General features: G+C 33.4%; 2 protein-coding genes across 3 annotated transcripts; both read left to right on the forward strand.

The window, feature by feature from the left end:
- The first annotated feature begins 4,776 nt into the window (after positions 1-4,776).
- LOC145277905 (activator of 90 kDa heat shock protein ATPase homolog 1-like) lies at positions 4,777-70,834 on the forward strand. The gene is made up of 9 exons (XM_080129973.1): positions 4,777-4,951; positions 20,073-20,152; positions 32,247-32,357; positions 35,499-35,584; positions 47,576-47,696; positions 55,359-55,435; positions 62,028-62,180; positions 64,103-64,204; positions 69,374-70,834. Exons 1-9 carry the CDS (start codon positions 4,872-4,874, stop codon positions 69,596-69,598), a joined length of 1,035 nt encoding a protein of 344 aa, XP_079986099.1. The 5' UTR covers positions 4,777-4,871; the 3' UTR covers positions 69,599-70,834.
- A 14,700-nt stretch (positions 70,835-85,534) lies between these two features.
- On the forward strand, positions 85,535-94,690 carry LOC145277952 (UPF0739 protein C1orf74 homolog). 2 transcript variants are annotated; one of them, XM_080130188.1, is made up of 3 exons: positions 85,628-85,679; positions 87,500-87,722; positions 93,663-94,690. In XM_080130188.1, exon 3 carries the CDS (start codon positions 93,774-93,776, stop codon positions 94,575-94,577), a length of 804 nt encoding a protein of 267 aa, XP_079986314.1. In that variant the 5' UTR covers positions 85,628-85,679; positions 87,500-87,722; positions 93,663-93,773; the 3' UTR covers positions 94,578-94,690. The 2 variants fall into 2 exon arrangements, with proteins under 2 accessions (XP_079986231.1, XP_079986314.1); XM_080130105.1 differs by lacking the exon at positions 87,500-87,722 and having other exon boundaries at positions 85,535-85,679.
- The last annotated feature ends 6,978 nt before the right edge of the window (positions 94,691-101,668 follow it).

Below are 101,668 nucleotides of genomic sequence, written 5' to 3' on the forward strand. Positions count from 1 at the left end.
TTTCAATTTTTTTTTAATCTATAGGCACCTTTTCTTTTTCTTTTTTTTTAGCCGAATTAAAAGTTCCAAACATTTAAAAACATTAGACACACTTCAAACGTTGGGGGAGGCACTTAAACAATAAAAAAAATCACGGTAACATAAGTGCATAAGCACCAAAATTGTTTTTGTTTTCATTATTTTGTTTGTTAAATCCAGCTAAAAAAAAAAAAAAAAAAAGAAAATCCGAAAATTGCAAAGTTCAAGCTAAATTGAAATTTTTATTTTTTACATTTGAATAAAAAAAATAATTATTACAACAAAAACAGTTGTGTTCTAATTGAGTAGGGTTTTTTTTTATTCAAGATTTTTATTTATCGCTTCAAGTGCTAATCTGGACTTGCACCAATTTTCCTGTCACTATAATCCCCCCCCCCTAAAAAAAAAACCCAGGTCAAACAAAAAATATCCGTTCCAAAAAAAAATATATATATTCCCCCACCAAAAAAAAACAAAAAAAAACACGGGAAAAATAAATATTCATCCAAAGAAAACATAAGAGTAGTGGTTGATGGGCAGAAATCAGAGGCCCACAGTATTAATATGGAGTCCCTCAGGGGGTCCATCCTGGGCCCAACTCTCTTCCTGATCTACATCAATGATCTCCCAAAACACATACTTAAATCATTCGTTGACATCTATGCTGATGACATGACTATCTATGGCAAAGACCGTAAATGACAAAGTTCTCTCTGATTCTCTCTCCTCTGATCTCGAGCGCATGGTACAGTGGGGGAAAAGGTGACTGGTAACTTTTAATGCATCTAAAACCAAGCTCCTATCTTTACATCAACAATGCTCTGATACCCATCTGGCATTAACTGAAGTGGATGGCTCTCGTCTTGGGGAGGCTCCATGTTTTGACAAGCTTCTGGGTTTGACCTTTACTCCTAATCTGAAATGGAACACGTACATGGTAGATGGACAAAAATCGGAGGCCTGCAATATAAATGCTGGAGTCCCTCAGGGGTCAATCCTGGGCCCAACTCTCTTCCTGATCTACATCAATGACCTCCCTAAACACATACTTAAATCATTCGTTGACATCTATGCTGATGACACGACCATCTACGGCAACACATCAAAGGCTGTAAATGAAAAAGTTCTCTGATTCTCTCTCCTCTTATCTCGAGCGCGTGGTTCAGTGGGGGAAAATGTGGCTGGTTACCTTTAATGCATCCAAAACCAAACTCCTATCCTTACATCATCAACGCTCTGATCCCCATCTGGCATCAATTGTGATGGATGGCTCTCGTCTGGGTGAGACCCCGTGTTTTGACAAGCTTCTGATCTGAAATGGAACACGTACATCAAGTCTGTTGCCAAGGTCGCTGGAAAGATGGTGGGATCCTTCTACCGCTCCAGAAGATATCTCACTACTGATGCAATTCTCTATCTATATAAAAGCCAAGTACGTCCAAGGATGGAATACTGTTGCCATATCTGGGCAGGAGCTGCTAAAAACAGCCTATCTTGCCTTGACAGAGTACAAAATAAACTTCGTGGCTTAATGGGGGATGCCCTTTTCTCTACCCTGCTACCCTGCAACCTCTCTTCCACAGAAGAGACGTTGTGAGCCTATCCTTGTTTTATCGTTATTTCCATGGCAGGTGCTCGTCTAAACTCCAATCTCTGGTCCCCCCCTCGCCAATCTTTCGCAAAAAACACCCGTCTAGCTGAATCCACTGTAAAAAATTTCCCCCACTCTATATCTGTGCCTAAATCAAAACGCGGATTCCATGAACAAAGCTTCTTTCTTAGAACTGCACACCTGTGGAACTCTGTTCTGTCTGCCTGCTTCCCACCTGACTACAACCTGGATGTCTTCAAGTCCAATGTTAACAAATTCCTAATGAACCGCCCCCTTAAGTAAACACTTCATCAAATCTCCACACTAACGTAATATACTTGCAATAACCCTTATCCCTGAGTGGCTTCCGGGCCTTGATAAATGGTGATCACTGTGTAAAAAAGAAAAAAAAAAAAAGAAAAACGTACATCAGGTCTGTTGCCAAGAACTCTGGGAAAATGGTGGGATCCTTCTACTGCTCCAGAAGATATCCCACTACTGATGCAATTCTCTATCTGTATAAAAGCCAAGTACACCCAAGGATGGCGTACTGCTACCACATCTGAGCAGGATCTGCTAAAAACACCATATCCTGCCTTGTTTTATCACTATTTCCATGGCAAGTGCTCGTCTGAGCGCCAATCTCTGGTCCCCCCTCGCCAATCTTTCACGAAAAACACCCGTCTAGCTGAAACCACTGTCAATAATTTTCCCCACTCTTTATCTGTGCCTAAATCAAAATGTAAATTCCATGAACAAAGCTTCTTTCTTAGAACTGTACGCCTGTGGAACTCTGTTCCATTTGCCTGTTTCCCACCTGACTACAACTTTTTTTTTTTTTTTTTTTTTTTTTTTTTTTACAAAGGCATCACCACATTATCAAGGCCCAGAGGCCACTCAAGGATAAGGGTTTAAGAGTGTACAGTAGAAGTTGGTCAATATAGTAATCATTAGTAATGAAAATTTGGTAAATTTAATAACTTATATGGAACGGCTCATCAAGAACTTATTTACCTTAGACTTGAACACAACCATATTGTAGTCAGCCGGAAAGCAGGAAAACGGAAGACAATTCCACAGGCGTGCAGTTCTAAGAAAGAAGCTTTGTTCATGGAATCTATGTTTAGGTTTAGGCACAGATAAAGAGTGGGGGAAATTATTGATAGTGTTTACAGCTAGACGAGTGTTTCTTGTGAAAGTTTGGCGAGGGGGGACTATAGATTGAAGCTCAGTTGAACACTTTCCATGAAAATAACGATACATCAGAGACAAACTCGCAACATCTCTTCTGTGAGATAAAGGTTGTAAGGAGGAGAAAAGGACATCTCCTACGAGGCTACGAAGTCTATTTTGAACTCTATCAAGGCAGGACAAGTCCTTTCTAGCAGCTCCTGCCCAGATGTGGCAACAGTATTCCATCCTTGGACGTACCTGGCTCTTATATAGATAGAGAATAGCATCAGCAGTGAGATATCTACTGGATCGATAGAAAGATCCCACCATTTTTCCAGCGGCCTTGGCAACAGATTTGATATACGTGTTCCATTTAAGATCAGGAGTAATGGTCAAGCCCAGAAGCTTGTCAAAACTTGAGGCCTCCTGAAGACGAGAGCCATTCATTTCAATTGATGACAAATGTGGATTAAAATGTTGATGATGTAAAGAGAGAAGCTTGGTTTTAGATGCATTAAAAGTAACCAGCCACTCCTTTCCCCATTGTACTACATGCTCAAGATCAGAGGAGAGAGAATTGGAGAGTACTTGCTCGTTTACTGTCTTAGATGTGGTACCATAAATGGTAGTGTCGTCAGCATAAATGTCTACAAATGATGTAAGGATATGATTTGGAAGATCATTAATGTAGATCAGGAAAAGAGTTGGGCCCAGGATGGATCCCTGAGGGATGTCTTCAAGTCTAACATAAACAAATTCCTGATAAACCGCCCCCTTAAGTAAGACTCTTTATCAAATCTCCATTACTAACGATTACTACGATATTATCCTATTGATTGCTGTACACGCAATAACCTTATCCCCGAGTGGCTTCCGGGCCTTGATAAGTGGTGATGGTGACTAACACATAAAAAACAAATAAACGGCAAAAAAAAAGAAGAAAATATCCATCCACCCGCCCCTCCCCAAAACATAACAAAATGATCAAGTCAAAATAATAATAATAATAATAATAATAAAACAACACACGCCAAACTTTTTTCTTTTTCGGAATAATGAACGCTTCCTCGAACGAACTGTGTACAACATCAGAGCAGATGCGTATTTCGCTAGAAGGGCCTAACTCGTGTCGTGTACGTACGTCAGCCAATAAATGATTAAATCTGCTTGCTTCATGACAAATGCCATGGAAAAGTCCTTTCTGATTAATGTTTACCAGTTTTAACACGCTCTGTTATTCTGAAGAAGAGGCAAGTTCGTTTGATTATTTTAAAAGTGATAATCATTAATCAGAAGGGGCATTTCCAGTGCATTCACCATGAAGCGGAACGGGCAGCAGAAACCGAAAGTAAAAATAAACAAAAAACAAAAACACACGCAACTTGGGAATAACAATTTTTTTTTATTGCATTTTGTTTAAGTAATCATAACACTTTTACGCTGAATAAAGCTAGAACTAATTTATTTATTTATTTATTTTTACGATCTACCCCAGAGTAATATAAACACCCTCAAACTCCCCATGTAAAGAACGGCTTTCGAGGTTTTGGGTATTTATTCCGAAAGCCGTTCTTAACATGGGGAGGTTGGGGGTGTATATACTATGCTGAGGCAGCAGGTCCTAAAAAATACCCTGAATTAATCAAAATAATGCTGATTCAGTCTTATTAAAGCTGACAAGTTCAGTTCAAAAGTTTTGGAGTTAGAAATTTCACTTTAATAATTTACCTTTTGTTTTTGAAGAAGAAAAAAAACTTTTTTGTTTTCTCACCTTAATTTTGTTTATTCGGTTTAATTTGTAAACGATTTATTTTCTGGTGTTTATCATACAGACTTCTGATTGCCATTTAAATGAATCATCATTTAAAACTTTTTAATGAGCTCTTATTTTTCTGGAAAATTCCAAATGTCAGGAGTTTTCTCGAAGGATCAGGACTCTCCTGGCATTGCTGTTGTTATTGTTGTTATGACAACCGTGACGTCACTGTGGAAGAAGCTAATTTCCGGCGCGTTAAAACGTCACTTCCGGTTCCGGTGTATTTTCTAGAACCGACGATTTTCTTTTCTTGTCGTATATCGCACGGAGAAAATGGCTAAATGGGACCAACGTGATCCGCGATGGATTGTCGAGGTTCGACCTGATGGTACTAACGTCAATAATTGGCATTGGTATGTATTCCATCCATCTTCCATGCTACGACCCTCCTTTCTGAAAGGAGATATTTAATTTAAGAGAAAGCAGCTTCCCCCTCTCTCCAAACTCCCTATTTTTTTTTTTTTTTTTTAGGATCAATTAAAATAGTCCAAAATACCCGTGTTAAATCGTGACCGTCGGTAGCCACGGTTAAATCCTTATAAAAATTCAAAACAAATAAAATGCAATGCCTTTTATAAATAAATTGGTGGAAAGAAAAAAAATGTGCACTTTTCATTTAGAAAAGAAAATTTAAAAAATATAGCATGTTCGCTTTTTGCGGTACTTATGCAACATGCATATTTTGTACCGTGCTGATCACGTTATTTCGAAAGCCATTCTTAACGTGGGGAGGGCGTTTTGTAACTATTCTGTGCTTTCACCTAACAATTTAATAAAAACATATCGTGAAACTTGAATTTAACCTGAAAAAAAAAAACTTTTAAAATAGCGCTGTTCCGAAAAAATATAAGCACCCCTTTTTTTTTTTTTAATTCAATTATTAAAATTCAAACGAAAATTCTTCCGAATTTCCATTCTTAACATTACTTAATTTATAAAATTATTCAAAAATAAATATCTGCAAATTTGATGCACACTTTTAAGCGTCTGTCTTTTTTTTTTTTTTTTTTTTTTTAAGGAAAAAAAAAAGCCGGCATTTTTATTCGATTTGTAGTTTTAAAAAAAATCAGGTATTTTATAATTTAAGATTTAATAATAAATTTGAAATTGTTCAAAAACAGTTGAATTATATATCGAAAAAAAAATGTTTTTTTGACCTTCGAGCTTCAAATGTGGGCTCGTTTATATCTTCAAATTTGCCGGAAAGTCCTTTTAAAAATGAATGAACATTTTGATAATTTGGTATTATATAACTTCCGTGAGAACTTGATATCATTTACATGGGCGGCATTTCTTTAGATCTATATTTGGTTTTATTGCAGATATTTAAAGAAAAGAATCGTGAAACTTAAAAAGAACAACACAAGTGCCCTCGCACTTGAAAACCTTCTGGTACTTCTGCAGGTTTTGAACCAAACTGTATTTGTTTATTTTTTTTTACCATAAAGTTTATGGCATAAACTAATCCAAATTTAAGTTTTAGGTTTAGTTCGGTAAAATATTGGGTAAAACTTTTCGAAAGCGCTCTGTTTTGAGGTTGTTTTCAAAATGGAATGGAAATTTAAATTTAGTTCTGTTTGAATCTTAATCTTTTTTTTTTTTTTTTTAGTCGTTGGTCTGTAAAAGAACGCGATGTTTGGCACTTCGGACATATGACTGTTTTGGCAATACGCCATGTTCTAGTAGAAACCTCCTACTTAAATCTTTTTGCTCCCAAAATTTTACTAGATTAAGGTACACAGATGGGGGTCCGAAAATCTAGCCTCGTTCTGAGTTCGGGAAAAGGTGGGTTACGTGGTACTATGTCAATGTCACCGATGTCGAAGCAGAACCTAGCCCCTTATGCGCGCTTGCGCGTACAACAATGGCCACTACTTATAATATAAGCAATTACATTGCTTAATATCCGGGAAACTACTACTTGCGGAAAATTTAAATGCTATATTCGTTTTCAGCACACCCGAAACCCCCGAGAAAACAAGTTTTGGTCAATGTGCTCCGTTTTGCGTTCCGCCAACTGAAAACGCCTCAACATTTTTCGATAAATCGACGACTTTCATAGATTTTCGGGTAAATATTCAGATACGTTACAACAGAACACCGACCACTCGAATTTGTATTTTAGGGGTAATCGAGGCCCTGAACCTACGAACTACTTTCCGCCATTTTACAGCTTCCGTTGACGCTACGCGGCGACGCGCGTACGCGGCAGCATAAACGATGGCTTGCTTTCACCTAGCAAACTGCCTTCTCACATGGCGTACCAATCTTCCGCGGAAATTTTAAAATTAGATGAAAAAGAAATAAAGCGAGAAAAGCACAAGTTGTGGAGGGGGGGTATAATTTAATTTTATTTATTTATTTATTTTTTTTTTTTCCAGAACATAGAATTTTCTAATTTTCAAAAGTACATTATAGCACTTTTTGGGTGGAAAATTTTAAATTAGCTGAAAAAGAAATAAAACAAGAAAAGGAAAGCACTCCAAGTTTGGGAGAGGGGGGGGGTAATTTAATTGTTTTGTTTTTTTTTGCCTGGAACATAGAATTTTCAAAAAGTAACGCACCGACATTAACATTTTTCGAAGCTCCAATGTAAAGAGTAAAATCTTCGAAAAATGTTAAATGGTGTTCTAATTGGTAAATGTCGGTGCGTTACTTACGGAAAAACGGTTAACTACACTGCAGAAGCACCTATCAAGCCACATGTTCTATAATTGAATCCCCCTCTTGCAAAAAAAAAAAACGAAAAACATAAAAATGTTTGGTGTTTTTGTAAACTGCATTAAAAACTATGAAAAAAAAAAAGGGCCCTCAATTTGTTGTACTTTTCTTTAATTGTAAGTCATTAAAAAATGTCAGTCTGTAATTTTTTGATTGATACGCCATGTGAAAAGGCAGTTTGCTGGGTGAAGCAAGCCGTCGTTTATGCTGCCATGCGCGCAGCATAAACGGAAGCTGTAAAATGGGGGAAAGTAGTTTGTGGGTTCAGGGGTTAATACCATGCAAACGGTAAATTTGCCCCCACTTGAGTATCAGATTCGTTGTCAGCGACCTCGATTACCCCTAAAAAACCAAGTTAGAGTGGTCGGTGTTCTGTTGTAACGTATCTGAATATTTACCGATTTTCGGATATCCTGAAAAGGAATATCGCAGGGAAGATAAGTGCAGACAAATAGTTTTCGAGATATAAATACCTGCATTTCGAAATGTAAAACACTGGCGACCATATTTGAACAGACAGCAAACACTGCTTTTTTTTTTTTTTTTTTTTAGCGCAATTCCGAAAGCCGTTCTTAACATGGGGAGGTTCGGGGTGTGTGTGTTTAATTCGAAAGGTATTTTATTTTCAACCTCCCCATGTTAAGAATGGCTTCTGGAATAAACAGGTTGGACAACCAGTGCATATTAACCAAATTTTCTTGACTTTGAATTGTTGAAAGTAATTTTTTGGTGGAATTAGCTAGAAATGACGTTGAATAAACGTTTGCATTTCGTAGAATTAACATCACAGTTCGTCTGCGCATGCTCACTGAACCATTTTATTAAAACAAAGATGGCGGCCAATTCAAACTACTAGAAATTGTATTACATAATGCAGGTATTTATGTTCCTAGATATTACCTTAAACTATATCCAGTGGTGAGGCCCCAGCTTGCGGGCTTTGGGGAGTGTGGAGCCACCCTTTAATTACCATTGCTCCCAGGTCCACTCTGACCCGGAGTGGTAGTACCTGTTAGGGTCCCAAGTATGGGTTAAATAGAAACCGACTTGAAAACAACAAATATATTCTATTAAAAAATTTTTCTTCAAAATCTTTAGATTCGGCATTAAATAACCCGAAAGGGGTTGATATGCCGTAAAACAAAAACAACCAACCAACAGGTATTTATATCTCAAACTATTTGTCTGCGCTAATTTTGTGATATTCGTTTTTAGCATACCCGTAAACCTCTAAAACATCATTTTTTTTTTTTTTAGAAAATGTGGAGGCGTTTTCAGTTGGCATGATGGAGCATATAGGCTTACGATAAACAGAAGTGAAAAATCTTGGAGTCTTAAAAACAAGCACATCCAAAAATGAAAGACTAGATTTAACTTATTTGTCAACTGTAAACATGAGAGCCAGATGAATATTATTGAGGGCTGCAAACAAAGCGTCTGCTTTTGTTTCATTGTTGAAGAAACAAAAAGTATCATCAACGTAATCAAAGTAAAGATCTGTTTTTGAGAACCGCATAATAACTTGACGGTTCATGGAAACCTACAAAAATGTTTGCCAAAGCCGGTCCAATGGTTGACCCTATGGCCACATGTTTACACATGTCATTGAAACTGAATTTGACTGATGTGGTAGCGAATTTCATTAATTTGACGAAATTGGTCTGTACATAGCTATCATGTGTGTGTGTGCATATATATATATATATACATACACACACACACACACACATATATATATATATATAATTATCCACTGACACGTTTTGTCTACGACTCGTCAGAATGGCTGAGTCTAGCGAAATTCGAAAGGGAAAATTATTCCCAACTCACATTTAGGTAAAAATGCACTTTCGTATAAATAATTGAATTCATTAAAAAAGTATTGCAAAAGAAATAACGTCTACGTAAATCGCAATATATTCAACAGTCACGTAAGATAGCCTAATGGTAGAGGTTTACACTTCTTACCATGGGGTCCTGATTTCGAATCTCGATAGATGCAGCCACTCTAATGAATTGTAGGCAGTGAAACGCGTGTCAGTGGATAATTATATTTTAAAAACAATATATATGCCGCTCCCCATTTGCGGGTACCAAATTGGTCAAAGGGAAAATTATTCCCAACTCGCATTTAGGTAAAAATGCACTTTCATATAAATAATTGAATTCGTTCAAAACAAATAAATAACATCTATGTATATCTATGAGGCTCCTTCAGTCTTTGACAGACTATGCATACCCACGAAGGGGGGATGCTTGCGCATGAAATTTTTGTAGCAGTAAATGCGCAATCTCCAACCACGCCTCTCCTGAGTCAACATTGTTAAATACCAGTGGCAAGTGAAGTGTATGTACAGGATAACTGGAAACAAACACAGATAAGCGGAGAGCACATACAGCGCCTAGAATTCCCAAATGGTCACCCATCTGGTGCTAACCAGGCTCAACGTTGCTTAACTTCGGTGATCTGACGAAAACCGGTGTGTCAACGGGATTATGTCATATATATATATATATATATATACACACACACTTTTTTACTTACAAAAACCCCCTTTTTCATTTTTGGTCACTATTACCATTAAAATAAGAAGCTCAACCTGGATATATACTTCCTGTATGGGAGGGGTGAAGTAGAATGTAAAATAAAACAAATAGAAAACAATAGACCTTGAAATTCTGAGAATGAAAACCTGAATTTCAGATGTTTACTGTTTTACCTTTTGTGTTTTTAATTGTGAAATTCGGTTGATCATGAGTAAGTTGTTGGAATCCATATTAAATAAAGAAGTAGTCAACCACCTCAGCAGAAACAACCTTCTTAGTGACATGCAATATGGTTTTTGCTCTGCAAGATCTACAGCAGATGTGCTAACGGTTATATCTCATAGGATTAGTGAATCTCTTGACAAAGGCTTCCTTTCCAGGGCAATTGTTCTTGACATATCGAAGGCCTTCGATAGAGTATGGCATAAGGGCCTACTTTACAAGATTTGCAGTTACGGTATAACTGGAAATGTTTTCTCAATCATTAAATCATTTCTCTCCGATAGGTTCATAAGAGTAGTGGTTGATGGGCAGAAATCAGAGGCCCACAGTATTAATGCTGGAGTCCCTCAAGGGTCCAATCTGGGCCCAACTCTCTTCCTGATCTACATCAATGATCTCCCAAAACACATACTTAAATCATTCGTTGACATCTGTGCTGATGACACAACCATCTATGGCAACACATCAAAGGCCGTAAATGACAAAGCTCTGTCTGATTCTCTCTCCTCTGATCTTGAGCGCATGGAGGAAGAGGTGGCTGGTTACTTTTAATGCATCCAAAACCAAGCTTCTATCTTTATATCATCAACGCTCTGATCCCCATCTGGCATCAATTGAAATGGATGGCTCTCGTCTAGGAGTAGCCCCATGTTTTGACAATCTTCTGGGTTTGACCTTCACTCCTGATCTGAGATAGAACACGTACATCAAATCTGTTGCCAAGAACTCTGGGAAAATGGTGGAATCCTTCTACCGCTCCAGAAGATATCTCACTACTGATGCAATTCTTTATTTGTATAAAAGCCAAGTACGCCCAAGGATGGCGTACTGCTGCTACATCTGGGCAGGAGCTGCTAAAAACAGCCTATCCTGCCTTGACAGAGTACAAAATAAACTTTGAAGCTTAGTGGGGATGCCCTTTTCTCTTCCCTGCAACATCTCTCCCACAGAAGAGATGTTGCGAGCCTGTCTTTGTTTTATCGTTATTTCCATGGCAAGTGCTCGTCTGAGCTCCAATCTCTAGTCCCCCCTCGCCAATCTTTCACGAAAAACACCGGTCTGACTGAAACTACTGTCGATAATTTTCCCCACTCTTTATCTGTGCCTAAATCCAAACATAGATTCCATGAGCAGAGCTTCTTTCTCAGAAGTGCACGACTGTGGAACTCTGTTTCGTATGCCTGTTTCCCACCTGACTACAACTTGGATGTCTTCAAGTCCAACATAAACAAATTCCTGACAAACCACCCTGTTAAGTAAGACACTCTATCAAATTTCCAACACTAATGATTATTACAATACGATCTCATTGATTACTGTACACGCAATAACTAGCAATACCCATGAAAAAATTGAAATTGGTAAAATATTTCAATATTGGTATACATAGAAAGAGCTTGATGAGCTAAGAAAGAATCTTTTTAAAATTTAAAAATCTGATTAAAATTAAGGAAGTTATGACTATTTTTGTGCCTCACACGTTTGGATATTTTCTCCTCTTTAAGATCATATGCGTTTCGTCACATTTTTTACACTACTTTTTCAGTAAAAATGTCATATCTTTGTTAAAACACAAGACTAAGCAATGAAATTTACCATATAAGTGTATTTTTGTACAGGGAATCAGAATATGCAACTGAAAATATCCAAAATTCCATGGTTTCCAAATAATCTGCAGTAAATGTGCATAAATATGCTGCAATTCCTTAAAAATCCCACGTATCCATAAACAGAAAAGAAGTTGGAGAACTCAAAGTTGAATTGTAACATGCTTTATGTACAAAAAACTTGAATCTAAACATAGGACCATTTAAAAATGAATATATTGCAATATTTCTTTGGTATTGTAGATTAACACCTTCTGTTTAACCCCACCCAACCCCTCCTGACCACCCCTCCAAAATGTGATTCTACCTTTTTAGGCAATTATGTATGAAATGCCATGAAAAACTTTAATGAAAGATAACCAAATTATTTTAGAATTTAATGTAAAATAATTCCCCATTACAAGTCATTCTAGCATTTTAGGGCAGTTAACTGTTTTTTTTTTATGGGAGATAAATCCTGTATGCTTTTGTTTTATTTTTTTAAAGACGATTATGTGTGGTTTTAAGAGGGTTTCTATGCAATGATAATATGGGGAGGGTTGCCATTTGGACTTTGAATTAATTGTAGGGCTAAGGAAAATTATGTGTGAACATACTGAAGACTTGACAGAAACAAAAACAACATTAGAGGGGGAGGGGCGGTTAGTTTCACAAAAATTTAATTTCAAATAAATATCTTACAGAAAGGTGTGTGTTCGTGTTCGACAGGTAAATAAGTCAGCAAATGTTATATTTAGTTTTAATTTAATAAGAAACTGCGTTACGAAATTTCGAAGAAAATTCCATAAATTTGTTGATTTCTCTTTTCGAGGTTGAAGGTGTTTATTCCATAGGCCATTTATACTACACTGGAGCAGGTGGTAAAAATACCTTTCGCTTAATAAGTAGAAAAAAAATAACGGGGTTTGTATTACTGTACACACAGATTTGAAAAAGTTATCAAAAAGCAAATACATTATAAATAAATGTTATCAAAGGCAAGATACTTTTCTACCTAACTGGATATGTTTTTAGTGTTTTTATTTAATGTAACATTTTTATTCAGCTCGAAAAACATACAGTGCTTACCGATGTATTGGAAAGTTAAAAATGGCGTCCGACTATCTCTTTCACATGGTAAGTTTGGGAAAATGAGTTAAAAATAAAAAACTAGTCAAAATACTGTTAAAACCCTGCCGAATATATATCCGCCTATGTCACGGTAACATATATTGAGCGAGTTTCTAACAGTATTTTGTCTAGTTTTTTATTTATAACTCATTTTCCCAAACTTATCACCTCAAAGAGAGAGTCGGACGCCATTTTAAATTTTCGATTACATCGGTAAACACTGTTTTTCGAGCTGAATAAACATGTTACATTAAATATAAACACTAAAAACATATCCAGTTAGTTAGAAAAGTAACTTATTTTGTCTTTGATAACATTTATTATATATATATTTGTTTTTTGACAACTTTTTCAAATCTATGTGTATAGTAATACAAACGAGATTTTCATACATCTTTTGATTTTGAAAAAACATTTGTGGCTGTTCGCAGTAAAACATTGTTTTAATTCGCTGTTCAAAACTAATGCAATGAATAAAATTGCATGCAAGCTATATATCTACAAAAGTTTATTTTCTTTTTTTAATCATGTTTTTAAATTTGACCAGAAATGTGGGAAATTATAATATAGTTTAAATTATAATATAGAGAAATTATATATAGTTTAATGCCGAATTGGTTGGGATTGTTATTATACATTCTGAAAACCGAATAGTTCTAAACTAATGTTATTCTAATAACAAAATAGCTCTAATTAAACATATCAGAACATTTATATTTATATTTTCATGTTTTTCTTAATTTGTTTGTGAATAAAAATTAAAGAACGCATGTTGTTTATACTGTGCTATGACTAATACTACAGCTGCTGCTCCTGCTAATACTAACTTCATTTGACCAAACTCGAGAAATAGAAACATTTTTTTTCGGATAGGTTCTTTTAAATTATTATCAATTACCGTGGTCCTACTCAACATAGAATAATACTTTTAATGGATAAAGATAGTAAAAAGAATGATTTATTTACTAGTGGGAGTCCGATGAAATTTTTTTTCAAAATGTTCGATACTCGTCATATTAAAGTCTTATTTTTAACATGACAAAAAAAGAAATGGTCACAAATATTTCGGACACTTGACAGTATTAAGATTAACACTTCTTCTGATTGTTTTCGAAATTTCATGAGGAAATTCTTCATACAATCATGGTACGGACCTTTAGAAATCAGGGAGGGTCATTACAAAACCTTACCGAAAACGCTATTTTATGACGTTCACATTTTTTATCACTTTATTTGCTTAAAACTCTTAAAATATATAATGTACATTCATATTTACTAATTCATTTGAAAGTATATTCATTTCCAAACAAAACAGTAGCAATTTGAAGACTCGAAGTGCTTTGGTTTGAAAAATATGGTTATTTTAGTAGAACTACCTTGAAATCTGTGATTATCCAAAGCAATTTTTACGTCTGTGTGTATTACTACAATAACCCTTATCCCTGACTGGCCTCCGGGCCTTGATAAGTGGTGACCTCCATGTCAAAAATAAAAAGAAATATTCAGTAATTTAGAGAAAATTTATAAAATTTACTAGCGGGACCTGTGGAAATTCCACAGCGGACTCTTTCATATATAATATATTGATGTTGGCATTCTGTAAATGTTCAGTGTAAATGGAGACGCCCTGATATTATTGTAGCTCTTTTGTTAAGACTGCAAAAGTATTTATCTAAGCTAGCAGGGACGCCCGGTCGTAAATATGATGTTTTAATTTATGCAGATTTCATATATATTATTATCGTCAATTTTCTATATATATTATAAAGTTGTGATTTAAAAAATATATCCATGTGACTTGGGTGCATCAGCTTGAATTGAAACTAAAACCAAATCTTTTGAAGAATTTTTGGTAAAATTATTTATTACAAGAAATGGAAGGTCATAACCATTAAACGACAGTCACTTGGGAGAAAAAAACGTGTGACACAAAATAACACATGCTATCGTATTGATATATAGATGAATTTAATGTTTATTAACATGATTTAGTTATAAAATAATATATTTATCATTAAGCGAAAAAGAAAATAAAACTAATGAATCAATTGTTATTTAGGTGACGTCAAAACGGTGTAATTTTACAAGCTCTCCTAAGGCAAGGGTTAGAGGCTATCTTTACAACCTAAACTACCTATCTTCCTATTTTATATTAATACTTATGAAAAGCAAGTTTTTCTTTGTGTTTTTTTAAAATAAAATGTACAACACATGTATGAGTTTATTTTTGAGTTTTCTGAATTTTTATCACATTGTGCAAAAAAATGTTTCTAGACAATGATATGAAAATTGCTAAAATTATGCACAATGTTCGAATATGATCTTGTGCCTTCTTTGAGTAAATTAAATTCACAACACTTGAAAAATATGGCCTTGTGCCTTCCTTGGATATATCAAATTCATGATGCTTGAATAAGTTGAATCCACTGTCCTCAATGGATAATCTTATGTTGAATTTTGCCTTCATGAGGAGACGTGCATACTGCGACAAATGTGTACTTACATTCCGTTCATATCTTTCAGGTATGACAATTTCCAATTTCAAGTCAGCGTTTTAATCTCTTATGACAAGATGATTCGTTTTATGTTTTATTGAAACAAGAAAAGCTGGTTGGTTTTCTTTCTTTCAAGAATACTTTTATAGGAAATAGTTCTCTGTATTATTTTCGTTTGCCCTATTTTCGGCAGTCTCGAAGATTGATCGAGACTGATTTTTAATTTCATCAATCTTTTGCATATGGGCCCCAACCTATGTGTACACGCATCCAAAATGAAAAGATTAATTTGATTAGATGATGTTTTGCTGCCATGCTGAAATTCTAAAAAAAAATAACTCAGACCAATGTGCATCTAGATATGGTGATCATCAGGTCATTTGGTGGCACCCGGGACAGGAACATCACAGTAATGAGGCATAATGGATCATCATTGTTTCTCTTCAATAAAAAACATTTTGTCTGAATAAAAGATGAAAATCACTTCCAACATGCAGCATAGCAACAATAGGTACTAAGAGAGCTTTATATTTCTAGCTATCGCTACTATAACAAGGCTTTAACATGGAAAATACAGAACATCCCATAAAATAGCTAGGCGGCATATAAAATAGCACACAAATGTCATAAATAGACACTCTCTCAAGTAGAGGGTGCTCTCTTCTCTTCCTTGCAACCTCTTTTCCCACAGAAGAAACGTGAGCCTGTCTCTATTCTATCGCTATTTTCATGTCTGAGCTCTAATCTATGGTTCCCTTCCTTGCCAAACTTTCAGGAAAAACACTTGTCTAGCTTAAACCATTATCAATAATTTCCCTCACTCTTTATCTGTGCCTAAACCTAGACGTGGATTCCATGAATAAAGCTTCTTTCTTAAAACTGCATGCCTGCTTTCCAGCTGACTATAATCGGGTCATCTTTAAGTCCAACGTAAACAAGTTCTTGAGGAGTCGTTCCCCTAAAGTAATCCAATTTACCAAATTTCCACTATTAACGATCAGTACAATATTGTCCCATTGACTACCGTACACTCATTAACTAGTAATACACATGGACAGAAAAAAACGCTTTGGATAATCAGATTTCAAGGTAGTTCTACTAAATAGCCATAATTTTTAAAACAAAAGCACTTCAAGTCTTCAAATTACAACTGTTTTGTTCGGAAATGAATATACTTTCAAATGAATTAATAATATGAATGTACATTATATATTTTAAGAGTTTTAAGCAAATAAAGTGATAAAAATGTGAACGCCATAAAATGGCGTTTTCGGTAAGGTTTTGTAATGACCCTCCCTGTTTTCTAAAGGCCCGTACCATGATTGTATGAAGAATTTTGTCATAAAATTTGGGAAAAAATCAGAAGAGGTATTAATCTTAATACTGTCAAGTGTCCGAAATGTTTTTGACCATTTATTTTTTTTTTTTTTATTAAAAATAAAACTTTAATATGACAAGTATTGAACATTTTGAAAAAAAATTTCTTCGGACATCCACTAGTAAGTAAATCAATCTTTTTACTATCTTTATCAATTAAAAGTATTATTGTATGCTGAGTAGGACTGCAATAATTGATAAGAATTTAAAAGCACCTACTCCCCCCCCCAAAAACGTTTCTAATTCTCAAATTTGGATAAATGAAGTTAATATTAGTAGCAACAGCAGCTGTAGTATTAGCACAGTATAAACAACACACGTTCTTTCATTTTTATTCAAGAACGAATTAAGAAAAACATGAAAATATGAACATAAATGTAGTAACTTAACTTGCTTTTGATAACATTTATTTGTTATTTGTTTTTTTGACAACTTTTTCGAATCTATGTGTATAGTAATACAAACACTAAAAAGCTATATCAATATTCTTGAAAATGGCCTGGAAATGATGAATTAAATTTTTGTGAAACTAACCCCCCCCCCCAATATTGTTTTAGTTATTTTTGTCTCTGTCAAGTTTTCAGTATGTTCACACATAATTTTCCTTAGCCCTACAATTAATTCAAAGTCCGAATGGCAACCTTCCCCATATTCTCATTGCATAGAAACCCTCTTAAAACCACACATAATTGTCTTAAAAAAAACAAAAAGCATACAGGATTTATCTCCCATAGAAAAAAAACAACAGTTAACTGCCCTAAAACGCTAGAGTGACCTGTAATGGGGAATTATTTTACATTAACAGAATTCTGTCAGCCATAATCATGCTAAAAACAGCCTATCCTCCCTTGACAGAGTACAAAATAGACTTTGTGGCTTAGTGGGGGATGCCCTTTTCTCTTCCTTGCAGCATCTCTCCCACAGAAGAGATGTTGCGAGCCTGTCTTTGTTTTATCGTTATTTCCATGGCAAGTGCTCGTCTGAGCTCCAATCTCTAGTCCCCCTTCGCCAATCTTTCACGAAAAACACCGGTCTGACTGAAACTACTGTCGATAATTTTCCCCACTCTTTATCTGTGCCTAAATCCAAACGTTGATTCCATGAACAAAGCTTCTTTCTCAGAACTGCACGCCTGTGGAACTCTGTTCTGTTTTCCTGTTTCCCACCTGACTACAACCTGGATGTCTTCAAGTCCAACATAAACAAATTCCTGATGAACCGCCCCCTTAAGTAAGACCCTTTATCAAATCTCAACACTAACGTACTGTACACAAAATAACCCTTATCCCCGAGTGGCTTCTGGGCCTTCCACCTTGTAAGAAAAAAACGACCACCACCTTGTAAGAAAAAAAAAAAAAAAAGGTGTTAAAGTAATTATTGTATCCTTATAGCAAGTATAGAACCTTTAACTTCAAGAAAACTTTTTTTTTTTTTTTTCTTAATTGCATTTTCATCCCAAACAAGGCACAGTGCCACTTAGATGTAGAGGGGCTACTATCTGAGACATAATTTGCAGAGATACTATGTAGGGAGTTGAGCAGCAAGGTGTCTGTTTACATTATACTTGAACTTCTGCATGTCAGTATAGTCAGAGAAGCAGAAACCCGGAAGGAAATTCCAAAGTGTAGCAGTCTAGCAGTTCTGGGAAAAAACTATTAGAGTAGAAGGCTTTCTGGCATTTAGGGATCTCTACTGTGTAGGGGTGGGATTTACCTGCTTGTCGGAGATATTTACGTCAAGGGGGTACAAGGGCTTGTAGTTTGTAGGAGCACCTATCAATAAAATACTTGTAAAACAGGCAGAGGGATGCAATATTTCATTGATGAGACAGAGGCTGAAGCCTAGCTGATAGTGCGGGACCTATTACGTTGGCGACTCTTTTGAACCCTATCTAAGAGTGAGAGACTAGTAGCAGATGCACCAGCCCAAATATGACAGCAATACTCCATACATGGCCGAATGGTGGCCTTATAGAGGTACAAGATACTTTCAGGTGTTAGTAGTTTTCTAGCATGGTAGAGAGAGCCCACCTTCCTTGCAGCAGCTCTGGCGATGCCTTCAATGTAATTGTTCCAACTCATATTTCCTGTGAACGTTAGGCCAAGGAGTTTGAAAGATGTACTCTCAGATAAAGAGTCGTTGGCCATTGCTATAGGTGGTAGAGAAGGTTTCTTGTAATTATTGAATGAAACTAGTTTATTAGTCTTGGTGGCATTGAACGTGACCATCCATTTTTGTCCTCTAGTGCTTCTGCCATTTCTTTAGATATGTGTTCATTTGTTTTCCTGTCGTACCTGTTATAGAGTGTGGTGTCATCAGCATATATACCCATCTCAGAGGCAATTTTGTCAGGGAGGTCATTTATGAATATCAGGAACAGTAGAGGTCCAAAGATAGACCCCTGGGGAACTCTCGCATTTATATCATATTGTTTCGATGTACAACCATTGAGGACAACCTGGATTTTTCTCTTATCTAAGAAGGATTTAATTATGTTAAGTATTCTACCAGTGATACCGTATGATCTAATTTTCCTGAGGAGACTCTCATGCCATACCCTGTCAAAAGCCTTAGATATATCTAGAGCTACCGCTCTGTCCTCCCCCGCTTTGTCCAGTGAATGGTATATATGTTCAGAGATTAACATGCATAGCTACTGTCATGCAACACAAGTAGACCATCAGCCGACTCCTCATCCACAGGTATGTGGCCTCGGGAATGCCCACCACAGATGCTTCCAATTAGTTATATACTGAATTGTCTCCCTTGTTCTTATCGAAACTTGCGACATGGATGGCATCTATTGTGCTACTTTTTCTTAACAAATCACGTTGTCATGGAAACTAAGATGCTTAGCAGGATCTCTTAGAGTTACACTAATTTACCATATCTGTAACATTCAAAAGCGTTATAATGGCATTGTACCAATTGTGGGCAAGATGAGGGAATGATGGCTCAAATGATTTAAATATGTGCCACACCATCACAAACACTTTTTTAAATATGAAGTAATGAGAAAGCGACTGAGAAAAATTGGTGTACATGAATAAAACTAGCCTTTACCCCGACCAAGCCTGTGATTGGGCCAAGTGGAGATAAAAATCCATTATTGTGTCCTCCATAGTTAAGGACTAATACAAAGAAAAAGAAGAGCTTATTAAGACAGATGCAATATCATCATGATTGATAATCGAGTTAATTCGAATCATTTCAAAATGGTGTTAAAATGATAAAATTCTCAATTTGTTGTCTTTTCGTAGCACCAGCTGAGATTCGTTATTCTCATGATAAATGCAAGATGAAATAAACTATAAAAACTTTTGGAAATTCTCTTTTTCTTCGTTTATAATTTTGCCTCCTCATATTATCTACTATTTGCCTATTTTTGTTTACAGGGTAGAGAAAAATGCTACGACTTGGTCGAAAAATAAAATTACAGAACTTTTGTGCGGTTTAGTCATTCAAGATGACGAATGTAAGTAAACGTTTGCTTTATTCTCATGAGTTTATCCTTGTGATCGACAGAAAAATAAAAAAAACAAAAATGGATTTATGTAATTTCACAGTTGTAATGCATTTATAACTAGCAGGAATCAACAGTCTCTGGGCTTTTGAAGATGATGTCAAAGAAAAGTTGGTCAGATCCAGGTGTTTCAGGAATGAGGCTGAAGAAGTCAAAATGGGGAATGTAAAATTGGGTATTCTACGTTTCCCATTTTGACTTCTTTTGACATCATTTCCAGGGCACCTGGATCCAGGATTTGACCAACTTTCCTTTGACATCATTTCCAGGGCACCTGGATCCAGGATTTGACCAACTTTCCTTTGACATCCTCTTTGAAAACTCGGAGGCAGTTGACTGTCCACCCTGATTTTTGATTTTTTTGTCAACTTGTTGTTGATATAACTTCCAATTATGAAGTAAATAAAGAAAAGTATGTTTTCTTTATTTACTTCATAATTAACTAACAAAGGTCATGCACCCAGAAACGACATATTGATGATATAAAGAAAGAAAAGAATTTAAACAGTTTGAACATTGTTTTTGACCATCTAGAATTTTTGGTTGTGATAAAAAAAGAAAAAAAGTTGTTTATAGCAAATAATAATTATTGATGCAAAACTTAGTGGTTTTGTGCTTCTACTTGGTGAAATGAACTCTTCCACATGGGAAATTCAAATGAAAATGGCTTTAATTAAAGATGGTGTATGAGTAATTGTTGATGGAAAGGAATCTGCTCTCCAAAAGGGCCTCGATATTCCAGCACACAGTGTATATGTTAAAGAGAGACTGTGCGTTAGCCACAATTGTTCTTGGTGAAAACGTCACTGTTATATTTTATTGGAGATCCAACTGATTCCATGATCGTTTGGAAGAAATTGGCTGATCAATTTTAAAAGAAAACATGGGCTAACAAATTATATTTTCTTAAATTAAAAGAGGGTATATGTTTTCTTTATTTACTTCATAATTAATTAACAAAGTTTGTCAGTTAACCTACACTTGAAGCATAAAAACTTAACAAAATGACTGAATTCATCATGAAATAACCTAAAAATGGTTGATATGCCATAAAACAACCAAATTCATCGGATTTCTGTATAAATTTTTGTTTTAGATTTTATTTTTTAATTGTTAATCATCAGCGAAAAATTAATCGATTTCAATGAACTAAACAATTTATATATATATATATATATATATACATATATATATATAAATTATGTTGATGCAGAAATGTTTTTTAACATTCAACTTCATGTCAAAAAACGACATATGATAAACGTATAAATTAAATGTACATTACATATGAGAGGATGATATAAACGTGTAGCCATGAGGATATATTGCACTTCATATTTACATAAAGGTATATTTTATAAGAAGAATATATGATTCATACCTTTTTCTTTATTCAGAATTCTTCTGTCTTCACTGGTGGGCTCTGTGATAAACATGCAACACTTTATATTTTTAAAATATAAATTTATTTCAGCTGTCTAAGTGGTCTTCACAAGAGTCTGCTTATATATGTCTACATTGCTTGTTCATTCTAGCCCCATCTCCTGAACTTGAATATGTCTGTTCACTTTTGTGACCAAACTCCTCAATCTAATCTTCTCACCTCTTGACCTGTCAGTTCCGTTACGTTATCATCAAAAGCACACGTCTCCTAACGTGTGACCTCTGTCACATACGCAACTGCTTAAGGTTATTTTGTTTATTTAACTTAGCTAATTTATGTAAACATCTTCAGCTAAACAATAAATAATTTGCAAACTAAACTGTTTTAACAATATCACTGGATAGATATATAGACATATAGACATATCAATAATCATGAATTTAACTTGAACCATAGTGTTATCTAACACACATCGGTGAATTTTAAAAAGTTAATTTACATATTTAAAATGCATTTAAACAAATATAATACTTTTGCATTTTGAAATATATTATCAATAGTTTTGTCAATAAAATTTAAAGAAAAGCAATGATGCAAAACTTATAAATTGACTAATAACAAATTATGAAGTAGAATTCAGTAAATATTAACAATGGAAGTGTGGCAAGTTCCCTGTTTAAATGTGGCTGTCTAGTGAAATCTGGAGAAAACTAATTTTCTTCACCAGGTTTTATAGGAGTTTCTAATTTGCCCTGCCTTGTTATTTTCACACAGATGTGTTAGCTTTTGTGGCTTGAAACATTGGTTGAAAAAAACTTTGAGTTCACATGTTCATATGAAAACTTACTTTAAAGCGTGAGAAAGGGAACAAAACGAATCAGAAAGAAAGAAAAAAAAAACATTTGCTTTTTTTAATTCATTGTAGAATTAAAGAAATTTTACCTTGGTGATATCAGATTAGTCATTGAATTACCATATTCCAAACATACAATCACATTTTTTAAATAACATATATGTATCAGCTTTAAATTTCTTAGCATATTATTAAGCCATTAAAATAAACCTTTCAACTAAACTTTAATTTCTCATCCATTGTTTGCATTCAATAAAACTATTTGTAAAGTTCCCAAGTCATGGCAGTCGAGAATGGTGAAATGGAGCTGAGACTCTGAATACCACTTTGCCTCCTAATACAATAAAAAATAACTGATAATCTACCAGCTGTTGGTCTGCCTTATTTTACTTTGTATTCATCACTTCTGGAGTGTTTAGATTGTCTTAAGTCTTCTATCCTTAATCCAAAAGTTAAACATGAAGTATTTAGTGCTTACATGTGAAATATGGCAGTGCAAAATAACAGGTAAATTTATGCATACTTATCAGTTAAAAATATCTATGTATACCAAAAAAAATAAATAGAAATATTGAGTAGAATTTTAATAAATTTTGAAAAAGTAAGAATTATTGTTTTTCCTTTTTTTTTTATTTTACTTCAAAGTTCTCAGAAATCAAGGGGCCCACTACCTGGGGCTAACACTTGAACTCTATATGAAATACATTAGATGTATCAGAATTTTTGTAGGAATTTTTGACACCCCCTAACACGAAACTGCAAATAAAATATAAAAAACGTAATTTCTCTTTTAAAAGTGGGTTTATTTTCTTTATGGATTATACTTTCAAAATAAATTATTAAAATTGTTTTAAAAGTGATAGAGATATATTTTTTAAATTTTTTAATAAACAGTAATGAATTTAATTGAATTTTACGAGCTCAGTATTTTTCAATTTCTAAACTTTAAAAATCTATCAAAATTTTTCTATTGATTCTATTTTTACGATATTTTCAGGGTCAATGTGAAATTTTATGCTCTTTCCAATAAACCGAATATAATATTTTAGACAAACGTTTTTTTTTAATTCACGCCTCCCCCCCCCCATTTTCAAGTGTCTATTAAAAAGTAAATAATTAATTTACTCACCAAAGTTTTATATATCACAAATTGAAGATAAAAGATCAATAAATAATATATTCAAATTTAAAACAAAAAAAAGTAGTGTTTTTAGAAATTTACCTGTAAAGTCTTAAGTTTAAAACCTCTTTTTTAAAAACCACGTTTTTTTTTTTAAATGAAACCTTGGTCCTTGCTCCTTTTAATTGAAAAAAAAATTAGTGCTTGAATTACATTTTTCGAGTAGTTATAAGCTTGGAAAGACAGGGGGTCGAATTAATTCACGCCTCCCATTTTCAAATGTCTATTAAAAAGTAAATAATTAATTTACTCCCCAAAGTGTTATATATCACAAATTGAAGATAAAAGAGCAATAAATAATATATTCAAATTTAAAACAAAAAAAAAGTAGTGTTTTTTTAGAAATTTACCTGCAAAGTCTGAAGTTTAAAACCTTTTTTAAAAAAAAAACACGTTTGTTTTTTTTTTTTTGTTTTTTTTTAATGAAACTTGGTCCTTGCTCCTTTAATTGAAAAAAAATTATGGCTTGAATTACATTTTTCGAGGAGTTATAAGCTTGGAAAGACGGGGTGGAATTATTCAATATTTTTTATGAAATTTCTGACACACCCAGAGATACATAGATATCCAAATGTTCCATTAAAGTTCTTTATCTCTAAAACACTGAGTTAATACAGAAATTGAGAACAAAATTTTTCTCTCCCCAATTAACCATTTTTATATGTTGTAGTATATCTTTCGTTTGGGTCTCTTGGTCTTACTTGATTCCAGGACAAGAATTGATCTAGGCTGGTGGAGTATCCAGCTTTGTGTAATTACTTGAGGTAACATCACTTAGAGAAGGTGCACCATTCCTCGTAATAGCTAATGTAAGTTTGCTGTAGTGAGATCTTATTTAGACAGCAAATACTATGTAGTTTTGAATATTTAGTCAAGGTTTACTTCAAGGGAAAAGTATCCTCATGCCAGGTTGTTCCAGCAAACTCTTGTACAGAGAGACCTTAAACACTCGAGGGTAGTGTCTAGTAGGCATTCCATGCAATTCTATGTTGGACCAACCCCATCTTTCTACCATTTTGAGTCTAAGAGTGGCATGGAAGGGGAGATAAATCATTTTTTTTCTAGCAAAGAAAAACAAAAAAAAATTTAAAATAAATGAAATATCAAATAAATATTTAATTGAAATCTAGTAAACCTGTAATATGCCCTGTATTTAAGAACTCAGGTGATAAGTCCTCTCCCTCTCAGTACTGACCAATAAGTCTCCTGTGTGTCATGAGTAAGCTGCTGGAATCCATATTAAATAGAGTAGTAGTCAACCACCTCAGCAGTAATAACCTTAGTGACATGCAATATGGTTTCCGTTCTGCCAGATCTACAGCAGATGTGATATCTCATAGGATTAGTGAATCTCTTGACAAAGGCTTCCTCTCTAGGGCAATTGCTCTTAACATATCAAAGGCCTTCAATAAGGTATGGCATAAGGGCCTACTTCACAAGATTTCCAGCTACAGTATAACTGGAAATGTTTTCTCAATCATGAAATCATTTCTCTCTGATAGGCTCATAAGAGTAGTGGTTGATGGGCAGAAATCAGAGGCCCTCAATATTAATGCTGAAGTCACTCAGGGGTCCATCCTAGGCCCAACTCTCTTCCTGATATACATCAATGATCTCCCAAAATATATACTTAAATCATTCGTTGACATCTATGCTGATGACACGACCATCTATGGCAACACATCAAAAGCCATAAATGACAAAGTTCTCTCAGATTCTCTCTGCTCTGATCTTGAGCGCATGGTACAGTGGGCGGAGGAGGTGGCTGGTTACTTTTAATGCATCCAAAACCAAGCTCCTATCTTTACATCATCAACGCTCTGATCCCCATCTGGCATCAATTGAAATGGGTGGTTTTCGTCTAGGGGAAGCTCCATGTTCTAATAAGCTTCTGGGCTTGACCTTTACTCCTGACCTGAAATGGAATACGTACATCAAGTCAGTTGCCAAGGTCACTGGAAAAATAGTAGGATCCTTCTACCGCTCCAGAAGATATCTCACCCCTGATGCAATTCTCTATCTGTATAAAAGCCAAGTACATCCAAAGATGGAGTACTGCTGCCACATCTGGGCAGGAGCTGCTAAAAACAGCCTATCCTGCCTGGACAGAGTACAAAATAGGCTTCATGGCCTAGTGGGTGATGCCCTTTTCTCTTCCCTGCAACCTCTCTCCCACAAGAGAGATGTAGCGAGCCTATCTTTGTTTTATCGTTACTACCATGGCAGGTGCTTGTCTGAACTCCAATCTCTGGCCCCCCCCCTCGCCAATCCTTCACGATAAACACCCGCCTTGCTGAAACTACTGTCAAAAATTTTCCCCACTCCTTATCTGTGCCAAAATCAAAACGTAGATTCCATGAACAAAGCTTCTTTCTTAGAAGTGCACACCTGTGGAACTCTGTTCTGGTTGCCTGCTTCCCACCTGACTACAATCTGGATGTTTTCGAGTCCAATGTAAACAAATTCCTGATGAACCGCCTCCTTAAGTGAGACACTTTATCAAATCTCCAACACTAACATACTGTACACACAATAACCCTTATCCCCGAGTGGCTTCCGGGCCTTGATAAATGGTGACTACCTTGTAAAAAAATAAATAAATAAACTTTAACTTGACATAAAAAAAACATGGTGAATGTTTTAAGCAGGGTATAATTTGGTAATTTGAAAATACTTTGAAAGAGATTGTTTGCGAATTCGGTCAAGTAGAAATCTATCATTTACATGTGTGTTCTACATTCTGCTTTATTTTGTTTCTTGGCCTTGTGTCACATCCTTTTCACATTTATCATGGCACATGTTTTTATTATGATCAACGTGGTGGCATCTCTTGGGGCACTGTCACAAAAAAAAAACAGATTTGGTGGCGTTCTCATAGCCAATAGCCACAGTTGTCACATGATATCTACAGTATAGTTTTCTTTATAAAAATAGTCGTTCACATCAACCCAACAACTTTCCCGTCACAGTGTTGGCGAATAATGCTTCATGTACAAGTACTTAATGAAAATTTCTGCAATCATTTTATTGCGTTTCTTGTTCTTTTTCTCACATGGCCAAAAGTAAATTAATCTGTTTTTTACTTTTGTTCTGGCGTTTAAAAAAAACAAACTTCTGCATCTAATGGGCACTGACGTTCTACAAAGAAACTTTAGATATTAACAAACAAATCCATCATTTTTAGCTTTATTAATCAATTTCATGTTAGTACCACAAACACAAGTCTCTGAACCTGAAAGAAGCCATTGCTTTTAGTTTTCCTTGATCCCTCATTAAAAAAGATCAATATTTTATTTGTTGGTGTTCATTTTATGCAAATTTCAATTTGACAATTCATAAGAAATGACAGACTGACTTCCTTTTTTCCTTTTTATGTAACGCTTTTTAAATTAATGATGCAGAATGTTGTCACTCTAACATAGATTCAGGCATATAAGAAAAAACTGGTTTTTATTCTTTGCCAAAATTCTACTTAATAATTTTCCATAATTTTAAGCCTACATTATTGTCTTATATATAAGTCTATCAAATAATTTTCCTGCTATTTTCTTTTGAACAGCCATATTTCACATATTAATACTAGCAGTTCGCCCAGCATTGCTTGGTCATAAAATATGCTTAAATATGATATTTTGATTAATGAAGATTTCGAATTTATTATTATATTACACCTAATATATATTAAGCATTTTAAAAGTTTAAAAAAACAATGACTTGTGCACCACCACCGAGAATTGAAACCAAAACGTTTAGCTTGCAATTTACTTTTTCCTTTGACATTAATGCTTGAGCTATGAAGACATGTTTGCTGCAAGGCTAAAAATTAAAACCTGAACCAATAGCTATTACATGCATATTCGTAATACCATCATTCAACCTTCACCTGGCAAATTCCATTTCTTTAATTTTCACACTTTTGCACCAATTTTCCGTGACTAAAAAACAAATATAAAGTTTTGCATGGGTCCAAATGCCCTATATATTAGATCCAAAATTAACAAGAGTTTGGTAGGCAAAATCTTTTGTACAAATATCTATGCACATACATAAATATATATAAAGAGGTTTGTATTTAGTATAACTTTTTAATGCAAATATTACACAAGTATAAATCATGTAGAATATCTGCATGAATATAATTACATGTAATAGTTGACTAAAGATGATTAATCCATAAGAAAACCAAAAAACTAATAGGGAATTAAAATGAATGTTAAAAAGAATATGCAAATTAGCTAGATTTCTTGCTAGTTAAGGCAATTCAACAACTCATATATAACAAAGTTGTATTTTCTATTTAAATAAATAGAAAACAGGGTTTTTAATATGAATGTTAAGGAGTGGTTCGGGTGAACAATAAGTCGATCCCAGGAAAGGTGACCTATAACAGTGTTATGAAGCTGTATCCAGGCAAACAAAAAACAGTGGAAATCCCGGATGATCAAAAGAACAATAAGTCAATCCCAGTGTTATGCAGGCAAACAAAAAGAACACAATGGGAAATCCCAGGATTTAGAACAACCTATATCCATGACGTCAATCAGTCATGGGTCAGACCAAAACCAGCAAAAGTGCAATAAACAAGCTGGCGAGAAAAAGGTCAACAGGTCGAAGTTATACAAATAAAAAGAGCAGAGAGAAAGAAAGCCGAGGAGAGACACGAGCGAATACAGGTTGACACAAAGTTCTGTGACTCACCCTCACCTAACCTTCCACTGCCGATGATGATAATTAGCTCTGTTACTTTAAAAGTGTAAATCAACAATTCTGTGTTATAAACAGTGTTCGTATTCTTTTTAAACAAAATAGCTGTCCATTTTATACAGTCTAGACAATCACAAGCCAGACATATATGTAATGTGAATACAAAAAAAAAAAGAAATTTATAGTAGTATAGATTAATAAGCACTGAGTATTCTTTCCAACCATAAAATTGCAAATACCTTTTCTGAATTTTCTGTTTATGAATGGATGAAATTTACTTATGAAAATTTATTCAAATAATTTTTAACTTTATATATGACACTTTTATTGTTGGAGCCCCTTCTCTAACATGAGCATTACCATATTGAATATGTGGTTTTAATTGTAAATGACATGAGATTGAAATATAAAGAGGGGAAAAACAATGATACAGAAATGATAACAATAAAAGGAGGTTTAACCTGCAGATATTTATGTACATATTTATTTTTCATAAAGTTACAAAATTAACATAACACATAATGCATAAAAAGCACTGAAAATTACAGGCATAATTATTAACGAAAGGGTTCAGATTAAAATTCCCTCAACACAATTAAAATAGACATGAATTGTCAGGGTAAACAAGTAAAGAGAGTGCATGGACAGTGTAAAGTATCTGGAAACTTATAACACTATCAACCGGTCACTGAGGTGTGACTGGCTTCACATGTTACACTAAATGTCTTAAAGCGGTCTCGGGAAGATATGAAGATGGCCGTCGTTAGGGTCTATAAGAAGAAAAGCATACCTGAGATGTTGGATGTGCTGTGTGGCTCCTTCTTCTCTTAAGATGATTTCTTCACCCTGGTTGCGTTCTGATTGGAATTTTCTTTCTTCATCCTCTGGACCGCTTCGTTGTTTCAATGAGGGCCTTTATGAAAGGCGAGACGTGACACAATTGTAATATATATATGGAACATAACTATTTTATTTTACATCAGAGATACAATATATTACAAAAAACTTTTACAATTTAAAACTGGACAATAGGCTTTTCAAAGCTAACTAGTCTTGAGGGAGGGGGTGCTCCTCCCCCTCGTTTACGGAGAGACAAAAATTATGGTGCTCACCTCATGACGGCCTGAACAGAAAGAGGGAGAGCTCTAGGAAAGGGAATTATGGGAAGGCGTTTCTTTGTATTTCTATGCACATGGCCAAATCACCACCCGGCCATGCTGCAGAGTGTGTTAGAAACAGTGGCACTAAGAAATAGTGCCACAACTATTAACAAATGAATCTTGCGACCAGTAAAAAGGGGCCATGCTAAAACTAATTTACATATTGCTGTGCAAAAGGGTACTTTATTAACTAGAGTAGAATGTTTCATCCAATGCCAGTAGGCACAGGTGAAACGTGAACAAATTCTGCGGAATCTTTCACGTTTTTTTCTAATAGCTGGAAATACTTGATGCTTAGTCAAGGCTATCAAGGGTATTTTTAATTACCTACACTTTGTTATTGTTTTTTTTTATTCAACGAATTTTGATTTCTACCAGAAGCCATATCTGACAAACCATGTAAAAAATGTGAAGCTGGGCAGAAAATAAGCATATAATATATCAGAGTTGTCTGTGTTGCAACTAGGAGTAGATTTGGAATCTGCACTTTTTTGAGAACTTAAGCAGTCATAATACATGCTATAAAAAAAATGATGAAAATTGAAGAGGGCATATTTTCTCTAGACTGACCGTAAGCTACATAGGTAAAAACATTGGTGACTTGGGGGACATACTTTTAGGTGAGCAAAATTTTATTTTCTACCAGGTGTAGGGTTAAAATAATTAAATATTCGGATTCTACCGTCCCTAAATGCCTTTCCTACCAAATTTAAGAAATATTGAATATGTGGAAGTATTTTTTTTTAATTTTATAAAACATTGAAATTCTGTGACATTTCGCGGCATAAATTTAAAAGCAAAATATGCAAATTTTACACCCCCCCTAAAATCCGAACGGTAAGGTTTAGGACCAAATAATTTGGCAAATTTTCCTAACTTATGAAGGGGAATATTTGTGCCAAATTTCAAGTAATTCGGTGTCGGTGAGGAGTGTAATGGCCTGATGAATTAACATGGAATGACCCTCCAGCGTTAAAATTCCACACTAGATATTATTTTTTTATTTTGCTATTGCATTCCAGTTAATTCCTAACTAATATTATTTTGTGATAAAAAAAGGTTCATTTAAACTGACGTGCAGAGGAGAAAAGTTTGAGGAACCTGGCATTGATGTATGTATTGGCTTGTGTACGTTTATCTTTTATGGAAAGAGGTAGGGAGTTGCCTGAAAATAAATGACTTATTTTGGTGTCGGTTTATTAAGAATTATTTTTGTAAATACTGTTCACTCCATCTTCACCTTTTATTAAAGGATGTCATTACAATCTGTTATTTTCACTACATGTTGGTTTTGCCAGTGTGTTATCGCAATGTTCTCTAAAATATTTGAAACAAAACTTGAAAATAATAAACATTTCATTAATGTTTTTGTTTTCTCTGGAAAAGAAAATGTCAAGAGAATAATTAAATTCATAAATGATCCCTAGTCACATGTTCAGGGAGACGACAGCGTTTGTTTTTTTGCAGTTCTTGTGGGGGTGAGGTGTTGACATTCTCCTACATCCAACATCTGGTATTTCCAAATGGTTACTCTTGTGATACTTTGGCAATCTAATGACAACGGGTGTGTTAACGTGATTTTGTCATTAAACCAGAAATATGGCTCTCGTCTTCAGGAGGCCTCAAGTTTTGACAAGCTTCTGGGCTTGACCATTACTCCTGATCTTAAATGGAACACGTACATCAAATCTGTTGCCGAGTCCGCTGGTAAAATGGTGAGATCTTTCTATCGATCCGGTAGATATTTCACTGCTGATGCAATTCTCTATCTATATAAGAGCTAAGTATGTCCAAGGATGGAATACTGTTGCCACATCTGGGCAGGAGCTGCTAGAAAGGACTTGTCCTGCCTTGATAGAGTTCAAAATAGACTTCGTAGCCTAGTAGGGGATTTCCTTTTCTCTTCACTACAACCTCTTTCTCACAGAAAAGATGTTGCGAGTCTATCTCTGCTTTATCGTTATTTTCTTGGCAAATCTATGAACAAAGCTTCTTTCTTAGAACTGCACGCTTGTGGAATTGTCTTCCGTTTTCCTGCTTTCCGACTGACTACAATATGGTTGTGTTCAAGTCTAACGTAAATAAGTTCTTGATGAGCTGTTCCATATAAGTTATCATATTTACCGAATTTTCATTACTATCGATTACTATATTGTCCAATTTCTACTGGATACTCTTGAACCCTTATCCTTGAGTGGCCTCTTGGCCTTGATAATGTGGTGATGCTTGTGTAAAAAAAATAAATAAATAAACAAACACTTGCATTTATTCATATAAACATTAACATTTTGGGTGTTTAAAGTCATCTTTTAAATATGTAGAGGAAAAAATCAATTTGCCTAGCCAATGGTGTGTGAGGTGGTACATAAACAATTGTCCTGCTATAATAACTACAGCTCAGTATCATTGATCTTTTCTGAATTCTATTGTGAAAAATTTGTCCACAAAATAAAATATTCCTAAACAGAACTATTTATATTAAAATCTAAAAATTTGTTGAATAAAAAACAAAATAATAACAAAGTGTAGTTAATAAAGTATCCGTTTGTACATCAATATGCAAATTAACTTGACTATTGAGATGAAATCTATATAAGCATTATATAAAATGAGTGATATAAACTTGAATGCACTTGAAATATTTTGATGTCACTAATAGTGTGAGAAATAAGCCAAACTTTTATGAAATAATTTTCATGACATCTTAATTTTCTATTAAAAATTGTTCAAATACTTTTCAGATTGCTTTTTGTTTTTTTTTCCAGATTTCTGTGAAATTACAGAAGTGACGAAACTTGAAGGTGAAGCGACTGCAAACAATCGAAAAGCTAAACTGATTTTCTTTTATGAATGGGACATTAAAGCTGATTGGTCAGGTGAGTTGTTGTCAGTTTTCATAAAATGGAATGCTCTAACAGGAATTAAAATCTTTTTTGCAAGTTGCATATCATGTTAAAGAGTTTACTGATGTGATGCATTGGTATGTTCCCAAAAGATATCCAAAGTTTTGTGTGTGTTTTGCCAAACGTATTTGGTAAGTGGTGTTTCCGTACTAGACCTACATCATTTAAGGTTGACTGCTTTAACAATAACCCAATTCTCCAAAACAAATTTCAGATATAGAGATTAAGATTAGCAAGAAAACCTTTCTAAGTTTATGGCTGTGTCAATAAAAGCAAAAGAACTTTTGACTAACTGGAATGTTTGCCGATATGAATTCAATGACGACTCTAGCAATAACATTCAGTATTTCCAGCTATTAGAAAAAATTTAAAAAATTCTGTGGAATTTGTTCACGTTTCACCTGTGCCTACTGGCATTGGCTGAAACATTCTATTCTAGTTAATAAAGTACCCTTTTGCACATCAATATGTAAATTAGTTTTAGCATGGACCTTTTTTACTGGTCGCAATATTCATTTGTTAATAGTTTCCAGATACTTTACATTGTCCATGCATTCTCTTTAACTTGTTTACCCTGACAATTCATGTCTATTTTGATTGTGTTGAGGGAATTTTAATCTGAATCCTTTTGTTAATAATTATGCCTGTAATTTCCAGTGCTTAACAGATGTTGACACAATCCAAGAGTAACCTACAAAGTTACTTTCAAATGACTTGGATGTCTTTATATAGCTCTTAGGCAAGTGCATTCTCGTATTTCAAGGGATGTCTGGTGAAAGCTTGTACACACTGTTCTTGAGCGCTGCTGAACGTGCCCATCAGAATAACTATTGAGCTAAGAGCAGTGCGTCAAATACGCCTCTTCTCTCACACATTTATGCATTGGCAAATTGTTGTTCTCATTGTCACTGGTAACTCCCCGATAACTGTACATGATATTTGTACTCACATAAGTCATGATAATGATACACTTGCATATTCACGCAAACATTTCTTACCGCTTATATGTATGCACATACAAAGTATACTCACACTCAAAGAAAATGGAGCTGTTAAGCCTGGTATAGTTATATAGAGCAAGTGAGAGAAAGTAACGACCCTAGTTAAAGTAAGTGCCCCTAATGATGCTGGCTTTAACAGAGCTGAGAGCGAAGACAACAAAATATCAAGGCCTTATGTACGATATGAAAATAAACTGGAATCATAAAATCTGCGTCATTCCAATAATTAGAAACAACCGGACTCATGAAAAGGATTTAAAAAATTACTTGGCAAATATACCCGGTGAACCAAGTGCAATAGAAATACAAACAATTGCATACAAAGGAATGATTAGAATCTTAAAAAGATCTCTCAGCTGAAATGACTAAAATAGTGGGTGAACATCTAACATCTGGGAGTAGTAATACAATGAACAATTAAACGCTTTGGATAATCAGATTTCAAGAGGGTTCTGCTAAAATTGTTATATTTTAAAAACCAAAATACTCTAATTCCTCAAAACACCACCGTTTTGTTCGGAAATGAATATACTTTAAAATGAATTAAATAATAGCATACATTATTTTAAGTTTTAAGCAAATAAAGTGATAAAAATGTGAACATCATAAAACAGCATTTTTGGTAAGGTTCTGTAACCCTCTCCCCCGGTTTGCCCAGTCGTAAAATATGCTTAAATATAATATTTTTATTAATGCAGATTTTGTATTATATTATATTGAACCCAATTTATAGTAATGATTTAAAGTTTAAAAAAAAAAAAAAATGACTCGTGCGCCACCACTGAGAATCGAAACCAAAACGTTTAGCTTACAATTTACTTTTTCCTTTGCTGTTAATGCCTGAGCTATGGAGACATGTTTGCTGCAACGCTAAAAATTAAAACCTGAATCAATAGCTATTATGTAACGCATGCATATTTGTAATGCCGTCATTCAACTTTCACCTGGCAAATTCAATTTCTTTAATTTTAACACTTTTGCACCAATTTTCCCCAGCCAAAACCAAAATATAAAGTTTCGTATGGATCCAGATATATATTTTTTATTATTACATTTTCACCCCAAACAAGGAATATTGCCACTTTGATGTAGGGGGCTACTATCAGAGACCTAAACTACAGGGGTACTATGTAGGAAGTTGGCAGCAAGATGTCTGTTCACATTACACTTGAAATTCTGCATGTCAGTACAGTTGGGGAAGCAGGGACCCGGAAGGGAATTTCAAAGCCTAGTAGTTCTGGGGAAGAAACTACTTGAGTAGAAAGCTCTCTTACATCTAGGGATCTCTACTGTGTAGGGGTGGGATTTAGCTGCTTGTCGGGGGAATATAATTACATGTAATGGTTAACTAAAGATGATCATCCTATAAAACAAAAAAAAAAACTAATAGGGAATTAATTAAAATGAATGTTTAAAAAAATATGCAAATTAGCTAGATCTTTTGCTAGTTAATGCAATTCCATGACTCATATATAACAAAGTATTTTATTTTTAAATAAATAAAAAAAAAACATTGAAAAATACTGGAAAATATTGAAAATGTCTTAAAGGCCTTGAAAATTGTATTATGTCCAGTAAAAATTTGTCAAAATATTAAAAGTAAAATCGAAATAAATAAAATTATTTTTTAGCATCAATAAAAATACCCTTAAAATATTGAAATATTGAAAATAAAATCGAAATACATTGTTTGGAAATTACATAGTATTATTGTGAATACAAGAGTTATGCTCCTTTATCACAAAACTACCTTGTGTAGTTTGAACATAACCTTCCCCACATGCACATTGTAGCCGAACAAATAAGTTCATGAATACCTCCCCGAATTCCCCCAAACAAATAGTTTTTCAATTTTCATGGGAAACACTTGCAAATATATGTATATCGACTTACCCTCTCCCTCTTTTTTTTTCCTCTAGATTTTTTTTTAATCTGTTAATTGTAATCTTTGACTAAACGTGTTTGTTTCCTTTATGTATGTATGTATGTATGTATATATATATATATATATTTATATATATATATATAGGGATTCCAGCTATTCTCTTCACTTTTCAAAAACCTTCTTCATAAAAAAAATCAACCATGATTTTACTTTATTTTTTAATTTTAGGTAAATTAAAATCTGACTCTACAAAATATAAAGGTAAACTGGATGTACCAAATCTGAGCGAGGAAAATGATGAAGAAGATCTCGATGTAAGTAATTTTTCATTAATTTTATCAACATGATACTGATATGAGGAGAGGAGGAAATGTTCTGGTTGATTTCTTTCCTACAACTGAAACAGGATTTTAATTTCTGTAGGATATTTTAAATGCAAAATGCGATAAATATAATTTTCAAAATGTCAAAGCTATCATTACTAAAAGTGTTGTATTAAAACATTCGGCCACACCAACAAATTATATTTTACGTAACATATCAGCATTATTTCTTTTTTTGTTTTAAATTACAATGTTTCAAGTTGTAGTCATAATTGAATATATTTTTTAATGTCTAAATTAGAGTTCACAATTTACATGTGAACTTTTCATGTATTACTTGAACAGTAGACACGGCCAAAACACAGAAAAATCAATTTTTTTTTTAAACAAATTAAAAGCTATTAAAATCTAATATTTCTGATTTTTTTTCAGAAAGATAAAACTCTGAATTTTATATTAAAAGCAGAATATATTTTTTCAATAATTTTTAATTGTTGTTTAAATTTAACATTTTTTTCAAACAGTCAAGTATTTTTTCACTCTAAAATGTAAACATTAACCAAAATTTTAAATATTTAAAAAATGTTTTTGAATCGATTTTAAAGTCTAAATAAGATTTAGGATGATTTGCTATAAAAATATGCAAAAATATTAGAATATTAATACTTGAATTTCAAATAATTCCATTTTTTATGAGGCTGATAATGTTATTGAGAGATGCTATCTTGAATTGTAAGCTTTTTAAAACTATGGAAACCTATACCGGTTACAAAAAACTAAACTAAAACTGTTTTGTTTTCTGATATTTTTTTTTGCATTAACTATAAATTTGTGGTATTGTATATTGCAGTTTTAATATCATTGTTAGTCTACTTTTATAATTTCCAAATTTTTCCTTATATTTTCCTCGGAATAAACTTTTTTATTTCTTTTTTATTTAGAATAAATTTTATTTTCATATTTTAAATTTCATAAAATCATTTTCTATTTCTTATTTTCTAATTAATAACAAGTGAACCACTTTTTTCCATAAATCAGATTATACAGTATTTTTCTCCAATTTTGTAAAATAAATTGTAAAATATGTTTTTTAACAGATTTAATATTTCATTGAATTTCATTTCAAAATAATGGATAGATGATCGCTTTTGGTTCAATTTGAATCCTTGTTTTTTTATTTGAGTCACATGATATCAACAAACACGAAGATGACAATCTTATAATTTTGAGCAGTTTTTCTTTAAACAAGATAATGACTGTTTTTAGTGCCTATCTGCTACCATACTTCAAGGGATCTCACATAAATAAGAAATTGCAGAAACAATTATTGTAATCTTTAAATTTCCACTGTTGTATCTGTTTTTATTTTTAGTATCAATTCGTTGAAACATTCCCTATTTAATGGTATATTAGCAACATTGGGCTTTTTAAAAGAAAATTATAAAATTTATTTAAAAAAATTTTTTAAGTTGTGTTTTTTGTAAAACTAATGCAATTTTTTTATGCTAATCTGAAAAATAATAATTATTTATAAAATATTGAATTTCACAATTCAAAACACAAAAGGTGAAAAATTAAACATTCAAAATTCAGTTCATTCTCAGAATTTGAAGGCCTGCTGTTTTTTGTTTTTTTCTAAACACCCCCCCCCCACTTCCCATACAGGAAGTATATGTCCAGGTCATGCTTTTTATTTTAAGGGTGTTACATCCTTTGTCCGGGTTTAAATGCGCAGCAGTAATTTTAATGTCAGAACACGGACTTAGGGTTACTACCTACACCCAGCTTAAAGAAGGGTACAGAGGTCTACCACTAGAGATGGCTACGCGATTGGTCCCTAATCCAGTCGAGTGTGAGCAAATGTCATCGCCTATCGAATTGAGTTTAATCAAGAGACAGTGAAAAACGAGCATGCAAAAAGGCGGTAAAAAAATAAAATAAGTTCAAGAGGTCGGAAGCAAAAATATAGTTTATATGTATTTTTCTTTTTCTTTTTTTTGTATGGGCTTTATTTATCTTTTTTTTTTTTTTTTTGTGTGTGTGTGTATAAAACAAATAAACAAAAAAAAAAAAAAATAATAATAATCCAGAATTGCAATCACACAAAAGTCTCTTTGATGAGGAAATAGAGGAGGAGAAATTCATGAACCTTCATGGTTAACTCAGTCACCTGCATAATGTTTTTTTTTTTTTATTCTTTCTTTTTAAGGTATCATTCTACGAGCCAAGCAAAACAAAAACATTGCCTTTCTTTGCCGAAAGCGCCAACCCAGACTCCTTCCTTTTCTTTTCCTTCTCCTTTTTCCTCTCTCTTTCTTTTCTTGCTGCTGCTAGTGTCCACCATGATCTCGGCATCATCGCCGTCTTTTCCGCTCTGCCATAGACTTATGTCTGCTGTGACTTGCATCTCCTTTGGGGTCTCTGTTTTCTTCCCACCGCCTTTAGACCGTGACAAGGGCAAGAGTAACCAAAAGTGAAGAGGGAGGGGTTATGTATGCATAAAAGTATATATAAATATATATACCAAATATGAGAAAACACCTTTATAAAGTTCATTGTTTGTTTAATAATCAATCAAAATTTCATATTGATTTTTGGTAAAATTTTAATGAAACTCTGTCAAAACAAATTTTACAACTCCCCTTCATTTTGTCTGTCGCTATTATACAGGGTTCGCACAGGCTTGAAAAATTCTTGAATTTTTACATTTGTCTTGAAAAGGCCTTATTCATATCATTACCTTCTAAAATCATTGAAAATATGGAAAATATCTTGAAAAAACGGCCTTGAAATTATATTTATGCTCAGTATAAAATTTGTGTTGCAATATTAAAAACTAGCAGGACCCATTAATCGGCATTGCCCAGTGGAAGCATGACAGATCCAGAACAAAATCGTTAAAGAACTCCCCTTGAAAACAAAATAAACTACGGTTGTTATTGGTGGCCACTGCCATCCCTAGAAATTAGTGGACACTGGTGGCTGTAGCTCAAATGAAATGATCTGGCTTCCACTGTTGGGCATTGTTTTCCAGTGGCAGCTAGTAAAAACCACTGTCTCTGATCGTCAATACTGTTGTTTACTGGCGATTAGTGTTGCTTTGGAGGGATAATCTGCAGGTATTGAGTGATTATAAAGAAAGCATTTATTAACTCTTTAGATTGAGCTAAAAAAATAGAATATATAAAAAAAATGTTCTTACATATTTAGTTGGAGCTCATATTATTAGGACATAATTAGCTTAACTAAAGCTATTCAGTTATCAGAATATATAATTTTAAAGCAATCCAGCGTTATTTTTGGTCAAATTTTAAAAATATGGTTGAGAAACAAATATCCATTACATTAGTTTTTAACGGTGAATTAAACAATGTTTTGTTTAAAAAAAAAAAAAGAAAGAAAGAAAGAAAATGTGAAATAAGATTTATTTTGCTTCATGTGTGCGAGCAGTAAATATATTTTTTCATCTTTTTTTTTCAGCGGATTATAATCGAATGGACACTAATCTACCCAATTATATATATTAAAATACAAAATCAATATTTAAATATTTGTAGGAGGTGCTCAGTTTCTAGTTAAGTTCCAATTTACTTGCCTCCCCACGAGGACAGCTAGACACAAGGTCAGTTAATGTGAGGAAAATCCAGCTTGCCAAAAGGGGTCAATCTGGATAGAAACAAATATAAAAATTGTCTCAGTCATGAAGGATTTCTCCTTCACTGACAGAGGACAGAAAAGGCGAAGTGTAGCATCAGAATACTACACTGTTAGTGTGGCACACTGATCTTGGCCTGAAGTCCAGGTAGAGAAAAAAAAAAAAAAAAACGTCTTAGATTGGAAAGTTTAACAAAATGTGTTACTCAGACAAGAAATGTAATTGAAAATAAAAACCAAATTTATAAAAAATTTGTAAACAATTTGTTAGCTTTAGCAAAAAATATTTTTTGATATTTAAATAAGTAGGCAAAAATACTTAATAAGTTTTCCAAACGTCACATTTTCTGTTAGTGACGTCACTTATTTTAAATGAAATTTATTTTTTGTCTATTTGTCGTAATTCTTGTTTCACACCTCTTAAGAATTACAACAAACAAAAATAAATTTCATATTTAAAAGTAATTTGATGCCCAAAATCTAAGGCATAACATTTTCAAAAGTCAAATATGACCCACTAACCGTAAATACGGGGGTCAAATGACTTCTTAAATAAAAAAAAAAACCTTAATCCTACCTCTAACTCTAGGTACGAGTGGCAAGCCTCCTCCTCTTAAAACTTTCTTTAGCCCTAACAATAACGCTAAGTCTAAGTGGCAAGCTCCTCACCAAAGTTCTCTGGTAAGCTACATATAAGTCTAAAAAAAAAAAAATCCTTCCTTAAAGAAAAGTGCACCATTTATCACTCATAAAAAAAATAAATTAATCAACTGTTCTAAAATGCTAGAATGGTCTCGAAATGGTGAATTAAATTTATGTGAAATTAATCCCCACTCTAAATTCTAAAATTGTTTTTGTTTTGTTTCTATCAAGTCTTCGGGGTGTTCACACATAATTTTCCTTAACTCTATCATTAACCCAAAGTCAGAGTTGCAACCTCCCCACCCTCTCATAATTGCACAAAGACCCTCTTAAAACCATACATAATCGTCTTTGGGGGAAAAAAGGCGAACAGGATTTATCTCCGATAGAAAAAAAAAAATGGTTAACTGCCCTAAAGCGCTAGAATGGCTCAAAATGGGGAATCGTTTTACATTAAATTTTAAAATAATACCTGTTTATCTTTCAAGTTTTTTAAGGTATTCACACGTAATTGCCTACAAAGGTAAAATCGCATATTTTGGAAAGGTAGTCGGGGGGGGGGGGTAACAGAAGGTATTAATCTACAATAATACCAAATAAATATTGCAATATATTCATTTTTAAACAGTCCTAGATTTCGATTTTAGTTATTTGTACATATAATGCATTGCAATTCGACTTTGAGTTCTTAACTTCTTTTCTTTTAATGGATACATGGCATTTTTAAGGAATTTTTCTTTTTTTTTTTTTTACATGGGGGTCACCGCTTATCAAGGCCCAGAGGCCACTCAGGGATAAGGGTTATTGCGTGTACAGTAATCAATGAGATAATATTGTAGTAATCATTAGTATTGGGGGTTTTGATAGTGTCTTACTTAAGGGGACAGTTTGTCAGGAATTCGTTTATGTTGGATTTGAAGACATCCAAGTTGTAGTCAGGTGGGAAACAGGCGAACGAGAGAGAGTTCCACAATCGTGAACTTCTGAGAAAGAAGCTCTGCTCATGGAATCTACGTTTGGATTTAGGCGGAGATAAAGAGTGGGGAAAATTATTGACAGTAGTTTCAGCCAGACGGGTGTTTCTCATGAAAGATTGGCGAGGGGGGACGAGATTGGAGCTCAGACGAACACTTGCCATGGAAATAACAATAAAACAAAGACAGGCTCGCAACGTCTCTTCTGTGGGAGAGATGCTGCAGGGAAGAGAAAAGGGCATCCCCCACCAAACCACAAAGTCTATTTTGTATTCTGTCAAGGCAGGATAGACTATTTTAGCAGCTCCTGCCCAGATGTGGCAGCAGTACTCCATCCTTGGACGTACTTGGCTTTTATACAGATAGAGAATTGCATCAGTAGTGAGATATCTTCTGGAGCGGTAGAAGGATCCCACCATTTTCCCAGCGTCCCTGGCAACAGATTTGATGTACGTGTACCATTTCAGATCAGGAGTAAAGGTCAAGCCCAGAAGCTTGTCAAAACATGGAGCCTCCTCAAGACGAGCGCCATCCATTTCAATTGATACCAGATGGGGATTAGAGCGTTGATGATGTAAAGATAGAAGCTTGGTTTTGGATGCATTAAAAGTGACCAGCCACCTCTTCCCCCATTGTACCACGTGCTCAAGATCAGAGGAGAGAGAATCAGAGAGAACTTTGTCATTTACGGCCTTTGATGTGTTGCCATAGATGGTCGTGTCATCAGCATAGATGTCAACGAATGATTTAAGTATGTGTTTTGGGAGATCATTGATGTAAAATCTGTGGTATGTGTATGCTTCGTCCAGTGTCGACTGGTGATAGGACTAAATATCGAGAGAAAAATAGGTACCTATAGTATTCGATGGTACCAATTGTCAAAAACGATTTGTAGGGATCATTACGTCGGCTCCAACACCAGAATAATAAAACTAAAATACTGAGTTACATGAGTTACACAACACAAAAGGAACAATAAGAGCATGTGTGCGGATGCGCACGAGCGAGCATGCATGAAGTTGAAATGCTCGTGTGTGTATATGTTGTGTATGTGTGTGCAGGTGTACATGAGAATTCATTAGTGTATATTGTATCGTTTTATAAATGAAAGTGCATACGTTTTTTCTTAAAATGTAAGTATTGCTTGTCGAGGCAAACGGAAAATGCGTCTGTTTACATCGACAGATGAAAAAGAGGGAGAAATAGCTAGAGAAACAGGAAGTAGAGAACACCACCTGTCGGATAAATCTAAAATCGAGACAAGGGCAAATAACTGGTGTACATTTGAGATACATTTGTGCGTGTGTGTGTGCACAGCATGCAACATATCTATTAGCATATCAATCTGAAAAACATTTGCCCATAATACTCCCCACCAGATAGCTGGAGGTTGCGACAGGAAAAGATATTAACAAAGAGAGTTTAAAGTATGGAAAGGTCACATGATAACTGTTGTGAATTGAAAGTGCAAGAGATTTTTGGTCGTAGACAGCTTTATGTTGCCAAGTCTAGGAAGCGTGTGCAAGTAGTCAGCATAGTTAGTCGAAATTAGTCGCGTATGATTGCAATTATTCTGTTTTGAGGAAACGCGTTATCGAGATTAGCACACCCAGTCGCAAGTGTGTACGGGAAAAATGATTCTGTTCTGTTAATAGCACCAAAGTTCAAATGATTGGTGTAACCAGTGGGTCGGTTGAATCATTGAATGCTCAAGAATGAGCTTTGTAGTGTGCATTATGCAGCTTAACTCATGTTGGCTGGGGTAACTTCTGTTGTTGAGGTCGTTGTGAATTCCAGGAGTTTACAGTGTTTGGCGAATGTCTTTGTGAATTTGCTTGTCACATTTGTTGCTGTAAAGGGTTGATATGCCATGTTGCTGAGCTTGACTTACTTTTCAACATTGATATGAAGTCAAAAACTTTGTGTTGTTGATGACATGTTGTGCACGAGACATTGGCAGTTTATTTTTATTTTATGTTATTTTTATTTTTTTACATCAAGGTCACCACTTATCAAGGCCCAGAAGCCACTTGGGAATAAGGGTTATTTTGTGTGCAGTAATCAATGGGATAGTGTTGCAGTATTCATTAGTATTATAGATTTGATAAAGTGTCATTAATTAGGGAAGGGGGCAGTTCATCAGGAATTTGTTTATGTTGGACTTGAAGACATCCATGTTGAAGTCAGGAGGGTAACAGGCAAGCGGTAGAGAGTTCCACAGGCGTGCGGTTCTAAGAAAGAAGCTTTGTTCATGGAATCTACGTTTTGATTTAGGCACAGATAAAGAGTGGGGAAAATTTTTGACAGTGGTTTCAGCTAGACGGGTGTTTATCATGAAAGATTGGCAAAGGGGGACCAGAGATTGGAGCTGAGATGAGCACCTGCCATGGTAATAACAATAATACAAAGATAGATAGGCTCGCAACGTCTCTTCTGTGGGAGAAAGGTTGCAGGGAAGAGAAAAGGGCATCCCCCACTAAGCCACGAAGTCTATTTTGTACTCTGTCAAGGCAGTAAAAAAATAATGTGCCGTTTTACTCTGTGCTTTTGAAATCATATGAGTATCTTTATTATCAGTGTAAGCTGGTTGGTTTGCAGTTGCTTCTCTTCTATGTTGACGTTAAAAACTGGAAGTTGAAATAGCGTAAAAATTGCTATTTGAAGTTTTCAGTAGGCTTATTACAGCTCATTCTCCATGATGATATAATTTAAAATTAAAGTTAGAATTAAAAATTAAAAATCTGTTTCATAAGAAGGAACAACAACAAAGACAATAATTTGTACGATCGTTTCGGAAACAATGTTTTTATTGTGATATTAAGCCATGGACAATAATTTTGACATTTTGCTGATGAGGAGACTTTGTTTAAAAAAAACTATATGTCAAAATTATTGTCCGTGGCTTAATGTCTATCGCAATAAAAACATTGTTTCCGAAACGATCGTACAAATTATTGACTTTGTTGTTGTTCCTTCTTATGAAACAGATTTTTAATTCTAATTTGAATTTTAAATTATCAATCACATTACTAAATATTAAAGTAGCTCTAGGATATTTGCCTATCGAGCTTATTATATATCTGAATTACAATGAGCACTGTCCTTTTCTTGTATTTTAATTAAATTAGTAATTTTACTATCACATTAAAATACACTCTGCTCTTTAGACTACTGTTCTAACCCCCTTTAAATATATATATATATATGTGTGCACATGGCGAAGAAAAAAATATTTAGACAGCAAAGAAAAAGGTTTGAAGAAAATTATTGTTTTATTTATTTTTCTGTGCGTACATGTGTGAAAAGATGGGCCTGAGGGTGGAGTGTGTCCCTCCTCACAGAAAGATAAGACAAATGTGTACTTATATTTTTTTTACTAGAATCACGTTCAGTAACAAAACCAAAGGAACAATCGATGTTTTAGTCAGAGGTAAAGTTGAAAATCAGAGATTATAGTTTGTTTGACCTCTACATGGAAAGGTCACCAATTGTTTCTGTAAGGTAACCAATTTGTAGTAGGTAATAATGTCACCATTTTTTTGTAGATGTGCTCAACAATTTGTAGAGGCTGTTACATCACTTTCTCTCCACTTGGAAAGATGTTGCGATTGTGATGGTGTTGCTCCTAGGATGTAATGTATTTTATTATCACGATTGAATGTGTCTACAAAGTTGTTCAAAAGTTACATGAGATAGAGGCTATTAGTCTGGCTGTATTGAATCTGTATGTGGCGTCTGTTGTTGTAAACCTATAATATTGTCGTCCAGAGGGTAATTTCTGCAGTAATTTTATTATTTATGGAGATAAAATTAAAAATCAATATAGATACTATTAAATAATTTTCTGAAGTATTAATAAAAATACTATTAAAATGTTTTTAAAATATTGAAAATAAAATTGAAATACATTGTTCTGAAATTGCATCGTATTATTGTGGATACAAGAGTTACATCCTTTTATCACAAAACTACTTGATGTTGTCCATATAACATTGGATAGTTTTGTGATAAAGGGACATAACTCTTGTACCTACAATACTGGAAATTCAAAATTTAAAAAACAGTGTGGACTAATATAAAATGAGGAGAAATAACATTTAATTGTGCTTGGTTGACCAAATATAAGTGGGTCAGGGAATGTAAATATGATTGTTGACAAGTATATTGTGTGTATATAAAGACATTTCTTTTGAGCAAAATGTTTATATATCAAATTTACAGTCCACAGCGGTTTGAAAATGTGGCAAAACATCAAGTATACAACAAATTCTCACTTTTTGTGGAGGTTTCAAGTCGCCCACATTTTTTTTGCTCTCATTTTTAATTTAAATTTTTGAGGGAGGGGCACAAGGTGGGAAGAGTAGTGGCGCCTGTCATAAATAAAAATGCCCCCCCCCTCCCAAATGAAACTTGCATGGAATGGACTCTCTAATATCCCCCCCCCCCACACACACACACACTCCCACCTAAAAAAAATTGAAAACGAAGCCAGCCGAGGTGAAAAAAATGAAATAGATGGTAGCATTTAAAACTATTAAAAAAAAAAAAACAATGAAAAAAAAATGATGCAGATTGCAAAGTAACTTTTATTGGCTCTGGTAACATTTGTTGTATATTTGATTTTTTTCGATATGGATTGTAAAACAAACTCCAAAATTTGTTTTGAAAATTTAAATTTTGTCTTGAGAAGGCCTTGAAAAGGAACATTGAAAATTGTCTTATGGTTTATAATTGATAATATAACTGAAAAAACATGGGCATTGAATCAGAACGAGCACCCTTGTTTCACCTGAAACACGTGTAATGTGTGTATATCTTATGTAATGTTCATTTCATTTCTTGTAGACATAAATGTTGTAAGCTTGAAATAGTTTCATTTACGTCTTTGAAAATATATTTGCATAATTGGCAGTTTTTTTTTTCAGTGAGGTGGCGGAGATTATATAGCCCTAATAAACATTTTGTGGGGAATGTGCAGTTGCCCCTTAGTTATCATTGCTCCCAGGTTTACTTTAACCCCGGAGTGGTAATATCTGTGAAGACATTTGGTGCTACTAAATCAGGCTGTCTGAAGTTACTGGCTTCCAAAAAATGCACGAAACATATTATTGTTTTTATTTTATTTTCCCTTTGCAAAACTGAAGCATATTCTGCTAAGTCAAAAACAAAAACAATTTTCTTTTACAAAACAATTAAACTAAACACCATGAATAAATATTTTAAGATATAAAGAACTTGAGGAATAAAAACTTTTACCAAACTCAATGGATTCGGCATTAAATAATCAGAAAAGTATTGCTATAACATAAAACAAAAAGCAATCAAACTGAGTGCTATAAATAAATATTTTAAAATATAAAGAACTTGAAGCATAAAAACTTTTTCAAAATTACTAAATTCAACATTATATAACCCAAAAGTGGTTGATATGCCGTAAAACAACCCACCAACGAGCTGCATATTCAAACCATTGAAGGCATTGTTGTAACAGGAGAGATGGTGGAAATTTTAGATTGAAGTGTTAGAGAAAAGTAGTTAGGACTCTGTTGACTCGGCAACAATTCAAGATGTGTCAGAGACAGTCATTGTCAAGAACTTGCAACTTCTGTCCATCAACCCTAACCCTCATTCATCATAGGCTGTTAAAGGAAATGCATATACCTGGTGTGATGTCGATTCATATTTACCATCTAAAGCATGAAATTATTCTATGCTGAAATCTAAACAGATTTTAGGAATTTATTAACACTTGTTCTAATAATAAAAAAGAATATTTGTCATTAAAATGCTTATTTAATACTTTTCTTTAATCTTTCCTCTTACTAATAGTAATGTGTTTTTCCACTTCTTTGAATGTGGCTACTCTCTGGAACTGTTGGCAGTTAGGCCAAGTGTGAGTGTGTTGAACCTGGCATATGCTGACAATATTGTCTTATTAGGATCAACCAGGAAAGATGTGCAGGTTGCAGGAGATTGCACTTTACCTGGGCATGTGCATCAACACAAGACTAAGATTTCCTCCTCTTTGGACGTCTGGGAATCAATCTCTTAATGGCACTTATTTTGGAAGATGTAGTTGTTAGTATATCCCAGATCCGCTTTTATTCCATCCTGATAGAGCCTGGCGGAGGCTAATCATCAGGTTGGAGGTCATTAGATTTGCCTTTGTGTAGAGACATCGGGAGAATCTTCAACATCTGACTACCAGACATAACTAATGAGAAGCCTTTGTCACTGTTTTGATCATGTCCTGACTGCTGTTTTCCATTCATGCTTCCATCTGAACTATCTGCCACCTATTCGAATATATTGCAGATCGTCTAGAGAGGGAATTAATTTGTGATGTAATCCTCCTTATTTGGGTGGTGCAAACATATCGGTGAGGATATACGAGTAACAACCATTAGGAATGACTCATGACTGCTGTGGAGAGTTTTTGACGTGGTGCAGGCAAGTTTAGAGGACGACTCAATCCGACCCAGCTTGAATGCGGCTATAATAATAATAGCACTATACCGAGCTGTTTATTTTTTCTTTTTTTAAAAGTCAGTCTGGTTACTGGTTGCCTAGTGAAAGCAAAAACACATTTTTTAACTGCTCATCTTGAATAAATGCTGACGTGATGGTTTTCTAATTAAAGTTTGACTAAAATGGTAAAGCAAAAATATTTGTAATAGTTTTAATCGAAAACATAACTTTTTTTTTATTTCAGGTGAACGTGAGTGTAGAAGACTCCAGTAACACAGCTTACAAAGTCAAAGAGTTTATGCGCTGTGAGGGAACTAAAATAATTCAAAAGCAACTTGGGGAATATATCAAATGTTTAAAAGAAGGTATTTTTTTTTTTTTTTTTTACTTACATATTTTGCATCTAAACAGTAAAATTTAATTATGGTATCATTTAGTCATTCACATATATCTTTTATAAAACTATAACTCTTGTTATAAAACTGCTTTTAATCTTGGTTTATAAAATTATTAGATGTGAATATCTCAAACCTTTATTTTTTGATACATGATTTAAGAAGCCAAAATGATTTTCAGAATTCAACATAATTAAAAAAAAAAAAAATGCAGAACAATCTTTGATGTATGTGTGTTACATGATAAGGGCTGTCCCCTTTTCATGTAAGTATAAAAATAGAGAGATTTAGTTAAAATGAAAATGAAATAGAATAGACGAAATTCGAACCTCGTAATTTAGGTTTAGAAATAGATTGCGAGAGAGAATTAGCAAATGGAATGTAAAAAAACAAACCATTGTTAAGCTTAGAGATAAAATAGTTTTAAGAAAAGAATGTGCATTATCAATTCTGTTATGAAAATTCAATTGAAGAATGCAACTATAAGATAATTTAATAAACATGTTTTTAACATATTGGAAATATAGGTTACTGGGAATATAGGTTAAAATTCCTTTTGTAAACAAAGGAAAAAGTTTTGGACACGCATTTCCAGAACACGTGAAAGAAGACACATGTTTTAACATGTGTATGACGTCATGGAAAATGGGAAGTTCTCGATATAGTTAGAAACTTTAGAGTTAAGCAGAGAGAAACTGAGGGAGAGTCTGAGAGACAGTCTGAGGACGACAGTCTGGACATGGGAGTCGAACGTCTAGAAGCAAGACGGTCACCTTTGAAACATAGAATGTGAAACTTTGAATTCCTGAAAGCAAAGCCGCCCGCCGGTCCATGGAAATAAACCCATCATGTGTTTTTATAAACGTCGTCTTTGTGTTGTAATTCTACCAAAAAGGTAAAGTGGAAATTGTCATTATATGTCTTCTATATCATGTGGTTTAAAATGTCTTTACATACACAATGTCTCAACACTCAAAGAGCTTCTACACTTCTAAGTATGAATATTTTATATATATGAATCTCTTCATAACACGAACACAGAATGCAACAACATCCCTCTTAATAAGTCATAAACAACAAGAATAATCATAATAATAATAATGAACTATACAACATGTGCCCGTCTTAAAACGAATGCCATATTTTAAAAATCACATAGATTGATCAAGTAGATTTTATTTCTTCATTCAGAAAATGAAATTTTATGAGAAAGTAAGGATGGTTTGTTTTGCGGCGCCATACTTTATAAATTGAGAGACTACTCGTTTCAAATTTCTAGGACAGAAATCAGCCTTATAACGTCTACAATCATAAAATAAAATCATACATAATCAATGTACGCTAGTTTTGGAATATGACATTTTTGTTCCTTGAGGGAAATCATAAAAAATTTTCTGTATTTTTATTTTAATTATGTTGAATTGTAAACAACCGCAATTTTTATTTTTACAAACTAATTTTTTTTTAAAACTGTTAACAAAAGATTAAAATGGCTGACTTGTTTATGATATGACACTTCGAAATTTGATAGTAATTTTGAAGTGTTTAAATTGATGAAAGTAAATCATTTCTGTGTGATATTAATGTTCAAAAATAAAAATCAAACATTTCTTTTGAGTTTCTAAACCTAGGAAACTTATTAGTATACTAGTTGTACCTATCTTCCTGCTAGTATGTTTACTTGTAAGTTTTGTTTTTTCAGTTCTAATCAAAGGGAAATAACTATTCCATACAGAATTATGTCTCTTTTTTAAGATGGCAGTCATTTGAAAATAATTCCATCCTAGACAAAGTATTTTCTGAAAGGAATTAAATTGACATATTTTATTTTTTTTACCAACATGTTGCTGCTACTACAGCGATCCACAAGAAATAACCGACTAGAATAATAATTTTCAGGAAGAAAGCTATTGAGGACAGAAGCAAAGTGATCAACTTTTACTAGATTTATTATATGAATAAGAATAGCCAGTTTTTTTTTCCCCTCTAAAATTAGTTTTCTACTCTTAAATTTATCATGATTTTTTTTTTTTAACTATTTTAAATATATTATTACTTTTTTTTTTTACATAATGTAATTTTAGAAATAGATAAAATATTTATCTGTCATGAGTTGGCAAATGTGTTGCCTGCTTCATTACAATCTACAGATTTTTGTTGGCTTGATAAACAAAAGCTTTTGAAAAATCTGCTGTCAACCATTTTGTCTGTTGCATGTGTCCATTTGTACTAATTGTGAAGCCATTCAGTTGAACGTGTTGACATCAGTTCCTGTTTAAAGCTGACAAAAGATTAGTTCAGACTTTTGGGAAATGACATGTTGTTTAATAGCCTTTCTCTCTTAACTAATTACAATTAGTTGTTGTCTCTTCAGTTTATTTTGTTGGTTTTTTTTCTGTAAGCAGACAAAGGTCAATATTTGTTGGCATGTCAATCACAGATGCAAAGATCATCTGTTTTCTGGATTTGTTTTTAGCCAATTTCACTTATATTTAAAGAGTATATAAATCGACTAATTTGTTTTTTGAATTTACAATTTTTTATATCTAGTAGAATTTCATGTAAATCTGTTTTAATATCACATTTGCATGGCTGCTAAGTGTTAATTGGAGGTCTGTATACTTGTTAAAAAAAGGATTTAATTTCTTCTTCCCTTCTACCTCTCTTTCTCTGCCAACTGGTTCAATATAGAAAGTAACAAGAAAGCTGTTTGAGATCATTTCAGTATTTTCAATAAGATTAAGAAAAAACGTCTTTGCTTACTAAATTAATTTCAGATGATTAATATTACCTTTTTTTTTCTATAACAAGGTCAGGGTCACACTAACACTGATGATGAAAGGTTTGTGAGTGTATTTTGTCGTTTTCATCACTTTTAGTTGGACACACACACAGAATGACTCCGTACAGTAATCATAGAAGCTACTGGGTTCATGAAAAATAATTTTAAAAACTTTATCTGGCAAATACACTCAGTGAACCAAGTGTACAAAAAAGCCAAACAGTTGTGCTTAAAGGGACAGTTAGAATCCTAAAAATATTTCGTATGGAGTCTCTGAAATAACAAGTGAATGTAGGATACACCATCCCTAACAAAAAGATAAAAGTGCAGGGGAATTATGGCTTTTCTTTCTATAATAATAATTACTGTTTTAGTTTAATGTTTAATTTATCGCTGTGAAAAAAGTATTTTTCTTTAATTTTGATTACCTACAAACTATTGCAATTTGCTAACTCTGCCCCTTACTAAAAAATGTGACATTTCTGTTGTTTAGAATATAAAAAAAGGATAAGGTATTATTTATTGTGATGATGAACAAAAAAAAAAAATGAAAGATTACCAGTTTTGGAGTGTGTGGTCTGTTTTGCACTCTGAACACTCGATTTTCAATGGAAAAAAAGAACTTGTGTTTATAGTTTGATCTTTTTTTTTTATATAAGTAGCATTCATTTGTATGAGGAGAACACCTACTTTGAGAAGCATGAATTGAGGAAGGCAGGAAGTTTAATATTTGTATAGTTGAGAGAGAACATGGAAACTGAAATTTGTCAAGGTTGATTGTAGTGGTGATATTGAAGTTCCATTAATTTCCTTACAGCATTACACGCACTAACCATTTCTGATGATCAGTACAAATGTGGCGCAGAGAATACATTTAACAGTCAACAACAGTTAGATCATACTGAACAAACATGCCAAGACTGTTTTACGTTGTATTCTCAGACTTGTACTCGTCCTCATTTTCTAAGGCCACTAGAACTGAATTTTACATACAGCACCCAACATTTCCAAGTGGTCACCCATAAGTCATTATATAAGTACATGCTAACAAGATAACAAGTTCATGATGAATGAAAAAAAACATTGGACAATGTAGTTTCTCCTATCAAGAACAGATCGTCTTTTACGTAGACCTTTGGACATGCTTGACTGTTTTTCTTGATTGCTACAATAAATGTATACAGTTTTTCTTGATTGCTACAATAAATGTATACAGTTTTTCTTGATTGCTACAATAAATGTATACAGTTTTGAAATGATTGCTACAATAAATCAAATTCATGTCATATCCTTTATTAGATCAAGACTTTTTTCCACAAAAAATTTATAAGTATAAAACATCAAATACAAAGATTAAAGCACAAAGTGGTTTAATCTTATTTTAGGAGTATACAGCTTTAAAACTACAAAGTTCTCACTATTTTGAGCTTTGTGTTTATAAAATGACTGAAAATAAAGTCCACAAAAACCAAAATTTCAAAATAGTATATATTGCTGTAGTCTAATTCAGAGACAAGTTAGATAAGTGACAGCAACTATGGCATGATTTATTTCAGTAGAAATTTCAATAAGATATGAAAATGCAGAAAGATTTTAAGAGTTTATCATTGTTGGCATGTCCATCTTTTAAAAATTGAACTATTATATAAATTACCCCCACCTCCTTTTTTTTTCTTTTTCTTTTTTTTTTTTTTTTTTTTTTCTCTTTTGTTGTCTCTGAGATAAGATTTTACTGTTCGTATGTTTCCAGGGTTTTTTTTTTTTTATCCAATCATAATATTTCAGCTGGGCTTCATATGTTATTTGGCATAGTCTGTTAAAAACTGTTTCCGAATTTTGAACTGAACACTTTATTTTATTGGAGTTGATTGATCTTCTTTCGCATTCCATCTCTTTGCTATCTAAAATTGAAATGACATGAGAACAATTAATTTGTGATTCAATTCTTTCTCCTGTTTTGCCTGGATGATGCAAGTTTATTGATGGGCAACTGGGAGGACTTGGCTGGACTTACAGGTTCATGTGGTTGCTTTTCAAATGTGAAATCACAATGATTACCATAATGTATGATCTGACCCAGGATTGCTGTGCATGGGTGGCTCTGGTTTGGGATTTGCTGGAGGAAAGAAACTAGCTCAACTCTACAAAGGTGAATACAATTAACAGCAATAACAATTCCAGTGGTGAGTCCCCAGCTTGCGGGCTTTGGGGAGTGTGGAGCCAGCCTTTAATTGCCATTGCTCCCAGGTCCACTCTGACCTGGAGTGGTAGTACCTGTTAGGGTCCCAACTATGGGTTAAATAGAAACCGACTTGAAAACAACAAATATATTCTATTAAAAAATTTTCTTCAAAATCTTTGGATTCGGCATTAAATAACCCGAAAAGGGTTGATATTCTGTAAAACAAAAATAACCAACAACAATTCCAGTTGATAAAAAAATATATTAATTCTAAATTCTAAGAAGATTACAAACTAGAATAAAATCTACCTGAAAAGGCTTGTGTGTATAAATGTGACAGTAATCGAGGCATGTTCATATTCAAACTAAACTAAGAATGATTTTCCAAAAAATAAAATCCAAAACAGATGCTTCCATTTTGGAAATATTAATGTTTATCTCTACATTAGTAAATTTTTGACCACTTACAGTGCCAACAAAAAGAAAGTCCGCACTTGTAATTTTTTCAAAAACTGCAAATTTAAGCTAAATTTAATGTAACTGTTTAAACAACCTATACCTCATTTGATTCACCTTTTATTCCTCTATAATTTTACCTGTTCATATTTGACTTTTAATTGAAATATTCTAGTATTCACGTTGATTTAAAAATATAACTTCAAATTGAGGAGGCAAAAAAAAAGTCTACAGCAAAAAATTTGCTTAAAACCAGCTTAAATTATCGCCCCTAAATAAGTTTAAAATATCCACCAACAGGCAATAAGCATCTCTAATCGTAATTGTTGTTGTTCCAGGTTATACAACGTAACATTTAGTCCATATGCCATGACTTTCTTTTAGTGATCGTCAGGAGGTCATTAATCTCCACTTATCTGGTTTATTCAATGAAGAAATCGGCCGCAGATTGAAATGTGATGAGAAAACGGTACGAAAAACTGTGCAAAAGCACCAAAACACCGGCAGTGTTCGTGGTGCCCCTAAATCTGGTCGTACTAGAGTTTTAACGGAAGACAATGCTATCAAGATCCGCAACCTAAGAAACAGATTTGAAATAGCTGCCCAAATCCAACAACAGTGCAATCTTGTTAAAAAGTGCTCTCTTTCTACTGTCAAGAACAGATTAAAGGAATTTAATTTGCGAGGATATGTTGCAAGACGCAAACCAATGATTTCTGTAAAGAACAGAAAGCGTAGTCTGGACTTCGTCAGATGCAATGAAGATCATAACTCTTCATATTGGTCAAAAGTGCTTTTTACTGACCAAAGCAAGTTCAATAGGCCAGGAAGTGATGATAGGCAGTACGTCTGTCGGGGGAAAGATGAAGAATTTAATCCTAGGTGCTCAGTTTCAACACTGCAAGGTGGTGGAGGTTCAGTTTTGGTGTGGGGCATTATTAGTACCAATGGTCAAGGGCCTATAGTTCGCTTACAAGGTCGAATTAATTTGCCCAAGTACATTTGTTGACTGAGCATTTTCTACCCTACTTTAGTCGGAATTTGGATGATAATCCCATCTTCATGCAGGATAATGCTTCCATTCACACAGCTGGCAATGTCAAAAGGTTCCTGGAAGAGCATGATATTCCATTCGTCTGCACAATCTCCAGACTTCAATCCTTCGAAAGCGTATGACATTACATCAAGCAACAGCTACTCAATGATAAAATTTCAAATTTGGAAGAACTTGAGACAAAAATTAAAGAAAAGTGGGATGTCCTTTCCCCGGAGTATTGCTGCAGTCTAATTCAAGGAATTCCCAAAAGATTGCAGGCTGTCAAATTGCAGAAGTGCTATGCTACTAAACATTAACTAGTTAATTATGTTCCTGTTGTATTTGTGTTGCATTAATGTCTTGAAGTTACATTTAAATATTCTATTGTGCAGACTTTCTTTTTGTCTCCTCAATTTGAGTTTTTTTTAAATTGACATGAACACTAGAATATTTCAATTAAGTCAAATATGAACAGGTAAAATTATAGAAGAATAAAAGGTGAATCGAATGAGGTATAGTTTGCTTAAACAGTTACATTAAATTTAGCTTAAATTTGCAGTTTTTGAAAAAATTACAAGTGCAGACTTTCTTTTTGCCACCTGTGTATGTGTTTATTGCATCTGACTTGCACATTTTTTTTAATGTACTATTAATCAGTGTAATTCATCAGAATACATTTCACTTTAATTCAGCCATTTTAATCTTAATAGTTAAAACAAAAATGTGTGATCCTAAGGAATTTAGAAGCATTTATTCTGTTGAATAGAAAGTTATTTAAATTGGCTTAAGAAATAACTTCTTAGCAAATTCTCATAGATTGAAAGATGGAAAGTTTTAGAAGGTATTTACATCCAATCATTTTATATTGAGATTAAAACAACAAAATTCATTACAATTTTATCACAATTTCAATCAATTGTAATTTAATTACCAAACAATACTGTAATAATTTAACTTAAACATTATTAAAAAAAAAAAAAAGTTAGTGATACAAGTTTTTAAATCCATAAAAGTAATAAACACCGAAAATAAAAACCCCATAATACTGTGCTATTAATGCAGAAAAAAATGGAAAGTATTGAATTTTAATTTTTGGCCAATGGTTTTAATTTTGTTTGACTTGCTATATAAATGTTTTGTGTTTACTATAAAAATAAAGTGTTTATTTAATTTCAGAATATAGCCAAGGAATAATTTTGCCAACTAAAGATAACCAACTAGGAGTTGGTGAACAGAAAACTTCATCTGGACAGGTAAGAGAAGAAAAACAAATGGATTTAAAACTTGATCATCTAGATATTTTTTGTTTCTTAGGAAATTCCCTATACATCATTCTTGTGAATTTCTTTTGTATTCACTTTGGTTAAACATCTTAACAATTTGCTTCTGGTGAAATTTCCAGTATTATATGTATTGTCTCATTTAATATTATTCGTGTCTTCTTGGAATAAACAATTTTATAAATATTTATAGATTTTAATTAAAAAAATAAAAAAAAAGATGGATGGCATAAACCAAGATTTAAAATTAGATTATAAGATGTTTAATCGGCTGCCATATGAGCAATCTGAATCGGGTTGGTTATTTTATGAAGCCTTCATGAATTTAATATATTGCTGCTTCTATTGGTTTGTTGATCACTATTGAAATAATTAATAGCATTCACCCGAGAGGGGGCTCTCCAAGTAAGTTCACCACATTGTGCAGAAAGTAGTCCAGCTATGACAATCAGCAGTTGAGTCATTGGTGCACTTCAGCCATTCTCGCTTCCAGTGATGTTTGTCGTTTTAATCCATACCTTCAGTTGATTGGTAATTATTGAAATATTTTTCACCATTGTAAAATAATTCTGCTATAATAATCTTCACTAAAATCTTTGAGTCTTTAATCCATTAAGCAGTAGTTCGCCATGTTGTAAATACTAAGTTTTTTTTCTGACCAACAATACGGATTTAGGCAAGCTTGTTCTACTGCAGATATTTTAACCATTATCTCTGAACGCATGTACTATGCACTAGATAAAACAGGAGAAGCTAGAGCTGTACCTCTTGATATATCCATAGCCTTTGACAAGCTCTGACATAAAGGTCTTCTCATGAAAATAAATTACTTTGGTATTTCTAGATGAATATTCAACATAATCAGACTCTTTATGGATAAGAGAAAATCCAAGTTGTTCTTGATGGCTATATATCCACACAATGTCATATGGTTAATCTTGGAACTTTTATTATTCCTGATATTCATAAATGACTTTCCTGGTAAAATTGTATCTGAGATGGGTATATTTGCTGATGACACTATGCTCTATAATAAACATTACGATAAAACAAATGCACACATACTCAAGGCCATGGCAGAAACCCTAGAAACTGACCTTCAGTTTGTAGTAGAATGGCATAAGTGGATGGTAACATTTAATGCTACTAAGGCTAAACGCCTTTCTTTTAACAACTACAAAAAACCTTTCCAACCAATGAATATCATGACAAGTAGCACCCTACCTGAGAGCACATCTTTCAAACTCCTTAGCCTAACATTCACAGGCAACATGTATTGGAATAAATACATTGATAATGTTGCCAAGGCTGCTGCAAAGAATGTGGCCTTCCTCTACTGTACGAGAAAATCGCTCCCTCCAGAGAGCATTGAATGTCTTTACAAAGCCACAAGACACCGGGAGTATTATTCCAACATCATGGCTGGAGCATCTGCCACTAGTCTTTCATGCCTAGACAAGATCGAAAAAAGAGTCTCAAATCTAATAGATCCTGCACTGTCGGACAAGCTTCAGCCTCTGTCCTATTGCCGCAATGTTGCATCCCTGTGTCTGTTTTACGCATCCTCGTATTATTGAGATCCTTAGGTGCTGGAAAACCTTCTACTCTAACAGATTGCTGGACTTTGGAATTCCCTCCTTGTTTCCCGCTTCTTTCATTGTACAAACAGTTTAAATGTAATGTGAACAGACATCTTGCTGCTCAACTCCCCTTAGTCCTCTACTAAACACAATCCCAAATAATAATCAATTACGTCCAAGTGGCAATAAGCCTTGTTTGAGGTGAAAATGAGTTTTTAAAAAAAAATTGATAGAAATTGAGAGTAATAATTTTTTGCAGGTTTTAGGCAAATTTTCCATGAAGGAAACTGAGGAATCAAAATAAAATATTGAATTTTTAGCCTCTAAGCTTATTGATGACAATATATGTGAAATGAACAGCCTCTTTTTTGTATGATAGATTGATGAGATCAAATTTGGCAATGTATATAAAAAATGAAATCGCGTCATTTTGTTCCTCTTATTGAAAGAAACTTTTTCAGTATGAAACAATAGAGATGGTATATTTGATAGCTTTCATACGAGAGATGAATTTTAACGAAATTTTGCTTATTCTGTATCCACTGACACTATAAATTCTCTAATTCAACAAACTATTATATCCATGCATTCTACAAATGGAAAAAATACAAACACAAAAAGGGTCCGATGAAGCATCCTTTAACTTTGATAAGACAACATCTCTAGGTGATTGCCTGATAAAAACATTAGTCGCTATCACTGCAGTGAGTAGTTGCCAGAAAAAAGCATTTGACCTATAAAATCTTCTCAAAGAAGGAAATGACTGTCATAGAAAATAATGACACAAGTTCTCTGAATTTACTTTGTCACTCTTAACTCTTGCAATCGTACTAGTGCCAGCTCCAATGATATAACCAAACTAACAAAACTGAACAACCTCGATAGCCTTGCCATCAAAATATGCTTCATATTTGTCTCCATTATCTTATACTTCTTATCTTAAAAATAACCACAAAACAGAGTTACTCCAGATTCCGTTTTCATTAACTTAGCAGAGAAACTTTCATCTTTCTGATGACTTTTCAACCCTACAACCATTGATCATCACTTTGGTCGTGCTAACATTCACTCTCAGACATTTAACTTTATTGCATTCCTTCAAGTCTTTTAACAAATAAATCTTTTTGGCCTTAATTTATGTAACATCTTCCAGACAACATCTCTTAGTGCTCTGTCCAAAGCTTTCTCCAAATCCACATAAGCAAAATGCAGATTATTCTTACAAAGTTACATTTGTCTGCAGATAAATATAACACCAATGGTATTTTTCTCAAGCATAAAAACAGGGTGGAATGATAAATTTGTTGCCCTAAAAAAAAAAACAATACTACAGCTTTATTTTAAAACTTTTATTGAAAAAATCAATTCAGGTAACTTGAAGCCAAGGCTTTGAACTATCACAGCCAGGACTTACCAGTGGCCACCTGATTTCAAAAAAAAAAAAACAATACTACAGGTTTATTTTAAAACTTTTATTGAAAAAATCAATTCAGGTAACTTGAAGCCAAGGCTTTGAACTATCACAGCCAGGACTTACCAGTGGCCACCTGATTTCAAAAAAAAAAAAACAATACTACAGGTTTATTTTAAAACTTTTATTGAAAAAATCAATTCAGGTAACTTGAAGCCAAGGCTTTGAACTATCACAGCCAGGACTTACCAGTGGCCACCTGATTTCAAAAAAAAAAAAAACAATACTACAGGTTTATTTTAAAACTTTTATTGAAAAAATCAATTCAGGTAACTTGAAGCCAAGGCTTTGAACTATCACAGCCAGGACTTACCAGTGGCCACCTGATTTAAAAAAAAAAAAAACAATACTATAGGTTTATTTTAAAACTTTTATTGAAAAAATCAATTCAGGTAACTTGAAGCCAAGGCTTTGAACTATCACAGCCAGGACTTACCAGTGGCCACCTGATTTCAAAAAAAAAAAAACAATACTACAGGTTTATTTTAAAACTTTTATTGAAAAAATCAATTCAGGTAACTTGAAGCCAAGGCTTTGAACTATCACAGCCAGGACTTACCAGTGGCCACCTGATTTCAAAAAAAAAAAAAACAATACTACAGGTTTATTTTAAAACTTTTATTGAGAAAATCAATTCAGGTAACTGGAAGCCAAGGCTTTGAACTATCACAGCCAGGACTTACCAGTGGCCACCTGATTTCCAAAAAAAAAAACAATACTACAGGTTTATTTTAAAACTTTTATTGAAAAAATCAATTCAGGTAACTTGAAGCCAAGGCTTTGAACTATCACAGCCAGGACTTACCAGTGGCCACCTGATTTCAAAAAAAAAAAAACAATACTACAGGTTTATTTTAAAACTTTTATTGAAAAAATCAATTCAGGTAACTTGAAGCCAAGGCTTTGAACTATCACAGCCAGGACTTACCAGTGGCCACCTGATTTCAAAAAAAAAAAAAACAATACTACAGGTTTATTTTAAAACTTTTATTGAAAAAATCAATTCAGGTAACTTGAAGCCAAGGCTTTGAACTATCACAGCCAGGACTTACCAGTGGCCACCTGATTTCAAAAAAAAAAAAACCTGATTTCGCTAGGAGATCACCACACTCTTCAGTACATCCGGGTACATTTTGGTGTTGACTTTCAAGTCGACTTCGAAGATGTGAGATGGCATGATGTGGTCCTCACTTGAAACCACACCAAAGACCATAACCGTGGTCGGAAACTTCATTGAGCTGTGTCCTCAAGCGTTGAACCGTCTGGATTTGTATTTTGAGGGTGCTGGCAATGGTCCTGTTTTCAAAACTTGGATTGGTAAAGAGCAGGAGTTGTACAGCAATGCATCTCTAATCTCGCTTGTTGAACATTGTCACTGTCAGACATGATAGAAGGCTCCTTGGGATTTGTACGCAACTAGCCAACTAGTAGATGGTCTGCAATAAAAAGAAAACCAGGTTTTCATCAAACGGAAATCGAATCATGTTGTTTTTTCTATGGCGACAATTTTATTGTTCCACTCTGTATTTGATACTCAATTATTCTCTCAATCACTTTCTACGATCTGATCCACCAACAATAATTTTCTCTGTATAGAGCTGCTCCTTTTGTACTCTTGTAGCAGTTCACAATTGTACGAAGAACACAATTTTTTCGAACATTTTTTTTAACAAGTAATAAATATTAACATTTTGCCTATCTCTACTTATTTATAAAAAATATATAAACTTATATATAAAAAATATATTATATATATATTATAAACTTATATAAAAAACGCTTGTGGGTGCAAGTTCTATGAAACACTCATGATGACACCACACTATAACAGACACGAAAGGAAAACAAATGAACACATATCTAAAGAAATGGCAGAAACACTAGAGAATGACCTCCAATTTGTAGTGGAATGGGGACAAAAATGGTCACATTCAATGCTGCCAAGACTAAACTTGTTTCCTTCAATAACTACAAGAAACCTTCTCTACCACCAATAGCAATGGCCAAAGACTCTTTATCTGAAAACACATCTTTTAAACTCCTCGGCCTAACATTCACAGGAAACCTGAGTTGGAACAATTACATTGAGAGCGTTGTCAGGACCGCTGTGAAAAAGGTAAGTTCTCTCTACCGTGCTAGAAAGCTACTGACCCCTAAAAGTATCCTGTACCTCTATAAGGCCACCATTCGCCCAAGTATGGAGTATTGTTGTCATATTTGGGCCGGTGCATCTGCTACTAGTCTCACTCCTAGACAAGGTTCAAAAGAAAGTCGCCAACCTAAATAGGTCCTGAACTATCATCCAAGCTTCAGCCTCTGTCCCATCGACACAATGTAGCATCCCTCTGCCTTTTCTACAAGTACTTTTACGGTGTATGTTCTGACGAGCTGCAAGCACTTGTATCCCCTCTACATAAATACTCCCGACAAACCCGACAATTAGTACAATCTCACCCCTTCACAGTAGAGATCGCTAGATGTAAGAGAACCTTCTACTCCAGTAGTTTCTTCCCCAGAACCGCTAGACTTTGGAACTCCCTGCCAGGTTCCTGCTTCCCCAACTGTACTGACATGCAGAAGTTAAAGTGTAACATGAACCGACATCTTGCTGCCAAACTCCCCACCTAGTACCCCTGAAGCCTGTCTCCCTAATAGTAGCCCCCCTACATCAAAGTGGCAATGTGCCTTGTTTGGGGTGAAAATGTAATAAAAAAAAAAAAATTAAAAAAAAAAAAAAAACAAAAACGGTTGCGCCGATTTTTATGAAATTTCACACAAATATACTTTGTGTCTGGGAGTGTTCTTAGGTTTTGTATCAGAATACCTCTGATAAGTATTGAAAATTATTAATCAATAATCAAAAATGTCCAATTACAGAAGGAATAAATCGATTTTGAACAAAGTTAACAACCTTATACAGCCTAACATCACAAATGCATTTGAGAATCTTTATCACCGCATAAGCAGAAAAGCCCAGAGTATAAAATCAACACTGTGTTCCTAGATAAGACGGGGGCGTATTCAAAATGTATGTTTCTGATTAGGACACAAATGAGCCATGATACTTGACTTTTGAATTTTAAACTTTAATTCAATCCATTATATGAAAATACTTTTATATAATCAACAGTAGGTTCTCTACAGTGCAATGTAGATTACAATGTATTGTGGACAAAATCACTGCGAGAAGCATGTGAAGCTTCTTCCCGTTGTTTTCTAGTGAATCCCAAACTAGAGCAGGTAATCAATCGATTATAAAATGGGAAATTTCACTGATTTCAATGACAATAAAAGTATGGTGTGGAACATTCGATCCAGGGCAACATCAGGTCTACCTGCTAATACACACTAAAGTTAATTCTATTTGCAATTTTTAAAATCTTCCTTAATTACCAACAAACTTTTGTAAATTTGCTTTAAACTTGAGAAAATAAACGCAACAAGTATTTCAGTTGATTCTGTTTTTTATCATCCACTGATTTATCGAAAATGATTTGAATTTTACATTTTTCAGAATCTGGCTAAACAAGAAATGAATCGAGCAATTAATGGAATCCAAGGAGACATACCCCATGATATAAATGATATTCCGTGTAAAACTCTAAAAGTTAAAGAGGACTTTATTTGCTCGGTAGAAGATCTTTACCGAGCACTTACTACAAGAGAGGTAACTTGTGTCTATTATTATTATTATCATTATTATTATTCTATTACTGCTACTACATTTGAGTTAATCAGCATTTGTTTTCCCAAGGCTTTTTCTGTATATTACATTATTAGATATAATCCACAAAATACATGCTAAAATATTCCTTGGTTTTGATATTGAGTTAAAGTTTGAATAAACGGTGCATCTTTACTATTAGCCACAATTGAAATTTTCATTTCAAGTAAAAACCTTTCATGTATGACGTGTTATGCTAAAATAAATAAAATGATCAAGAAAAATTAGAAAAACAATGATAGAGTAGAAGATTGATTACAATAAAAAAAATGATAGAGTAGAAGATTAATTACAATTAAAAAATGATAGAGTAGAAGATTAATTACAATTAAAAATCAATTTTATTGTAAATTTCAGTTTTTTTGTATTACATTATTCATCTTTACTTGTTTGAATGAAAGAATCACTTATCTCTTTGGGAACGTTAAGTATTTCTGCTGTTATCAAAAGAATATGACTTTTTTTTATAAAAAGTTCTAGGCAAATTTTTGTTGGTGATATTTATTTCTGTATGATATGTATGTACATCAAAGTTTTTGTTAAACTTGAAATGCAATTATCAATTGTGACTAATAGTAAAAAAACATGAAATAAAAACTTGTATTTAAATTGTCCTACTTAACCAGAACTTACAATAAACTTCTCTCTTACTGTATATCACTTTAATTGAACTAAATTATTATAAACTACTAGCGGGACCTATTCATATGTAATATATTGATGTTGGCATTCTGTAGATGTTCAGCGTAAATGGAGACGCTCTTATACTATTGTAGCTCTTTTTTTAAAACTGCAAAAGTATTTATCTAAGCTAGCAGGGATGCTTAGCATAGCGCAGTGGTAAAGTTCGCTTACATATTTTAATTCTCGCAGATTTCATATATATTATAGAGTTAGTGTTCTATCGATTTTTTTTGTTTTTTTATATATATTATAAAGTTGCTCTTTCAAAAATAAAAAAAAATCTATGTGGCTAGGGTGCATCAGCTTGAATTGAAATCAAAACCAAAACTTATGAAAAAAATATATAACTGGAGTTCCTTCAGTTATAACCAAAACTTATGAAGAATTCTTGGTAAAATTATTTATTACAAGAAATAAAAGTCCATAACAATTAAACGACTCGGATGTAAGTATGACACAGAAAATAAATAACGCACACACGATCATATTAATATATAGCTAACTTTTTATGTTTTGATGTCAGTTTTAAAAAATTTCTGATATAAAGTTTCCTCATGATAATAAATGAGAATTTACTCAAGAAAAAATTTTAAACTAGAAATAATTCTCTGTGACAGTTTTAATGCTTTTAAATTCCTTTTAAAAAATTAGTCACAAAGTAGTTAATTTTCTATATTTTATTCTAAATAACAATTACTAACATTAAAATGTTTGCCTTCAATATGGAGAAATTGGAATGCATTCTGTAAATCAGTTATTGGGATTATTCAGAGTGTTTTGGCAGATGATAGCCTCAATCTTTCAGATTATTTTTTCAAAATATGGAAACTATATAAAATTTCAAACTGTACCTTTTAATTCACCTGTTATTCACTATGGTTTTATTGTCTATAATGAGGATTGAGCAATCAATTCCCAAATACTGACACTTAGAATGTTTGTTAAGCAATGCTTTTTATCCATTGTACAAGTTCCAAGTTCAAATGTACAGATGCACCTGAAGGTTACATCAGCGGAAACATTGTGAAAATAACCATCGACATGAGGAGAATAGTCTAAAAAAATAACCAATTCTCAGCTTAAAAAAAACTTCTGAAATGTGTATTGCTCATTTTCAAAATCTTACGTGTTCATATAATTTGTGATCCTCCTCATAATCTCACCTTTTTTTTTTTTTACAGTTAATGTCCGCTTTTACTAATAGTGAAGTTGTTTGCGAGACAGATCCTCCTGGCAACTTCAGCTTGTATTCTGGTTTTGTGACTGGCCAGTTTTTAGAACTTGTAAGTAATTCCTTTTATTAACTCGTTAAAATTTTATGACCTTTTGACTAAGATTAAATGAATGAGACAGGCACGGTGGGGAGGCTCATAACTACCATGGACGAGAATACTCCACTTTTTGATTGAAATTCGTTTTCCCTTTTTTTCTCACTATTCTTCTCTTTATTTTCCCTCCTATCTCACTCCTATCTGATAATCGAAAATGTTAATTTTACTGCAAAGAATAAGACTTCAGACAATTCATGATGTGGTTAAGGGAACTACATGACTTTTGTTTTATCAAAGAATGACTTCCTGTCCTCTTATAAACTTATCTGAGCTGCGGCCTCAGATAACATTCAGACAGTCCCTAGTCATAAGGGTTTTATGTAGAGCCTATTTAGGGAAATTACTTTTCCCATGAAGGCCAATTCGACATGACTTCTGCATTAACTGAAGAACTTTTTCAAACAAAGAGAATATCTTTTGGGTGGTCTGACTCTGGCCAGAGATATTTTCAATTTTCTATGCTTCTCACCTTCCTTGTAAAAATGTACTGTGTATTAAGGCAGGTTGATTTGCAACTTTTTTTCAGAAAATTAACATGGCATTCATGATGATAGTTGGGATTTAATGTGATAAGAACAGATACCAAAAATTAGATTCCTATCTTGAACAGAAAATTGAGCATTTAATTTTAAAAATCGTGTAGAAAAATGCTGAAAAATCCTTCATTTTCATAGCATTTTACACAACACTGACTTTGAAATTTCATTATTTTTCAATTAAAATTGATATATTTATATGAAATACATTGAAAGAAAAATAAATACATGAATTATAATTTTAATTATGAATCACAATTAGCAAAATATCTCAATTTTTACTGCATTAATTAAACAAAAATTGTAAAAAAGCTAATTATCAATTAAGTCTTTTAAATTTCACAATTCAAAAAGATATGTAGAGATGTATTACACAATATAACAACTTGATAAAAGTTACAGAATCATGTATTTTAATTTTTTATTAAACGCAATAATAAAAACTATGTTACTAGAACTAAATTTTGTGTAATTTCCTTTTGAGGAAAATGAAGGTCTAATTTGGTGGCACAATGACTTTGTAATAAAATATCTATATCTTGCTTCCTGCTCATAACAAAACTTGTGAAGCTTCTGTTAAGTTCACAGCCTTTTCCGCGCCTTGTAAGTGGGCAAGTAATTTAGGAAGTTCTAGTTTTTTTTTTTTTTTTTTTTTCAAGTTTTTCATTTGTAAAACACTCTAAATGTTTTAGAAAAATCAATCACATTTGACCAATGTGTGGCTGTAAAATTGATAGAAGTAATCTTTTTCTGTTGTTCATTTTTTCTGGAAAAACAATTATTTGAAAACACTTTTTTTCTTTTTTTTTTTAAATATTTTTATGATGAAATATGAATAAAACTGACTATTGTTTGGGTGAATTGAGAAAATAATAAAATTTAATGGATAAATATTTATTTACCTAATGGACAAAATTTCATCTGAGTTTATCATCGATATATTTTCCAGAAGTAGTGTAAATGCACTATCTTTTAAACTGTTTAAAACAGTAATTTGGATTTCAGTTAACTGTTGTTTTGTTCTCTGAATCATATTAAATTATATATTGTTGGTTAAAAAAATTGTCGGTTTTGATCTCAAACCAACTAACTGTATACACTTAGATGATAAATTTTATCAGAATTTATCATAGTGTTTGAGGATAGACACTTATGGTCCATAAACACATTAACCTTGTGGCTAATGTTAGCCATCTTGCTTGATTCAAGGGCCCAGTTTTCTAAGCTGCATATCTTAAGTTAACTTCTTGAGAAATGCCAACAGCATACTTAAAAAGTAGCCTCTGGTCTTCACTTTCTAGCTTATTATTTAGATTGTTGTTAGGCTTCTTGTTGTTCCATCAATTAATTAAAAAATTGCTCTAAATTGCAGTTCTTCTAGTGGAACCTGAAAATTGCAAAATTTGTATGTTTAATAATAGTCAGAATACATAATAAATAACAATATATTTCATTTTCCACAAAAAAAGGAACATAATTGCAGGTGAATCTATATAATTAATTTTACCTCCTTGTTAGGAGGACAAGTGCAGATTATGTGCCTTGTTTGACAATTTTCTGTCTTGCACTTTACTGCAAAGTCATCACATCTCAAGACAGGAAGTTTACAGCTACAAGAAGATATATCAAACAGTCTGTCTAGCGGTACCTTCATTCTTTTCACTTTGATTGCTGCAAGAGATTTCCTGTTAATCTGTTTGGCTCTCTTATAGCAAAATATATTGACCTTCTCTCCTATATAACAAGGGTAATTGTGGATTGACTGCTTGCCAAATACTAATGATTTCCTTGGCAATTAACTTAGAAATCTCACTATTTTTTAAGTGGGGATAACTTGTCATTAAGTTGGGGGTGCTGTTTCATCCAAACAATGAGGTGGACCAGCAAATATTTTTGAACCATGGGTTAAAACTGAACTTTGTGTTTTTAATGACGTTTTAATCTGAAAAGTAAAAATAAATGAATGATAACTGAAGGAAACTTTTTTAGGCTATCTTCCAATTTCATATGTAAAAAAATAAGTGCTAGTTATGGTAAGAAATAATGAAAAACTTTGTAGAGTTGAATTAAATCTATGAAGAGAGAGGACCAAACCAAATCAGAGGCATAGTTGTGGTAGTTTAGACATTGTTTTTAGTAGGCTCCTCCTTTGATAACATGAATTTATCCATAAAGATTTTAGCTCCTCCTTTGATAACATGAATTTATCCATAAAGATTTTAGCTCCTCCTTTGATAACATGAATTTATCCATAAAGATTTTAGCTCCTCCTTTGATAACATGAATTTATCCATAAAGATTTTAGCTCCTCCTTTGATAACATGAATTTATCCATAAAGATTTTAGCTCCTCCTTTGATAACATGAATTTATCCATAAAGATTTTAGCTCCTCCTTTGATAACATGAATTTATCCATAAAGATTTTAGCTCCTCCTTTGATAACATGAATTTATCCATAAAGATTTTAGCTCCTCCTTTGATAACATGAATTTATCCATAAAGATTTTAGCTCCTCCTTTGATAACATGAATTTATCCATAAAGATTTTAGCTCCTCCTTTGATAACATGAATTTATCCATAAAGATTTTAGCTCCTCCTTTGATAACATGAATTTATCCATAAAGAGATTCATTCTTGCTGTAGCTGCACCATTTTAAACAAGTTTTTAGTATTTAGAGTTTGAAAAACCAGTGTTTGTGCATCTATGTTACCATGCTATTTTTAATAGTATTTTCAAGTTAAATTTAATTGTTTTTTTTTTAATTAATTTGTTAGGTGAAAGTACAGAATAGTTACAACACACCCTCCGATCCTCCCCATGTTAACAATGGCTTTCCAAATAAGAAAGCTATTTTAGCACAATAACATAGATGCACAAGTACCAAAAAACCTTTAAAGCAGTTTCCTTATTTACTCGTATTAACCTTTGTGGGTTATCTGATTTTAAAACTATAATTTTAGAAGAAAAATACTACTTAAAAACAATTACTCCCTAAAAATAAAAGAAATAAAAATTTGCCACTAATTTTCTGCAAAGTATTTTTTATTGAATAGAAAAACTTGAAAATTTACGTCGTTATGTTTCGTAAAGAGTGTGTAGAATAAAATTGTATGGTCTATCTTTTTTTCTTTTTTAGTAAATATAAAACTGGAGTATTACCATATTTTAATAAAAATTTCAAATAGAATTGATGTGAAATATTAGGTTCATGCAAAAAAAAAAATGTGTTTTCACATTTGTTTGAATGTCAAAACATGCCATTATTTTTGCACCAACCTAATAGAAAAACAAATTAAAAAGATAAAACAAATATGTTTAAATTCACTGCAGACACTTGAAATATAATATATATTTTAAATAAGTCTTTTTCATTTCTGCTTTCGAAATGATTAAGCCTAAATCCTAATGTTTTCAAATTAAATAATAAACAAACGTTGATTTTCAATAGCAATGAGTGTTTTGCGACGGTGAAATCTAAAATGTTCCCACTCCAAAAAAGTTCCTGAAATGAAAAAAAGCAAACGTTGGTCGCTATTATTCAAAAAACATAATTTTGCCTTTATAGTTAATATTTATTTTATTAATTCATTATCCTCACTCATTTTATTTAAAAATGTAGTTTAAAACATATTCTAAATAATGATTCCATTTTCTTAACGGTACGGATTGTTTTGACGACGGGAATTCTTGACAATTCACCAAAAAACTTTTAATAGCTGCAATTTTTTTACTTTTAAAGTCATTTCCTCAAGCAAATATAACGATTTTGAAAAAAATATTTTGTGTAAGTGTTTTTTATGTCAAACCCCAAATACCATCACCATTGCATCACCGGGGTTCCAAAATCGACCTGCCCTACTGTGCATATGAATGGTGGGTGTGCAGTTGTTAGATGCTTAATCTAACAGCTGCATGTCCACCATTCATATATGCTAAAAAACATGATGCACAGCACATTTTTACAATTGGGGTTGTTTAGTAAAAATCTTATTTTTTGTGTTGCTTCTCTGCACGTTTGCGGGAGGAGAGGGGCTCGTATCGCTTTCAGTATTTTTTGCCATTGTCTACTCACATCTGTTATATTGTATTCGATATTGTTTTATTTTATTTTTGTGTTTGTGCATTATAATTGAAATCTTAAAAATGCTCTTTAAGTAAAAACATTATGTAATCATGTGCCATGTCCAAATTATTAAAATTTCAAAAATTATTTAGTAAAAAAATAACAAGAAAAAATAAAATTTATTGAATAATTCAGTTTTATATTTCTGCTACTGTGGTCAGTTTCGTATGACAAAGTGAATCTCCCTTGTTTTCATTTAACTTTTGCTCATTTCAAATTAGAAAATGGTGGGTCAATAATAATTCCTTTTTGTAAAAAATATTTCTGGCAGATCTTCATTTTTCATAATTTTTGGATTTTCTTTATAATTTTAACACGACACGTAATTATGCAATAATTTTTTTACATAAAATACATTTATTTTCTTAAATATACAATTATAATGCACAAGTCCCATTTTTATTTATTTATTTTTTTTCATATTGGATTTGTCTAACTTAAATTTATCTTTTTCTTCAGGTTCCAAGTAAAAAAATAGTGCAGAAATGGCGATTAAAATCTTGGCCTGAGGGTCATTACTCAGAAGTGACGATAGAATTAGATTCAAATGGTGATACGACAACGATGAATCTCACCCAGAAGAACGTACCAGAGAAAGAATTTGATAACACACAGGACGGATGGAGTCGCCATTACTGGGCACGCATAAAACAGATATTTGGATATGGTGCCCAGCTATTCTAACCCTAACCCCATTCCCTATTTAGCTAGAACCAAAATACCTAATTTACAATCAAAAGAAGCCAGTCTTGTAATACTCTCATTTCTTGCTGGTCTTTCTCTCTCTTTTTCTTCTCCTCTTCCTTCTATCTCATTCATTTCTCCACGTTGGAAATGATTGTAATTTTTTATGCTGGTATCTTAAACTGCTACTACCGTCACTACTAACTGGTGTGTCCACCCCATTCAAAAGACGACTGGTTCCTTACCTCACCACCCCGGTGTAAAATTGCTTATGGACCCAAAATCGTTGCTGATTGGCACTCTGCTATGATCATATCATTCGTGCCATCGCCTCTCAGGCTGGTTACTTGCTTTGATTTTGGAAGTTCACTTTAGTAATATTTAATTTTATTCCAGTTTAATTGAATGTGGAAGTATTTTTGTTTTATGGTGATCATGATAGCAGTTATGATGCTTTCTAAAAATTGATTTCCCGTGGGATTGCTTTTGGAAGAATGTTTTCCCTTGATTTTGGAAGGTTGCTTTCCCCCAGGGATTGCTATTGGAGGATTGCTTTCCACCAAGGAACTGCTTTTGGAAAGTTGCTTTCCCCCCAGGAACTGTTTTGGAAAGTTGCTTTCCCCCCAGGAACTGCTTTTGGAAAGTTGCTTTCCTCCTGAGATTGTTTTTGAAAGATTGCTTTCCCACTGGGATTGCTTTTGAAATGTTGCTTACCCCTGAGGATTACTTTCAGAAGGTTGCTTCCCCACTGGGATTGCTTTTGGAAGGTTGCTTTCTCTCTGGGATTACTTTTGGAAGATTGCTTTTCCCTCTGGGATTACTTTTGGAAGATTGCTTTTCCCTCTGGGATTACTTTTGGAAGATTGCTTTTCCCTCTGGGATTGCTTTTGGAAGATTGCTTTTCCCTCTGGGATTGCTTTTGGAAGGTTACTTTCCCTCTGGGATTACTTTTGGAAGATTGCTTTCCCCCTAGGATTGCTTTTGGAAGGTTTCTTTCCTCCTGGATTGCTTTCCCCCTGGGATTGCTTTTGGAAGATTGCTTTCTTTAAGGATTGCATATGGTATCATACTACTTGCTTTAATTTCTTTTTTCTTCTTACTAAAACTCCTGTTATGATAATTATGACCCCCCCCCCTCCCAACTTCTTCCTCCAAATTCCTACCAATGTCCAACTGTATGTTTTCCAATAAAAACAATAAAACTGATGGAGTCTGAAAATCAGTTTTGAAGACAAACTTTGTTTCTTTTGACTGGCTTTTCTTTCAGTTCTCTATTGACCGAAAAGAAACTTTTATCTCAAATAGAATTATCGATAAAAATTCTGTTTGCTTTGCCGACATTTGACCAATTTGACTTTGAAGAAACTTTTGATGATTCTTTATCCTTTGCTGTTTCTACTCTCTATTCTTCATCTTCTGCCATCCATTCTCCATCTTTTTTTGCTTCTTCTGTTCTTGCTTTGTAGAGAATTGCGTTTACTTTGATCTCCTGATTCTGTAGCATTCCGTTCTCCAATGCAAACACAACTCATTTCTATCATTTGTCAAAGTTTTACTTTTTGTGTTGTTTAAACATCTGTTACGCTTTGTTGTTTTGAAGACGTTTTTTCTTGTAGACTTTGTTGCATCACTGACACACAGACCCTTGTGGTCAAATCATCATGAGTGCTCAATATTTGAAATGAGCCCCATTTTTCTGCAAGATAACAGTATACAGTTCTTCTGCATTGTGAGTGGATATCTAAAACTTAAAAATGCATTGTAAGTAAAAAAAAACACGAGTACGTACTTACATGTCATGGCGAAATTAGTAAAATATACAAAAAAAGATCAAGTAAAAGACTTAGAAGTATTTTTAACACACACAAAAAAACACATAACTATTCTCAATCTGACATTTTCTCATTTGAAATAGTGGAATATAACTGAAAGCAAGGGAGATAAATCTGTTTTTATACAGAACAGGAGGAAATATTTTTGGCATTCTAAAAAAATCACATATCAAAAAAGCAATTTATTTAATAACGAAAATGAAATAAAAGGTATAACAAAACATAAACATATTGGCCATTTATGAATTAGAATTGTTTGGTGAAATCGATAGGCTACAGTTATCTCCTCTCTGGATTCTAAGAATTCTTCAAAATTAACAGATATCATAAAACTGCAATATTTGATAATTTTTTTTTTTTTTTTACACAATGCACATAAATATGTAGTAGCGTTTTTACTTAAAATAATATATATATATATATATATATATATATATATATATATATATATATATATATATATAATATCCACTTATAATGCACAAGAGCTACAGCTTTTATTTTTTTTATTGATTTTATTTCCAGAATCTCACTTTATCTTTTCTATCCCAACATACATCAATGCAGAATTTTTTTTTTAACTGATGAGTCATCACTTACACAATTTGAGGATGAGGATTAATGAGGGCAGAGTGAATTAAAAAGATTTGATTCCTTATGGCAACAGTTATGACAAAGCATTGGATTTTAAGAAAACCATTATATAGTTTGCATGGAAGCTGTTATGTGATAATGTGGTGGAAAGTCCACAAAAAAAAAAGTTCATAAAAATTCTGTCCGTTAGCCACACAAAGGAAGAAAAAGTTTTTGTCACTTGTGTTGGAAGACAAGTTCTTGCTGTGGATATCTTATAAGAAAGAACCAGGATTTTGAGCTAAGTTAAATACTTTCTAAGGAAATAATGATAGAAAAGGCGAGGCATTGCCCACTAGATTGTGTAGTCAATTTTGAATTCTGCTAAGGTAATGATGCTCTGAGCAGCACCTTCACAGATGTGGTAAAAATACTCAATCTTAGCATGTGTCTATTATATAGTTAGAGGATTGCATCAGATAGGTACTTTCTAGTGCAGTAGAAGGATCCATTTTTCCAGCAACATTAGAATTATTTCTTGCAATAAAGTATGTCTTTATATATAAAAAAAAAAGATAACACAGGAAATCCAATGGAATAATAAAAATAAAAAATGTGTCTCTCTAAGAAATTACTATCTGTATCAACTCTCTATTGCTCTGGATCCATTATATTCAAATTTGTTTTGTGATATATAAGATAGTAAGGAATGCTAACTTTTTGTAAAAACAAACAAAAAAAAATTGTTGTTGTCCAGAATTCCCATGATGTAAATGAAAATATCATATTCAACAAATAATGAAATAATGTAAATTGGTCAAGTAGTTTTATTTTTAAAATCATTTTTAAACAATTAATGGGATTTCATAGGCATTACAAAAAATCTTGTAAGTAGAAATTGTTTAATTATTTCCCTTTGTTTCTTCACATTTTATCAAACTGATGGGCAAAACAGTCATGATATTTTCGTTTTGTCACAGACACATACATACAGATTTTTCTTTATTTTTGTGTTTTTAATACGGAGTGTATTCTAGACAAGAGCCCCCTTCCCCTACCCCAAATTATACACCTTAACCTATTTTTAACTCCACATAATTCAATTTAATCCAATTTCATAATTAATAATCAAATTTCATAATTAATAATCCAATTTCCATATTAACAAAATGTCAGACTAGATTAAGCATGTTTTTTTTTTTTTTTTGTGATTTTTTTTAAAAAATGTTTTAATTGTAGTAAAGTATGTTCATTTCAAATAACATGAAAATTGGATAGTCAGAAACAAAATTTAGTTTGAGTTTAAATGCTATTTAGGTTCAACTTTTAAAATCCAGTCAGCATAATTTTATGTATTAGGTTACGTTTACAAAATTTTTAAAAGTTTTATTTTTTTCTGGCATAAAAAATCTCCCCAAAAGGGTTGACTTATGAAATTAAACAATCAACTATAAGTTGATGGTGAATGTAAAGAAAGCTCAGTGTGGCCCTTCTGGTCTGTTTTCTGATTAGGAAAAAAAAAAAATGTTCTAATTATCCCGTGATGTCAGTCATATGGGTTCCCCTCAGTAGTTTGTAAACCAGACGTGAACTCCAATTGACTATATAAAGTTAAATCTTATGTTTTTCTTTAATAATACTTATAAAGAAAAATATAGGATTTAGCTTAGTTTTATTTTAATCAATCTTATTGAAGTACTAGCTATATTTAGCTGGTGTTGCCCAGGAACATATTGCAAACTTTTTTCCTGAAATTATAGGTTTTTTTTTTTTTTTTATTCAAAATATTTTATACCACTCAAAGGAAAATAACTCTGTATGAGCAAATACATTTATGTCCCCCCCCCCTCTCCATTTGAAAATAATTCTGGTCCCAGGTATTTTCCAGAAAAAATTAAATCAAATTAGATTTCATTCTTAACAGCATGATGCAAAGATCCACAATAAAAACTGACAAACCAGAATAAAATATTGTTTTTTGTAGGAAGAAACCTATTGATAACAAAGAAACGATTATATTAGATTATCTGTATCTACCTATTGTTGCAGAGTATACAGTGAAGTCATTTTAATTTTTTCGTTTGCACATTTGTAAACTTATATATAAAAAACGATCAGGTAACTCTTAATATATTCGTCGATTAAAAATTATTTCACTATCGCCCCATTAGCCTCCTCCCACTTTTTGCCAAAATATTTGAGACCATAATTAACCATGCTCTAGTCCATCATCTTACAGATGCTAAACTACTGACTGACAAACAATATGGATTTAGACAAGCCCGTTCCACAGCAGACATCCTAACTGTGATCTCTGAACGTATATACCATTCACTGGACAAAGCGGGGGAAGGCAGAGCGGTAGCTCTAGATATATCTAAGGCTTTTGACAGGGTATGGCATGAGGGTCTCCTCAGGAAAATTAGATCATACGGTATCACTGGTAGAATACTTAACATAATTAGATCCTTCTTAGATAAGAGAAAAATCCAGGTTGTCCTCGACGGTCGTACATCTAAACAATATGATATAAATGCGGGAGTGCCCCAGGGTTCTATCCTTGGACCTCTATTGTTCCTGATATTCATAAATGACCTCCCCGACAACATTGCCTCTGAGATGGGTATATATGCTGATGACACTACACTCTATGGCAGACACGACAGGAAGACGAATGAACACATTTCTAAAGAAATGGCAGAAACACTAGAGGAAGACCTCCAATCTGTAGTGGAATGGGGACAAAAGTGGTTGGTCGCGTTCAATGCTGCCAAGACTAAACTAGTTTCATTCAATAATTACAAGAAACCCTCTCTACCACCCATATCAATGGCCAACGACTCTTTATCTGAGAGTCCATCTTTCAAACTCCTTGGCTTAACGTTCACAGGAAACATGAGTTGGAACAATTACATTGAAGGCATTGCCAGGGCCGCTGCAAGAAAGGTAGGCTCTCTCTACCGTGCTAGAAAACTACTAACACCCGAAAGTATCCTGTACCTCTATAAGGCCACCATTCGCCCATGTATGGAGTATTGCTGCCACATCTGGGCTGGTGCATCTGCTACTAGTCTCTCGCTCCTTGACAAGGTTCAAAAGAGAGTCGCAAACCTGATAGGCCCTGAACTGGCATCTAAGCTTCAGCCTCTGTCCCATCGACGAAATGTTGCATCCCTCTGCCTTTTCTACAAGTATTTTAGTGGTGAATGCTCTGACGAACTGCAATCACTTGTGCCCCCACAACGTGAGCACCCTCGACAAACCCGACAGGCTGCTAAATCCCACCCCCACACTGTAGAGATCCCTAGATGTAAAAGATCTTTTTACTCCAATAGTTTCTTCCCCAGAACCGCTAGACTCTGGAATTCCATTCCAGGTCCCTGCTTCCCCAACAGTACTGACGTGCAGAAGTTCAAGTGTAACGTGAACCGACACCTTGCTGCCCAAATCCCTACATAGTACCCCAGTAGTTGTTGCCCCTGATAGTAGCCCCCTACACCAAAATGGCAATTTGCCTTGTTTGGGGTGAAAATGTAATAAAAAAAAAAAAAAAATTTGCTGAATTTTAGTTTTTTTTGATTAGTTTAAAATATTTCATATCACACTGGATTAGACAAAGTAACTTAAGAAATAAATCGGTACAAAGTATGTTATCTTGCCAATAACATGGTTCAATAAAAAAAATGTTACTAATCCAAAAAAATTTTATTTATCAATTTAAAGGCTAATTGGGTTTGACTTTGAAAATCTAACAGGCTTTATATGTTATGTTTTTGTCATTTGGATTTTCTGGTGTGAATGGAAAAAGTGATGCTCACAAACTATGTGGAATTTTTCTAATATTATTTTACCCAATATCAGAACATGATGGACGAGTTAGAGTAATTCTTAGTAGTGTACATTCCTCTCTACGTTTAGGGTTGGTAGAAGAATTTTGTGCCTCTTGATGAGTCTTTTAATTGCCATCGCATAATGCTCCTCTCTCTAATTTCACATGATCTTGGAATATAAAACAGTCTCTATTTAAATATTTGTTGAATTCATTTTATAATAAATCGGTTTTAAGCACTTTAAATTTTCAAAGAAAAATTTTTTTTTATAATAAATCGGTTTTAAGCACTTTAAATTTTAAAAGAAAAATTTTTTTTTTATAATAAATCGGTTTTAAGCACTTTAAATTTTAAAAGAAAAATTTTTTTTTTATAATAAATCGGTTTTAAGCACTTTAAATTTTAAAAGAAAAATTTTTTTTTTATAATAAATCTGTTTTAAGCACTTTAAATTTTAAAAGAAAAATTTTTTTTTTATAATAAATCTGTTTTAAGCACTTTAAATTTTAAAAGAAAAATTTTTTTTTTATAATAAATCTGTTTTAAGCACTTTAAATTTTAAAAGAAAATTTTTTTTTTTATAATAAATCTGTTTTAAGCACTTTAAATTTTAAAAGAAAAATTTTTTTTTATAATAAATCGGTTTTAAGCACTTTAAATTTTAAAAGAAAAAAATTTTTTTTTTTTTTTTTTTTTTTTTTTTTTCAAAACAAAATTGGATTCCTGGGTCTCTCTCAGCCTCTCTTTTTCTCTCAATTCCATCCTCACAATATGTTTTTTAGGTTGGAAGCAGAAATCAGTTTTTCTAAAGTTCATCCTAAGAAAGCCTAACAAAAAAAAAAAAAATGGAACTCTGTCAAGAATGATAACTATAAACAATTTGTTTCATGATTGAATCAATGCATTTAATTCTGCTATTTCGACATATGTCATTAAAACTTTGCTTGATTTTAAATGGATTTTTTTTATCTTATCTGTTTCAAACAGTTTTCTTTTGCTTTGCTTGATTTTGTTTGTGGTCAAAAGCAGAGAGGTTTCAAAATAATAAATATTAAAAAACAAATAAAACAATTCAATTTTCAGCCATGAAATGCATTTCAAAATATTGAAAAATCTTTTAATGTTAATTTGCTTAAATGTGAACAGTTATGGAAAAAAAATGGAGACAATTATTTTTGAAATCATTTTAAATAAAGAACTAAAATATAGTGGGTGCTATCTTTCTGATGTACAAACTATGGTAGACATTGTTATTAACATATGATTCATCATATATATATATATATATCATTCAACACAACATAATATAGCTATTCTGAAAAAAAAGGTTCTTCTTCAGAATTCCCTCTAAAAAGAAAGAAAAATCTGTATGATACATGTTACCATGACAACAAAAATATCATATTCCAAAAATTAAGTAAATTCATCAAGTAGTTTTATCTTTTGAAAAGGAAACTCATTTTTAAACAATTAACGCGAATTAATAGGTATTACATCATATCTTGCAAGTTTGAATTATTGAGTTATCTCCTTTTGTTTTGTTTTTAAAATGGTAGACAAGACAGATACTCTTCTGTTACTCATAAGATTTTATTTTACTTAAAAATAAAACTATTTGATCAATTTACATAATTTTTGGAATATACTTATTTTTCATCATTTACATCATGCATTTTTTTTTTTTATGTGGGTGAATTCTAGACAAAAACCAACAAATCAAATTTTATTTTTATGGTTAAATACCTCAATTCTAACGGAATTGTAAATGTAAAATTATGAAGTAACATAGCTTTATAGGATGCTATATCAAATAACCGGAACTCCTATATGTAAAAAAAATGTTTTTACATTTAGAAGTTGGGATATATCAACTTTGTAATCCCTCCCCCAACATTTTGGTGAGGGGGACATGCACTCATAAAATGGGGTTAGTGAATCACTGCAAGGAAATGTGAAAATAAGTAATAAACTTGAGAATTTATAAAATGCAAGTTGTTTTAATTTTCTGGTTTTAATATGTGGACTGTTATACGCAGTTGATATATATGACTTGACCACTGTGTGGCAACTATTCTTGATCCTGTTACAACCAAAGGCTAACATCAACGGCGCACAGTCAACTTGTAGAACCATTGCTAAGGAGAAGCAGGCAATATACATAATTTATCTATGGGTATCACTGAGAGACAAGTGTAACTGTTTGCTATGTCTTATCGTCACAAGAAGGCTAGACAATGTGTGTTGGCTAATTAGTTACAAGGTCAAATAAGATTTTTTGTGACAATAACATTTCATAAACCATCCGCCACTGATTTCACAAAATTTTCAGTTTGTATTTTTTTTTTAATGAAAGTCATGAAGCAACCTGATGTAAAGAAGTAAATATGAAAAAAATTATTTCAAAGTTAAAAACTTGCCAACATTAAGTATTAGATGGATACGATTCTGACCCAGTAAACAGTGACTATTCTCTTTTTGTCAGAAACATGACTCATGGAATGTGAGGACTAAGCGACAAAATAAGAAAAGCAAGAGTTTCAAGTAACTGGAAAGTAAACTCAAGGTGCACTTCCTATTCTCGCATTTCTGCAAAAACCTTGCATGTTTGCAAATCAATTTTGAACAATTTAGTTTGGGCATTGTTGGAAAACTGCCGTTAAATATTCGATTGCATGTGTTGAAAAAATGTAAGAAAGAAACAAGTATCACAATATTTTCAAAACAAAATTTTATTTAATCATTGTGCTAGTAAGTTATGGGGGGAAAAAATGGTGTATTATGTTAATATAATCATTTAATAGCAGCATTCATAAAAATTCCATGTTTACGACACCACATACACTGTTAAACTTGAATGCATACTAGACACTTTCCTCTCTGTACAAAGGTTTGTCAAGACAACCTAGTATCGGGATACTTTTCTGTACAAGTAAACCGTAGCTAAATATCCAAAACCACATAATATTAACTAAATATTCGAAACCACATAATATTCGCAGCCCAAATTATATATCGATGTTGCTTTTACAAGGAATGGTAAACTTTGGTTTTTGCCTCAGTTAACAGCACAAAGCTGGATACTCCACCAAACTAGATCAATTCTTATCCTGCAATCCAGTAAGACCCAGAGACTAAAACAAGATATATTGATTAATTGGAGAAACAAAAATAATGTTCTTAACTCGGTGTTTGAATGGAATATTCAAATATCTTTACATTTCATACAGAGAACAAGTGTTAGTCTCCGGTAAGGGCAGGGGCCTTCAATTTTTGAGAACTTTAACTTAAGTAAAATAAAACTTAAAGATAATATTCCTTTTTATATAATATTTGTCTGGATAAATAAAATATTCCTTTTTATATAATATTTGTCTGGATAAATAAAATATTCCTTTTTATATAATATTTGGATAAATAAAATATAAAAATGACTTTATTCTTCTATAAAAAATAATTGGAATTGTCAGCTAAATTTTCTTTAAAAAAAAGACAGGTGTTTTTTTAAAAACTCTTATGTACCTTAAACAAGGTATATTGCTAGTTGGACATAAGAGGCTATTATTTGAGACCATGTCTGCAGGGACACTATGTAGGGAGTTGAGCAGCAATATTCACGTTACATTTAAAATTCTGCACTCATAGTTTAGGGTTGCAGAAGCAAAAGATTGGGAGGGAATTCCAAAGTTTGAGGGAAGAAACTATTAGAGTAAAAAAATTTTTTTTTTAGAAATATTTTATCTTATAAAATTATTTGTCAGCTAATTTTTTTACTTTTTTTTTTTTCACATGAAAATCACCACTTATCAAGGTCTGAGAACCACTCGAGGATAATGGTTAATGAGTGTACGGTAATCACTATGACAACAGCATATTAATAGTAAGTGGTAGAAATGGATTATTGAAGAGGGGCTTAACAAGAACCTTGGACTTGGAGATGACCATATTGTAGTCTGTTGGAAAGCAGGCGAGTGGAACAGTTCCACATCTGCACAGTTCTAGGAAAGAAACTCTGTTTATGGAATTTGTGTTTTAGATTTAGGCACAGATAGAGTGGAGGAAACTTGATAATTCTTGTAGCTAGAGTGTTTTTTGTGAAATTTTTACAAGGTAAGACCATAGATTGAAGCTCAGACGAGCACTTGCCATGAAAATAACGATAGAGCAGAATGCTCTCAGCATGAGGAATAAGTGTTCTTTCCCATTTGAGATATGATGTTTTTCTCACTTTCTCGGATTGTCTTTATCATGTACGATTATGGGCTAGGATAATGTCATTCCCCCCCCCCCTTCCCCAGGTTTTGACCTACTGTGAGCAAAGCATGCTTTTGCATATTCTGTCTGGGTTTCACTGCTTAATGGGAAGTGAGCCACTGGTGTCTTAGCAACAGGTGTTCATCTTTATTCCCCTATATCTTTCCTAAACTGTTATGCCCCCCACCCCCGCACTTCCCATTACCAATGTCAACATGCCAGAATAAGCAAGAGGTAATAGAGGAAAAGACTTACATCGTTGACCGCTCCCCCCCCCCTTCACTTTGATAGCCAAGTAAATAAAATTCCAAACTATAGTTATAATCTTTATAAATGGGTCGAAAACAAGATTAGATGAGAGAGGGTGATAATTCAGTTAATAATTTTCTCTCTATTTTTTTTTTATAAGTTTTAGTCAAGTTAAGTAGAATATTAAAAATAATTGGTTAATGTCACTAAATCTAGTATTGATTGTGAAAAAAAATCTGCATAGGGATTAAAAAATATTTTTTATGTTAAATATTATTACATGAGTTATTTTGATTATTTTTATTGGAATCCTTTGAGATGAGTAATTTGTATATTTATTCATTTGTGGACTTTTTTTTTTACACAGTGATCACCACTTATCAAGGCCCAGAAGCCACTCAGGGATAAGGGTTATTGCAAGTACATTACGTTAGTGTGGAGATTTGATGAAGTGTTCACTTAAGGGGGCGGTTCATTAGGAATTTGTAAACGTTGGACTGTTATCCTCAATCTTCATAGTTGTTGTTTCACAACATTTCCGCCAACTATTCCTCTGGCTTACGTCAGGTGGCAGGATAAGAATGCTGAATCTCTTAACTGTATCTTCCGTAATTATTGCCTTCCATAGTTGTCGTCGTTTTACCACGTTTTTGGCCAATTAATCCTCTGGCTGGCTGACTTTGGGTTGGATTGAAACTGCTATCTTCAGACAATCCCCACCTGGAACCATAGCGACTCATTGCCTCTATCCACTGCATCACGGGCCCCGAAGAGCAATCAAGGTTGGATTTTATGATCTTATAAATCCAATTTTAAATCTTATCTGATGAAGGTCAATGGAATAATTGTCCGAAACATGAAACAACCACTATGAAGATGAGTCATTTTGAGTTAATATTTGTTTTATTTTAAGCACGAGAAATACACAATTTAAATATGTAAACATTCCTTATGTAACATAGCGTGAATGGCAAAATCAGCAGCAGCTGTAGGATAGCTAACTAACAAAAATATTAGCAACAGTAGCTGTCTTAGCACATATGCAAATTAAGCAAATGGGAAGGAGGAGAAAAAAAGGGGGAAAAAGGACAGCATGTGGTTGAGCAAACTGCGTTCCATGGATGATGGACGTGTGAAGTTGAGGCTGAGAAAGCACTGGCCGGTGTGAGGTGGCAGGGAGAGAGACTTTTAAAAAGCACATGCTATATGGCACAGCATTGGAATACTTGAAAGATAATAAAATGCGTTGTTTTGGAAGAACCACCAATAAATGCGTTTCATTTGCTGAGTCAGACTTTTATTTCTTTCCTTTTTTATTTGTTCATTTGCAACGGTACCAGACAATGTGTGTGGGTCCAAGTGGTTAGAAATATGATGACATAGTTTAAGTGTAACGGCCATGTTACTAACATGTAGTGTCTTACAAAACGGTCATGTTAGTTTCCAAGCAATATTTACATATTTAAGTCATAAATTTTTTGGCTTTAAGATTGTCATCAAGAGTGATAGTGGGGACAAGTTCTCACTACTTATAAAAAGCTCTCAAGGCATCTCCAATAGTCTCTGACAACCAAAGTCCAACTCCTGACCTTCATGCATGGCTTAGCCTCTAAGTCCGGCGAAGCTGTTTTTACAGACAAGGAGATGAGACAAAGGTCACTGATGCCTCAAAATCATTTGATTGCGTAGACAAGTCGTCAACCTTGTCAACAAGTCTAGGGGAAGGATTCCAAATCTCCACTGTCTTCAGCGATATTCATGGAAAAGACTATGAAAGTAAATCCAGAGTAAAAATCAGGAGTTAAGTCCCTTTAACAACAATGGCTTCTTTCCATCAACTCCTGCAGCCAAGCCAGCCCCAAATGTAGTGCTCAACATTCTCTGAAATCCTGCCATGCTTTGGCCATGTTGTTTGGGCAGTGCATGACTTTCATATTCTTTGGCAAGGTTTGTGTCTTGGAGAGGAAACTACAATCTCACCTTTACCCATGCGACTATAAGACGAAGGACAGCAGTTTACGGTTTATAAGTCCTCACTTGACTGGTGTAGAGCTGGACGCCACAGGCTGTCTTCATCGGTAGGAGGGACCCTCGCGTCCCATTGGTTATTGTGCGCCTGTAGCTGGACAGTCCCTGGCCAATAAGGTGTTGACCTGCTATAATCTGTTTGCTTCAGTAGATGCTTGGAGGTTAGAATGCGATGCTTAACAGGCAGATTATTAAACGATGCACTTCAAATCAAAAGGAAAAAATTCAAAGATTTCAGCTCTTTGTATTGCAAGCTGGAACGTCTGCACCATGTGAAGCAAGTTCTTCGACAACATTCAGACGATTGAAAACGCAAATCAGTTGCAATTGACCTCAAGCTGCACACACTAGACATTGACATTGCAGTTCTGCAAGAGACACGATTCTTGGACAGCGGATCCTTGAAGGAGAAACACTTCATCTTCTGACAGGGTAAAAGATCTGAGGGATCATGGTATTGGCTTTTCTGTTAGAGCATTGCCAGGACCTCTGCAAAGAAGGTAGGTTCTCTCTACCGTGCTAGAAAGCTACTAACGCCCGAAAGTATCCTGTACTCCTATAAGGCCACCATTTGCCCATGTATGGAGTATTGTTGTCATATTTAGGCTGGTGCATCTGTTACTAGTCTCTCACTCCTGGACAGGGGTCAAAAGAGAGTCGCTAACCTAATAAGTCCTGAACTGTCATCTAAGCTTCAGCCTCTGTCCCATCGACGCAATGTAGCATCCCTCTGCCTGTTCTACAAGTACTTTAACGGTGAATACTCCGTCGAAATGCAAACACTTTTACCCCTTCAACGTAAATACCCCCAACAAACCCAACAAGCAGCAAAATCCCACCTCTTCAAAGTAGAGATCCCTAGATGTAAGAGAGTCTTCTATTCCAGTAGTTTCTTCCCTAGAACTGCTAGACTTTGGAATTCCCTTCCAGGTTCCTGCTTCCCCAACTGTACTGATATGCAGAAATTCAAGTGTAATGTGAACCGGCATCTTGCTGCCCAACTCCCCACATAGTACCCCTGTAGCTTATGTCCCTGATAGTAGCCTCCTATATCAAAGTGGCAATGTGTCTTGTTTGGGGTGTAAATGTAATAAAAAAAAAAAAAAAAAAAAAAAACACCCTGCTCCTCATGATGAGCCTGTAACTAGTGGCACCAAACATGTTCTCACCCTATGCTTCTCCACAACTGCCAGCCTTGTCAACCTTGTGTACGTGTACGCACCAACTCTTCTAGCCAGAAGCCAAAGACCACTTCTATGATCAGCTGGTTGCTGTAGTAAACAGCATCCCTTCTGAACACCTCCACCTACTGGGGGACTTCAACATTTGTGTGAAGGCAGATTGTGAGTGTTGGGCAAAAGTGCTTGGTCACCATAGAATGGGGAAGATGAATGGAAATGGTCAAAGACTTTCTGAGCTTTGCTGCTTCCACAAACTGTATGTGACCAACACCTCCTTCCAGAACAAAGTGTGCTACAAGATGTCATGGAAACATTCACGATCCAAACATTGGTACCAGCTGGACCTGATCATTACCAAAGCGAACACTATAAACAATGTCTGCAACATCAGAGTTTACCACAGTACTGATTGTTGTGCCACAGGTGAAAAACTCCCAAAACACTCCACTACAAAAACTGCCAACCAAGAATTAACAGTAGTCAATTCCAAATTAATCCAGCTCCTTCAGGAGGCTCTCACTAACAACTCAGTGCAAGGTGCAGCTGACAGAGGGAACTCCCTTTGTGCCACCATCTACAGCATTGTGGTCGCCATTTACAGGAAAAAAAGAAAATGGTATGGACTGGTTTGAGAACCCACCGTTGAGCCAGTTATCAAAGCAAAGTGAGATGCACTGGTCAAGTACAAGATTAACTTCAGTCAGGGGAACCCCCAGTCGCTGAGAGAAGAGCACAGCAAGGCTCAGCAAATCGTACGCTGTTGTGCCAACGACTATTGACTATGCCTGTCAGACAGAATCCAGGTGGCCTTTTGGTCCAGTAAAATCAGGGGCATGTATGAAGGCATCCAGCAGGCAAGCCAACTAAGAAACCTACACAACTGAAATCGAAGTCTGCTGCCAGTGTGAACTTTGTTTCCCATGAAGCCTTTGACAACACTGATGACCTGCTTGTCCTTGAGGAGCTTGACTCTGAACTTACACTCAATGAACTCAACAAAGCCAGTGATAAACTCCTGAGTCAAATGTGGCAAGCAGGCCCATCAGTTCCTGTGCTTTTGCTGAACGGAGGGAAAAGTGCCCGGGGATATGCGCAATGTGAAGATCATCACCCTGTATAAAAATCTGAGCATCATTGGTAAGGTCTTTGTCAGAGTGGTTATTGCCAGACTTCAGGTCCTAGCAGAACGCATCTATCCAGAATCCCAGTGTGGCTTCAGAAGCGAGAGATCTACTGTGGATATGATTTTCTCCATTTGTCAAATCCGGAAGAAAAGTCGCGAGCAGTAGATGTCTCTCAACATCACCTTTCGCGACCTCACCAAGGCGTTTGACCTGGTCAGAAAAAAGTCTCTGTTTCAGCTCCTGAAGAAGATCGGTTGCTTCCCTCGGCTGTTCAGCATCATCATCTCGTTCCATGAGGACATGCAGAGTGTTGTAAGCTTTGACGGGGAAACCTCTAAGCCTTTCTCAATCCAGAGCAGAGTTAAGCAAGATTATGACTTTGTTCAGCATTTTTTTTTTTTTTATTCTTCCTGCAGTTTGCCTTTAAACACTCCCCAGAAGGTACACATCTACACACCAGAAGTGATGGCAAGCTTTTCAACCTTGACCGGCTGAAGGCCAAGACACTTGTCAATGGGAAAGCTCATCATAAAATAAAATATTTACTTGAAATGATTTTTCATGTAATAATATTTAACAGAAAAACATTTTTTAAACATTTTTTGTAATGTTTACAGATTTTTTTTCCTGAAACTCAATATTACATTTGGTAACATTACCAAATAATATCAAAATCTATCTCACGTTAAATAATTTACGTGACTAAAATAGGAATTAACCAATATCTATCTCTTCCCCTTAAACATAAATAGAAGGTGCGATAAGAAAGGTATGAAATATTTGGTAAGTTTTATAGAATCATAAATGCTCGTATTTTCCGACGTAGCCTCAACTGAAAAAAAAACAAAAACAACAAAAAAAAAACGATGTGGGTATGGATAGAATACAAAATAATTATGTACAAGAAATTGAGAGTAAAATAATTCCTAATAGAATTATCTCCCTTAGTTAATCTTCAATTATGAAAGTAAACCAATATGTCTAGCCTACGAATATCAAGACTTGATGTTCTGGTATGTTTATTTGTTTATTGTTAAAAAACAGATTTTATCATAATTTATTTTGTACGTAAATTTGTGATTTTAATACGACATAAAACGTGCAATAGATTGGAAACAGTTTTTGGCATTAGAGTCATTTTAAAATTACATTTTCTTAAGTAATTTAGCTTGCACACAAGAAATTTAAACAAAAAACAGGTTATCTTTTTTATTGTTTTTGTTCGGGAAGCTTTTTTTATCTCGTAGGTTTCATGTTTTATTTTCTCTTTCTTTTTTTTTTTAAGCAAGAATATACCAAGACATCCCAAATTTTCATAATCCAAAATTATGGATACAGTTTATTTTTATTAGTTTTCAAATAGAATTTATTTGTGTACAAAAAAAAAAAAAAAAAAAAAAAAAAGCATGGGTTTTCACAGTTTGGTCCGTCTTTGTTGACATTCTCCGTCAGCTGATCCGATATACATATAAATGCCCTTATATAAATATAAAACGTGGGAAAAAATTTGGGTTTGTTTTACAATACAGAGTATTACAGAGATACGAAAAAGTGGCCAAAAATTAAAAAAATATAACAAATAAATGTTATAACCATAATAAAGGCGGAAATTTCGACCCCCCACAACAAATAACAGAGTATCTGTAGGTGTGTCAGAAATTGCGTGAAAATAGTGAATAATTCCACCCCATCTTTCCAAGCTTATAACTCCTCGAAAAATGTAATTCAAGCCCTAATTTTTTTTTTTTCAATTAAAGGAGCAAGGACCAAGGTTTCATTAAAAAAAACAAACAAAAAAAAACAACGTGTTTTTTTTTTTTTTTAAAGGTTTTAAACTTCGGACTTTACAGGTAAATTTCTAAAAAAAATCGTTCTTTTTTTTTTTTTTTTTTTTTAAATTTGAATATATTATTTGACCTTTTTCTCTTCAATTTGTGATATATACGACTTGGGTACATAAATTAATTATTTACTTTTTAATAGACATTTCAAAATGGGAGGCGTGAATTGTCTGTCTTTCCAAGCTTATAACTCCTCGAAAAATGTAATTCAAGCCCTAATTTTTTTTTTCAATTAAAGGAGCAAGGACCAAGGTTCCATTAAAAAAAAAAAAAAAGAAAAAACAAATAACGTGGTTAAAAAAAAAAGGTTTTAAACTTCAAACTTTACAGGTAAAATTCTAAAAAAACACTACGTTTTTTTGTTTTGTTTTAAATTTGAATATATTATTTATTGACCTTTTCTCTTCAATTTGTGAGTAAATTAATTATTTACTTTTCGGTGAGTAAATTATTTACTTTTTAATAGAAACTTGAAAATGGGGGGGGGGGGCGTGAATTAAAAAAAAAACGTTTGTCTAAAATATTATATTCGGTTTATTGGAAAGAACAAAATTTCACATTGACCCTGAAAATATCGTAAAAATAGAATCAATAGAAAAATTTTGATAGATTTTTAAAGTTTAAAAATTGAAAAATATTGAGTTTGGAAAATTCATTACTGTTTAAAAAAAAAAAAATTTCTATTACTTTTAAAACAACTTTAATAGTTTATTTTGGAAGTATAATCCATAAAGAAAATAAATAACCCACTTTTAACAGAGAAATTACGAGATTTTTATATTTTATTCGCAGTTTCGTGTTAGGGGTGTCAAAAATTCCTACAAAAATTCTGATACACCTGTATCTGTACAGTTTAAGCAAGACATTAAAAGTGAAAATACTGAAAAAAGTTATATTGTACATATCCGTTATGAAATGAAGTTCTCCGAAAAAAAAAATTCACTTAATTTGATTAAATAGGTTTTTTTTTTTTTTTTTTTTTTTTTTTACAGCAAAAAAACAAACAATTTGGAATGATACCAATCAAAAGGTAGCCATATTTCGATTTTTAAGAAGAAAAGCTAGTATTTAAGATGGGGAAGAGGGTGTCGGCGCTTTAGACTGAGTTATCTCCCTGTGGTGTGATCTTAAAATGCAAACATGGCTACCTTCAGCGCGCTGTCATAAAAACATGTTTTTTTTTCTGCTGTAAAAAAAAAAAAATACTCGATCAAAGTAAGTAAAAATTTGTAAAATAAAATTAATTCATTATAAGAAGAAAGATTCTAAACAAATCTCATATTTTTTTGACAAGTCTTCAGACGTACCTCTCCATCGTACAGTATATCGATACTCTATGGCTAACTGGGATAGCTTCCGTACATTTATATCTGATCTACCTCTGCATTCCATGTTTAAAAAGGATGTGTCCTCTATAGTATCAGACCTGACCGAATGGTTAATTGTAGGCATAGACCGATTCATACTATCGAAAAAATTCCAACAAAAACCTAACAGCCAGCCATGGTTCTCCCCAGAATGTGCTACTGCCATCGCACACAGAAATCACTTTTTCCATAGCTACCAACGTAATAGATGTACTGAGACTAAAACTGCTTTCAGGACTGTCAGCAACCAATGTAAAAGAGTAATAAAAAATGCAAGAGAGCTATATGCTCAGTCCGTTAAATCCAAAGTAGCTGAGCAGCGGCTTGGTTCCCACCAGGTTTGGCAAATAGCAAACAGGATCCTGAACAGAAGCTTTGTCAGTATGGGAGCAAGTTCTGTTTGAAGCTTTTTCAACACTATAATTGGAATGCCGTCAGGGCCATTTGCTTTACTGGAATCAAGGTTCTTGATTAGCTTGGCAACGTCACGCACAGATATTTGTAAGTCGCATAGCGTGTTGCCTGTTACAGGATGGCCTTGGTTGCATAGGGTAGAATTAGTTCTTGGCAAATAGTTTGGTTTTGTCTGATGCTTACAAGATGACCTCAGGTCCATTGATGATGGTTGGGATAGAACACACGCTTCTGTTGAGGATCCTGTTTGCTATTTGCCAAAAATGGTGGGGACCAAGCCATTGCTCAGCTACTTTGGAGTTAACGGACTGAGCATATAACTCTCTTGCATTTTTTATTACTCTTTTACAGTGGTTGCTGGCAGTCCTAAAAGTGGCTCTAGTCTCAGTACATCTGTTATGTTGGTAGTCATGGAAAAAGTGATTTCTGCGCGCAATGGCAGCAGCACATTCTGGGGAGAACCATAGTTGGCTTTTAGGTTTTTGTTGGAATTTTTTTGAGGGTATAAATCGGTCTATACCTACAATTAACCATTAGGTCAGGTCTGATACTAAAGAGAACACATTCTTTTTAAACATGGAACTCAGAGGTAGATCAAATATAAATGTACGGAAGCTATCCCAGTTAGCCATAGAGTATCGATATACTGTACGATGGAGAGGTACGTCTGAGGACTTATTACATTTCATTTTTATCTGGTGGAAGATCACAGAGGAGACAGAACAGAAGATGAACATAGCTCAGGGCAAAAGGTCTGGAAGGTTTGCATGCTGACCGTTAGTATTGGGCACACGGGTGGTTTCGTCTGAGTGAGGTCATAAGCAATGGAGAAATCATGACATTACCTCCCTTCATCATCTGTCTTGTTTGAGTGGGTCAACCATTCCCCATTGTGGAAATTGAAGTCACCACAGATGTGAATGTTAGCAGAAGGATGAGCAGACAGGATGTGGTCAATTTTCTTAGATACGCTCTTAAAGAGTTGACAGACTTGGTTAGAGCAGGGTAGAGAGGGAAAGTAAAAGAGAAAAAGAAAGGAAGAATTTTTTTTTTGTAGCACATGATAAGGTAAAGCCGTAACAATTACCCACTAATATGGCACCGAGAAGCCCCACCAGAAACTACTGCATGGTCCAGAATCCATTCACCAAATGGCAATAAAGCAGCCCCAGCACTTTGCACCTGCTGATAGGACAGCCTCTTTTGTGGTTAATCCAAGGTTCAGATCCCTGACTATCAGGCGGATAATGTCAGCCCAGATAAAACATTTTTACCTCCAGCACTCTTATTAGTGACATGGCCACAAACTTTGAACTCTATCAAGGCAGGATAAGTGCTGTTCAGACATAGAAACAGAAAATTTCCGACATTTCTGGTTACTGTTCATGCAAATACTCCCGACCTAGTAAACAGCTTTTTATTCTCCCTTTGTTAGAAAAATCACTCATTGCAAATGAGGACTGAGGGACAAATAAGGAGAAGCAAGAGTTACTGGAGCTGCCGATAATGCATCCACAGTGCATTTTCTACTCTATTAAAAAAATATAATAAATAATAATAAAAAAATTAGGTACCAGAGACTTATTAATATCTACTTAATAAAGTCCATTGCTCCATTTCCAATTTTGGATGATATTTGAAAATAGTCTTCCCTCTCATATTAATGTGTGGGTTTGTAATGTGGAGTCGACAGGCAAATTCAGAAAATTTTCATTTAAATGCCCCTTTAAGTTGACATTCCCTCCTCGTACATTGCCAGGACAAGAAGAAACAACATGATTTTTAAAAGTCTCTCAAAAATCAAATAATTGATCAATTTCATTAATTTTTTTTTTACAGACTCATTTTAAAAAGGCTGAACTATATATAAACTGGAATAAAATAATATAAAAAAAATTCTCATATTTTGCATATTCCCCCTCCCCCTCCCCAACACGATCTTATCAGATTTTTTTTGGGGAGGGTGGGGGGTCAGATCTTAGTTTTTTTACATTTTAAAATATAATAAAATGATTGAATAATGAATAATTAGAAAATATATTTAGAAATCGAATGTGAATAATTTTTTCTACAGAAGGCCAATGACCTGTTTGAACTTTGCTGATAAAAATCGTAGTGTTACTCGTTTCTTTGTTTAATCAAAATATAATTTTTGAACCAAGTAACTGAAACAATTATGATTTAAAAGTTAGTTAAATTTCTTTGTGCACAACATGTTTTACAATCTGTTAATATTAAATAAAAATGTGATTTTTAGTTTATAAGTCTGTGCAAAAAGTTTTAATTGAAAATAAGTTTCCAAGAATTAATCTAAGGATTTAGTTAAGATTTAAACAAAAAACAGTTTTAGCAATTAAAAAGTGATATTTCCTATAATAAAGAGGAATTTAATAAAAAATAATTTAAATACTACTATTTTCGGGCTACAAATTACTGGGTACATGCAAAAATGAATGCCGATACTCAAAATGTATAAACATTTTTACCCTTTCCTTTAGTTGGAAATTAACCAATTTTAATGAAAATTTCAGTATTTATCAAATAATGATCACTGACCCATTATTTTTATTCAAATCTTAGTGGAAATGTATTATTTTGTTTAAACAAAAATACCTTAACTAAAGTTATGGTTTTCTGTAAAAAAAAAAATGCATTAATTTATTTTTGCTTTTTCTATGAAAATAAAGCATCAAAAATTGTAACAATTACAAAAAATTATTTAATTTTTACAGGAACATTACGAAAAGGGCCCTATAGTCCCTATTAATGAATTCAATATTACTCAAAAAACAAATTAATTTCTCGGACTACCGATATTATCATTGAATTAAACATTGTTTATTCAATATTTTCACACAAAAATATTATACTTGCAAAAAATATTTCTACTTTTTTTTTTTAGATTACAGGTCTTGCATGATTTTTATATGAAAGGTTCTAATATTTTCCTTGCTTGAATGAAAGTGTAACTTTCAGCTTAGCATAACCTTCATATAATCTTGAAAAATAATTTTTTTTTTTCAATTTAAAAGCAGAAACATAGAAAAATAATTAAATTAAAAGATGGTATAAATTATACAAACGTTCACAATAGGAATGTACGGATGCACAGCTAGGAAAAAAAAAGAGAAAAACAGTACCTCCCCCTCCCTTTAACTACCTGACGTTATTTCCAAACAGCCTTTTGACTGTTTGAGATTTTGAGCTGCCATATATAATCTATGTGACGAGGACTTTATTTTGTTTTGGTTGAACGAAGCAAGAATCTCTTGCTTTTGGGGGCTTTATTAAGCTATTTTTTTTTTTTTTGTACAAACAAGGTGTTTTTGTTTTATTTAATTCAATATTTTATGGTGTTATTTTACTAATTATCTTTGAAATAGACCTAGAAAACTAATATTCTTTCAAAGGATTTTTTACAATGAATTTATGCTCATCTCTCTTCATAATGTCCCTGCAACTTATGTCCCCGATAATATCCCTCTACTTCAAAGTTGCACTGTGCCTTGTTTGGGGTGAAAATTGAATAAAAAAAATTATTAAACTTCAAAATTTAGCTGAATTTGTTAGCTCGCCGTAAAAACATTTGTCACATTTGTGTTATAAATATTTTTTCATTTTGGAAATTAACTCTAGTCTTTCAAATGCAATCAAAAAGTAGTCGGAAACCTACAAAAAAAATTATGATGAATCAGCTTTTAAAACTATGTCTCGTACATATATATCGAAATTCGCTACCGCTATTATATTTTTATCATTTTTTTAAAAAAGTTTTTGGTTAAAATCAAATTTCGTTGGTTTTATGGCATGTGAAATAAATAAGATTTAAACCCTGATCCTTCTTTAATATCGAGTAAAAATTATGATGAATTAATTTCATTTTATTAGTTTTTACTTGTATTTTTTGTTATGGGTGTCAAAAATTAGTGCCATACCTAGTTTCTAACAGTAGTTTGTATAATCTTATTTTTAAGTCATTATCAAACCTTCACATGTTAGCTAGCCGCTATTTTTCTTGTTCGCACTTATTGCTAAACACTACATTTTAAAGTAAGTAAAAACTCTAAAAAATTTTCCAGGTAGGTAGAAGAGTAACTTATCTTGCCTTTGCTAACATTACTAATTTGTTATATTTTTTAATTTTTTACCACTTTTTATACCTCTGTGGATTGTAAAACAAACCCACAAAATAGCTTGTATATCAAAGAACTAATTTATTAAAAATAAGATTGAAAAAATAGAAAATGAATATTTGTCCATATGTCATTCGAAATAAAAAACAAAATATTATATTGATTATTATATTGTACCTAATATAAGTAATTTCAAAAGTTTAAAAAAATATGACTCAGGTGTCATCAGTTAGAATCGAAACCAAAACATTTAGCTCATCAGTGCTATTCGCTACCATTTGAGCTAAGGACACATGCATATCAAAATGTTAGATATTAATGCAGTTAATAGTATAAATTATATTTTCACATGGAAAGAGGATACATATAAAACTGACTTACACTTGACAAGTTTTAATTTTTCAATTTTGACCCCTTAGCAGCTATTTCTTCCAGCTAAAAATCAAATCCAATTTTTTCCACAGGGCTAAATCTCTTATATGTGAAGTACACCAAAAAATGAGAGAGTAGCTTGATAGAGACCATTCCACACACAAATAGACAAGGTCGCTTATATATATGCCAAGTAAAAATAATACGTCAGGTGATTAAAACATGTTGCGCATGCACTCCTTTTGCTATTTGGCGTCCAAATATGAACAGTTTCAGTTGAGATTCCTACTTGGCTAGACAAGATAGATTCCCTGGACACAATTTTTCTTCTATAGTACACATCCACGTACTGAAGTCTATACGAATTGTAAAGAGGAAGGCTTTTGCAGTTTTAGCTTGAATTCTGATGATTCTCTTTTTTTCTTATCAAGTGAAGTGATTTCTGCTGTCCTTTTAACTGGATAATTAGACTTGGTTAAGTGGGCAAGAAAGCTATTCTTAATATGGGGAAAGGAGGGTTTTCCTGTTTGAAAGGAAAATAAACATTAGTCAGAACGGACCATATCTTACTTGTTAATGCCATGCCATCAGCAGAACAGAAACCGGAATTCAAAAAGAGCAGACAATGTTGAATATAACCAGTAAAACTAGTCAGATGAATACAGACACAGTGACCCCCCCCCCCCGGCTACACAAATGTCAGTCTTGACATTCTTCTCCAATTCTACAATAACGAGAGGAGAAATACTGTTTTTTTTGGCGAAGTTTCCAATAAAAATAATATTGTGTGAATTACGTAGGTAATCCATGTTCGATTATTTTATGAATTTTTGATCTTGATTCCTTTTTGTATATTTTTATATTTTCAGCCTGATCTTGTTAAAACATCTTCATCGCTTCCTGCAACCCTCGTTAAAGAATGGAAGAAATGCATCCAGAAGCATTTCGGCCGAAGCGTTGTCCGTTTCAGCTTCCAGATCATGTGCGACATTGCTGCTGTCAATTGCGGCGTCAAGCCGAGCTTCTTGTTTGATTATGGACCAGCAAAACCAGACGAGATGTTGAATTTGATCCTTGATCTTCGGCAGCAGGGGCTTTTGCATAATGTTTCCGAGCCAACTACATTTCTCATTATTTCTGTCGGAGGAGATGTGTTGCTGTGCAATATGGTGGTGCTACGTGACCACCTGACATGCGTACTCAACAAAAGAACAGTTGCGTTCACAGACATTTCCAAAACTAACACACAACCAAAACTGGTCGAGCAACTAGATTCTCTTGGTGGGAATATTCCAGATGTTCTTGAGGACATTTTGACTATCTGCAATGGTGAGAGTGAAAATAATTTTGAAATAACATTCCCTCCATCACTAAATTTAACCAGCCTTGTGGGTATTCTACTTGGGTACCCCATTATCTATTGGTTCAATCGATCGAATGATTACGATGGCAATTCTCTAGAAATCAATAGCTTGCTAGTGTTTAAAGTAATTGTTCAGATGCGGACTTCCTGTACATGCCAATATTATATTTCCAAAGACTCCCATATTTCTCTGTCACATATCTGTGATAACAACTCTAAAGACATCACATCAAATTCAGACCAGGAAATGTTCCGACACGCTATTTATTCATTCTCAGTGCCTGAGAATCTTGCGGTGCAAGTGACACCCTATGTTCAAACGTGGATGGATAATTTGAGTGCCAATTCATCATGGCAAGAAATTTTTTACACATTACAGCTTGAAAGGAACCTTGTCTTTGCTCCAGCTGTAACTTTATGAATCTTGTATCACAGTATTTAAAAACAACAAAGAAAAGAGCGGAATCGAAAATAAACAAAAAAAAACAAAACATTTCACATTTATGTCAAAATAAAAAATTTTGATTTAATGAATCAGTGTTTGTCTATAACTCCCCACCTTTTATAAAAAAACAAAGAAAAATCTTTATGGTGTATGTATCTGTGATGAAAAGAAAATATCATATGCTAAAAAAAAAATCACATAAATTGATCAAGTAGTTTTATTTTTATAAAGAAAATAATTTTTAAACAATTAATGGGTATTTGATAATAATAATGGGTATTGAAAATAATTTTTAAACAATTAATGGGTATTTGTAGGCACTACAATGATGTACAAGGCTGAATTCAAACGATGTTTGAATGTGATGAATTTGGGTTTTTTCAATGCTCCCCTTCTCCCCATGCCTTTCTAAAATATTACACGTTTGAATTATTTAGAATTATCTCCCTTGTCCTTCAAATTATTTGAAATAAGGCGGTGGGAAATTGTTGATCATTGTTTAGCCATAAAATTTGATTTTCTTATTTAAAAACTATTTTTAAACGAATCTAAGTTTTTCAAAGGTTCCACCTCTTCCCTATGCTTTCTAAAATTTTGGTTTGGAGTTAAGTCCCTTGTTCCTTCAAATTGTTTTCAATATGGCGTTGTGAGATCGGTGCATGTAGTTTAACAATATCATTTGATTTTCTTTTTTAGAATAAAACTACCTGATCAATTTACGTGATTTTTAGTGCACAATATTTTCTTTCAGTCATGAGTATATACACCATACTTTGTTTATTTGATTTTTCATTTATTTTTGTTTTCTCGTTATGGAGGGGTATGAATGTGTGCTAATAAATCTTATTGCATAAAATATTATATTTAATTTCTTTTTGCATAAAATATTATATTTAATTTCTTTTTGCATAAAATATTTATTTTTTTTAAACAGTAAGTTATACGGAGTTAAATGGCACATGCAAAATGCTGATAAAATAATACTTGTCATATTGAATTTTTAATATGGCCGATTTAAACAGATCAAAAAAGATGCAAAGGGAAATAAATTTGTTCATATTATTTCACAATCCACTAAATTTTGTTATCTATTTTCTTTTAAAGGAAGGTGCTTATACAGATAAAAACAAATAAAAATTCACATTACAAATAAAAAAACTCTTTGATATATTTTGACAAAATAAATATCCTCACAAAAATTAGGAAAAATTATTGAGAATAATTAAAAGTAAAAATCAATTTTACTGTACACTTTTGTTAAATAATTTTAAATAATTCTATGAAAACAGGGGAGACAATTCAATTTGTCATTTCAGCAAATATTAAGTTGGCGGCCTTGGTCGCATAGGGTAGAATTAACTGACAAGATTACCTCAGGTCCATTGATGATAGTTGGGATAAAGCACACGCTTCTGTTGAGGACCCTGTTTGCTATTTGCCAAAACTGATGGAAACCAAGCTGCTGCTCAACTACTTTGGACTTGACAGACTGAGCATAAAACTCTCTTGTGTTCTTCATTACTCTTTTACAGTGGTTGCTGGCAGTCCTGAAAGTGGCTTTAATCTCAGTACATCTGTTACGTTGGAAGCGATGAAAAAAGTGATTTCAATGCGCAATGGCAATAACACATTCTGGAGAGAACCACGGCTGGCTGTTAGGTTTTTGCTGGAATATTTTTTAGGGTATGAAACGGTCTATACCATCCATCAAGTCTGATAGAGGATACATCCTTTTTAAACATGGAATGTAGAGATAGATCTGATATAAATGTAAGGAAGCTATCCCAATCAACTATAGAGTATCGATACATTGTACAATGGAGATGTACATTTGAGGACTTATTTCGTTTTTATCTTAATTGATACAACAGAGTAGTCGGAAGATCCCAGTGGAGATAGAACGGAAGATGAACATAGCTCGAGGCAAGTTGTGAGGAAAAAGTCTAGGAGACTTGCATACTAACTCAGTCGGGCACATGGGTGGGTTCATGAACAATCTGGGTGAGGTCATAAGCAATGGAGAAATTGTGACAGAACCTCCCCTCATCATCTGTCTTGTTTGAGTCGGTTATCCATTCCACATTGTGAACATTGAAGTCTCCACAGACGTGAATGTTAGCCAAAGGATGAGCAGACAAGATATGGTCAATTTTCGGAATAGGAAGCTTTACTTTTGAAATTTTGTATGTATATATATATATATATATAAAATCAGGCAATAGAAATGAAAAGTTTACCCAATAAAAGCAAGCGTAAACTTAAAACTAATACAAATTTTATTGTTTATATAGTAATGCTAACCCCAAAAAAGCTCAATACAAATACAATAGAAAGTAGAGCTTGTCATAAGGAAAAGAAATCAAAACTTTAAATTAACATTTACAAGGAAATTTATTGTTCGACAGAATACTTCAAAAACAATATTTAAGATGTCCTTGTTCCACAGAGTTTCAAAGAATACTATTCTTCTCTTCAGAGGAAAGGAAGAAATTAGCAATTTGCTAATTTCTTTCACAGCCACTTCTTGTGTTGCATGTTGACTGTTTTGGGATTCTCTGGTGTGAGATGTTGTTTGTCTTAGTGTGTCCTTTTTTAATGAGGTGATATGATCATTGAAATATTTATGGGTGGCTGTTTGTGCTATTCTTATATGAACTTTGTTTTGTCTTTTTGTTGATAAATCTGGTAACGAAGGCATTTCAGTTTACTGGTTTATTAACGTAGATACAAAGATACACAAAAACATGTTAAGACTTCTGATGTGTCCTGTGTGTTCATACGCCAGGTACTCGTGCGTAAGAAAGTAGTTCCAGCGATATTACTATACTTTGTCCCTGTTAAATAAAGATGAATTGTTATTCTGTAGAGAAGATGTTGGTGATTTTATTTAAGAATTCTGGTGACCTTTTCCTTATTTAATTCAAGTCAGGTACATACAGACATGACCGATTTAACCAAATGTTTCTCTTTCATCTTGACATTTCCCAACCAAACAACTCTTCATTCATACATAATAACCCGAAAAAAAATCCATTATAATAACTTTTTAAACAGAATAATTAAAAGAAAGTGTTTCAAATTATTAAATAAATTTAAATAAATATATTTTTAATTGACTGTTATGAACCAAAATAATTTATAAAACTTTGTATAGCATATATAAAACAATTCTTCCAGCTATAAACTTTATTGGATATGGCATTACTATGAGGTATTAATCTATAAAATTTGTGAAACAAAAAAAGCATTAGAAAATTGTTTATTGAATTGAAAAAAAAAATTAGTTTTCGTTATATTTTGAATCCATTTACAAAAAAAACAAAAAAAAAAAACACTGACTTTATTTTCACAATAAAATGTAAAAATTTTAATGAATTAATTTTTACCACCCAAATCAGAAAACAAATTATTATTTGCCGGCCTTACTAATCTTAGGTACCTTTTTTCAGATTAATACTGGCTTCAAAGTGTTGACGTCATACAAAGCCATAATGAATAGGTACAGTGGTTCAACATAACCTCTTAGTTTTATTTTCCCATTCACAGCGTGGGACAAAGAGTAAAATCTAACCCATGTTTGAAACTATATAATGTGATTCTTCCTACAGGTTTTGGTCTTTACATGTCTACCCCTAGTTATGGACCTCAGTTGTGTGTTCACTAGGCCTGATATAAGTATCACCTTAGTTCAGACAGAATAACCAACTAGCCGGGAATTACCTCTGCTCCAAAACTAACAGAGTATAAGCCATTTTGGAAATAGCCTTTGCTCTGTTAATTGAGAAATGGCTGAAATCCTGTGCAGTTCTAAAAGGTCCACTCTCTCAAGACATGCCTTCCATCTTTCAGGTGGAGTAAGTTTACTGCCTGAGACACTCAGGGAATGCCGATGGGGCAATTTTTAATAGTCAGAATACTCCTTCTTCAGAGGCGGTGGCTTGATCCTTCTCCACCTCCCGACCTTGTGTCACATCTTTCTGCGATGAGAAGGAAGTAAATAACACTGTCTTAACGAATATTATGCGATGATGATGATGGAAAAAATAAAGCAAAAAAGAATTGAATTACTTCCCTTTAATTATGTTTAAAACATCAGTACTTGTACAGTGTAATGAAGACATTAAAAAAATGAAAATATCGAAAAAAAGTTTAAATTGTACATATCCATTATGGAATGAAATTCTCAAAAAAAAAAAAAAAATTCACTTAATTTCATCAAATAGTTTTTTTTTTTTTTTTTTTACAGCGAAAAACAATTTATTATACCGAACAAAAGGTTCGATTTTTAGGAAGAAAAGCTAGTATTAAAGATGGGAGGGAGTGTTGGCGCTTTAAATTGAGTTATCTCCCCGTAGCATGTTAAAAAAATTCTAAGATGTCTACCTTCAACGCGCTATCATAAAAACGTGTTTTTCCGCAGTAAAAAAAAACAAAAAAACTACTCGATCAAATTAAGTGAAATTTTTTTTCGGAGATCTTCAGTCCAAAATGGGTACGTACAAGATAACCTTTTTTTCGATATTCTCATTTTTTAATGTCTTCATTAAACTGTACAAGTGCCAAAAAATCAATAGATTTTTTTTTACATCATTTAAAAATTGAATTTGATATCGTTTATAAAACGGTGTTATTGTTAACATATTCCGGCAGGTTACGTAAACCACCAGAAGGTGCCAAACGAAAGCATCGTGATCTTTTTTTGTTGTTTTTTGTTTTAGGCGAAAACGCTGATCTGTGTTAAAATGCTAGCAAAAAGTTAAAACTTAAGGCAAAAATATAAATATAGAAGTAAACAGTGTTTTTGTTCAGAATTCTCCCTATATTAAAAAAAAAACAACCAACAAAAAAACAAAAAACAAAGAAAAATCTGTATGATGTACGTTCCGCGATGGAACAAAATGTCATGTTCCAAAAATCACGTAAATTGATCCAGTAGTTTTATTTATTAATAAAAAAAATCAAATGTATCTGAGGAATGACTGTCTCGCCACCATTTTGAATGAAAAAAAAATTAGGATACAAAGGGAGATAACTCAACAATAATTCATACTTACTAGATTTATGTTGTAATGCCTACGATTTCTTATTAATCGATTAAAAATGATTTTATTTATAAAAATAAAACTATTTGATCAATTAACCTGATTTTTGGAATATATTTTCAGTTCGTCACAGGTGCACACATCACAGATTTTTACAATTATTGTTTTTTAATATCGCGAGAATTCTAAACTAGAATCGAAAAACATGGTAATTTCAATGAAAGATAAATGAAAATTTTTTAAGAAAGTTTAAAAATTAAAGTCACCTTTAGAACTGTCAGTAATCACTGCAAAAGGATGATAGAAAACATAAAAGTGTCATAGGTTTGGTTCTCATGAGTTTTAGTGAATAACAAACAAGATCCTAAATAGATGCATGTCCTCTATCCTGACCATCATCAATGGACCTGAGGTGATTCCATCAGCGTTTGACAAAGCCAAATTCTTTGCAGCAAACTCAATCCTATGCAATCAGGGTCTTCTACATCCCAAATTTCCTCCCAAGACTGAAAATAATCTGAGTGACATCCACAGATCTGTTTGTGATATTGCCAAACACATTAAAAACCTTGATGTCAGCAAAGCAACTCGTCCTGAGAATATTCAAGTTACAGTACTAAAAAAGCTGCAACCAGAACTAGCACCGGTTAATGCAAAACTGTTCAATTGATGCATGAAGGAGAAATGCTTTCCAACACCTTGGAAAACCTCATTAGTTTGCCCAATATTTCAAAATAGTGGAGATCAGTCTTCTGCATCTCAGTACAGATCAATTAGTCTTTTGTGTGCCATAATTAAGTTATTTAATCTGGGTTAAATGGAGAAATTGTCAACCAGCCTCAGCAAAAACAGCCTACTCAATATGCAAGCAATATGGTTTCCGCCCTGCAAGATCTACAGCTGATGTACTAACTGTAATTTCACATAGGATCAATTAATCTATCGACAGAGGTTTCTCTCTAGAGCAATAGCTCTTGACATATCAAATGCATTTGATAGAGTTTCACATAAAGATTTCACAAATTTTCCAGCTACGGAATATATGAAAATGTTTTCACAACCATCGAATATTTTCTCTCCGACAGTCGTCATCAATGGACAAAAATCTAAAGTTCAAAGTATCAATGCTGGCATACCTCATGGATCCAAGCCTCTTCCTTATTTTCATCAATGATTTCTCAACTCACATTCTAAATTCATGCAGATGATACTATGATCTATGGCAACACTTCAAAGATCAACAATGAAGTAAAAAGTAGTTGGTTAATTTTAACGGATCCAAAACCAAACTTTTATCTTTTTACTATAAACGCTCTGCTCCCCACTTGGTTCCAATTGTTATTAATGGCTCTTGTTTTCTGAGCCTGACCTTCACTCTTGACGTGAAATGGAAGATTTACATCAAATCTGTTGCCAAGGTCACTGAAAAAATGGTTGCCTCGTTCTACCGCTCCCGAAGGTATCTAACTTCCAATGCAACACTCTTCCTGCATAAGAGCCAAATACATCCTAAAATGAAGTACTGTTGTCATATTTGAGCAGGAGGTGCTTGGAGCACCTATCCTGCCTTAACAAAGTACAAAACAGACTTCAAAATCTAGTAGGTGATGCCTTTTTTTCTTCCCTGCAGCCATTTTCACACAGAAGAAACGTGAGCCTGTCTCTGCTCTATTGTTATTTTCATAACAAATACTCGTCTGAGCTTCAATTTATGGTTTGCTCTTGCCAAACTTTCACAACAAACACTTGTCTATCTACAACAACTATCAACAGTTTCCCCCACTCTCTATCTGTGCATAAATCTAAATGCAAATTCTATGAATAGAGCTTCTTTCCTAGAACTGCCCGGCTGTGGAACTTTGTTCCGTTCACCTGCTTTCCAGCTGACTACAATATGATCATCTTCAAATCCAATATAAACAAGTTCTTGTTGAGCCGTTCTCCTAAATTTCTACCCCATTTCCAACATTAATAATTAATATGCCATTGTCTCAGTGACTACCGTATACTCATTAACCTTTATCC

Source organism: Euprymna scolopes, chromosome 1, assembly GCF_053919585.1.
Source record: "Euprymna scolopes isolate OS-2025 chromosome 1, ASM5391958v1, whole genome shotgun sequence".
NCBI classification, from domain to species: Eukaryota; Metazoa; Mollusca; class Cephalopoda; order Sepiida; family Sepiolidae; genus Euprymna; species Euprymna scolopes.

Bases quoted from the DNA above. Each gene is read 5' to 3' on its own strand.
- LOC145277905 (XM_080129973.1), top strand. From the start codon at position 4,872: ATGGCTAAATGGGACCAACGTGATCCGCGATGGATTGTCGAGGTTCGA. The intron at 35,585-47,575 runs GTAAGTAATTTT...TTTTTATTTCAG, and splicing joins ATGATGAAGAAGATCTCGAT to GTGAACGTGAGTGTAGAAGA. The intron at 62,181-64,102 runs GTAACTTGTGTC...TTTTTTTTACAG, and splicing joins GAGCACTTACTACAAGAGAG to TTAATGTCCGCTTTTACTAA.
- LOC145277952 (XM_080130105.1), top strand. From the start codon at position 85,644: ATGTCTAGCCTACGAATATCAAGACTTGATGTTCTG. The intron at 85,680-93,662 runs GTATGTTTATTT...TTATATTTTCAG, and splicing joins TATCAAGACTTGATGTTCTG to CCTGATCTTGTTAAAACATC.